Source organism: Lepisma saccharinum, chromosome 5 (assembly GCF_977018435.1).
Source record: "Lepisma saccharinum chromosome 5, izLepSacc3.1, whole genome shotgun sequence".
Classification (NCBI taxonomy): Eukaryota; Metazoa; Arthropoda; class Insecta; order Zygentoma; family Lepismatidae; genus Lepisma; species Lepisma saccharinum.
In genome coordinates this window covers 95,171,034-95,315,212 of record NC_139233.1, presented here as the reverse complement: position 1 = coordinate 95,315,212, position 144,179 = coordinate 95,171,034, and positions in this window count along the sequence as shown.

The window sequence follows — 144,179 nt, the reverse complement described above, 5'->3', positions numbered from 1 at the left end:
AACTTTACCTCAATGCCCCGCCCGACTGCGTGTGTGTTATTCAGTGTGTACTTTGAACTCCGCAAACAGTCAATAAAACCACGTGCGTTATGCGGCGTTCCTTCACAGTGTGCTGACATGTGTTTTTCTGTTATGGTGTTGTCATCTTTAATTCAAAACTAGTTCAGTGTCAAAACTATATGATTATTTTTATTATCCATGTCTCAAGACTTCGTTATTGATTCTCGTACTCTGTGAGTACACAAGAGGCTTTGACCTACAGTTTTAATTTTTTTCTAAGTGTTTTTAATTTTTTTTCTCAACGGTGTTTGGTGCTACGATTTTTTTGACGATATGACTATTTTGGTGATCTCAATTTTCTTTTATGGTGATTGGATTGATGTATTGGTTTTCTACGGATTTTGATATGTTAATAAATGCCAATTTTATATATAACCTCCTCCGGAGAAGGTAGTCGACCATCACAGATTGGTTCGATCAACTCAACAAGGGGAATGTAGAGATATGGAGATTATTAAACCGAGAAAACCTGGTCATGGTAATATTCACACTTGTTTATTTCCTGGAATTGTCCCACCAGCGGGTGATCCCAAGAATGCGCTAACTTGTAACTTCCGTTAAACAAGGAACTGAAAGGCAAACGCGTGGATCAAAACAACCTTTCGAAGCCTAAGATTATAAAAGCAAGCTCACTCCCGGAGCTCGCTCTCTTTTGGATTTTGACGCTCATTTGAACTACACCTATCATCGACGCTCTTTTGAATTACTTTTATCATCGACGCTCACATGGATAATTAGTCTCTGATTACTCTACAACACATTAACACTACTGAACTACGACGATGAAACACGGAGTTACGGCTGCCTAGCATGCTACGAGTCGCAAGGGATTGCTCGGTTTGGTGAGCCAAGGGTCGAAGGATAGAACTTTGGCACCTGTCACAATTCGGTCTGCAAGAAGCATCTGGACTAGCACATCACACACCTACCAGGTATGAACAAGCGTGAATAACCTTTACATCAACTTTCCATACCTCTACCCTCCTAATCGGAGCAGGTTCAGCCAACAGATACAATTAAGCTCTACCTAAATGTATAATTGAAACTTCCCTGTGACCTCAGATCCCAGGTAAAACCGGATTACAACAATATATTTTACGATTTTGAATGTTACACAGATATTCCTTACTCCGAGAAAGAGAAAACTTTTCTTCATGTTCCTAATCTTATTGTGGTGCAGACGGCCTGTCACGCATGTTGCAAAAAAGAGGATCTAACGGTTCCATGTTCTGTTTGTGGAAGAAGAGAGTTTATATTCTGGGATATCCCTGTAGACACATTTCTGTTCTATCTCGAATTGCAGTACAAGTTTTCCAACATAACCATTTGTGCACACAATGCACGAGGCTACGATTGCACATTTCTGCTGCGGAGAATGTTGGAAAGAGAAATGAAACCTCGTGTGATCTTAGACAGTAGTGGGATTTGACCTATAACCAGCACCACTTACAAGTGTAGAAAGTATGAACCCCCCTGAAGCAGATTTGGCTACACTTAAAACAAGCTCAACATGCCCATATGAGCTTTTTGCTCAAGTGTAGTACCCCCTCTAATCCAAGATTTTTGTAAAAAAGCCCTCATGGATTCCATGAGAAAGTATGACCCCCCTCAGATTGATGTGCCTACACTTATAAAAGGCACTTCTGTGAGATTGTTGTTCATAAATTTGTTAAAAATATGCCTCTCTTGATATTTTATCATATCTTAAAGTATAGTGACTGATATAGTGCCCTAGCAGGTATAGATTTCAAAATTTTGTTAATATTGTATTTTTCAGAAAATTCTATTTATAAAAATCAGAGCTTTACAGCTTAAATATTGCATATATCAGGAAAATTATAGAGACAAAAAATGTAGAGAATCATGCCTAGAATATACCTACAAAATTTCAAGTCTCCAGCACTGATAGTTTTTGAAAAAATCTCAAATTCACAAAATTATCGATTTTTTAACAAAACTTCTAAACAGCCTCTAGATTTCAAATATGCAACTCCCATGCTCCTATCTTGAAAAATAGGCAAGTTATTCAAGATCTAGAGAACAACAAGATATTTTGAAAAATTTATAGAGATCAAAAAGTTGCATCTTGAAATGCCCATGAGAAATCACCAAGCCCCATGTCTCTAGGATTCATGGTTCCAGAGATAGTCAAAATTATTGTTAATATTGCATTTTTCAGAAAATTCTATTTATAGAACAGACATAAATCAGAGATTTACAGCTTAAATAATGCATATATCAGGAAAATTATAGAGACATAAAATGTAGAGAATTATGCCTAGAATATGCCTACAAAATTTCAAGTCTCCAGTACTGATAGTTTTTGAAAAAATCTCAAATTAAAAAAATTATCGATTTTTTAACAAAACTTCTAAACAGCCTCTAGATTTCAAATAAACAACTCCTATGCTCCTATCTTGAAAAATAGGCAAGTTATTCAAGATCTAGAGAACAACAAGATATTTTGAAAAATTTATAGAGATCAAAAAGTTGCATCTTGAAATGCCCATGAGAAATCACCAAGCCCCATGTCTCTAGGATTCATGGTTCCAGAGATAGTCAAAATTATTGTTAATATTGCATTTTTCAGAAAATTCTATTTATAGAACAGACATAAATCAGAGATTTACAGCTTAAATAATGCATATATCAGGAAAATTATAGAGACATAAAATGTAGAGAATTATGCCTAGAATATGCCTACAAAATTTCAAGTCTCCAGTACTGATAGTTTTTGAAAAAATCTCAAATTAAAAAAATTATCGATTTTTTAACAAAACTTCTAAACAGCCTCTAGATTTCAAATAAACAACTCCTATGCTCCTATCTTGAAAAATAGGCAAGTTATTCAAGATCTACAGAACAACAAGATATTTTGAAAAATTTATAGAGATCAAAAAGTTGCATCTTGACATGCCCAGGCCAAAGCAACAAACCCCATGTCTCTAGGATTCATGGTTCCAGAGATAATCAAAATTCAAAAAATTATCGATTTTTTCAAAATTTGAGTATGTTGCTCTGGGGGCCATGCAGAGTCACCCCCATAAATATAATTGGCCTAGGATCAAAACTAGTGAAAATTGCAAAAATAAAATAATCGATTTTTCAAAATTTCAATATGTTGCTCTGGGGGCCATGCAGAGTCACCCCCATAAATATAATTATCCTAGGATCAAAATTAGTGACAGAATAGAGAAACAAAAATTATAATAGGGCTTGGATACAGCTACCAGCCATTATATTTTTATTTTGAACACAGCACTTAAAACTAAGCCAAGATGCACCCCCACCCACCCCTACCCCCACCCCCACACACCCCTACCCACCCCCACCCACACCTACCCACCCACATCCATACATATTTACTTCCCAGTCCAGTTCTATTGCATCATGTTGTGCAATATTAATTGATTAAATGCTTATGACATAATGTGATGATGTGGTGTTTCCTGATTGGTTTAAATAAGCAGTGTTTCTATTGGCTCTGTAAATCTATATAAGCCAGGGCACAGTGCAGATTCTTCACCATTGCTGGATCGGCAGTGGAACCCACAAGTGGGGGGCAGAACCTGAACAGGCTCCACCAAAGTATAGGAGACTTGAAGCATATAATTTGGCGGAATAACCCAAGTAAGGTCATAGAAACAATATACACTAATACAATAAAAGCCAAATTTTTGGCAGGGGGGGGAAGAGGGGGGGGAGGGCAAAGTGGTTCCTAAATACAAAATAATTAATATCTCAAGAACTAATTGACATAGAGCTATGCAGTTTTTTTGTCTGTACTGAACCAAACTGATATTTTTTATTAAGCATAGAATTTTGATCATAGAAACAATATACACTGATACAATAAAAGCCAATTTTTGGCAGGGGGGGCCAAAGTGGTTCCTAAATACAAAATCTCAAGAACTAATTGACATAGAGCTATGCAGTTTTTTTGTCTGCACTGAACCCAACTGATATTTTTTATTAAGCATAGAATTTTGATTTGAATCCCAAGAAATTTTATATAATAAACCAACAACAAAAATACCAAGGCCAAAAATATTAACACACACACACACACACACATATATATATACACACACACAAATCATACTGCTGAACCCAACTTATATTTTTTATTCAGTATAAAGTTTTGATTTGAAGCCCAGGAAATTGTATATAATAAACAACAACAAAAATGTCAAGTCAAAAATATTGTAATCAATGCAATAAGAATATATCCAGCCCCAATTGGGCCAAGCACCAAAAGATTTGTGACCCAGACAAATACAGAACTCCCACAAAAATATGCCCCAAATGCAATAGAAAATATAAGATGCAATACTTCACATATACACATAAAAATACTTGCTCTGCACAGTCATCAACATTGCCCCCACAACCATCCACATCTGGTCTGAAAAGGAAGCATGAAGCACCTGTTAATGCTGGACCTGCAAAGCAGCTATGCTATGCACCTATCCATAGCAGTTTTAATGCCCAACTTAGGGATTATCGGTTTGTATCAGAGCCAAGATGTGGCATTAAGAATTTTTTGAACAGTGTAAATCCTGATCTGCAGGCAATTCTAAATGCACAAAATGGCTCTTATAAGCTGTCCCTCAAATTGTATACTCAATATAAGAAACCAAATGGCACAAAATTTACACAGCCCCACATAACAGCAACTGTACCGGTATATTCAAATGCAAATTCAGACACAATAATAAGCAGGTTGATAGATCAATTGAACATTAAACACTCTGAATTTGCGGCAAAAGAGTCTGGATGGAGCCTATGCGGATCTCCACACAAATTATATGTTAATATTTCTGAATTCAGCCCATTACAAGGATCTACATATCTGCCATTACCTGCAAATATTAAAAACAAAAGAGCCGTGGTTAATATTGAAAATAATGATGAGAAATACTTTTTGTGGTGTATTTTAGCTGCTTTGTTTCCAGTTTCAAGGAATCCTCAGAGAATAAATTATTACAAACAACATGAACATGATTTTGATGAAGCAATGAAGGGTTTAGAATATCCAATGTCTGTTCAGAATATTGATAAATTTGAAAAAAAGGCCAGGCATATCAATGGCAAAGAATTATCTATTAATGTATTTATTTGTTCCACTGGCCGTGGCAATTGCTTGATAGAACCTCTCAGAATCAGTACATTTGATGATGATTCTGCTGTTCCGATTGATTTGCTCTTAATTGAAGGGGATGGCACATATCATTACACTCTGATATATAATCTTGAAGCTTTAGTGAGAACACAACTAGACAAATCCAATACAATATTCAAGTTGTGCAGAAAGTGTTTATGTGTATTTGATGGCAGGAAAATGGTAAATGGGGTTCAGGAAAAAAATGCAGAAATTGCAAAAAAACAAGTTAATTGAGCATCTGAAATATTGTGGCAATCATAAACCTGTTCATATGGTGATGCCAATGCCAAGTGAGAATTGCAAATTCAAAAAGTTTGAAGCCTTGTTGGAACACCCAGCATATATTGTCTATGATTTTGAATCAATCCTCAAATCTCTTGCATCCTGCAATCCAGATCCTGAAGAATCTTCAATTACACCATACCAGCTACATGAACCTTCCAGCTTTTATTATGTGGTTGTACAGGATGGTGTTGTTACCAAAAAAGATTCATACATGGGGCCAGATGCCATCAAAATATTTGCACATAGAATAGAAAATGAGTGCCGTGACATAGCATCTAACATCTTATTAAAATCAAAACCCATGTTGCCTTTAACAGAGAAACAGATTGAAGATTTCAACAATGCAGAAAAATGCCCGGTATGTGATTCTGAATTTTCAGATACAAATATCAAGGTGAAACACCATTCTTATACAGATGGTAAATTCTTAATGGCCCTGTGTAATAGCTGTAATATTCAGATCAAGAGACCAAGATTTGTCCCCATATTTTGCCATGGAGCATCCAATTATGATTTTCATCATTTGATCAGATATGAGGGGTTTGACAAGCAGAATTTAAATATTTTAGCTGAAAATGATGAGAAATATATATCTATTAGCAAAATAATTAAAGTTAATGGTGTTCCTATTCACATAAGATTTCTTGATTCTTACAGAATTTTATCTGCTAGCCTGGCTACACTGGCCACTCAATTATCTGATGATCAATTCAAAATCACACGTGCATTGTTTCCAAATCAGGACCTGAGATTAATTAGGCGGAAGGATGTATATCCATATGATTATGTTACAGATTTTTCTAAATTTGATGAGTGCTCCCTGCCTCCACAACATGAGTTTTACAGCAGAATCAGAGGATCTGGAATCACTGATGATGATTATCACCATGCCCAATTGATGTGGAACAATTTAAAATGCAAGACATTTGGTGATTATCACATGGCATATTTGAAACTTGATGTGACCCTCTTAGCTGATATATTGCAGGCATTCAGAAAATCTTCTATGCAAAATTATAAACTGGACCCAGTGTATTTTTACAGTGCCCCGGGCCTAGCATGGGATGCAATGTTTTTAAACACTAAAATGCCATTGGATCTGATCAAGGATCAAAATATGTATCTGTTTATGGAGCAAGGTATAAGAGGGGGGATGGTGCAATGTTCTCAGAGATATGCCAGAGCAAATAATAAGCATATTCCCAATTATGATCCAGCACGGCCATCAAATTATATAGTGTATGTAGATGCAAACAGCCTCTATGGTCATGCCATGATGCAAAAACTGCCATATGCAGGGCTTGAATGGGTTGAAGATTTCAATATTGAGGATCTTCAGGACTTTGATGACAGTGAACATGGCCTCTTCTTAGAGGTTGATCTGACAATTCCATATAATTTACATAAGAAATTTTCTGATCTGCCCCCAATTCCTGAGGTTCAGTGCTCACCTGGCTCTAAACAGAAGAAGCTCATGATGACACTGGAGTCAAAACAGGGCTATGTCATATATTATAAAAACCTCCAGTTCCTGATGAAACATGGTGTTCAAGTGACCAAAGTTGGAAAAGTTTTGAGGTTCAGGCACTCAGAATGGTTGAAACCATATATTAATACAAATACAGAGCTTCGAACATCTGCAAACAGCCAATTTGATAAATCTTTGTTTAAATTGATGGTCAATTCTGTATATGGCAAAACAATTGAAAATGTCAGAAAACATACCGATGTTAAAATAATTACTGACCCCAGCCTGAGCAAAAAATTGGTTGCAAAGCCTAATTTCAATTACAGAAGAATTTATGATGAAAATATGGCACTTTTCAACATGAAAAAAACAAAGATTAAGTTTGATAAACCTATTTATGTAGGGGCTGCAATATTGGAATTGGCCAAATTACATATGTTAACATTGTATTATGATGTGTTGAAACCTTTTTATGGTGATAATATAAAATTGATGTACATGGACACGGATAGTTTTATTCTTGATATTAAAACAGAAAATGTTTATCAAGATATGGCACAGCCTGAATTGTTTCAATACTTTGATACCAGTGAACATAAAGAGATTCAACAACACCACAACAAAAAAGTGCCTGGCAAGTTAAAAGATGAGACACTTGGTGATGTTATTGTGGAATTTTCTGGGTTAAGTGCCAAGATGTACAGTTTTAAAACATGTAGTGCTGTTGTCAAAAAAGCCAAGGGTATTGGCAAAGTAACTGTGGAAAAAGAGCTTGAATTTGAAGATTATAAAAATTGTCTCAAATCCCAGAATTTAATCAAAACATCAGAATCCAGAATCCAGAGTGTGGATCACTTATTGACTTCAAATGTTGTAAGAAAAGTGGCTCTGGACCCACATGATGATAAGAGATGCATTTTATCATGTGGCATACATACTTTACCATGGGGTCATTGTGATTTGAAAAATGGGAATCAATGCACAAGCACAGAGCATGATTTGAAATAAACAAACATGCCTATGAACTTATTTGGGTTCAAAAAACGGGCTATTATGGACCTGCCAACACCACAACCCTCTTCTGATATGCAGTCTAAACTGAGTGGCTTGTTAATTATTCATCTGAACAGCATACTTACAGATGTTGATGATAAAACAGGCAAAATATTTTACATATTTAACAATAATTTAAATCATTACCAATTACCTGTAGGTGGGCAATTGCAATTTATTACAACCCCTGAGGGTAATGTTAAAATTTCAATAGGGAGAAATATTTACAGAATTAAGCACTCAAACATGGTTTCTGGCACTGTTTATACTGTTTCTGCTGGTGACTGCTTATATATTGAGGTCCCTGGATCATATGACAAACTTATACCCTTTTTTATAGAATTAAGAATCAGATATTCAATAATAAATAACCACTAAACAAAATGCCTAATGATATATTTGGCCATACAAGACATGAAGATCACAGTGATGAGATTCTGATGCTTGATGTCAGAGTCAAGAAATTAAGAAGTGATTTACAAGCTTTACAAACCACACTGAATGCCAGTCTTCAACTAGAAATTACAAATTTACAATCACAATGCATGGACCCTCTTCTTAAAATTGATTCTGAACTCAAATTATTGCTTCAGAAATATACTGACCTGGCCACATTAGATAATTTTCAAAGTTTAGAAGAAGCTGTTGCAGCTCTTCAAGCCAAATTTAAGACCCAGGCTAACAACTCTGAGCAATTGAAACAACAATTGGAAGAGCAAATAAATAATGTCCAGACACAACTCCAAACAATTGTCAAAAGCATAAAATCACAAGAAGATTTTGATCTAGTGATTTCCACTCTAAAGGAACAGATTCAGTCACTCCAAATACCTAATCTGGACCCTCTGAACAATGCCATAGCCGAGGTTAAAGAAAAAATTGAGACACTTGAAAATTTTATGAACAACTTGCCATCTTCTCATGCTTTGAATGCAATAACTCGGAGTGTGGCAAATATTAAGCTGCAACTTGAAACATATGAAGATTTTGGAAAAATTCAAAGTTCCATAACTCATCTTGAAGGTACAATAGCAGCAGTGCAAAGTGATTTGTCAAATGTACTAGAATCCAGATTGCCTGGGATTGTAGATACCCTTGTTAGTGTCCAGCAACAAATCACAAAGCTTGAAAACCTCAACACTGAATCTGAACTATCTCATTTTCATCACTTCATTGATGATATCCAAATACAACAATCCACACCCTCTCAGGCAGATATAGCTCTGCTCCAAAATGCTATGCAAAATGTGGCTGATCCTTCTGAATTAAACACTGTAAAATTGGCACTTGAATTTTTGCAAAATACAGTATCAAATCTTCCTACATCACAGGAACTTAAAAATATTAAGAGAGCAGTGAATAGGATATTGAAATCAGAAGATATCAAGAATATCCAAGCAGAGATCAAACATCTCACACAGACAGTGGCCACTCTACCAACCAATCAACATATTAATGAATTGCATGCCCTGTTTGAGGATATCAGAAGGCAGGTCCATGATCTTACAGCTCAAAATTCAAAATTGGCAGGTGTTGAAAATTTGCAACAAATTGTAGCTAATATCAAGCAACAGCTAGGGACCATGGAATCCAATCAAGCAAATGCTCTGTCTGTTTTTGCCACCCAGCTTCAAGAAATTGTGCAACAATACAAGAAACTTGTTGTGGACATAAAAATAAAGCCAGGCCATGATGATGTTGTTAGGACTATCAATGAGCATCTTGAATCTGTAACAAGCAGATTGCTCACAGCGGAAAAAGAAATAACAGGCATAATTGAAAATCCTAAACATACAGTAATTCTTGAATTGTACAGCATCCCCAACAAAGAATATGATTCTCCATTTACACCAGGTGGCAAAATATATATGCTGTCCCCTGCACAATTTTATTACCAATTTTTTGTTGGGGGCACATTGAGACCAATCAAGATCAAATATTGGCTACAGCCACAGGCACTTCACTACCCCACCTTATCAATAACAAATGCTGATAACAAAGTGAAAATCACCAGTGTAGAATTGGAGGATTTTACAGATCCCAATACATTCGAAACAGCCTATACTGAAGATGATGGCACTCTGGAATTTAAAATACAAATAGGGGACAAATTATATTTAGAAAATCCTGCAGTCTCAGCTGCTGAACACCCCATAGTTGCAATATTCTTGTTTACATATTATGTCTAGACAAATTATTGTTGATGAATTACACAGACAGGACAGACATAATTTTAAGAGACTCCCAGTAGTCACAAAAAGCATAGATGATTTATGGCAAAGCGACTTGATTGAAATGGCAAGTGGACAGTTGAAAAACTTAGACAAAATCAACAAGGGCTACAAGTATCTACTCACTGTAATAGACACATTTTCAAAATTTGCCTGGGCTGTGCCACTCAAATCCAAGACTGGAAAATGTGTTACAGAAGCCATCAGAACAATCATCAATCAGAGTGGAAGATCCCCGCGCTATTTGCAAACAGATAATGGCAAAGAATTTTATAATTCAGTGTTTCAACAATTTATTAAAAGCCAGGCAATAAAACATTACTCAAGTTACAGTGATCTCAAAGCCTCAATTGTAGAGAGATTCAACAGAACCTTAAAAAATCTTATGTATAAACAATTTACACTTCAAGGTAATTATAAATGGATTAATATTCTTCCAGAACTTCTACATAAATATATCAATTCTGTCCATTCCACAATCAACATGAAACCCTCTGAAGTAACTTCATCTGATGAGCAAAAATTGATCAGCACTGTCTATTATCCTAAATATCAGCCAACAATAAGAAAGGCCAAATACAAGATTGGTGATCAAGTAAGAATAAGCAAATATAAGCACTTATTCAAGAGAGGCTTTACAAGAAACTGGAGCAGTGAATTATTTACAGTGGTTCAAGTTAAACCCGGGACCCTTAACACATATATAATAAAGGATCACCGAGGAGAAATTCTCAAAGGCAGGTTCTATGAACAAGAGCTCAGCAAAATTAAACATCCTGACACATATCTCATAGAAAAAATTATCCGCAAAAAAGGCAACAAGTTACTTGTCAAATGGCTAGGACTTCCAGAACACAGCTGGATCGATGCAAACAAAATAATAATATGAGCACCTGGGATGTTATAAAAAGGCTGCCAGAACCTGAACAACAAAATAAGAGAAATGGCAAGTTGCTCCCTGATAATATTAGGTGTCTTATTGTTGGGCCATCTGCTTGTGGTAAAACTACACTAATGGTTGATAATTTTTTATTGGCTCCCAACTGGTTAGACTGAAAAAACAGGCACTTGTATATCTTCTCTAAGAGCTTGGAACAATTAAAATATCAGCAGCTGATGAAGCTATATGATGGATTGGATATTGCCACTTTTGAACCAGATGTTAAGCCACTTCATGAATGTCTCGATAATTCTGTTGTTGTGTTTGATGATATTATATTGGATAATCAAAACAAGGTTAGAAATTTCTTTACACAGGGCCGGCACAAAAACATTGATTGCTTCTACCTGGCACAGACTTTTTCAAAAATACCCAAGCAACTGATCCGAGACAACAGCAATTTTATATGTGTGTTTCATCAAGACCATACCAACCTCAAACACATACATGATGAATATGTAGGTGGGGACTTGAGCTACAATGATTTTTCCAAATTTTGCAGCAAGTGCTGGAACCAGGACAGTTATGGGTTTGTCACAATTGATATGACAAGAACACCCAATAGTGGCAAATACAGAAATAAAATCAACAATTTTCTAGACATTGAAACATAAATAAATAACCATGAAAAGGCCAATCATTGATGATCTTAAATTAAGAGATTATCTTGTAAAAAGATTTAAGGGATGGAAATCAGAGAACCGTGGAATTTATGAAAAACACAAACAAACAGAACAGCCTGTAATTGATGCTATTAATAATTTAGGTAAAAATATCAAAACTGTTACAGAGCAAAATCAAAATTTGCTCACAGAGCTTGTACCTGTAGCTGCTAGGAACATATTAGATTATCCATTCACCCCACTTTCCAGTATTCATACACCTAGTCCTATTGCTCCTAGAAGAATTGAAGCTACTCAGGATCCTATTGAATTGGGGCTTCTTGCTCAAAAATATTTAACCACACCTAAAGACAATAAAGATGAGGTTTTTGGCTTATATGCTGACACAGAGCTTGATGGCAGCATCATACATAGAATTGGCAATTTCAGAGTAACATTTATGGGAGATGATATAATTGTATATTCAGAATCTCGACTTGGAGAAAAAGGTGCTTTTGTTAAGTACACCGGCACGCCTGGATTGTGGGAACTCATGACCAGGTAGAGACCTGGCAGCTATACAGATCAAGATTATGAGGATTACAAAGAAATATTAATAAAATCAGATGCTCTATACCAGAACAATGATCCCACACAAAAAAGAGTCAAGTCTAGCAGTGGGGCAAAATACAACAATTTAATCAAGCCCATATGGTCACAAATTAAGACTGGCAGTGGAATCAAACAATACAACACCCTGCCTAAAGAATTTGTGTGGGTTGATGATGTCAGGAAACTTGTAGATAGGCTATTGGTGATAGCTGGGGAGGAAAATGCTGGGAACCACAATTTTTACAATGAAAAGGTTGGAATTATGGACATGATAAGCACCAAATTGTCTAATTTTATAGTGAATGACACTAAGGGGATTGGATATCTCATAAAAATTATTAACACTCTACCACCTAAATTTTGGAATATTTCTGAGGGTCGGGGCCTTGTTAATGACATTATAAACAAGTTGCCATTTGAACTACATATTCCAGGCTATCAATATTGTGGTCCAGGTACAAAACTGGATCATAGATTAAACAGAGGTGATCCTGGTGTTAATCCCTTAGATGCTGCTTGTAGAGACTATGATATTGCATACAACACACATTCTGATCTTGATAAGAGACATGTTGCAGACAAGAAATTAGAAGAGGCTGCATTTGGCAGATTTGTAAGCAAAGATGCTTCTTTGAGTGAAAAAATAGCAGCATTGGGGACCAACATAGCTATGAGCACCAAACAAAAACTGGGGTGGGGGTTGTGAATATATATATAATAAACCTACAATGAAGGCCAAGGGTGTTATGTATCAAATACCTTATGCAGGTCTCAAATCTCTTAAAACTATTGACAGTCTTTTGACCAAAAAACAGCGCAAGAAAAAAAATTCTTGTATTGCAAAGGGCCATGGTATGAAATTGTTGCTTAGCACCCCCCAATTAAAAAAATTAAAGCAATCAAGAAAAAAATCACATGTGGGGGGATTTATATTTACCATCCCTGCCATCTTAGCTGCTCTCGGGGCTGTTGGGAGCTTGGCCGGGGGATCAGCTGCCATAGCAAAAACAGTAATAGATGCCAAGAAAAATAAGGCAGAATTAGATGAGCAGAGGCGCCATAACCTGGCAATGGAGAAACAAGGCAAAGGTGTTAAGAGAGCCATGAATAAGTTTAAAAAAAACAAGAGCCGCTTACAAACCAAGATATTGAAGCTTTAATCAAGCCACTGGGCATTAAACATTTTAGAGGTGTGTACATGTCTGATTCTTTACCAGAACAACCACTCAACAAAGAGTGTGGCATTGTTAATTTGGATAAGTACAAAAATCAAGGCACTCACTGGATTTGTTATCTTAAATATTTAAAAAATGAGGCATTTGTATTTGATTCATTTGGAGGTGTTCCACCTGAAAATTTAATAAAATATCTAAATTCAGCTAATCTTTATTACAATAATGCCCGTGTTCAAAATTTCAAAGATGTTAATTGCGGACATTTGTGTTTATCTGTTCTTAGATATATGTCTCAAATAAATAAACCATCAATTGAAGATTTTCAAAAGGCCTTGTGGTATCTGAAACATCATGGGGGTATTCCATCTCACCAGCCAAAATTCAATATTGAAACTCAAATTGCATGATGACATAGTGTATCCCAAAACAATAGCTCTCAGGGCATTTTATGGCATGTACCTAATCCCTAATATTACACACCACAACAACACAATTGCAGTAGGGGATGAAAAAATTGTCATCACTCCAGGGCAATATAATCTCTCCACTCTAAATGCTCAATTACCCAGAGGTATAGTGTTAAGTCAAAATTCTGTCACTCACAGAGTAGAAATTGTATCTGCTACAGAAATAGTGGATCTGGCTACTATAGGAGAGCTGTTAGGATTTGAGAACAACACAAAACTTGAACCAGGCATCAAACACACTGCTATGAATATACCTAAATTCTTAGCCATAGAGACTCTGAATATTCACTGCAATGTGGCTGAGGGTATGATCACCAAATCAAATGGCATAGGCACTCACAAACAAACAGGCATCATTGCAACATTCAAACCTAATTCTGAATTCATGGAGCCCATCATCTACAATCCATCCCCAACATTATATTTTCCTGTGTGTCATAATAGAATAGATTATATTGAATTGATGGTCACTAATGAAAAAGAAGAATTAGTTGATTTTGCTGGAGCCACAACAACTGCAATCATAGAGATTAACATTTAAATAAAAATACATACAAGAAGAAAATGGAAAATATTGAGAGTTATGAGCTACAATCATTCCCCCCAAACAGGAGGACATTTGCAAATTTAAATCAACCCAACACAGAGATTGAGGTTGATCTTGATGTAGGGGATGGCTTTATACACCCTCACAGAGCAGATCTATACATCAAATTTGATGTTGTAAAGCTCGATGGAACAGATTATCCGGCAAATTCAAATATAAGATTGGTTGATAATTTTGTGCCACATCTATTCTCTGAAATTGAGATCAGAAAGCATGGCGTTGTTATAAACAGAGTGGATTATCCCGGCATTACCTCCACAGCTTTGGCCACACTAAAATTATCCAAAACCGAGGCTTCTTACTACAAAATAGGTGGATTTGAGGCTGGTGATAAGATATTATCTAAGAACCACACAGTGCTGTTCCCTATGCGCCTATTGCCAGGATTCTTCTCAGATTTCAAAGAAATTATGTGGAAGGGTGGGTTAAGAATCACATTTAGAAGAGCTGCAAATGATAATAATGCCTTGATGAGGTACAGCACATTAAACTCTACAGGAGAAGCTCTGCCCAATACCCTACCAAATGCAGGCAAATGCATTATTCAGACTATGGAGTTAAGAATCTCGGTTGTTGAGTATGAGGCCAGTTATGCTCTTAAATACAAAGCTGATATAATAAAAAATCCACAGATTCCTCTACAATTTTATACATATCAATGTGTACAGAAGCCCGCATCTGGTTCATATTATGAATTTGATGCCACAAATTCATTCTCCAGTATTCAATATGACATGCCTGATTTTGTGGTAGTATTGTTTCAGACTGGGAGACACAACAATCAGAAAAAAAATTCAAGTAAATTTGATAGCTGCAACATCAAGAACATATATCTTAAAAATGGCAGAAATGAGGTATTTCCTAGAGAAAATTACAATTTAGACATGTCCAAGGATGATTTCCTTAAATTATATGAGGCATTTTCGGCTTTCAAGAGAGTCACTACAGGCAATACTGATATGTATTACACACCAGATGAATTCAAAGCACAGAGACCCATGTTTGTAATCAACACTTCAAAAAGAAAACAAGTTGTGGTGAATGACAGAACAAATATTAAAATTATCTGTGAATTCCATGAGGCTTTACCTGATGACACCATATGTAGTGTTATTCTCATAGGTGAAAAATCATATGTTTATGATGTAAGAAATGAGAGAGTCACGGAGCAATTCTAGAGGGTCTCTGCATATTACATTGTTTTAATATTAGATAAACAAATTGAAGCTGGTATCCAATTGAACTTAAACCAGAAGTAAATATGTGTGTGTATGTATGTGTATATATGTGTGTAGGTGGGTGTGTCTTGGCCTAGTTTTAAGTGTGGCCAAAAACAATATCAAGAGGGGCATATTTTTAACAAATTTATAGACAACAATCTCACAGAAGTGCCTTTTATAAGTGTAGCCTCATCAATCTGAGGGGGGTCATACTTTCTCATGGAATCCATGAGGGCTTTTTTTACAAAAATCTTGGATTAGACAGGGTTCCACACTTGAGCAAAAAGCTCATATGGGCATGTTGAGCTTGTTTTAAGTGTAGCCAAATCTGCTTCAGGGGGGTTCATACTTTCTACACTTGTAAGTGGTGCTGGTTATAGGTCAAATCCCACTACTTTAGACGGTACCAAAATCATCAGTATGTCATACCAAAATCTTCATTTTGTGGACAGTCTCAACTACGTTCAGACAAATCTTGCAGGATTTTCCAAACTTTTCGGTTTGCCTGTTCAGAAAGGCTATTATCCGCATCTGTGTAACACCTACAAGCACAGAAATTACATAGGACCGATGCCTCCTGCTTCTGCATACGGCTATGAATATATGGTTTGGTTTGAATTGCTGTTTTAAGTCCACTTTATGCACAGTTTGCCTAATTGGGACCGGACCTACAGTTTAAAGTGGGATCCGAACCACTTGTGCCTCCACCGGGTTACGAACTCGGGATTCCTTGATTACAAGGCAATGACGATACCACTGCGCAATCGGGGAGGCATATGAATATATGAAAAGAGTTGAAGATCAGCACCGTTTTATGTCTTGGTATGACATTGAATGCAGCAAAAATGTACCTTTCAACAACAAAAACCAACTTCTCCAATACTGCATCAAGGATGTTACTCTGTTGAGACAAGGATGTTTGAAGCTGAGACAGAATTTCCTAGACATATGCAAGATCGAAATTTTCAAGGATTGCCTCACAATAGCATCTGCCTATTCACTAATTTACAGGCAGAAATATATGCCGGCTAACACTATAGGAATAATACCTAAAGGAGGTTACCATCATGCAGATCAGATGTCCAAGTTCGCATTGAAATGGTTAACCTACGTGGAAGAACAAAATGATGTAATACTTCTTCACGGCGGACGTACTCGTGAAAAATATGTCATAGGAGAGCGTTACAGAGTGGACGGCTATCACGAGGAGACGCAGACGGTGTACGAGGCGCTTGGATGCTACTTGCAGGGTTGTGAACGCTACATATCAATTAACAGGGATATGTAGCCGAAAGGTGACGAAGAAGATGAAACTGTTCAGGATAGTAACAGTGACAAACATAGTGACATGTTGAACACTGCAGCCTTCAGATACTAGACAACGTGCCGTAAACTTGAGGCTCTACGCTCTGAAGGATACCATGTTGTCACAATGTGGGAATGCGATTTCAAAAAAATATTGCAAGCAGATCCTGAACTCGATAGATATCTATCGACACATCCTATCGTTTGCTGCATTCCTTTAAATCCACGAGATGGCTGTAGGACATCCTACCATATTTCTAGGTTCTTCTATTTCTTCGGTAAATGAGGTTTTGAACATGGAGGGGCTCATAAAATGTACTATTCTGCCACCAAAAGCCCTTTTACACCCTGGTTTACCTACAAAAATTCATTGAAAACTAATGTTTGTGTTGTGTAACGAATGTGCTATCAGATTAAAATGTGAAGGTACATGCAGCCATTCCGATGAACAACGCGCACTTTCGGGGACTTGGGTCATCGCCGAAGAGCGTAAAGCATGCAGTTTAGGTTACAGAGTACTGTCAGTGTCGGAAGTGTGGAAGTATGAAACATCGATGTACGACCCTGTCACAAAAACTGGAGGACTTTTTGCTGGTTATGTCAACACCTTCTTGAAAATAAAACAGGAAGCGAGCGGCTGGCCTTCATGGTGTCAGAACGACGAGGATAAGAAGAAGTACATACAGAAATATTTCGATAAGGAGGGTATTCTATTCTAAGAAAACAGTATCGAAGTCAATCCTGGTAAACGTACTCTGGCTAAACTCTGCCTTAATTCTTTATGGGGCAAGTTCTGTCAACGGGACAACCTTTCCCAGACAACCATCATCAAGGAATCGAAAGATTTTCTCGATAAAATGACTGATCCAAATATAATGATTGGAGGAGTCGTATTCATCAATCAGGACACCGTTTTAATGAACTGGAAATATGTTGACGAGGCTGTCAGTCTGAACAGGAAAGTAAATGTTCCTATCGGAGCCTTCACAACATGCCATGCTCGTCTGAATCTGTATGAACTTCTCGAAAAAGTTGGATGACAGGATATGTTATTGTGATACAGATTCTGTAATTTACGTAGATAGTCCTGAAATGGAATATCATCCCCAGACAGGTGACGCACTAGGAGAACTCACCGATGAATTGACAGATTTCAGACCCGATTCAGTTTGTGAACAGTTTGTTTCAACGGGACCGAAAAGTTACAGCATGAAAATAATAAAACCGTTCTCAGAACCGCAGTATATCTGTAAAGTGAAAGGAATTACATTGAATACCTCCACATCGGAATTGGTCAATTTTGATACCATGTGCGACATGATAAACAAAGAGAAACCTGAAGTTATGGTAGAAAATATTTTCAGGATCAGAAGAACAAAACAGTTCCAAGTAATCAGTACATATGAAAAAAAGCTGTTTCAGCCAGTACCGTTTAAACGACGTTTCGACGATGAACATTTATCGTATCCTTTCGGATACTGTGCTGACTAAAATATGTCTGTAGCGGTTCAGAGTTCGAATACTTCTTTGGGATGATAGGATATAAAATGTGTTTGCAGACTTCAGGATCTTAATTTTTATTCAGAATCTGTAAGACGTTTCTTCAGCATGATTCCTAAACTTTCCCATCCCTTCACCATGATGGTTTGCGGAGCATCAGGAAGCGGAAAAACTACTTTTGTGACAAATATGGTCTACTCCATTGTTCATCTCGTCGAAGGAACCGTGAAGAAAATCATATTGTGTTACGATCAGGAGAACAGTATTCCACAAAATCTTCGAGATGTGCAATATCATAAAGGTATCGTCGATTGGCAGTCGTGGAACAGAAAAACCCCTACTCTCATAATCCTGGATGATCTTATGATGGTTGCTCAAGGAGAAAAAGTCGCCGACCTTTTCACAAAAGGTAGTCACCACAAAAATATTTCGGTGGTGTTCATAACACAGAATCTTTTTCATCAAGGGAAAAATTGCAGAGACATTTTGCTGAACGTAAAGCATTTCGTTATTTTAAAGAATCTACGAGATATGAACCAATTCACCGTCTTTGCACGACAACTTCATCCTCACCGCATGAAGGAACTCGAAAAAGTATATATAGATGCTACCACTCAATCTTTCAGTTATTTGTATATTGATTTTTCACAGTCAACACCGGATCCTTTACGTTATCAGACAGACATTTTTAACCAGAATTACTCAACTGCATATCTTCCTCAGGAATGTTTAAAACATCGAGAAGAGGAGAACGAGGAAGAAACGTACGAAATCACGTTCGAACTGGGATAGACATTCGTCTTCTTACAAGAAACATTCACCTTTCTTGCACGTGTTGAAAAATTCATTATTGAAAAGTGCTCCGTAAAAGACAATTCGTTTCATCAGCGAATGCTGCATGAACGTTTTAAAAGGTAACGTGAAAATTAAACCGTCCACAAAACGTCGTCTGACACCTTACAAGTCGATTTAAGCAATCTCGTGAAACCGAAAGTGAACATCGAAAAACGAAGAAAACGTCTTGTGCACAAAGGTGGATTTCTGCCTTACTTCTAGGTTCTTTGTTATCGGGTCTTCTCGGTACTCTCATTCCTCATTGAGTCTTCCTAGAAAAAGATGATCGTCCATTCACCGGAACAGCTAGCACGTATTCGTAGTTCCGACTCGTCTGTCTGTAACTCAAAAATTATCCTTTCTGGATAAAAAATGAATGATATTCTAAAAATGAAAAATATAAGAGACGATAAAAAATGGCGTCTTTACAGAAAGGAACTGGACGAGTATTTATGGCTGAGTCGAAAATCCAAAGAACCATTACAAATTCCTATTGTTCAAGATAACGACGGTTCTTCTACTATTTCGCCAGGATCGACGTATTTTCCTCCGAACCTGGCAGAGGAACCTGAACCTGAACCCCGTAATACACGTCATCAGTTACAAAATATCATCGACGAGTACCAATCTACGGCTCAACATTTGATAGACGAACGTCAGGAAAAACACTTCCTGATCCAAAGACGTTGAACTTCTCAGCGTCGTCAACCGAAAGCCCTGGACCGTCTCATCGAAAGAAACAGAAAAAGAAGAAGAAAGCGGCTGTCCGTGTTTCCAGAAAAACTACCTTTTCTGAGAACACCTGAGGCATACAAGCTGGTTCATCTGAGAAAAAGCGGTAGACAGAGAGATCAGTCATGGGAGTCCCTAAGTTAAAACACGATAAAATCCTCAACAAAAATATTACGATCCCCGACACCGTGCTTCATTCTCATCTGTAGATCGTTTATGGAACGCGGTACGGGATAAAAATATATCCCCCAATACGGTGCAAAAATGGCTGATGCAGCAGGAAACGTATACTATCCACAAACCTGCGAGAAAAAGGTTCCTCCGAAATCATTACAATGTGTGGAACATAGACATGCTTTGGGAAGCTGATCTCAACGACATGACTTCGATACAAAAACATAACGATGGATACAGATATCTTCTGACAGTGATCGATGTATTCACAAAATATGCCTTTGCATTACCGCTAAAAAATAAAACAAGCAATTAGGTAACCGAAGCTTTAAAAACTATTTTCGGACGAAGCAGGCGAAAACCCGTCACACTACAGACCGACCAAGGAACGGAATTCACGAATTCTACATTCCAGAAGTTCTTAAAAAATGAAAATATAAAGTTTTCGAGAGCTTCAAATTATCCTGTGAAAGCGAGTGTAGTGGAACGTTTCAACAGAACATTGAAGGAACGAATGTGGAAATATTTCACGTCGAAACACACAAGACGTTAAGTAGATATTTTACCGCAACTTCTCGAAGGTTACAATACGGCAATCCACAGTTCCATAGGAATGGCGCCTCGAGATGTAAACGAGTCAAACGTTTACATCGTGTGGAAACGTCTCAACAAAGCTGAAAAACATATTTCACAGCCATCTTCAGATCTGAATGTTGATGATATCGTACGAATCTCTGTCGTCAAAGGACATTTCGAGAAGGGATACGAAGAATCGTGGTCACGAGAACTTTTCAAAATACATTCCCTTGTTCAGCGATCACCTGTACCTGTATACATATTAGACGATTTAAGTGAAGAACCTGTAAAAGGTACATTTCACAAACATGAACTGCAAAACGTTTATTCGGATCCTGACGAAGAGTATAAAATTCATAAGATTTTGAACACCCGGGGAAAAGGTAAAAATTTGGAATATGTGGTTCGCTGGCTCGGATATCCACCTAGTTTCGATTCGTGGATCAAGGCATCTTCCGTAAAACAGTTATCAGAAAAATAATTTCCAAAACATATTTATATCAAAATATATCGTCACAACGATCCAGTGAATTCTTTGTGTTCGGCGAGAATGGACGATAATTGCTATGTTTACCTTCCGTCATCTGCATCGGAGAATTATTTTCCGAACAAAATATTAATCCATTTCAACGTAAAACTTGCAAAACGGATCGATCTGTCTCCAGAATTGTGGGAAGTCGGATTAGCAGAACTGCATTATTCAACTCTATACGACAATGTTTTGGAAACAGATTCTGGAACGGTAATCTTTCCTGTTCGGACGTATGCAAGTGCTGAGGATCTGATCTCTTCCATCTAAGAATCCCTCCCCAACGACCTGGAAATACGGAGGACCGTTCTCGAGAAATTCTGGCATCTTTTGTTGGAACCGCAATGGGACTCGTCGGGATCTTCTGTTTGTACAGATAATGCACTCTATATTAACGAACAACCATTCTATTTTCCTGCAGCAACATATACAATAGAGGATCTGATTCATTTCCTGAAAACAAACCCTGCTAACATTGCTGTTCCTACTCATCTCAGGTTTTTCTTTCAAGAGGCTGTGTACAAACATCTATCCGTGATAGGGGTTCCAAGGCCTGAATCTAACGATGCTCCAACAAATACTGTTACACCCATAGACGAGACTGATGACTATGCTAAATTTCGATATGACATATTGAAATCTATTTATTCTACTCACGCAGTGTCCAACAACGTCGTGGATAAAAAACCCTATACATTCATTTACTCCGATCTAGTGAAACCGCAGTTGGTCGGAGGAAAAATGCTACGTCTTCTACGTCTTACCTGAAAACTGTATTCCGAAACAGATTCATCTTGCACAGTACCCGTAGACCATCATACTTCCAATCCGATTTATTATGTTTCTCTGGATAAAGGTTCTTTCGAAGCAATAGAAATTGCGATGTACGATAGAAAAGTAAATCTCCTACCTTTGAGAAACGGCTCCGTACCCACAATTGCTGTTTCACATTTTCGTAGAAAAGCAAAGTGCTTTTAAAAAACAGTAGGCCTTTATTCTTCTCAGTCTATGCCGAAAAGCGAATGAATAACCATCAATTCGCAGACCGAATATTACAGTAATCAAATCCGTTGGGGAATTGGACCCATCTACCGTTCAACTAGAATTCAGAAACAGACTCCGAGAACTATCGTTCGTCAACGTGTACGTGAAGCGGGTCAAAATCTTCGAAGTAAAGCACAACGCAAAATCGACTCTCTGGTAGATTCCGGTATAAGAACAAAACCAGCAACAAAAATTCCTCAATCGATGTTAAAATGTTCAGCCACCCGTATTAGAACATCTGCGATCCGTAAAAAGAGCGCCTCCAAAAAGCGGAGAAAAACATCCACAAAATCTAGGACAACACGCAAAAGAAAAATTAAACAGAAGGCGGCAGGAAAAGATATTTTTGGATAATGATGGAGAATAACACTTGCATGATCTCGCAGTTCGATCTTTTCAGCAAAAAACCTATTCAGCAAAATTTCGAAAAACTTACACGGTCGCCTACAAGCCTATCGCTTCCATCGATAATCAGAACATACTTCATTTTGCCATTCCGCCGGCAGGAACAGATTTTCTAGATCTTTCATCTGCCTATCTTCTGCTAACGCAGATGGTCAATCAAGAGTGGTCTCCCATGAGTGCTTCCGAACCTTCCAACGCCCTCACAAAAAACTGCGGGGTCGTAAATTATCCTCTCCATTCACTTTTTTCACAAGTTACAGTGGCTCTCAACGGTATCGCTGAAACAGTTGCCGATAACAATTACCCATATAAATCAATCTTCGAAGCAGAAATCAATTACGGCAGCGATGCTGCGAACACGCATCTCACAAATGCCTTGTGGTACTTGGACACACCTGGACATCAACATGAAATCACCGCCGACAACAAAGGTTTTACCGCCAGAAAAGACTTTTTCCAGCACGTTCCGGCAACCGGAAATCCAACGGAAGTGTCTGCCGTAGTCGAACTTATGGGAAAACTACACATAGATTTTTTCCACCAGCCTAAATACCTGATCAACGGCGTTGAAGTACGTATCGATCTATCCAGGTCACGTGATGCTTTTTACATCTGGGGAGATCAGACTTCACCAATCACCAGAATAAAAATTTTAAAGGCTGTTCTCGAAATAAATGACATCATTCCTACTTCTACCACCAGTTTGGCCATAGACAGAGCACTCTATTACGCTCCTGCCCATTATCCGTTCACCAGAAGCGTCATCAAAGCTTATTCTTACGTTGCCGGAACGCAGCAGATTTCGATCGATAATGCTTTTCAAGGTCCTTTTCCGAATGTTGTTCTTTTTGCTATGGTATCCACCGCCAGCTTTCTCGGAGACTGTAAGAAAAATCCATTCTACTTTAGAAGTTTTAATCTATCTTCTTTCCATCTTGTGAATAATGGAGAACTCGTTCCTTACTAACCCTTGCGGTTCACCACAAGAGGAATCGAAGGATTGATAACACGTGCCTATCAAACTATTTTCCGGTACAGGCATTCACCACGCCAATTACGGACACCAGATCACAAGGAAAATGTTCGAGAACGGATCATTTTTCCTGATTTTCGACATAACGCCTGACTCTTCAGGAAACGACACGAACACCAGTCTCCAGGAACAAGGTATCATCGGAGCAGGGATGCAATTTTCTCCCCAGCTGTCGGAAAATATAACATGCCTTCTGTATGCTGAATTCGAATGTGCAGTAGATATAACAAAAGACAGAAGTGTTATCCTCCATCAGTGAGACAAAATTGTCTATAAATATGTTTGCTCGTGTTTCTGGCTCGCAGTGTTATCGAGACAGTTCTGATGTAGACATTATACTACTTGTGATGGTAAAACCACCCGAACGGAAAACCCGTGATATTAATCGTAATAGTGTATCTTCGAAAGTGACAGCTTCCAAACCTGTTGACACACGTTTGCTTCCACGACTGCCAGACGCCAGATTTTACCCTGGACTCATAGAAATGACCAAAGACAGAGATATTATTATAAACATATGAAAACATATCTAACGTGAGAATGGAAAACTCATCGAACTGATAACCTGTGATGATATTTATAATAGTGATTCTTTGGAAGTACTGTCTGCCAAACCTGTTGACAGGCAACAAGCCTCCAAATATTAGAAGAATATCATCTTGAGAGTATAGAAATAACAGAACGCTATACTCTCATTTTACGTTTTCGAAAACATAGGCAGCATGAACACGTCGCAGATCAGGGAGATTCTATCTCGAAACTGTTCCACCAAGAACATTTTCTACGGTGTTTACTCGAGAGATCTTTTACCTCGGACGTTTCCTACCCCTGCCTTGATAATCGCAAACACTGACACTTCCAACTTTCAGGGTACACACAGGGTGGTCTTCTATTTTGGCAAAAACAATATGGCTGAATATTTCGATTCATACGGATTTCATCTTTTCTATCCAGAAAATTCGTAACTTTCCTGAACCGTCATTCCTCGGTTTGGACTTACAACAACATTCCCTTGCAGGGGGTATTGGCCACGACGTGCGGACATTACTGTTGCGTGTATGCTTATTACAAAGCACTCCATGTTACGATCAAGGATTTCGTTCAAGGATTTCCGCCCGGTGTCAGTAAAGATGGATATATCCTACACCGTTTTCGTCAGATCTTCATTCCAAGTGCCCAAGAGGGGATCAATCGTTTTGCTCTATCCACGCGATCCGGTGTCGTGTTATGAGAAAAGCTATATAAATGTGTACTGCTGTATCTTTCTCTCAATGCCGTCGAGACAGCTCTAGTGAAAACATCATGGAGCCTGCTAGGGATTATACAATGGAAAAACACGACAAACTAGTGAAATGCATGACCCATCAGGATGATGCTTCCAAACATAAAACTCGCAAACGTGTGCAACCCCTCAAAATCGAAACTGTCCCTATCAAGAACGAACCGTTGGACGAGGGAATAGATGTGACTACAGACTGATTTCATAAAACGGCGTAGGGAGATCGGTTTTTCCCCAGATACAATCGAATGTCCTGGACTACACAACGTAGAGGCATGTTTAGATCTCTATCTTGCTAACACATATTTTCTGAACAAGGAAAAAAACAAGTTCGTAGCAATAGGATTCGAAAAGCAATCCCCTTTCAATTTGGAGTGGCAGTTCTCGCAACCCCAATTCTTCAGGTGTGATATGCTCTGAAGAAGTGTAGAAAAAATGAAGCCCCTCAGACAGATTTGCCTATACTTAAAACAATAGCAAGTTCCCATATCATCTTATTGTTCACAGTGTATTTTTCTGTCAAAATCCCAAGAATCCTGAATCCCCCCCCCCTCAGACAGATTTGGCCATGCGTGTAAAAGCTATATCTGTGTGATTGTTGTTTATAAACTTGTCAAAAATATGGCTTTTTTGTATGAAAACATGCAATCCTGAATACAATTCTGGTTTTGTCTTGTTCTGTTAATATAAACACAAGTGAGACTTACAGAATATTTATTGCACAGTTCAAAATCCAATTTTGAATTGTATTTAGTTGATATAGAGATGAGGTTTTAAACCTGGTGAAGTGTGTTGTTCATCAGCATAATAGAGCAAAACTATCACCATAACCTAGTTACTGCTGTTGTTTGGGTATAAAAGCACCAGCTCAGCCACTAACTGCTGAACCCAACTGATATTTTGTATAGAATTTTGATTTGAACCCCAAGAAATTTTATATAATAAACAACAACAAAAATGCCAAAACAAAAATATTGCAATCAGTGTAATAAAAATATATCAAGTTCTCATTGGTCTAGGCACCGGCATATTTGTGACTAAGAAATGCAGAAAAGCTACTAAATTGTGCCCAAGATGCTATAAAATATTAAGCAAGGCATATTACAAATGGCATAAGTGTAATTCTTATGTACAGTCATCAACATGGCCCCCACAACCATCTACATCTGGTCTGAAAAGGAAGCATGAAGCACCTGTTAATGCTGGACCGGCAAAACAGCCACGCTATGAACCACCTATCCATAGCAGTATTAATGGCCAATTAAGGGATTATCGGTTTGTATCAGAGCCAAGATGTGGTATTAAGAATTTTTTGAACAGTATAAATCCTGATGTGCAGGCAATTCTAAATGCACAAAACGGCTCTTATAAGCTGTCCCTCAAATTGTTTACACAATATACGAAACCAAATGGCACAAAATTTACACAGCCCCACATAACAGAAACTGTACCGGTATATTCAAATGCAAATTCAGACAAAATAATAAGCAGTTTGATGGATCAATTGAATATTAAACACTCTGAATTTGCAGCAAAAGAGTCTGGATGGAGCCTATGCGGTTCTCCACACAAGTTATATGTTAATATTTCTGAATTCAGTCCATTACAAGGATCTACAAATCTGCCATTACCGGCCAATATTAAAAACAAAAGAGCCGTGGTTAACATAGAAAATACCGACCAGAAATGCTTTTTGTGGTGTATTTTAGCTGCTTTGTTTCCAGTTTCAAGGAATCCTCAGAGAATAAGTTATTATAAACAATATGAACACAATTTTGATGACGCAATGAAGGGTTTAGAATATCCAATGTCTGTTCAGAATATTGATAAATTTGAAAAAAGGGCCAGGGATATGAATGGTAGACAATTATCTATTAATGTATTTATTTGTTCCACTGGTAGTGATAATTGCTTGAAGGCACCTCTCAGAATCAGTACATTTAATAATAATTCTGCTGTTCCGATTGATTTGATCTTAATTGAAGGGGATGGCACATATCATTACACTCTGATACATAATCTTGAATCTTTAGTAAGAAAGCAAATAGACAAATCCAATACAATATTCAAGTTGTGCAGAATATGTTTAACTGTATTTGATGGTAAAAAAATAATAAAAGGGGTTTGTAAAGTGAATGCAGAAATTGCAAAAAATAAGTTAATTGAGCATCTGAAATACTGTGGCAACTATAAACCTGTTCATATGGTGATGCCAATGCCAAGTGAAAATGCAGAATTCAATAAGTTTGAAGCCTTGTTGGAACACCCAGCATATATAGTCTGTGATTTTGAATCAAATCTCAAACCTCTTGCATTCTTCAATCCAGATCCTGAAGAATCTTCAATTACACCATACCAGCTACATGAACCTTCTAGTTTTTATTATGTTGTTGTACAGGATGGTGTTGTTAGTAAAGAATATTCACACATGGGACCAGATGCCATCAAAACATTTGCACATAGAATAGAAAATGAGTGCCGTGACATAGCATCTAATATTTTATTAAAATCAAAACCCATGTTGCCTTTAACAGAGAAACAGATTGAAGATTTCAACAAAGCAGAAAAATGCCCGGTATGTGATTCTGAATTTTCAGATACAAAAATCAAGGTAAAACACCATTCTCATACAGATGGTAAATTCAAAATGGCCCTGTGTAATAGCTGTAATATTAAGATCCAGAGACCAAAATTTATCCCTATATTTTGCCATGGTGCATCCAATTATGATTTTCATCATTTGATCAGATATGAGGGGTTTGACAAGCAGAATTTAAATATTTTAGCTGAAAATGATGAGAAATATATTGCTATTAGCAAAATAATTAAAGTTAATGGTGTTCCTATTCACTTAAGATTTCTTGATTCCTACAGAATATTATCGGCTAGCCTGGCTACACTGGCCACTCAATTATCTGATGATCAATTCAAAATCACATGTGCTTTGTTTCCAAATCAGGACCTGAAATTAATTAGGCGGAAGGGTGTATATCCATATGATTATGTTACAGATTTTTCTAAATTTGATGAGTGTTCTTTGCCACCACAAGAAGAGTTTTACAGCAAAATCAGAGGATCTGGAATCACTGATGATGATTATCACCATGCCCAATTGATGTGGAACAATTTAAAATGCCAGACATTTGGTGATTATCACATGGCTTATTTAAAACTTGATGTGACCCTCTTAGCTGATATATTGCAGGCATTCAGAAAATCTTCTATGCAAAATTATAGACTGGATCCAATATATTTTTACAGTGCCCCGGGCCTAGCATGGTCTTCAATGTTTTTAAATACTAAAATGCATTTGGATCTGATCCAAGATCAAGATATGTATCTGTTTATGGAGCAATGTATAAGGGGGGGCATGGTGCAATGCTCTCAGAGATATGCCAGAGCAAATAACAAATATATTTCTGATTATGATCCTGCACGGCCATCAAATTATATACTGTATGTAGATGCAAACAGCCTGTATGGCTATGCCATGATGAAAAAATTGCCACATGCAGGGCTTGAATGGGTTTAAGATTTCAATATTGAAGATCTTAAGGATTTTGATGACAGTAACTATGGCCTCTTCTTAGAGGTTGATCTGACAATTCCAGATGATTTACACAACACATTTTCTGATCTGCCCCCAATTCCTGAGGTTAAGTGCTCACCTGGCTCTAAACAGAAGAAATTGATGATAACACTGGAGCCAAAACAGGGTTATGTCATATATTACAAGAACCTCCAGTTCCTGATGCATCATGGTGTTCAAGTGACCAAAATTGGAAAAGTTTGAGGTTCAGGCACTTAAAATGGTTGAAGCCTTATATTAATACAAACACAGAGCTTCGAACATCTGCAAAAAGCCAATTTGATAAGGCCTTGTTTAAATTGATGGTCAATTCTGTGTATGGCAAAACTATTGAAAATGTCAGAAAACATACCGATGTTAAAATAATTACTGACCCCAGCCTGAGCAAAATTATTGGTTGCAAAGCCTAATTTCAATTATAGAAGAATTTATGATGAAAATATGGCACTTTTCAACATGAAAAAAACAAAGATTAAGTTTGATAAACCTATTTATGTAGGGGCTGTGATATTGGAATTGGCCAAATTACACATGTTAAAATTGTATTCTGATGTGTTGAATCCTTTTTATGGTGATTGTGTAAAATTGATGTACATGGACACAGATAGTTTTGTTCTTGATATTAAAACAGAAGATGTTTATAAAGATATGTCACAGCCTGCATTGCTTGAATATTTTGATACCAGTGAACATACAAAGATTCAACCCCACAACAAAAAGGTGCCTGGCAAGTTAAAAGATGAGACACTTTGTGATGTTATTGTGGCATTTGCTGGGTTAAGGGCCAAGATGTACAGTTTTGGAACATGTAGTGGTGTTGTTGCCAAAAAGGCCAAGGGCATTGGCAAAGTAACTGTGGAAAAAGAGCTTGAATTTGAAGATTATAAAAATTGCCTCAAATCATGTAGCACCATCAGAACATCAGAATCCAGAATTCAGAGTGAAGATCACTCATTGACTACAAATATTGTAAGAAAAGTGGCTCTGGACCCACATGATGATAAGAGATGCATTTTGTCATGTGGCATACATACTCTACCATGGGGTCATTATGATTTGAAAAATGGGAATCAATGCCCAAACACAGAGCATGATTTGAAATAAATAAACATGCCTATGAACTTATTTGGGTTCAAAAAACGGGCTATTATGGACCTGCCAACACCACAAGCCTCTTCTGATATAATATCTAAACTAAGTGCTTTGTTAATTATTCATCTGAACAGCATACTTACAGATATTGAAGATGAAACAGGCAAAACATTGTACATATTTAACAAAAATTTAAATTATTACCAATTACCTGTAGGTGGGCAATTGCAATTTATTACAACTCCTGAGGGTGATGTTAAAATTTCAGTAGGGAGAAATATTTACAGAATTAAGCACTCAAACTTGATTTCTGGCCCTGTATATACTGTTTCTGCTGGTGACTGCTTATATATATTGAGGTCCCTGGATCCTATGACAAGCTTATACCCTTTTTTATAGAATTTAGAATCAGATATTCAATAATAAATAACCACTAAAACAAAATGCCTAATGATATTTTTGGACATACAAGGCATGAAGATCACAGTGATGAGATTTTGATGCTTGATGTCAGAGTCAAGAAATTAAGAAGTGATTTACAAGCTTTACAAACTACACTCAATGCCAGTCTTCAATTAGAAATTACAAATTTGCAATCACAATGCATGGACCCTCTTCTTAAAATTGATTCTGAACTCAAATGATTGCTTCAGAAATATACTGATTTGGCCACATTAGATAATTTTCAAAGTTTAGAAGAAGCTGTAGCAGCTCTTCAAGCCAGATTTAAGACCCAGGCTAACAACTCTGAGCAATTGAAACAATAATTAGAAGAACAGATAAATAATGTCCAGACACAGCCCCAAACAATTGTCAAAAGCATAAAATCACAAGAAGATTTTGATCTAGTGATTTCCACTCTAAAGGAACAGATTCAGTCACTCCAAATACCTAATCTGGACCCTCTGAACAATGCCATAGCCGAGGTTAAAGAAAAAATTGAGACACTTGAAAATTTTATGAACAACTTGCCATCTTCTGATGCTTTGAATGCAATAACTCGGAGTGTTGCAAATATAAAGCTGCAACTTGAAACATATGAGGATTTTGGAAAAATTCAAAGTTCCATAACCCATCTTGAAGGTACAATAGCAGCAGTGCAAAGTGATTTGGCAAATGTACTACAATCCCGATTGCCTGGGATTGTAGATACCCTTGTTAGTGTCCAGCAACAAATTACAAAGCTTGAAAACCTCAACACTGAATCTGAGCTATCTCATTTTCATCACTTCATTGATGATATCCAAACAAAACTTGAAATTTTACAACAATCAACACCCTCTCAGGCAGATATAGCCCTGCTCCAAAATGCTATGCAAAATGTGGCTGATGCTTCTGAATTAAACAATGTAAAATTGGCACTTGAATTTTTGCAAAATACAGTATCAAATCTGCCTACATCACAGGAACTTAAAAATATTAAGAGAGCAGTGAATCGCATATTGAAATCAGAAGATATCAAGAATATCCAGGCAGAGATCAAACCTCTCACTCAGGCAGTGGCCACTCTTCCAACCAATCAACATATTAATGAACTGCATGCCCTGTTTGAGGATATCAGAAGACAAGTCCATGATCTTACAGCTCAAAATTCAAAATTGGCAGTTGTTGAAAATTTGCAACAAATTGTAGCTATTATCAAGCAACAGCTAGGGACCATGGAATCCAATCAAGCAAATGCTCTGTCTGTTTTTGCCACCCAGCTTCAAGAAATTGTGCAACAATACAAAAAACTTGTTGTGGACATAAAAATCAAACCAGGCCATGATGATGTTGTAAGGACCATCAATGAGCACCTTGAATCTGTAACAAGAAGATTGCTTACAGCAGAAAGAGAAATAACAGGCATAATTGAAAATCCTAAACATACAGTAATTCTTGAATTGTACAGCATCCCCAACAAAGAATATGATTCTCCATTTACACCAGGTGGCAAAATATATATGCTATCCTGTGCACAATTTTATTACCAGCTTTTTGTTGGGGGCATATTGAGACCAATCAAGATCAAATATTGGCTTCAACCACAGGCACACCACTACCCTACCTTATCAATAACAAATGCTGATAACAGAGTAAAAATCACCCGTGTAGAATTGGAGAATTTTACAGATCCCAATACATTAGAAAGATCATATGTTGAAGATGATGGCTCTTTGGAATTTAAAATACATATTGAGGACAAATTATATTTAGAAAATCCTGCAGTCTCAGCTGCTGAACACCCTATAGTTGCAATATTCTTGTTTACATATTATGTCTAGAAAAATTATTGTTGATGAATTACACAGACAAGCCAGATATAATTTTAAGAGACTGCCAGTAGTCACAAAGGGCATAGATGATTTATGGCAGAGCGACTTGATTGAAATGGCAAGTGGACAGCTGAAAACTTAGACAAAATCAACAAGGGCTACAAGTATCTACTCACTGTAATAGATACATTTTCAAAATTTGCCTGGGCTGTGCCACTCAAATCCAAGACTGGAAAATGTGTTACAGAAGCTTTGAGAACAATCATCAATCAGAGTGGAAGATCACCGTGCTATTTGCAAACAGATAATGGCAAAGAATTTTATAATTCAGTGTTTCAACAATTTATTAAAAGCCAGGCAATACAAAATTATTCGAGTTACAGTGATCTCAAGGTCTCAATTGTAGAGAGATTCAACAGAACCCTAAAAAATCATTGGTATAATCAATTTACCCTGCAAGGTAATTATAAATGGATGAATATTCTTCCAGAACTTCTACATAAATATAACAACTCGGTCCATTCCACAATCAACATGAAACCCTCTGAAGTAACTTGATCTGATGAGCAAAAATTGATCAACACTGTTTATTATCCTAAATATCAGCCAACAACAAGAAAGGCCAAATACAAGGTGGGGGATCAAGTAAGAATCAGCAAATATAAGCACTTATTCAAAAGAGGCTTTACAAGAAACTGGAGCACAGAATTATTTACAGTGGTTCAAGTTAAACCTGGGACCCTTAACACATATATAATAAAAGACCACCGAGGAGAAATTCTCAAAGGCAGGTTTTATGAAAAAGAGCTCAGCAAAACTAAACAGCCTGACATATATCTCATAGAAAAAATCATCCGCAGAAAAGGCAACAAGTTACTTGTCAAATGGCTAGGACTCCCAGAACACAGCTGGATCGATGCAGACAAAATAATAATGAACATCTGGGATGTTACAAAGAGGCTGCCAGAACCTGAACAGCAGAATAAGAGAAATGGCAAATTGCTGCCTGATAATATTAGGTGTCTTATTGTTGGGCCATCTGCTTGTGGTAAAACTACACTAATGATTGATAATTTTTTATTGGCACGCAACTGGTTAGACTGGAAAAACAGGCACTTGTATATCTTCTCTAAGAGCTTGGGACAATTAAAATATCAGCAGCTGATGAAGCTATATGATGGATTGGATATAGCCACTTTTGCACCAGATGTTAAGCCATTTCATGAATGTCTCGATAATTCTGTTGTTGTGTTTGATGATATTATACTGGGTAATCAAAACAAGGTTAGAAATTTTTTTACACAGGGCCGACACAAAAACATTGATTGCTTCTACCTGGCACAGACTTTTTCAAAAATACCCAAGCAGCTGATCCGAGACAACAGCAATTTTATATGTGTGTTTCATCAAGATCATACCAACCTCAAACACATACATGATGAATATGTAGGTGGGGACTTGAGCTACAATGATTTTTCCAAGTTTTGCAGTTGGTGCTGGAACCAGGACAGTTATGGGTTTGTCACAATTGATATGACAAGAACACCTAATACTGGCAAATACAGAAATAAAATCAACAATTTTCTAGACATTGAAACATAAATAAATAAACATGAAAAGGCCAATCATTGATGATCTTAAATTAAGAGATTATCTTGTAAAAAGATTTAAAGGATGGAAATCAGAGAACCGAGGAATTTATGAAAAACACAAACAAACAGAACAGCCTATAATTGATGCTATTAGTGAATTAGGTAAAAATATCAAAACTGTTACAGAGCAAAATCAAAATTTAATCAGAGAGCTTGTACCTGTAGCTGCTAGGAACATATTAGGTTATCCATTCACCCCACTTTCCAGTATTCATACACCTAGTCCTATTGCTCCTCGAAGAATTGAAGCTACTCAGGATCCTATTGAATTGGGTCCTCTTGCTCAAAAATATTTAACCACACCTAAAGACAATAAAGATGAGGTGTTTGGCTTATATGCTGACACAGAGCTTGATGGTAGCATCATACAATGAATTGGCAATTTCAGAGTAACATTTATGGGGGATGATCTGATTGTTTATTCAGAATCTCGTCTCGGAGAAAAAGGTGCTTTTGTTAAGTACCCCGGAACACCTGGATTGTGGGAACTGATGACTAGGAAGAGGCCTGGCAGCTATACAGATCAAGATTATGAATATTACAAAGAAATATTAGTAAAATCAGATGCTCTATACCAGAACAATGATCCCACACAAAAAAGAGTCAAGTCGAGCAGTGGGGCAAAATACAATAATTTAATCAAGCCCATATGGTCACAGATCAAGACTGGCAGTGGAATCAAACAATACAACACCCTGCCCAAAGAATTTGTATGGGTTGATGATGTCAGGAAACTTGTAGATAGGTTATTGGTAATAGCTGTGGAGGAAAATGCTGGCAACCACAATTTTTACAATGAAAAGGTTGGAATTATGGACATGATAAGCACAAAATTGTCTAATTTAATAGTGAATGACACTAAGGGGATTGGATATCTTATAAAAATTATTAATACTCTACCACCTAAATTTTGGAATATTTCTGAGGGTCGGGGCTTGGTTAATGACATTATAAACAAGCTGCCATATGAACTACATATTCCAGGCTATCAGTATTGTGGTCCAGGCACAAAATTGGACCATAGATTAAACAGAGGTGATCCTGGTGTTAATCCCCTAGATGCTGCTTGTAGAGACCATGACATAGCATACAACACACATTCTGATCTTGACAAGAGACATGTTGCAGACAAGAAATTAGAAGAGGCTGCATTTGGCAGATTTGTAAGCAAAGATGCTTCTTTGAGTGAAAAAATAGCAGCATTGGGAACTACCATAGCTATGAACACCAAACAAAAACTGGGGTGGGGGTTGTGAATAAGTATATAATAAACCTACAATGAAGGCCATGGGTGTTATGTATCAAATACCTTATGCAGGTCTTAAATCTCTTAAAACTATTGACAGTCTTTTAACCAAAAAACAGCGCAAGAAAAAAAATTCTTGTATTGCCAAGGGTCATGGTATGAAATTGTTGCTTAGCACCCCCCAATTAAAAAAATTACAGCAATCAAGAAAAAAATCACATGTGGGGGGATTTATATTTACCATCCCTGCCATCTTAGCTGCTCTCGGGGCTGTGGGGAGCCTGGCTCGGGGATCAGCCGCCATAGCAAAAACAGTAATAGATGCCAAGAAAAATAAGGCAGAATTAGATGAGCAGAGGCGGCATAACCTGGTCATGGAGAAACAAGGCAAAGGTGTTAAGAGAGCCATGAATAAGTTTAAAAAAAACAAGAGCCGCTTACAAACCAAGATATTGAAGCTTTAATCAAGCCACTGGGCATCAAAAATTTTAGAGGTGTGTACATGTCTGATTCTTTACGAGAACAACCACTCAACAAAGAGTGTGGCATTGTTAATTTGGATAAGTACAAAAATCAGGGCACTCACTGGATCTGTTATCTTTAATATTTTAAAGATGAGGCATTTGTGTTTGATTCATTTGGAGGTGTTCCACCTGAAAATTTAGTAAAATATCTAAAATCAGCTAATCTTTATAACAATAATGCCCGTGTTCAAAACTTCAAAGATGTTAATTGCGGACATTTGTGTTTATCTGTTCTTAGATATATGTCTCAAATAAATAAACCATCAATTGAAGATTTTCAAAAAGCCTTGTGGTATTTAAAACATCATGGGGGTATTCCATCTCACCAGCCAAAATTCAATATTGAAACTCAAATTGCATGATGACATAGTGTAACCCAAAACAATAGCTCTCAGAGCATTTTACGGCATGTACTTGATCCCTAATATTACACACCACAACAACAAAATTGCAGTAGGGGATGAAAAAATTGTCATCACTCCAGGGCAGTATAATCTATCTACTTTAAATGCTCAATTACCCAGAGGTGTATTGTTAAGTCAAAATTCTGTCACTCACAGAGAAGAAATTGTATCTGCTACAGAAACAGTGGATCTGGGTACTATAGGAGAGCTGTTAGGATTTGAGAACAACACAAAACTTGAACCAGGCATCAAACACACTGCTATGAATATAGCTAAATTCTTAGCCATAGAGACTCTGAATATTCACTGTAATGTGGCTGAGGGTATGATCACCAAATCAAATGGCATAGGCACTCACAAACAAACTGGGATCATTGCAACCTTTAAACCTAATTCTGAATTTATGGAGCCAATCATCTAAAATCCATCCCCAACATTATATTTTTTTGTGTGCCATAATAGAATAGATTATATTGAATTGATGGTCACTAACGAAAAAGAAGAATTAGTTGATTTTGCTGGAGCCACAACAACTGCAATCATAGAGATTAATATTTAAATAAAAATACATACAAGAAAAAAATGGAAAATATTGAGAGTTATGAGCTACAATCATTCCCTCCAAACAGGAGGACATTTGCAAATTTAAATCAACCCAACACAGAGATTGAGGTTGATCTTGATGTAGGGGATGGCTTTATACACCCTCACAGAGCAGATCTATACATCAAATTTGATGTTGTAAAGCTCGATTGTACAGATTCTCCGGCAAATTCAAATATAAGATTGGTAGATAATTTTGTGCCACATCTATTCTCTGAAATTGAGGTCAGAAAGCATGGTGTTGTTATAAACAGAGTGGATTATCCCGGCATTACCTCCACAGCATTGGCCACACTAAAATTATCCAAAACCGAGGCTTCTTACTACAAAATAGGTGGATTTGAGGCTGGTGATAAGATATTATCTAAAAACCACACTGTGCTGTTCCCGATGCGCCTGTTGCCAGGATTCTTTTCAGATTACAAAGATATTATGTGGAAGGGTGGTTTAAGAATCACATTTAGAAGAGCTGCAAATGATAACAATGCATTGATGAGGTACAGCACATTAAACTCTACAGGGGAAGCTCTGCCTAATACCCTACCAGATGCAGGAAAATGCATTATTCAGGCTATGGAGCTAAGAATCCCTGTTGTTGAATATGAGGCCAGTTATGCTCTTAAATACAAAGCTGATATAATAAAAAATCCACAGGTTCCTTTACAATTTTATACATATCAATGTGTACAGAAGCCTGCAACTGGTACATATTATGAGTTTCATGCTACAAATTCATTTTCCAGCATACAATATGACATGCCGGATTTTGTAGTGGTACTGTTTCAGACTGGAAGACACAATAATCAGGAAAAAAAATCAAGTAAATTTGATAACTGCAACATCAAGAACATATATCTTAAAAATGGCAGAAATGAGGTATTTCCTAGAGAAAATTACAATTTAGACATGTCCAAGGATGATTTCCTCAAATTATATGAGGCATTTTCGGCATTCAAACGGGTCACTACTGGCAATACTGACATGTATTACACACCAGATGAATTCAAAGCACAGAGACCCATGTTTGTCATCAACACTTCAAAAAGGAAACAAGTTGTGGTTAATGACAGGACAAACATTAAAATTTTCTGTGAATTCCATGAGGCATTACCTGATGACACCATATTTAGTGTTATTCTCATAGGTGAAAAATCATATGTTTATGATGTAAGAAATGAGAGGGTCACAGAGCAATTCTAGAAGATATTTGCTCTATTATCCTCTTGTACAACACACAAACCTCAACTGTATATCAGCTAGCAGTGAATATCTTATGTGTGGGCATATTATTTTGTTGTATGTATTTCAATCTTACACATTTTATCAGGACTCAAACCCAAAGCTCCTGATTACAATGCAGCAATATTAACACTTCTCCATATGGAATACATCCACATTTTACTGGGTTCTGAGACCCTAATACAGACAAAATTGGATTTTGAACTGTCATAATATTCTCTAAGTCTTGCCTAGGCTCGTATTATCAGAATAAGAATTGGTTTCAGCATGAAAGGCAGTTCATTGCTACTGTGTCAGAAAAAATGTATCTTTATCTCAATAATCTTTGTTACACTTTCCCCTGTCGCACAGAAAAATTAATGGCCTCTTCTAGCTGTGTAGATTATATCTCTTGCGTGCCGGCAAGGCATGCAAACAAAACATTAGTCTTTTGATAGATTAATATCAATTCATGCAAGCAATTAATTATGCTTGCCCGCTCTTCTCATATTGTATTGAGCGGGGGGTTATAAAACATGAGAAAATAAGGAAACTGAGAAATTCAGGTTTTGTACAATATAAAATAATTTTGCTCTTTTTATGCTGTTGTATAACACTTTTTACCAGGTTTCAGATCTCAGAACCCAATAGCTATGAGCTTTATATCAATTCAAGATTCCTGGGATTTTGACAGAAAAAACACACTATAAACAATAAGATGATATGGGAACTTGGCATAGTCTTAAGTATAGGCAAATCTGTCTGAGGGGCTTCTCCTTTTCTATACTAGAATTCAAAATTCTTAAAAATTCAGAGCATATCACACCTGAAGAATTGGGGTATAAGCCCCTCTTGCCATTGTTTTAAGTATGGGCAAATCGGATTGTTCAATCAAATAGCCTCTCCTTTTCTACACTTGTAAGTGATGCTCATCCTATAGCCAATCCCACTACTGTGTAACCTTTTTTGGCCTCTGCAGAAATTAAAGAACGAACGTTATCATAAATTGCAACCCGAAATGGAGGCTTTTGTATATTGTATCAAGAAAAATATGGTTTCAGAAAAAAAAGAAGTGCCCAATTTAGTGAACTATTTTTATATTCTTAGGTACAACGAACTGATGATTGAAATATATCTTGAGAACATTCTTGGACAGACATTGACATTGTAAATAACTTCTGTTACTTTCATGTATCTGATGTTGTAAATAGGCATTGTAAATGAATCATGGTTCTTTTTGTGTATTGTTATTTTATGTATTGTAATATAACCCTTCAGGTATTGTAAATCTTTCATATTCAATTATAAATACAGAATTTGTGTTATTCTATGTATTGTAAACCTATATCCATATTATCGATTGTAAATAAAATATTTGTATATTTTTAAAAACTCTTTTATTTCTTGTACTTATTACAATAGAAACTGTACATCTTCCAGACATTTTCAACTGCACAGGTTTTTTTTCCATTTTGACATCTGCTATGTTCTTTGCATCTTCCTGAAGTGTTTTTCACATTATTCAATTTTGGACATTCAAGTTCTTCGATGTTACGTACGGATATTTTACCCATACCTTTTTCTCCAAGTAATTTTTCAAACCATTTCACTTTCTCCGTACCTTTGACGTACGCTATTTGATTTACAAGCACAATATACAAGAAATCTTCTAATTTCTCATACGATAACCATCCATCTCCCCAGTTGAGACCGTGTTTGTTGGTACGGAGCCAGCAATTCACTCGACCATACTTTTCACTCAAAAAGCGTAAACCAAATGGAGATTTCACTAAACAGTCAAATACATTGTCAAAAGGAAATTTTAAAATTCCGACTTCTTTCCACGCAACTTCTCCTCCTGCTCCTCGAAGATCTTGAACGTCCGAAAAACAGACATCCATTTTGGTCATCAGGTGAAAACTGTCAACGTATCTTCAGTGCAATCCCGGCATATGGCGCACATGTCCAATTGGTAAGTACAGGATCCGAAGGAAACAAAGTGTCGACACGGGAGAATTACAACACTGCTAGAATTCTCAAAACATATTTTGCACACAGAATCCACACTAGGTTTATCGGACGTTTTCTCAGGAGTCTCTCTACTGTCGCAATACTTGCAGCTCTTGGAGTTACGATGTAACGCCGCAACACTCTGTATAAAATGACACTGGGGTACCAACATGTAATGTCCTAGAATCGGACAATCTTTGGATGTCCAATCGCAAAGTCCATACGAACAATGAAAACGTAATTTTCTGTCGCTAAAGCCTGAATAGTAAAATCCTGCAGTCACTAATTCTTCCGGAGTCTGACGTAATCAAATAGGCCACTTTCAATATGTTCTGTATCTCGAATTCACTGATACGTAATTGATAACATACGGCTCGGCGTGAGTCCAGCAGACGTGGTAAGTAAACACTCTCATACGTCATAAATGGTAAAGTAATCAGGTACTGTAGGTGACTGCGTCCCAGGTATCGGCGATAAAGGAACAGCCAGAGGATCGTCGGGGAACAGACGTCTGCGGACACCGAAACCTTCTGCAGGAATCACATAATTTACGTAACAAAGGACGATCACAGCCAGAACACCACAAGGAATTTCTGTCTGCCAGCAATGAAAGCCACTCTTTCACTCTCTCCTTCAAAGCTTCGCCGATCTTGTCCTGCGACGTAGTTCGCACATACACCCGTGACTTGGAAATCCTTTTCTCTCGTCCGCTCTTCTTTTCCTCTTTTCTATCTCCTACAACGTCTCGCAGTGATGATGGACTCCTTTTCTTAATCCGTTGAACAGGTTACATCCACACTAGGGATATTCAGGTATCGCTACATACATAAACGGGAAATAACTCAGCACCCGATGCAGCGGCGTTCGATCGTTGTCCAGGTCGCCGCAAGATCGAACAAGTTCCCAGAACTCCTCGTAGCTAACCTCGTAGAAATTCACGCCATTATCAGACAGCCTTGTACCGCACACATCCATCCTCGCATGATACTATTATCTTGTATCCCTTCTATTTATACCTTCTTTTTTTCCTACGTCACGATTTCCGTTAAATTCAGTCACCCTGGAAGGTTAAACCTAAAACATGTTCGGACATATTTCAGACCACGCCCAATTCCTGGAATTTCAAACTCATCAACGCCCGAGAAAAACACCTCCTCCCCAGAATGACTCATCAACGCCATCTCTCTTCAAACAAAACAAACACGTACTCAAATTCCCAGAATTTTTGACTCATCAACGCCATCTCTTTTGATACTCCGGAAACTCCAATTCCGACCAACCGTCCGGGAAAACACCGAAAACATGTTCGGACATGTTTCAGACCACACCCAATTCCTGGAATTTCAAACTCGAGAAAAACACCTACTCCCGAGAATGACTCATCAACCGTCACGGGAAAACTCCGAAAACATGTTCGGACATGTTTCAGACCACACCCAATTGCTGGAATTTCAAACTCGAGAAAAACACCTCCTCCCCAGAATGACTCATCAGCGTCATCTCTCTTAAAACGAAAGAAACACGTACTCAAATTCCCAGAATTTCTGACTCATCAACGCCATGTGTTTTCATATACAGGAAACTCCAATTCCGACCAACCGTCACGGGAAAACTTCGAATACTTTCCCTACTTCCAACAACCAAACCGGGAAAACCCCGAATACGTTCCAACCAATCAGAATCCTCTTTACGAAATAAGCCCCGCCCATTTTATGACGTCAAACCAATCAGAATCCTCTACACAAAATAAACCCCTACTCATTTTATGATGTCATAAAAAACTGCTGCGTCATCAATTGATCTTTGATCAATCTTTTCCAAACAATTGATTTATCGACCCCAACGCGGGTACATAACTACTATCGCGTCTGCCAGCAAACATCCGCGTAACTGAAACCGATAGCTGTGTAGTGAGATAATCTCGTACAATCACATTAACCGTTACAATTAAAATGACCAGGTACCTTGTTACAAGAGGTGTTGGAAATTATGTCCTCCTGCATCAAAATATTTATGGCACATTTATAAGAAATTTTCAGTAACACGTATTAGTTCCTCTTCCGAAATTTCTTTAATTTCTCTCATGTTATTTTCTTTCAATTATTCCAAAGTATGGTTTCAAGTTGAGAAGCTTGGTAGCTCGCTATGCAGACGTCATGTAAATATCTGTTTCTTGTACTTCAATTTCGTCTGCGTCAATGCCGCTCTACCCTTCGCTTCTTACCAAGAAAATACCATATTTCCCAAAATTTGTTCACAAGTATCTAGACATTGTGGTGTGAAACAGAAACATCTCGCACTTCTGCTGCAAAACGTATTCATACTTCTTTACAAGAATTCGTAATGACGTAAGAATAGTACATAGAAATGCTTTGTTACAAATTGAACGGATAGCGTGGCATTAACGATTGCAGAATAACACCAGAAATACATACATTAAACAAGAGAAATATTTTCTTACGCTTAAACACTTCACAAACATGTGCAAACTGGACACGATCTATCTGGATAATGCAGCACTGACGCCTACAGTGCCAAGACCAGGATTCAGCTGTGGGTCTAAATGCCAGGAGACGCGATCCAACTTTCCAGCCGCGCAGGCAGCCGCTCCACGGACGCTTAGACCATAAAAAGCACTGCATATGCTTCTTCAATTTGAATGTGTAGTAATTGTGACTTCATGATACCTTCCGTCTGTTCTTCCGTAAGTCTGTGGCAACGCTCTCTCATCCATCTACTTCCGTCTTACAACGCTACTGTATTTTTGTTCGCTTTGAGCTGCCAAACGTTGTTTCATAATAGCCGCTTCTAGTACGCTACATTTTTTGACCCCTCTGCACTCTAGCGTCTAGTTGGTTCCATGGTGCAACACCCACTCGTCTACTTCTTTGATTTGGTGTCATGTGGTGTATTTGGCGCCTGCACCTTTTGCACTACCTTCTGGAGCAGTGTACTATGAAGTATATCGTTAATTGGTGCGAGTTAACAATACTCCATGAGGCCTTAGAAAGGTCGCTTCGCGGGCTTGCAGCAGACGACAATATGGGTGTGTGTCTGTGAGAACCAATAAGGTTCGCGAATGAGCGATCCCGGTTGCCACAGCTATCTCGATGGCCCCTTCTGGAAGGGTGAGCGACCTCTGTCTTTTGCTACCTCGGCCTGTTTGTTCGACTGAGGAGTAGACGACACGAGAGTATCGGCAATAGTGTTGGTCAATGTCTGTTATATCGGAGACACTTTTCTAATGCATATTTTCAGTTTCAAATGGTTCGTACTTACCAATTGTGTATTGCGGAACCTATTTCAAGGTTGCATTATCCTTTTTACGTGAAAACGCACATTATTTTCACGAAAATATTGCCATTTCGTAGCTGGTAACAAACGCACGAAACAGTGCGATATGGCTTGGTTTGCCGATGACATCACGTCTTTTGTTTTCGAATGTCAGTGTTTCCAAATCCATGATGAAAAAAATTCCCATCGACGAATTATTTGGTTTTTCTGATTATGCTATAAAGTCACAAAACATGTAACGTTAGGTTAGGTTAGGTTAGATTAGGTTACCTTAGTAAAAATTATGATATTAACTTACCATTATAGCTTCTTCCGGATCTTTATTACGTGACCCATTCTGGCCATATCTTAGGTCCTATGTGCAGTAGATGCATGAGACCAACGGCGTTGTGTTTCTCTGCGTGTGCTCTTTTACATTATGCATGTTATTGTATATCGTTCCATTTAAAAAAATATGACTTTGCTCCAGATGCCCCATTTGTCGATATTTTTCGACCCACCCAATACCTCCGATTTACGAGCCCCATTTGATATTATTGTTTCCCGCAAACCTCACCTCGCTACTGTTTCTGGTTTCTTCGCTATTTCAGGTGGTACTTTTAGGTGCCTCACGCGCTATACCGTTTTCAGGCTGATGCAAGGAAATGACGTCCACCCAATTAGAGGGATAGCGGTTTTCAAGATATTCAACAAATGCAAATTATGAAGAGTTTCTCAACCGTGGATAAGAGGACATTGATTTATGCGATGTGCTTCCATACTGTGTTTTGTAAAACAAACCGCATTCATACTTTTATCTACCGTGAATATAATTACAGAACAGAAAAATGATTTATGTATTTCATACATTGGTATTTACTTGAGATACTTATTATCTTCGTCTAATTTCATTAACTTTGTCGACTAAGATTGAAACATTAAATGGACACACAGATTCAATGACCGATGTAACGGGGAAATTGGACCCCGTAGAAAAGTGAGTGTACAGTCATTTCTCTATGTAGAAAAATGACTGTACAGTCAATTTTTATAGAGATATATGCCTGCCATTTTCATTTCCTGTCACTTAAGCAGGGGGTACAATTTCCCGGTAGAAAAATGACTGTCCCCATAAATCCGGCTTCTATTAGGATGCATAAAAAATGTTCGTAGAAAAGTGACTACCCACTTAAATACTGCTTATATTAGGAGGGGGTACAATTTCCCCGCAGAAAAGTTACATCACCCTTAAATCCTGCTTATATTAGACGGGGTACAAAATCCCCGCAGAAAATTAACTGCCCCCTTAAATCCTGCTTATATTAGGAGGGGGTAGAAATTCGCGGTAGAAAAGTGACTGCCTTCTTAAATCCTACTGAAATTTGGAGGGGGTTCAATTTCCAGTAGGAAAGTGACGGCCCCCTAAAATCATGCCTATATTAGGAGGGGTACAAATAGAAGTTGTCCCTAATTTTGCTCTGGAAGGAGAAATGAGTCAAAATTGCCCGTAGAAAATGACAGCCTTATTTATTTCCTGTTTTTCGAGTTAGTTGTGTGTAAGGAGTTATTGTACAATGATGATTTTCGTGTCAATTTTTTAAATAACATTTAGTCGAAATCGACCGCAGAATCATATCGACTGCCATATAAATTTCATTTTAGTTAGATAGGGAATTCAAATTCCCTGTGAAAAATAATTGTACAATCAATTTTATCTTCTATAAGGAGTGAGTAGAGATTCCCTGTTGAAAAGTAACTGCTCATAAAGTTTCTCTATAAATTAGGGGCACGTCATATTTAACCTAGAAGATTTTCTGCCAACTAAATACCATAGTTTCCTTTTAGTTATTTCACGTCAAATCAAAGGACGAAGCAAAGCAAAGCAATATTTTGTCACACACCATTTCAGATTTCGATGAAATTTAGGTACAACATTCCCATATGGTTGGAAGAAACCCCTTATTTTGTTTACTCTATCTTAAACTGCTTTCATTTTACAGCACTTCGAAATGTCATTAAATCTGTGATGTTTATCACTTTTGAGATCCTCGATGCAAGATACCTTTACTTACATTATTTTATTTTCATACTTAACCATTGACCAGATCTCTTTGATCACAAAGCTCAATGGAATAATGAGGATTTCAGAACAAAAATACATCAGCAGTTAAAGAAAATTATAAGAGCCTCAAGAAAACTAATATTCTACATTTAGTCTATTTTTTGTGGTGGATAACCAATGTACGAAAACCTAAATTTTATGCATGTGGGCATGACGGAACTTAAAGTTTTTGATGTTGAAAATTCATTGCAAAGACATGCTCTTTCTCTAAAAAGATTTTTTTTACTCCATGTAACGAATATTTTTCGCTTTTTGGAAATTGAGAAAAATATCGGAGTCAATCCTTACCAAATGGTCAGTCGACCGTTTTTTTAAAAAAATTGTTTTTTTGTTGTAACTCCTATGCGAGGGTAGTTCAAAACAGACATTATTTTTTTTTTGGACTTTGCTTAATGACTTGCTGCATTTTTGGATTTTGCAGACAGTTTAGATAATTTTGATAAATAAGAAAAATGATCGAAAGTTACGGTAAGGAAACATTGTTTTCAGTACATTTCAAGCTACATTTTATATTCTGTACCTTTTCTCACCATCTCTAATGCAAAAGCCTGAAATTTATGGCCAAAGCTGCTGTCCAATTTTCAAGAAAAATCAGTATGTAGGATTTCTTAGTGGGGAAACAATGTAATATCAGAGATTTATTTTTTGTAGGAAACATATAAATCTAAAGTTTTAGTAGAAGATATCTGAGCTATTTAACTAGTTTCCGCTTTTAGTTATAGCTCTTTGGAAAAAAAACGTCTTTAAGTTGTTTCTTTTTTAAATTAGGCCTTAATATTTCTTGTGGGAGACCTAATAAGAAATCGATATTTACACCATAAAGATAACTCTATGAGAGGTACCTGCAAAAATTCAAGATTGATATTCTATGGGTAACGAAGTTACAAAAGAGGTAAGTTGGGTAAAAGCTGTCAAATTTACGTTATTAATTACAAATACATAAAGTAAAGTGCTCCCCTGTGCTTAGCACCACGCCATGAAGGCGTATAGTGGGTGTGTGCCCCACACTTTCTTGATCCGGTCGTGAGTGGGGGTGATGTGATCATGTTACCCACATGTTATTCGGCGCCGGGGCCGCTTCCATCGTTAGAAAAGTTCCCGGATTTGAACCGGTCGGGGATCGAACCCAGGACCTTTAGCATGGTAGTCAGACGCGTTACCGACTGAGCCACCGCGGCCAACCAATTACAAATACATACTTACTCTTAATGAAATATTATGCTATTAAAAATATTGTATTTATTAAATACATTATACGAATGTCATAGTAAGCTCGTTAGTAGTTATTTTGAGTGAAAAGGTGTGTAAGGCACTGTGTCAAATATTTTCTTTTTCCTCTAAAAAATATACCTGTGATATTACATTGCTTCAAATGTACTGGAAGCATGTTTTCTTACCGTAGCTTTTATCATTTTTCTCATCTGAGTTATCACAATTATCCCAACTGTCAGCAAAGGCCAAAATTTCCACAAATCATGAGACATAAATGGCTAACATTTTTAAACGAAGTCAAATAAAAGGAAAATTATGGTTGTCTTGAACTACCGTTGCATAATATTTTTTTTAAAAAAAATGGTCGAGCGACCAGTGCTGTGCCATTTGGTATGGATTGACTCTAAATTGTTCCTCAATGTCCAAAAAGGATAAATTGTTCTTCGCACGGAGTACAAAGAGATACATTTCATTCTTTGTAGAGAAATAGCATGTCTCTGTAATGATTTTCAACATATATAGAACGTTTGGGTCCGTCATGCCCACATGCATAAAATTCAGGTTTTGGTAATCTAGTTTTCCACCACAAGAAATAGGCTACAAGTCCATTATTATTATTTTTTGAGACGTTTATAATTTTGTTTGACTGCTGATATCTTTCTGAAATCCCAATCATTTGATTGAGATTTGTGTAAAATATCAAGGCGTTCTTATAATGGGTTAATTAGAAATAATAAATAAAATATATGCAAGGGTGTCTTGTTTCGAGGGTCTTAATAGTGACAGACAACAGAGATTTAATGTAATTTCGAAGTGTTGTGAAATGATAACTGTTTGAGATATAGTTAAAACATTTTGAGTGTTTGTTTCAATCATAAGTCAAGGATGCACACAAACTTGCATCGAAATATGAGATGGTGAGTGACATCACCTTATTGAAATTGTGTTGAAATGACCACGTAGAAATGTGCTCTATTAACATCAACTTAGTTTAGAAGCGAGTAAAATTTTCCAATAGAAGTAGTGGGAAAGTATATAGGATGAGCACCACTTGCAAGTGTAGAAAAGGAGAGGCTATTTGATTGAACAGCCCGATTTGCTTACACTTAAAACAATGCCAAGAGGGGCCTATACCCCAATTCTTCAGGTGTGATATGCTCTGATTTTTTAAGAATTTTGAATTCAAGTGTAGAAAAGGTGAAGCCTCTCAGACAGATTTGCCTATACTTAAAACAAAGGCAAAAAAGGCCTATACCCCAATTCTTCAGGTGTGATATGCTCTGAATTTTTAAGAATTTTGAATTCAAGTGTAGAAAAGGTGAAGCCCCTCAGACAGATTTGCCTATACTTAAAATTATGCCAAGTTCCCATATCATCTTATTGTTTATAGTGTGTTTTTTCTGTCAAAATCCCAAGAATCTTGAATCCCGCCCCCCCCTCAGACAGATTCGGCCATGTGTGTAAAAGCTATATCTGTGTGATTGTTGTTTATAAACTTGTCAAAAATATGGCTTTTTTGTATGAAAACATGCAATCCTGAATACAATTCTGGTTTTGTCTTGTTCTGTTAATATAAACACAAGTGAGACTTACAGAATATTTATTGCACAGTTCAAAATCCAATTTTGAATTGTATTTAGTTGATATAGAATTGAGGTTTTAAACCTGGTGAAGTGTGTTGTACATCAGCATAATAGAGCAAAACTATCACCAAAACATAGTTACTGCTGTTGTTTGGGTATAAAAGCACCAGCTCAGCCACTAACTGCTGAACTCAACTGACATTTTGTATAGAATTTTGATTTGAACCCCAAGAAATTTTATATAATAAACAACAACAAAAATGTCAAAACAAAAATATTGCAATCAATGTAATAAAAATATATCTAGTTCTCATTGGTCTAGGCACCGGCATATTTGTGAGCCTAAGAAATGCAGAAAAGCTACTAAATTGTGTCCAAGATGCCATAAAATATTAAGCAAGGCATATTACAAATGGCATAAGTGTAATTCTTATGTACAGTCATCAATATTGCCCTCACAACCATCTACATCTGGTCTGAAAAGGAAGCATGAAGCACCTGTTAATGCTGGACCGGCAAAACAGCCACGCTATGCTCCACCTATCCATAGCAGTTTTAATGGCCAATTAAGAGATTATCGGTTTGTATCAGAGCCAAGATGTGGTATTAAGAATTTTTTGAACAGTATAAATCCTGATGTGCAGGCAATTCTAAATGCACAAAATGGCTCTTATAAGCTGTCCCTCAAATTGTTTACACAATATAAGAAACCAAATGGCACAAAATTTACACAGCCCCACATAACAGAAACTGTACCGGTATATTCAAATGCAAATTCAGACACAATAATAAGCAGTTTAATAGATCAATTGAACATTAAACACTCTGAATTTGCGGCAAAAGAGTCTGGATGGAGCCTATGCGGATCTCCACACAAATTATATGTTAATATTTCTGAATTCAGCCCATTACAAGGATCTACATATCTGCCATTACCTGCAAATATTAAAAACAAAAGAGCCGTGGTTAATATTGAAAATAATGATGAGAAATACTTTTTGTGGTGTATTTTAGCTGCTTTGTTTCCAGTTTCAAGGAATCCTCAGAGAATAAATTATTACAAACAACATGAACATGATTTTGATGAAGCAATGAAGGGTTTAGAATATCCAATGTCTGTTCAGAATATTGATAAATTTGAAAAAAAGGCCAGGCATATCAATGGCAAACAATTATCTATTAATGTATTTATTTGTTCCACTGGCCGTGGCAATTGCTTGATAGAACCTCTCAGAATCAGTACATTTGATGATGATTCTGCTGTTCCGATTGATTTGCTCTTAATTGAAGGGGATGGCACATATCATTACACTCTGATATATAATCTTGAAGCTTTAGTGAGAACACAACTAGACAAATCCAATACAATATTCAAGTTGTGTAGAAGATGTTTAAGTGTATTTGATGGTAAAAAAATAATAAAAGGGGTTTGTAAAGTGAATGCAGAAATTGCCAAAAACAAGTTAATTGAGCATCTGAAATACTGTGGCAACTATAAACCTGTTCATATGGTGATGCCTAATCCAAGTGAAAATGCAAAATTCAAAAAGTTTGAAGCCTTGTTGGAACACCCAGCATATATTGTCTGTGATTTTGAATCAAATCTCAAACCTCTTGCATTCTGCAATCCAGATCCTGAAGAATCTTCAATTACACCATACCAGCTACATGAACCTTCCAGCTTTTATTATGTGATTGTACAGGATGGTGTTGTTAGTAAAGAATATTCATACATGGGACCAGATGCCATCAAAAAATTTGCACATAGAATAGAAAATGAGTGCCATGACATAGCATCTAACATCTTATTAAAATCAAAACCCATGTTGCCTTTAACACAGAAACAGATTGAAGATTTCAACAAAGCAGAAAAATGCCCGGTATGTGATTCTGAATTTTCAGATATAAATATCAAGGTGAAACACCATTCTCCCACAGATGGTAAATTCAAAATGGCCCTGTGTAATAGCTGTAATATTAAGATCAAGAGACCAAGATTTGTCCCTATATTTTGCCATGGAGCATCCAATTATGATTTTCATCATCTGATCAGATATGAGGGGTTTGACAAGCAGAATTTAAATATTTTAGCTGAAAATGATGAGAAATATATATCTATTAGCAAAATAATTAAAATTAATGGTGTTCCTATTCACATAAGATTTCTTGATTCTTACAGAATTTTATCTGCTAGCCTGGCTACACTGGCCACTCAATTATCTGATGATCAATTCAAAATCACATGTGCTTTGTTTCCAAATCAGGACCTGCAATTAATTAGGCGGAAGGGTGTATATCCATATGATTATGTTACAGATTTTTCTAAATTTGATGAGTGTGCTCTGCCACCACAAGAAGAGTTTTACAGCAAAATCAGAGGATCTGGAATCACTGATGATGATTATCACCATGCCCAATTGATGTGGAACAATTTAAAATGCCAGACATTTGGTGATTATCACATGGCTTATTTAAAACTTGATGTGACCCTCTTAGCTGATATATTGCAGGCATTCAGAAAATCTTCCATGCAAAATTATAAACTGGATCCAATGTATTTTTACAGTGCCCCGGGCCTAGCATGGGCTGCAATGTTTTTAAACACTAAAAAGCAATTGGATCTTATCCAAGATCAATACATGTACTTGTTTATGGAGCAATGTATAAGAGGAGGCATGGTGCAATGTTCTCAGAGATATGCCAGAGCAAATAACAAATATATTTCAGATTATAATCCAGCATTGCCATCAAATTATATACTGTATGTAGATGCCAACAGCCTCTATGGTTATGCCATGATGCAAAAACTGCCATATGCAGGGCTTGAATGGGTCGAATATTTTAATATTGAAGATCTTCAGGATTTTGATGACAGTGACTATGGACTATTCTTAGAGGTTGATCTGACAATTCCTGATGATTTACACAACAAATTTTCTGATCTGCCCCCAATTCCCGAGGTTCAGTGCTCACCTGGCTCTAAACAGAAGAAATTGATGATGACACTGGAGCCAAAACAGGGCTATGTCATATATTACAAAAACCTCCAGTTCCTGATGCATCATGGTGTTCAAGTAACCAAAATTGGAAAAGTTTTGAGGTTCAGGCACTCAAAATGGTTGAAACCATATATTAATACAAATACAGAGCTTCGAACATCTGCAAAAAGCCAATTTGATAAATCTTTGTTTAAATTGATGGTCAATTCTGTATATGGCAACACAATTGAAAATGTCAGAAAACATACCGATGTTAAAATAATTACTGACCCCAGCCTGAGCAAAAAATTGGTTGCAAAGCCTAATTTCAATTATAGAAGAATTTATGATGAAAATATGGCACTTTTCAACATGAAAAAAACAAAGATTAAGTTTGATAAACCTATTTATGTAGGGGCTGTGATATTGGAATTGGCCAAATCACATATGTTAAACCTCTATTATGATGTGTTGAAACCTTTTTATGGTGATTGTGTAAAATTGATGTACATGGACACGGATAGTTTTGTTCTTGATATTAAAACAGAAGATGTTTATAAAGATATGTCACAGCCTGAATTGCTTGAATATTTTGATACCAGTGAACATACAATAATTCAACCCCACAACAAAAAGGTGCCTGGCAAGTTAAAAGATGAGACACTTGGTGATGTTATTGTGGCATTTGCTGGGTTAAGTGCCAAGATGTACAGTTTTGAGACATGTAGTGGTGTTGTTGCCAAAAAAGCCAAGGGCATTGGCAGAGTAACTGTTGAAAAAGAGCTCCAATTTGAAGATTATAAAAATTGTCTCAAATCCCAGAGTTTAATCAAAACATCAGAATCCAGAATTCAGAGTGTGGATCACTTATTGACTACAAATGTTGTAAGAAAAGTGGCTCTGGACCCACATGATGATAAGAGATGCATTTTATCATGTGGAATACATACTTTACCATGGGGTCATTGTGATTTGAAAAATGGCAAACAATGCCAAGCACAGAGCATGATTAGAAATAAATAAACATGCCTATGAACTTATTTGGGTTCAAAAAACAAGGTATTATGGACCTGCCAACACCACAAGCCTCTTTTGATATAATATCTAAACTAAGTGCTTTGTTAATTATTCATCTGAACAGCATACTTACAGATATTGATGATGAAACAGGCAAAATATTGTACATATTTAACAATAATTTAAATCATTACCAATTACCTGTAGGTGGGCAATTACAATTTATTACAACCCCTGAGGGCAATGTCAAGATTTCAATAGGGTGAAATATTTACAGAACTAAGCACTCAAACATGGTTTCTGGCACTGTTTATACTGTTTCTGCTGGTGACTGCTTATATATTGAGGTCCCTGGATCATATGACAAGCTTATACCCTTTTTTATAGAATTAAGAATCAAATATTCTATAATAAATAACTACTAAAACAAAAATGCCTAATGATATTTTTGGCCATACAAGACATGAAGATCACAGTGATGAGATTCTGATGCTTGATGTCAGAGTCAAGAAATTAAGAAGTGATTTACAAGCTTTACAAACCACACTCAATGCCAGCCTTCAATTAGAAATTACAAATTTACAATCACAATGCATGGATCCTCTTCTTAAAATTGATTCTGAACTCAAATGATTGCTTCAGAAATATACTGACCTGGCCACATTGGATAATTTTCAAAGTTTAGAAGAGGCTGTAGCAGCTCTTCAAGCCAAATTTAAGACCCAGGCCACCAGTTCTGAGTAATTGAAACAACAATTGGAAGAGCAGATAAATAATGTCCAGACACAGCTCCAAACAATTGTCAAAAGCATAAATTCACAAGAAGATTTTGATCTAGTGATTTCCACTCTAAAGGAACAGATTCAGTCACTCCAAATACCTAATCTGGACCCCTTGAACAATGCCATAGCCGAGGTTAAAGAAAAAATTGAGACACTTGAAAATTTTATGAACAATTTGCCATCTTCTGATGCTTTGAATGCAATAACTCGGAGTGTAGCAAATATTAAGCTGCAACTTGAAACATATGAAGATTTTGGAAAAATTCAAAGTTCCATAACCCATCTTGAAGGTACAATAGCAGCAGTGCAAAGTGATTTGGCAAATGTACTAGAATCCCGCCTGCCCGGTATTGTATATACCCGTGTCAGTGTCCAGCAACAAATCACAAAGCTTGAAAACCTCAACACTGAATCTAAACTATCTCATTTTCATCACTTGATAGATGATATCCAAACAAAACTTGAAATTTTACAACAATCCACACCCTCTCAGGCAGATATAGCCCTGCTCCAAAATGCTATGCAAAATGTGGCTCATGCTTCTGAATTAAATGATGTGAAATTGGCACTTGAATCTTTGCAAAATACAGTGTCAAATCTTCCTACATCACAGGAACTTAAAAATTATAAGAGAGCAGTGAATAGGATATTGAAATCAGAAAATATCAAGAATATCCAGGCAGAGATCAAACATCTCACACAGATAGTGGCCACTCTACCAACCAATCAACATATTAATGAATTGCATGCCCTGTTTGAGGATATCAGAAGACAGGTCCATGATCTTACTGCTCAAAATTCAAAATTGGCAATTGTTATAAATTTGCAACAAATTGTAGCTAATATCAAGCAACAGCTAGGGACCATGGAATCCAATCAAGCAAATGCTCTGTCTGTTTTTGCCACCCAGCTTCAAGAGATTGTGCAACAATACAAGAAACTTGTTGTGGACATAAAAATCAAGCCAGGCCATGATGATGTTGTTAGGACTATCAATGAGCACCTTGAATCTGTAACAAGCAGATTGCTTACAGCAGAAAAAGAAATAACAGGCATAATCGAGAATCCAAAACATACAGTAATTCTTGAATTGCACAGCATCCCCAACAAAGAATATGATTCTCCATTTACACCAGGTGGCAAAATATATATGCTGTCCCCTGCACAATTTTATTACCAATTTTTTGTTGGGGGCACATTGAGACCAATCAAGATCAAATATTGGCTTCAGCCACAGGCACACCACTACCCCACCTTATCAATAACAAATGCTGATAACAAAGTGAAAATCACCAGTGTAGAATTGGAGGATTTTACAGATCCCAATACATTAGAAACATCTTATGTTGAAGATGATGGCTCTTTGGAATTTAAAATACATATTGAGGACAAATTATATTTAGAAAATCCTGCAGTCTCAGCTGCTGAACACCCTATAGTTGCAATATTCTTGTTTACATATTATGTCTAGAAAAATTATTGTTGATGAATTACACAGACAAGCCCGACATAATTTTAAGAGACTCCCAGTAGTCACAAAGGGCATAGATGATTTATGGCAAAGCGACTTGATTGAAATGGCAAGTGGGCAGTTGAAAAACTTAGACAAAATCAACAAGGGCTACAAGTATCTACTCACTGTAATAGATACATTTTCAAAATTTGCCTGGGCTGTGCCACTCAAATCCAAGACTGGAAAATGTGTTACAGAAGCTTTTAGGACAATCATCAATCAGAGTGGAAGATCCCCGCGCTATTTGCAAACAGATAATGGCAAAGAATTTTATAATTCAGTGTTTCAACAATTTATTAAAAGCCAGGCAATACAACATTATTCGAGTTACAGTGACCTGAAGGCCTCAATTGTAGAGAGATTCAACAGAACCTTAAAAAATCTTATGTATAAACAATTTACCCTCCAAGGTAATTATAAATGGATTAATATTCTTCCAGAACTTCTACAAAAATATAACAATTCTGTCCATTCCACAATCAACATGAAACCCTCTGAAGTAACTTGATCTGATGAGCAAAAATTGATCAGCACTGTTTATTATCCTAAATAACAGCCAACAACAAGAAAGGCCAAATACAGGGTGGGGGATCAAGTAAGAATAAGCAAATATAAGCACTTATTCAAAAGAGGCTTTACAAGAAACTGGAGCACTGAATTATTTACAGTGGTTCAAGTTAAACCTGGGACCCTTAACACATATATAATAAAGGATCACCGAGTAGAAATTCTCAAAGGCAGGTTCTATGAACAAGAGCTCAGCAAAACTGAACAGCCTGACACATATCTCATAGAAAAAATCATCCGCAGAAAAGGCAACAAGTTACTTGTCAAATGGCTAGGACTTCCAGAACACAGCTGGATCGATGCAAACAAAATAATAATATGAGCACCTGGGATGTTATAAAAAGGCTGCCAGAACCTGAACAACAAAATAAGAGAAATGGAAAATTGCTGCCTGAAAATATTAGGTGTCTTATTGTTGGGCCATCTGCTTGTGGTAAAACTACACTAATGGTTGATAATTTTTTATTGGCACCCAACTGGTTAGACTGGAAAAACAGGCACTTGTATGTCTTTTCTAAGAGCTTGGAACAATTAAAATATCAGCAGCTGATGAGGCTTTATGATGGATTGGATATAGCCACGTTTGAACCAGATGTTAAGCCACTTCATGAATGTCTCGATAATTCTGTTGTTGTGTTTGATGACATTATATTGGATAATCAAAACAAGGTTAGAAATTTCTTTACACAGGGCCGGCACAAAAACATTGATTGCTTCTACCTGGCACAGACTTTTTCAAAAATACCCAAGCAACTGATCCGGGACAACAGCAATTTTATATGTGTGTTTCATCAAGACCATACCAACCACAAACACATACATGATGAATATGTAAGTGGGGACCTGAGCTACAATGATTTTTCTAAATTTTGCAGCAGGTGCTGGAACCAGGACAGTTATGGGTTTGTCACAATTGATATGACAAGAACACCCAATAGTGGCAAATACAGAAATAAAATCAACAATTTTCTAGACATTGAAACATAAATAAATAAACATGAAAAGGCCAATCATTGATGATCTTAAATTAAGAGATTATCTTGTAAAAAGATTTAAGGGATGGAAATCAGAGAAACGAGGAATTTATGAAAAACACAAACAAACAGAACAGCCCATAATTGATGCTATTGGTGAATTAGGTAAAAATATCAAAACTGTTATAGAGCAAAATCAAAATTTGATCACAGAGCTTGTACCTGTAGCTGCAAGGAACATATTAGATTATCCATTCACCCCACTTTCCAGTATTCATACACCTAGTCCTATTGCTCCTAGAAGAATTGAAGCTACTCAGGATCCTATTGAATTGGGGCTTCTTGCTCAAAAATATTTAACCACACCTAAAGACAATAAAGATGAGGTGTTTGGCTTATATGCTGACACAGAGCTTGATGGTAGAATCATACATAGAATTGGCAATTTCAGAGTAACATTTATGGGGGATGATATAATTGTATATTCAGAATCTCGTCTCGGAGAAAAAGGTGCTTTTGTTAAATATACCGGAACACCTGGATTGTGGGAACTGATGACTAGGAAAAGGCCTGGCAGCTATACAGATCAAGATTTTGAATATTACAAAGAAATATTAATAAAATCAGATGCTCTATACCAGAACAATGATCCCACACAAAAAAGAGTCAAGTCGAGCAGTGGGGCAAAATACAATAATTTAATCAAGCCCATATGGTCACAAATCAAGACTGGCAGTGGAATCAAACAATACAACACCCTGCCCAAAGAATTTGTGTGGGTTGATGATGTCAGGAAACTTGTAGATAGGTTATTGGTAATACCTGGGGAGGAAAATGCTGGGAACCACAATTTTTACAATGAAAAAGTTGGAATTATGGACATGATAAGCACCAAATTGTCTAATTTTATAGTGAATGACACTAAGGGGATTGGATATCTCATAAAAATTATTAATACTCTTCCACCTAAATTTTGGAATATTTCTGAGGGTCGGGGCCTTGTTAATGACATTATAAACAAGCTGCCATTTGAACTACACATTCCAGGCTATCAGTATTGTGGTCCCGGTACAAAATTGGATCATAGATTAAACAGAGGGGATCCTGGTGTTAATCCTTTAGATGCTGCTTGTAGAGACCATGACATAGCATACAACACACATTCTGATCTTGACAAGAGACATGTTGCAGACAAGAAATTAGAAGAGGCTGCATTTGGTAGATTTGTAAGCAAAGATGCTTCTTTAAGTGAAAAAATAGCAGCATTGGGGACCTCCATAGCTATGAACACCAAACAAAAACTGGGGTGGGGGTTGTGAATATGTATATAATAAACCTACAATGAAGGCCAAGGGTGTTATGTACCAAATACCTTATGCAGGTCTCAAATCTCTTTTACCTATTGACAGTCTTTTAACCAAAAAGCAGCGCAAGAAAAAGAATTCTTGTATTGCAAAAGGGCATGGTATGAAATTGTTGCTTAGTACCCCCCAATTAAAAAAATTACAGCAATCAAGAAAAAAATCACATGTGGGGGGATTTATATTTACCATCCCTGCCATCTTAGCAGCTCTCGGGGCTGTGGGGAGCTTGGCTGGGGGATCAGCCGCCATAGCAAAAACAGTAATAGATGCCAAGAAGAATAGGGCAGAATTAGATGAGCAGAGGCGCCATAACCTGGCAATGGAGAAACAAGGCAAAGGTGTTAAAAGAGCCATGTATAAGTTTAAAAAAAACAAGAGCCGCTTACAAACCAAGATATTGAAGCTTTAATCAAGCCACTGGGCATCAAACATTTTAGAGGTGTGTACATGTCTGATTCTTTACCAGAACAACCACTCAACAAAGAGTGTGGCATTGTTAATTTGGATAAGTACAAAAATCAGGGCACTCACTGGATCTGTTATCTTAAATATTTAAAAAATGAGGCATTTGTATTTGATTCATTTGGAGGTGTTCCACCTGAAAATTTAATAAAATATCTAAATTCAGCTAATCTTTATTACAATAATGCCCGTGTTCAAAATTTCAAAGATGTTAATTGCGGACATTTGTGTTTATCAGTTCTTAGATATATGTCTCAAATAAATAAACCATCAATTGAAGATTTTCAAAAAGCCTTGTGGTATTTAAAACATCATGGGGGTATTCCATCTCACCAGCCAAAATTCAATATTGAAACTCAAATTGCATGATGACATAGTGTATCCCAAAACAATAGCTCTCAGAGCATTTTATGGCATGTACTTAATCCCTAATATTACACACCACAACAACACAATTGCAGTAGGGGATGAAAAAATTGTCATTACTCCAGGGCAGTATAATCTATCCACTCTAAATGCTCAATTACCCAGAGGTGTAGTGTTAACTCAAAATTCTGTCACTCACAGAGTAGAAATTGTATCTGCTACAGAAACAGTGGATCTGGGTACTATAGGAGAGCTGTTAGGATTTGAGAACAACACAAAACTTGAACCAGGCATCAAACACACTGCTATGAATATACCTAAATTCTTAGCCATAGAGACTCTGAATATTCACTGTAATGTGGCTGAGGGTATGATCACCAAATCAAATGGCATAGGCACTCACAAACAAACAGGCATCATTGCAACATTTAAACCTAATTCTGAATTCATGGAGCCTATTATCTACAATCCATCCCCAACATTATATTTTCCTGTGTGCCATAATAGAATAGATTATATTGATTTGATGGTCACTAATGAAAAAGAAGAATTAGTTGATTTTGCTGGAGCCACAACAACTGCTATCATAGAGATTAACATTTAAATAAAAATACATACAAGAAGAAAATGGAAAATATTGAGAGTTATGAGCTACAATCATTCCCCCCAAACAGGAGGACATTTGCAAATTTAAATCAACCCAACACAGAGATTGAGGTTGATCTTGATGTAGGGGATGGCTTTATACACCCCCACAGAGCAGATCTATACATCAAATTTGATGTTGTAAAGCTCGATGGTACAGATTATGCGGCAAATTCAAATATAAGACTTGTAGACAATTTTGTGCCACATCTGTTCTCTGAAATTGAGATCAGAAAGCATGGTGTTGTTATAAACAGAATAGATTATCCCGGCATTACCTTCACAGCTTTGGCCACATTAAAATTATCCAAAACCGAGGCTTCTTACTACAAAATAGGTGGATTTGAGGCTGGTGAGAAAATATTATCTAAGAACCATACAGTGCTGTTCCCCATGCGCCTATTGCCAGGATTCTTCTCAGATTATAAAGATATTATGTGGAAGGGTGGTTTAAGAATCACATTTAGAAGAGCTGCCAATGATAATAATGCATTGATGAGGTACAGTGCAATAAATTCTACAGGGGAAGCTCTGCCTAATACCCTACCAGATGCAGGCAAATGCATTATTCAGACTATGGAGTTAAGAATCCCTGTTGTTGAATATGAGGCCAGTTATGCTCTTAAATACAAAGCAGATATAATAAAAAATCCACAGGTTCCTCTACAATTTTATACATATCAATGTGTACAGAAGCCCGCAACTGGTACATATTATGAGTTTGATGCTACAAATTCATTCTCCAGCATACAATTTGACATGGCTGATTTTGTAGTGGTACTGTTTCAGACTGGAAGAAACAATAATCAGGAAAAAAATTCAAGTAAATTTGATAGCTGCAACATCAAGAACATATATCTTAAAAATGGCCGAAATGAGGTATTTCCTAGAGAAAATTATAATTTAGACATGTCCAAGAATGATTTCCTCAAATTATATGAGGCATTTTCGGCTTTCAAAAGAGTCACTACAGGCAATACGGACATGTATTACACACCAGATGAATTCAAAGCACAGAGACCCATGTTTGTAATCAATACTTCAAAAAGGAAACAAGTTGTGGTGAATGACAGGACAAACATTAAAATTATCTGTGAATTCCATGAGGCATTACCTGATGACACCATATGTAGTGTTATTCTCATAGGTGAAAAATCATATGTTTATGATGTAAGAAATGAGAGGGTCACAGAACACCCTCAGAATACAGAGCAATTCTAGAAGATATTTGCTCTATTATCCTGTTGTACAACACACAAACCTCAACTGTATATCAGCTAGCAGTGAATATCTTATGTGTAGGCATATTATTTTGTTGTATGTATTTCAATCTTATATATTTTATCAGAACTCAAACCTAGAGCCCCTGATTACAAAACAGCAATATTAACACTTCTCCATGTGGAATATATCCATATTTTACTGGGTTCTGAGACCCTTATACAGACAAAATTGGATTTTGAACTGCCATAATATCCTCTAAGTCTTGCCTAGGTTCATATTATCGGAATAGAATTGCTTTTCAGCATGAAGAGTAGTTCATTGCCACTATGTCAGAAAATGTGCATCTTTATCTCAATATTCTTTGTTACACTTTTACATGTCGCACAGAAAGATTAATGGCCTCTTCAGTGAATCGCACAGAAAAAATATATCTTTATCTCAATAATCTTTGTTACATTTTTACATGTCGTACAGAAAGATTAATGGCCTCTTCAGTGAATCGCACAGAAAAAATATATCTTTATCTCAATAATCTTTGTTACATTTTTACATGTCGTACAGAAAGATTAATAGCCTCTTTTAGCTATGTAGATTATATCTCTTGCGTGCCGGCAAGGCATGTAAGCAAAACATTATTCTTTTGATAGATTAATATCAATTCATGCATTTCTGAGCTAAATAATTGCTTCAATAGAATTAATCAGAGATTAGAAAAAAAGCAGGCAACAGCTCAAATTTTGCTTGGATTTTGCATTGAATTAGATCTGTAAGTTGTAGAGCATAGGAATATGGCCAAAAACAATATAAAAAAGCCATATTTTTGACAAGTTTATAAACAACAATCACACAGATATAGCTTTTACACACATGGCCGAATCTGTCTGAGGGGGGGGATTCAAGATTCTTGGGATTTTGACAGAAAAAACACACTATAAACAATAAGATGATATGGGAACTTGGCATAATTTTAAGTATAGGCAAATCTGTCTGAGGGGCTTCACCTTTTCTACACTTGAATTCAAAATTCTTAAAAATTCAGAGCATATCACACCTGAAGAATTGGGGTATAGGCCTTTTTTGCCTTTGTTTTAAGTATAGGCAAATCTGTCTGAGAGGCTTCACCTTTTCTACACTTGAATTCAAAATTCTTAAAAAATCAGAGCATATCACACCTGAAGAATTGGGGTATAGGCCCCTCTTGGCATTGTTTTAAGTGTAAGCAAATCGGGCTGTTCAATCAAATAGCCTCTCCTTTTCTACACTTGTAAGTGGTGCTCATCCTATATACTTTCCCACTACTAATAGAATAATTCATGTAGCAGTTTGAATAATTTGAGAGTGTCTCTTAGCTTGTCCGTTACTAGCTGGATGATCAACCAGTTAATGCATTATAGCAATCCCTTGATCTTCACAATACTTCTTGAAATCTGCTGATTGGAAGGGAGGACCATTATCCTAACTAAAGTGTAAGGCTAATTGAAGACTACAATTGGCACAAGCTGTAAGTGCCACAATAATTCAAACACCGCTTTGCACAATAAACTGTGAAATGTGCCAAGCTTTATAATGTGGTAAACGTGAAATGTGGCTGGTAGCCCTCTAAGTAGTTCAAAGGGGGTGTCAAGAGGTCACTAGTGTGAAGGTTCTTACGGCCCGATGTGCGGACCGATGTGATTTCCCAATACTTTTGCTTTTGGCACTTACAATGTTTACCACTTTTAGTCGTTAATTATATCTTGAAATTAGCTACGAAATGAATTTTCTTACATCGTTGAATGATGTAGTTTATAAAACTTCATATTCTGGAAATTTTGTAAATGCGTCAACTACGAGAAGCAAAACTTCCCTTGAAAATATACAAAATCCATGTGTGCTCTCTCCCAAGGCTTCGTCACTTCATTCCAATCATTGCATTCTTTGTTTCTGGCGTTGGGGTTCACACCATTACATACGTCGCATGATTTTCCTAGATCTTCATCGCATTTCTCTATGTTAGGCGACCAATATCTTTCACACAACAGCAACTTCATTTTTACTATGCCATTGTGATTCTAATGAGCTTTCTCTAAAACTTGCTACCTCATTGCATTAGGTACAATAACTCTAGAAGTCATCAGCAAAATATTTCTTCACATTCAAGTTCATTTCTTCTTCTTCTGAGTGCTTCGAAATCCTTTTTATCTACTTTTTAATCCATAATATTAGATTATGGCCGACCACCTTTAACGTACTTTTTAACCTTTCCAAGCATCACATATTGTTATTCCATAGTTCGGAAGGCATCTTTCAGACTATCCGTAAGCTTGATTGCATTAACAAACTGAATACCGTCGATAACAACTGTTTCTTCTTGCAACGGCAACTTTGACAATAGATCCGCTAATTCAACAATTTTATTGTACACTGTTTCATATTCAAAACTAGCCAAGAACAATCAGCAACGTTGAATCATGGATGAAGCCATATTGGGATAGCCTTTCCATATTGCAGTAGTTGATTGGTGAGTAACGAATCAGTCCATATTTGAAATTGTCTTCCATACACACATTTTCTAAATCTCTTCAGAGCAAATACATGTATAATTGAAAGAGCTTCCTTTTCATGATGAGGATACGTCATTTCATGTTGCGAAAGAGTGGTACATGCAAATTCTATTATTTGGAATTTAACATTAATTCTATGGCATAACTAGACACCTAATCCATAGCTCGAAGCATCACATATGAACACTGTATCATTGCTCGTATTAATTTTTCGGATGATTATAGTGCTTCTATAACATTTTTGTACTGACTTTGACAGTCATCACTCTAATTCCAACGAACATTCTTCATCAGTAAATCCTACAAGGCTAGAATCAATAAAGCCATATTTTGAACACATCTGCGAAAAAATTAATGCCTCCCTTAAACAACTCCAATTCCTTCCGTACGTGGAAGTGAACGATTACGTAAAGCCTCAATTTTGCACTGGCACGGTTTAATTTCTTCCACAGAAATTTCATGACTGGATGATTGAAATAACTTTTACTTTTCCAAATTAACCTTGACGTTATATTGATATAACCTGTCCATGATTCTCAATACATCTGTTAACCGCTTCTTTCAATCCAGATCCGAAAATTATAATATCATCTTGGTATGGAATTACAAAGTGCAGACCATGCTATATTTGTTCAATTACTCTGTGAAATACTTGCGACGAAATTTTTACTCAAACGGTTATCTTGTGTGTTGTAATAATCCCCATGGCCTGTTCATAACCCGCAACCTTTTAGTCTCATCATTGATTGATGGAATTGTCCACTTTATGCGCATAAAGGCTAATCGCGACTGCACCTACAGTTCAAAATGGGATCTGAACCATTATGCCATGTGCCTCCTTCGGGTATCGAACCTGGTACCCCTTAATTACAAGGCGACATGGCTACCACATTGTCATCGGGGAGGCCCTTAGGTTTAAAAGTGTTGCAACTTTTAAATTATTTATCTGGTCATTTAAGGTAAGGTTCATGGCATTGACCCAGTTTTAAATTCAGGTGTAAATATTGATACAATTTCAATTCTACGTATATGCAAGGTCATTGAGTGAAGTGGGAATGTGTTTTGGATTTTATTTTTAGATGCGAAAGTTTTTAACTAGTGATTTGCGCATGCCTTGGTTCACATTATAGTTCGCCTTTTTGTATGTACAGACGAGGAACAGACATATCAGAATGAATCAATCATACGTTCACACTCATCTGAAAGAGATGTAACTGCATTGAATACGACTACATCCGTAAAGAAATCTAAGTTTCCAAACGAAGTATTCATATTGTCACCAAAGATTGAAAAACTTTTCTTCGAACGTGTGGCCTTCATCTAACTCCTGAACTTTACTTTTAAAACTGTAGAGAGTCGTGAAGTACAGCTCATTCCGTAATGTTGTTACTTTGTTAAAAGTTTTAAAAATCCACCAAATCTACATCCCTCGGAATGCGATCGGGAACCATGAATTTTAAAAGTCAGAACAAGACACGGAAGTTCTCGACAAGCAGTAAAACAGCATTAAAAGACGAAGCAACCAGTGGGGGACATTTTTACGTAGTCATTGCAAGACTTGTCAAACGTCAGGGAAGGGGGTGGTGCACTATAGTTCTCCTCAGTAAACGACAAAATTATTCCAAGATTCCGATAGCTAACGCCACTCTCACTTCTACCCTGAAGATAAGAGTTACTTCAGCTCTCGAAAGCTTGGAGGAGAAAACGTCTTCAGTGATAGAGTAATATTGTTTGAAAGCGTTGCAAAAAGCGCATAAATCCATACGCTGTGAACACCTACCCGGTTCATTTCAGTAGTGATGAAATATTAGAAAAAAAGGGTCAATTATAGGCTCCTTGTACTGTTCAACTGTGTTAACTAAGCGTGATTTATAACACCACCTGGGTTGTAAAAAAGGGTGGTATGGCTTTGTTTAAACGTTCTTGTGTGGCAAAGTGGATAAGAATACATGGTACTTCAATCATTCCCTGGGACAGCAATACGTAACTAACTCCTTCGGGTACTCGTCCTGGACCTTCTTTTGCAAATCCGCTAAATACCCCGACATAACTGCCAACCCGTCAATACCTTGAACAATAATGAATTTTTCCTCCACTTTCTACTTATTTTTGCATGGACATATAACCCGTCCTATATACAAACGGCACTCACATCAATCAATCCAAAAAACTCTCCTCCTTATGCACAGACCTCAAGACATTTGTCAATTGGCACCTACTCTTAACATTAGATGCTTCTTCTAACATAATTGAAAGAAAGTGTGATTTTTCAGTATATTTTTTTAAAAAAGTCACTCACGACATCACTAATTACGTGTATTAGATAATTGCATTGCATGCCTTGCAATGTGGGAAATAGCAATTGGAAAAATGTGAATCCTGATGACGTCGGAGAAACCCTGCCGAAAACATGGAAACTGAAAATTAAAACCTTCTATCACCGGACTTTCAAGCTGTCGTCGGGCAGTCACTTTTCTACGGGAATTTGTACTCCCTCCTCATTTAAGCAGGATATAAGCAGGCAGTCACATGTATACGGGGAAATTGTACCCCCTCCAAACATAAGAAGAATTTAAGGGGCAGTCACTTTTCTACAAGGAAATTGTACCCCTCCTAATATAATCAGGATTTAAGGGGACAGTCACTTTTCTACGGTGAAATTTTACCTCCCCATATAAACAGGATTTAAGGGACAGTCACATTTCTACGAGAAATTTTACCCCTCCTAATATATGCAGGATTTAAGGGGGCAGTCATTTTTCTACGGGGAAATTGTAATCCCTGCTAATAAAAGCAGGATTTAAGGGGGCAGTCAGTTTTCTACGGGGAAATTGTACCCCCTCCTAAGATAAGCAGTATTTAAGGGGCAGTAACATTTCTACGAATAATTTGTACCCCTTCCTAATATAAACATTATTTTAGGGGGCAGTCACCCCATCCTAATATAAAAAGGATTTACGGGGGCAGTCATTTTTCTACGTGGAATTTGTAGCCCTTCTTAATTTCAGCATGTTTTAATTGGGCAGTCAAATAGCATCGGGGAATTTGTACCCCTTCGTAATACACTATCTACCAAAAAGTAATTGGGTACCTATGATGGTGGCTAATTTAATATCTAATTTGAATCATTTGGTATCTAATTTGATTCGTGTGGCCTTCATGTTGTTCCTTGAGCAAGAGAACCACTTGTGAAAGTGATGGCGCGTAGTGCAGAGTTATCAGACTTTGACAAGGGCATAATTGTGGGGTGCCACTTCAGTGGGCTGTCTAGCAGGACCATAGCCGCAAAGTTAAAAAGGCCCAAATCAACAATAGCATTTGTGCTTCGTAAGTGGAAGGTGCATGGACATTGTGACAATGGTGAACTTTCTGGGCGTTCAAAAAAACTGACTAACAGAAATCGGAGAACCCTAAAACGTGAAATTGTTTAAAAAAAACAGGACACAGCCGATGGCTACCATCAGACAGGACTTTACGGCAGCAACAGGGGCATCAATGTATATTCGAACATTGAAAACAGAGGACCACCAACCCGGATATTCTGGAGGAGCAGCGGCACATAAGCAGCATATCACCAAAGTGAATAAAGCTCAGCGTCTCAAGTGGTGTTTGGACCGTCTCAATTGGACACTGGAGCAGTGGAAAGCGGTTCTGTGTAGTGAGGAGTCGAAATTCACAATGTTTCGGTCTGATGGACTTGTATGGGTGTGGCGGCCACCCGGGGAACGGCTTCTACCAGAGTGTATAGTGATGCCAGGAAATTTGGTGGTGGTGGAGTAATGGTGTGGGGTTGTTTCTAGTACTACGTTGTGGGACCACTGGTGGTTGTTCGTGGCACAATGAACTCACAGGCATACTGTTCAATACTAGACAATGAAATGCTCCCAACCTTGTGGCGTTTTTACGGAATGGACCCCTGTTACTTCCAGGATGACAAAGTTAGGTGCCATGTTTCGGAAGCTACTATGCAGTGGTATGCCAACAACAATGTTCACCGATTGGTCTGGCCTGCATAGAGTCCTGATCTCAATCTCATAGAGCACCTTTGGGATACATTGGACCGGCGGTGAGGTCTCGGGAGATGCGGCCAAATTCCATTGTCCAACTGAGTGAGATATTGGAAGAGGAAGGGCGACTTATTCCCATGGACTTCTTCCACAAACCAGTCGAGAGCATGCCTGACAGGTGGTTGCTGTTATAGTACCAAGAGGTGGCTCCACGAGGTTCTAACAGGGTTCGCACCACCAAACAACAATTTTGAACAGGTGCCCAATTAATTTTTGGTAGATAGTGCATAAACAGGATTTAAAGAGGGAGTCACTTTTCTACGGGGAATTTGTACTCCCTCATAATATAAACAGGATGTAAGATGGCAGTAACTTTTCTAAGGGGAAATTGTAAACCCTCCTAATATAAGCACTATTTAAGGAGGCAGTCATTTTTCTACTGGGAATTTGTACCACCTCCTAATATAAGCAGGATTTAAATAGACAGTCACTTTTCTATAGTGAATTTGTAGCCCCTCCTAATATAACCCGGATTTAAGGGGCCATCACTTTTCTAGGTGGAAATTGTACCTCCTCATAATATACACAGGATTTAAGGGGACAGTCACTTGTCTTCGAGGAAATTGTATCGCATAATAATTTAAGCAGGATTTAAGGTGGGCAGACACTTTTGAAGAAGACTAGATCCATACGTAGAAACACTGACAGGGGACTTGCAGTGCGGATTTGTAGGCAATAGATCATCAATAGACGAAATCTTTGTATCAAGAATGATATTAGATAACGTTTTGAACAGAATATTAACATACATGAATTATATGTTGACTTTCAACAACCATTTGACTGTATACAAAGAGACAATCTTTAGAAGATAATGAGAGATATGAATATCCCTGAAAAATTACTAAAATTGTCAGAAATGGCCTTAAGAAATTCGAAATGCAAAATTGGAATCCAAAATGAACTATGCACAGAAATTCAAATTAGAAAAGGACTACGAAACAGGGATAGCCTCTCCACACTGCTTTTTAACATAAGTTTGGAACATGTAATTAGAAAGATTTAAATAAATCCTGGAGGAACCATCTTAAATAGGACAATACAATACAATGGATTTGCTGATGACGTTGCCTTACAAACCAGAACATCAAAAGTACTAGAAGATGCCCTGAAACAATTACAACAAGGTGGACATGAGATTGTACTGAAAATATACCAGGATAAGACAAAATATATGATAACAACAAGAAAGAAGATCAGGTATCAAACTATAAATAAGTTTGAAACACAGTCAAAAGTTTGAGAGAGTTTGAAATTTAAAATATCTAGGTTGAACAATAACAGAAGATAATAACATTACCGAAGAGGTAAAAAGAAGAATAACAGCAGACAACAGATTCTATAATGCATTTGGATTTTTTTTTAAATTCTCACAAGCGAACCTTAAGCTGAAACTAAGACTCTACAGAACCATAATGAGACCAATAATGATGTATGGGTCGGAAACTTGGTGTCTGACAAGAAAGGAAAAATAAGGGTAGATATATGGGAGACGAAGGTTTTACGTAAGATATATGGACAATCAATGAACATGGCATCTGGAGAATTAGGACAAACAAAGAACTAGCAACACTTTACCATAACCCAGGTATAACAAGTGAAATGAGTTACAAACGCCTTATCTTGCTGGGGAAAGTAGAAAGGATGGAACCAGAGAGAGCGGTATACAAGATCTACTAAGGGAAACAGGAAGGCAAGAGGAGTGTTGGAAGACCCAGGAAGAGATTGCTGGACCAGGCAGAAGAACACCTCAAACGAATGGGCATAAGAGGATGGAGAACTACAGCGATGAACCGAGATGAGTGTGCAACTATCACCAAGAAAGAAAAGGCCCTGCATGGGCTGCGGATCCGAAGTAAGTAAGTAAGTAAGTAAGTCAATTTTATACGGGGAAATTGTACACTCAACTAATGTTAGCAGAACTTAAGGTGGGCAGTCACTTTTCTACAGCGAATTTGTAGCCCCTCCTTATATAAACAGGATTTAAGAGGGCAATCACTTTTCAACGGGGAAATTGTACCCCCTTCTAATATAAAAAGAATTTAGGGAGGCAGTCATTTTTCTTCGGGGAATTAGTACCCACTCCTAATTTCAGCAAGATTTAAGTGGGCAGTCACTTTTCTACGGTTCTCATTTAAGAAAGATTTTAGGGGGCAGTCACTTTTCTATGGGGAATTTGTAACCCCTCCTAATATAAGCAGGAGTTTAGGGGGCAGTTACTTTGCTACGAGGAAATTGTTCCCCCTGCTAATATAGGCAGGATTTAATGGGGCAGTAATTTTTCTAAGGGGAAATTGTACTCCCTCATAATATATGAAGGATTTAAGGGGTCAGTCACTTTCCTAAGTAGAAATTGTACCTCTTCATTTAAGAGAGAATTGAGAGACCGTCATTTTCATAGGGCAGTCACTTTTCTACGGGAAAATTGTAACCTACCCTAACATAAGCAGGATTTAAGATGGGAAGTCACTTTTCTACGGGGAATCTTTATCCCTTTCGAGCATAAACAGGATTTAAGAAAGCTGTCACTTTTCTACGGGGAAATTTTACCCTATCGTAATATATGCAGGATTTTAGGACGTAGTCACTTTTCTATGGGTAATTTGTACCCCCTCCTAATATAAACAGGATTTAAGGTGTCAGTCACTTTTCTACGGGAATTTGTACCCCCTCCTAAAGCAGAACGTAAGGGAATTTTTTTACGGGGAAACTGTCCCCCCTGCTTAATTGATAGAAACTTGAAAGGGCAATCACATATTCCGTAGAAAATTGACTGTACAGTCTCTTTCCTACGGAGTCCAAATTCCCCGTTACACCGCCTTAGGACATACAATAGAACACTTCCGTAGAACACCGCGGAATATTTAGTGTAATCGTGACTATTAACTAATTTATAATTTTCATGAAAATCATATGATGGAAAGGTATAAATGACACAACAAAAACGTCTGCAATTTACCTGTTACGTCTAGCATACTGTGGATTGCTTTCATACGTCTCCTCGTTCTTCCAAATTTGAATGTGATTGTAAAGTGTCCAATTTCTCCAGGGTGATCTATTTCAGGCCCCCTGTGGTAAAAGCAGAAATTCTTAATTCTTCACCATACATTTTATCTAAATTTTTTGTGCACATTTCGGGAATGAATTATAGTAAGAGGGAAAATATCTTCATTGGCGTTATTCGCCATCAATTTGTAACACAGTGCGAACAGTAACTGAGTGCTGACTCCGGCACTAGGTGTATATAGTGTCAAAGATACAGATCGTCTCAAGGTCGAGTTCTCCGTAGAGCGGCGGCTATCGTGCCGAATAGCAAAAGCGCGTCTTCTCGCTCGTACAATTACATGGACAGTTACAAACCCATTAGTGCATAAAGTATATTAAGAAGTTATGAACATTATTTTTGTTATAAATGGTCAATTTATTATCCAAATTATAAAAATATTTTGTTAGATTCCGTTAATGCTGCATGTGAAGGGAGGGAGGGGGTGTCCAATATATTGGACGCCATGCACGGTGAACATATCCAACCAAATATGAACATTTGTTTGTGTAATATATGTTTTACTTAGAGAGCATATTAATACGTTATTTTTAATTATAGTAATCAAATTTTCACACATATTACGTAGAAATTAAAATTTTCAATTATAGTAACTATTACTTGTATAATAATAACAATAATAATAATTGTCCCTTAGTTTACAAAATCAAGTCATTCAAATTATCATTTTCATACACAAAGTATAAAATATAATTTTAATTGAAACAGTCTTATTTATTAATAATTGAACACTCTATTTCCTCACATGATACTGGAAGACGCATCTAGGGTGAAGTCCAACTTTACACTTTCTACACATGAACTTTGATTTCCCCGAACAATTTTTATTTGCACATCGTCGCACCTTTTGTAGTTCTTGAGGCCAGTGATTCAGTCCACCGCAGCGGACATTCACAAGAGGACGGGGGACTTGCTTTCCCCGATGCGAAGCAGTACCACATTTTTGTAAGAGGCATAATGTTATGTACGTCCTGAACGCCAAAAGGGATTCAGTGCATTGGATTGAATTTGCCTTTCTTGCCAGAATCCACGCATTTCAAAATGTTACATCCACAAAATAGGCACATATTGGCCACCACCATTTTCTTTGTCTTATTCTTGTTTGGTATGTAGAAAGATTTTGATCCATTTCGTCTTCTCTTCCCACCACCTTGTTGTACTGTGCTAATACAACTCATTGCTTCATTTCTTGCACGATTCTGTTCAAATCGTGGATCAGCTTTCTTCCACTGAAAGTATCCTCCATCACTAAATTCCAAATGTTTCTTCAAAGTACATCCTTCTGAAGCATTGTTATCATATACAGAAGTTGCATTGTTTGTACATTCAGTTTGTAGTTCACATCCAGTAACCAACATTGTAAGTCCAAGGTGGTTTAGATTCATTCCCCTCATGTTCGTCATACGTTTTATCACTGTCTTCATCCGTGTCTCTTGTTTCATTAGGTGGAGTGGCAATTATGAGATGACTCTCATCTCCTTCACTTTCCTCTAAAATTGCCAAAACTTCGTGCTCTGCTAACCTAGAAAAGAAAGACAAATATATTAACTTTATGTTCTGAAATTATCCCAGTTATGATTTTCAAGTAGGCTACTTACAAAAATATCATAGACATTTCATATAGTTAGTAGTATAGTTTCTTTCTCCAAGATATGGCAACACTGCTACATGAAAATGATATCCTTTTATAACAATCGGGTCTCTGTCGTGTATCAAACGAATTGGTAAACAATTATATTTACATTACAGAATCAAGCAAGGTTGTTGCTTATAACTCCATGTAATGCTGCACGAATTGTTCAGTCAAAAAAGCTCAACAAGACAAGTGTGTGTTTCGTGCATAGCGTCCAATCTGTTAGACAGCCAGAAATTGTTTATTCTATTGATCATAATAGTTCAAATATAAACTTCACATATGATTGATTATTTGTAAACTCTAGGCATCAGACTTCAGATTATTACAAGAAATAAAACCTCAACAAATAATAATAACAACAATGATATTAAAGTTTTACTTACCCGTGCGTGAAACAGTAAAACTACCGAAATTCATTTCTCTCAATTTCTTCTTCTTCCCACGCGACGTGCAACGCAGTTGCCAGAACAAGTGTGAAAATATAATCCTTTGGGTCTTAGCATTATGTTCCAAGTGTATGGATATGTCGAAAAAGATTTTGTTCTCAAACAATCCGCCATATTATGGGTTAAAATGATATATTAGCACGTTACAAGAGGTGTTGAAAATGTTGTCCTCCTGTATCCATACATTTACGGAACATTTTTGGAAAATGTTCACTAACACACATAAGTGCACAATACACTCCAATTTTTTCATCATGTAGTGGAGATTCGTGTACATGTCGGGTTTATTTGCGTTCCAAGATATGCGGTGGCTCAGTCGGTAACGCGTCTGACTACCATGCTAAAGGTCCCGGGTTCGATCCCCGGCCGGTTAAAATCCGGGAACATTTCTAACGATGGAAACGGCCCCGGCGCCCACCCAGCGTCGAATAACATGGGTACCTGGGGGAAACCCTGGGGGGTAAAGGCGGTCAAGGGCGTGATGCTGATCACATCACCCCCACTCACGACCGGATCAAGAAAGTGTGGGGCGTTACCCCCACACCCCCTATACGCCTTCATGGCGTGGTGCTAAGCACAGGGGAGCACTTTACCTTTTTTTTTTTTCCAATATATGCTATTCTACAACGGAACACGGACATGTAAATTGAACCATGCTTCAACAAGGAAAAAAATAATGTGAACTAATTACCCTGTCAGTAACATTGCAACACCTAATTGCAATCAACTCTCGTGATCCCGTGGTATCAACTCGTAGACTACAGTGACCTTATATGGCTTGAGGTTAGAAAATTTTGGTGTCTCGCCACGCAGACGACTTGAAAAATGTATGTTTCTTGTGCAAAAAGGATTCTTCAGGAGTATGTTCTAATTGTGCTCCAAAGTCGTCTAATTTCTCCTCAGTAATCACACAACGTTTCGCCCTTCGCTTCTTATCAAGATCATACCCTATTTCCCTAAATTTGTTAACAAGTTTCCGAACACTTTCTCTGTGTGGAACGGGAACATCTGGGGGTTCTGCTGCAAAACACCTTCAAACGTCCCTACAAGAATTCGCAATGACGTAAGAGTCGTACATAAAAACACGTTGTTTTAAATTGCACGTGTAGCGTGGCATCTTTAGACTGCAGCAAAGCACCAGTAATACGTAAATTAAAACCACCTAAATCACTGTTTAACACCTAAACACTTCACTACCTCGTGTAAACGGACACTAGCTACGTATCTGGATACTGAAGCACTGACGAGTCTAGTGCCAAGGTCAGCGTAAAGCTACGAGTGTAATGCCGGCCACTCCGCAGGCAACTCGACCATGAGACGCAGTGATAGTAATTAGACTAAAGGCACGGTTTCGTTTGTGCGGTGGTCGAATGCGATTCACTTTCGTGCTGTGATTGCTTGCAACCTACCCATGAGTGGGGAAGTATCGTTTATACAGCAGACGCATGCAAGAGTGACAGCTGGAATTATCTGCAATGAATCAAGTCCAAAGACAGACGTGTTTGTACATTTCAAAGCAAAAAGAAATACACGTAATGTCGTGTAGAATGTTGACAAAAACACGCACAAGGAAGAGAACAGATGAGATGTTCAAAAGGATAAATGAAGCATACCATTTGAACTTAATTACAAAATATCTCAGAACGAGACGAAGTTCGCAAATTTTTCTTTTAAGAAAAAATCAATTTCATATTGTTGTGTTTGTACCTTTGACAAAAAATCATGTTTGCAATTAATATTTAGTACTCGTAGTGGGTTCTAGTAAATGAATTAGTACAATCATCAAACAGAGACGAATATTTTATTGATAGCGTTTACCGATCTTTCCTGAATATTTAAATCGTATTTGTGGATTCTGATATAATCACAATATTTTCCACACTCAACGCCTCATTAGTGTCTTGATTTGCATGGATTTACATTTTCCCTGTGACTGCAAATGCCGTTGCAATTTTTCCACCTACATTGCCAGACTCTTGTAAAATAAGTCTACCTTATCATCTCGTCGATCAACACTCATTCCTAGGCTGGATTTTTGCGTAGCCAAAGCTTGCAACATGTGTAGATAAATCACCGAAATATGTAAGAATGTGTAACTATGTTAAAATAATATTTTCGTAGATTGCAAAACTTCTGTCAGGGCCACTAATTAAACTGCTTCCCTGCAGTTTCTATTCACCTGCCCTATTCTCCAGATGTCAGGGTACTATGTTTTCCCAAATATTATCCCTCAGCACCACATCTTTGCCGTCTATCTGAGAGAGATCTCATAATTCTTGTTGAACTGCAACCATGAGTTTTGAATCATCCTCTTTGATGAAACTAACTCATTCTTCCAAGAAATAAACACAGGTTGCGCAATCGAGGAACACAAGAACCTACTTTAACTGCAAGTGATCGCTGGAGGCTGACTTCTCCCGGAGGAGTCGTTGCGTTCGACGCACAAAATAAACCACTTCTGGTAAATTCCCTTTGACGTGTATGTGTGCAACGACGACACGCAGTCATAGAATGCGACCATCACACAAACGAAACCGCACCTTACGTCTAACACTTTAATATTCCTGTTGATTTAATTCCTATAGATAACTTTGTTCTGAAGATAATGTTTCTCTGACTTGATTAAATGCTACTTACATTATTTAAGCTTTACTTAAACACTAGAAGATAATCCAAACGGCGACATTTGAAACATTTTACATTCTAATTTCTTGTTGTAATAAAATATCAATATGTCAATTGTCTCAAGATTTAAAAACATTGTCAATTTGGATTTTTCGTGTTTGTTGGTGCAGGGTCGACTGTAATTTGCCTTCAACATCATATAAAGAGCTTGTTTTGGCCATTTAGGGAGTGTTTCTATTTGTTTAAAGCAGCCAGTGTGTGGGGGCAAGTAACTCCAAATTAGGTCAGTCAACGTGGTAAGGTACTGTCTAGTGTAGACCCAACTTGCGTTTTTGTTTTATGCAGGCTCGAAAGGAAAGCGAGAGATCTATCGTATTAAGTATTAAGTCAGTGCGTATGATATATTCCTTTTCCCATCGACAACATGCCTCTCTACAGTTTCGATAACTTGCGCATATTTTACAACATGATTTGCAAGTAAGAAAGATTCGTTTTTCGTTTTCCTCTGGTGACAAATAAATTTATTAGTGAAAGTATGTGTGTATCATCACCCGATACCGACATCATGCGAACTGAGCAGAGAAGTAAGTGCCACTTGCAGTTGCTCGTTGCGGTATGAATCTCTCATGTCGCATGTCGCCGGTATCTTTGAAATCTCCCTTTGTTGTTTTTCTTCACAGCAATTCAAAAATCTTAAAGAAAATATAATTAATATTAACTGGAAACAAGAAAACATGTTTAAAGTAAAACCTTGACTTTCATATTATCTTATCAATATAAGGTATGTATGTACATGATGTATACCCCTTGAGGCACCTAAAAGTACCACCTGAAATAGCGAAGAAACCAGAAACAGTAGCGATGTGAGGCGTTGTGTTTCTCTGCGTGTGCTCTTTTATATTATGCATGTTATTGTATATCGTTGCATTAAACAAATATGACTTTGCTCCAGGTGCCCCATTTGTCGATATTTTTCGACCCACCCCATACCTCCGATTTACGAGCCCCATTTGATATTATTGTTTCCCGCAAACCTCACATCGCTACTGTTTCTGGTTTCTTCGCTATTTCAGGTGGTACTTTTAGGTGCCTCACGCGGTATATTGGAAGGACGTGTAAGTTACCAGTAAAAATTATCAACATGTGTTACTTCAATTATGATGTTTTGTATAAAATTTACACACTTCATTGTTATCGCATAATTAATAATAATAATATCAACAGTGTGCGAGATAAATAGTGTAAGTTAACGAAAAACTCAATATGCTGACCAAGGTAGAAATTTATTTTATTATAAAGCATAAACTTTTAGTTAATGTTTTATAATAAAATAAATGTCTGCCTTGGTCAGCATATTGAGTTTTTCATATCATGGAAACAAGGCTTAATGGTGTTATCAGTAAATACATTATTTTTGTCGATTTATTTAAGCACTTTCTATCCAATGACGTAATTTATGTATTAGATTTTTTTTGATTACGTCTAAGAATATTTCTCAATAAAAATGCTTACCATTGTCTGCTAGTAAATAGCACATGTGTCTCAGTACAAGATCTTAAACAAGGGCAGTACAATCCATACAATTTTGGTTTGTATGTAGATATACTTAACAGGTCATCTGTGAAATATAAAAAATAATAATATTTAATCACCAATTATAAATGTCAGTCAGAAAAGATTATCACTAATATATTAACAATGCGGTGGTCGTGCGGAAGAATACTCGTTATTAGTCGCGCGCAGCACTATTGTGATTCATAGAGTATATCGGTATTTACCCAAAATTTGTCAAAATTTATCTGGTTTTATAGCAAGAATGTCCTTTATGAAGTATTTTGGTTCACTTAAGAAATAAGCATAAGTTACTTCGCTGGGCACATTACAGGAGGGAGGAATTTCTAAATCTAGAGAACTACATTTAATGAATTCAATAAACAATACGTGTCTTATAATCATACCTTTATTAATCTTTTTCCACATATGACACAGCCACTTCAAACATTTATAACAGATCTTAGAAACACGTACGCCTATATAAATGAAAATACTACGTATCCGAAAACGCTATCTTCAATAGTCGCGCGAATCACTATTGTCCTCCGTTGAAATGTGATATCTGTAACAAATCAACAGTGAACCCTTTTAAAATAAACGCTGAAAGAAAAGAGTTCCTGCACTGTTCCAGGAAGATACACTTTGAGGTCAGCAGCGTTGCCAAACCGCAGTAGAATGAGAATATAAATATGTGGATCACTGTAAGAAGTACAGTGTTAAAAAGTGTAAAAGGATATGGAGCAGCGACATTATATTCTCCATAATTGCTTGTAATTGTCTCCAAAGATGAATTAAGTTGCAAATGGAGCACGTATATTTTATATACCGTGTATTCTTGAAGATAGCATGAGACTACTAAAGTTAATGATTCAACAATATAAATTGTATTTCCTCAAATATTTTCCTAAATATTAAAATAATTTAAATAATTATCAAAGTTCTAAATACCCGTTTTTCTGAGAGTTAATAGAGAACCAGGAGCTTAATATAAAGATCACGTGTGGACGCGAGAAGGTACGAGTAAGCAGCATCATCTATGGCGAGGTCAACGGGACCAAACCCGCCCCTCTGGTTCAGTAAAATTACCAGATTACCTTTTCTATCCGCTTGTTCCAAATGTCTGCAATTTACTGATAGTTTCGGAATTTCTGCGATACGAAACTGTATTGGGACTGTCAAATCAGTTATCTTTTTTTCCCTCGAGTCTTCTTAAAGTAATTTGGTTTCTAAAACGCTGCGTAAGAAAACCAGAAAAAGACTGTAACATTCTCAAGTTGTTTGACACAAGACGAACAGAAAAGTATCAAAACTAAGGAGCGTGACTTCTGGAATTGTATTCATTAATTCATCAAGTACTAGTAGAGAAATATTTTAGCAAGCTCTTAAATTTATTCAAGATTATGTTGGGCATCTCAAAAGGTGAACTATTCAGTACTGTGAACATGCCGGTATTCTAATACAGATTTTTAAAAAAGAAACTAAGAGTGAGTTCAGAGAATTTTAATGAAATTTATTCCAAAGCAGATATACTACTTAACAGACTATGATGAAGAATAGAAGAGACCTGGAATACCCATCCGTCAAATCTGAGGAAATAATGCACCAGCTGAGAGCACAAAAGAATATTACTTTCGTTGTCCATTCTTGTACAATTTCGTAGTAGAATTGAACTAACGTTTATCTGAACTCAGTCAACTTATTCCCAAAATGTGAAGTAGCTATCCCTCATCATTGGAACAGTGTGTCAAAAGTTGAAATGTTGACATGTTCTCACAGTTTAGGAAAACGATACGTTAAAAAGTATGAGAGCCAACATCATTAATATAGTTGCTTCTTTTTCTTTAACTTTAATAATACGAATGATTAACTTAGCTACGATCTCTTGACAGTATTGTAACTCACTGCCCCAAGGCGTTACAAGAACCACACGTCTTAAAATCAACTTTTTGAAGCCATGTGGTGTGTGCATTTGTTTCAATTAAAGTTCTGCGTGGCTTATAAATGTTGTATTTATCGTTTCATGTGTTACAACGATATGTGAATTGGTATTAATTCCGAGAGGCTTATTTCTTTCATTATGAACGTGTAACGCAATGCACCCCATTTTCAGTCAGTCTTACTTTGAAACAGAAACGTCAGTAGGCAGAGGATAACATCTTATTCATATCAATAGAAGTCCAAATTTTAACACAACACTGGACGTACAATAAAAACAATGAAAAGAGTGATGGGCAAATTACCTTATATTATCTTTGCCGTTGTCTGTACAATAGCCATGAGAGCGAAATAAGCATTCAGGATTTCTAAAGATATTATTTTCATAAGTCATCAATCTATAACTGGAAATTAATAATTGGACGTATTTTATTTCCAAAGCGATTCATCTACGAAATCGCTCATATAGCTGGGAATTGGTAACGGGGAACTAGCTTCTCGCTATTAAGAGCACCATAGGTTCCTCTTCCATGTCACTCCCGTCGAGAAGAAGTTGTTCTAGGTCGGCTGCGTATTGTACACAGCGGTCTCACCCATGGTCACTTGTTGCAAGGGCTGTATCATCCAATGAGTCATATCTGTGATGTCTTTTTAAGTGTTCGGCATATTCTTCTTGAATGTACCGTTTTTGCTTTGCTCAGGAAGGCTTTTAATCTTTCCAACTGTTTATATCATCCCTGTTGGGAGGTGGTTAAAATTTCGTATGCAGTGAGTTGCCTCACTATGTTCCCACAAACATGTATCCATGGACATACTTTCTCATGTGAATCTTTGAAAATACGTCCTGTCAGTTGGCAGGTCAAGTACACCACGTTTCGACTAACCTTGTAAATTATCAATTTGAATAATATTCGCCTGTTAGAGGTTTAATCTGCATAATCGCCCCTGTTTCCTATGCCCTTCCTACAACTGCCAACGTGTAGTTTAAGTCATCGACTGTCCTCCTGCTGATGAATGATGCTGATGGACGGTGGGAAGCTTTCCCTACATATCGTTGGGTCGGGCTGGTTAAAGGCTCGGGTGGGTGTGGGCGAGCATATTTACCGGGAGTGGGCCGGGGACGAGTAATGCAGACGTCTAGAACTTACCATGACCATGACTGTACAAATATTTTAATACAAGTGATGCATATGGGGTAAATTATTTGAACTATTTTGATTTAAAAAGTAACTATCAAGTTGGAAATGTGTCAACCCCTTCCTTCCATTTCCTTTTATATCACTGTGCAATGAACCTGTCTTACCTGCGTAACTTTCAAGGCAGGCTCTTCCATATTTATCACAAACTGTTTGGTTTTCTGCAATGAAAAATAGAAATGGTCAAAATCAGAGTTAAATTCCTTTATATAAGTAGAAAAAATTGTTAGTCTTCCACTTTCTAATACCAAACATAATGTTTAATATATTTTATAAGCAATGCACTGATTTCATGGATTTCAAGAAAATGAAAATATCCGTTATTTTTACTGTTTCACCTGTAAGTTACGCTAGGCTTTTCAGGTAATGTATTTTGATGTCTCTTCCCACTAGTAGATTTTTGGAAATGTTAAAGTGTAAACCTTCACACGATTTCATGGTGCATCATCTGATTACGGGTTTTACATTGAATTTATGAAGATGGGCCCGGAACACCAACGTGTAAGAACTTGAGGTTTTCACATGAATATTGAATTGAGTTGATGTTGTTTCGAGCATACTCTATGCCCAGAAAGGCTAATCGGTACTTAAAGTGTGATTCGAACCACTGTGAGCCTCCGCCGGGTATGGAACCTGGGACCCCACATACTTAATGATAACGAGATGAGGTAGTAAATATTGAATCAGATGGATGTAAAGCACGGTGGGTCGGCAACTAGCAGTTTCTAAAGTTTAATTATATATTGCAATCGTTGTAACCAAGACGTCATGTAAGCAAAGCATCGATTCGCGAATATTATTCTAAATTTATACAAAAAATTGGATGTGATTTTGAAGAAACTGAACACTTTACGTATTGGTAAGCAAGAAAGAGCAACAACTTAACGTACCCTTAGGGACTATTTAATATTTAAACTATGTTGCAACACCCAACGACAATGTAAATAACGAAATAATATGTACGGTCTCTACCACTGTCAACCACACCATTTTTTCCCTTCTTCCCATTCGATAAAAAATGTCTCAGCAGCTCTCAATAAAATAAAGCCCAGGGTTGTAGGAAACCTTAACGTAAGTTTGTCTTTTATAAAAAACTAGCAAAGTTATCAGTTGCAGCACACAATCGCTGATTAGCAAAAATCTGGGCATCGACTCAAAATCTTTCGTGATCGTACCAAAATATTCACTCAGTAGAAAAGTCTTTCGGGTGTTACATTTCCCTATCCTTCTTGAACATTTTCTACCCATTAGCATACAAATCGTACCCGTATAAGTACTAGTTTTTTTCACACTTCATTTACTGAGAGTCTGTACATTTCGACCCATCTGATGACCTGACGCAATGTCTTCAAAGAATGCAAGACGCTTGTGTTCGCATTATCTTCAGTCTGAAATACAGGTTTCATTTATCTGTTTTCTTCTACGTAAAACTAAGTTGGCTAAAATTAATTAATCGGCATAACAAACATAACCTTACCCTACTCTGTAGGGCAATCACTTCCAACGAACCTGCATATCTCTCGAGCAAAATTTCCCAATGCTTCCTGAGTCCCACAGTCTCGACACCAGACCGCGCGAAAGTACTCAACTACACATTCACTTTAATAATTAGAATTTTTGTTCACATTTCGATTTCCATTTCCCATCTTTGGAATTCATTGGTTTTCGAAATCGAGGAAGAACTTTTAGTATATGGTTTTAAGAAGGAAGTAAGACACTTTTCAATACGTACGCATACTTAGTTCATTAGTTCAAGCGTACATTGGACGCAAATTGAATTCGCTTAAATGCAGAAAACTGTTGACATCCACAAATCAACACGCTATTTTAACCTTCATATTATTTTGAGTAATACATAAGCGTATGTGTGTGTGGGTATGTACTTTCTTTGACGTTCTACGTCCGTACGTATAGGTTCAACTTATATTGTTCTATCTAATTTCATGTTTGTATTTTTACACATTTGTAATTTTTATATTTTATCTCCTTTCAAATATTTCGCCTTATGTAATGACTAAAATGTAGTCTCCTACATTCCCTATACAAAACATTATTTCTAAATATGGTCAAGAGAAAGTCAGAACATAAATTATCCTTTCCTGTAAGTAAATTTGTATACATATCAGCTTCGCTCGTATACTTGTAATTACAGATACAAATAATAAAGGACATAGCTCTTCTGTCAAAAATACCTTAGGTGATCTTGAAGATGTAGTTAAGACAACGATTGGACATTAGCACGAACCATAATTAAATATATTATTCACAAACATGAAATGATCAAAATATGAATAAGCAAATGAACCCCGTCTATATTTTACAAAAGAAAACAAAAACCTGTTACGTGTAGATGACGCTGAGAACTACCATGTAGGTTTATATCATGCTTGGAAACGATTTCGCATCTAAAATACAAATATATTGTAAATAATGGAGCTTTCTACTTTCCTGTATTGTGTCCCATCAATGAGAAACTGCAGTTGCAGAGCTGAAGGTGCTTCTCCAACACACACTGTGCTATGCAGGCAGAATAGCTGTAGTGCTTGAAGACCCAGAGTCCTTCGTTCTCCTGAGGGAACTTGCATTTCCTGGACTCAACGGGAATACTAAGGACGTCGCCGTCCGTTTCTTCCTGCATAACCAGAAATTCATTTTCAACAGTTTTTCTTGGATATCCAGCGTCTGAATAAACTGTTCCAAAGTGTTCTAATAGAGGTACCTCGTACTCAGACATAATGTAGAACTATAAAAAAATAGTCGACATTTGTAAAATTGATAACGATAATTCTCAAAATACCTCGCAAGTAGTATTGTTTTAGAACCAATTCAATTAGAATGATATTAAAAGGTTAGCATTCTGTGAGACAAGAGCATGTTTCATTTGTGGAAGAATTACAATTGTTACCTTTAATAAAAACACGTGGATAAATTCAATGTATAAACATTTTACTATGTGTGTGTTTTCGTGCGTTAGAAGGATTACATGAAATAAGTCCATTCTGCGGAATAACTCACAATCCTTCATAACAAAAAACTATTTTTTAACGAAATTACTAAACATATTTCATACTATAATAACAAAATTCCTTTCAAAGTTCATAACCCTTCGATCACATTAATATTTATTTTAAATTTTGTTGTTGTATAAATTATGCAATAAATACCGTGAAGTTTTTCTACTCTCAAAAACATATAAAATATTATCTAACATTCTTTTAGCAAGACGAACCACAAATGCTCATGAAATTAAAGGTGATTATCAATGTGTATTTAAACGTAACAGATCAACAACAGATCAAATTTTTCACATCAGACAGACACTTGAGAAAAAGTTGGAATATAATAAAATTGTCCATCAGCTATTCACTGATTTTAGGAAAGCATTTGATTCAGTCAAAGGAGATAAATTATATAATATATTATTAGAGTTTGGAATACCTACGAAGCTCGTTAATATGATAAACGTATGCACCAGTGAAACAGAAAGTAAAATTCGTGTGGATATTAATATGCCTGACAAATTTACAATTCACAATGGGTTAAAACAAGGAAATATATTATCTCCATTACTCTTTAATTTTAACTTAGAATACGCTATTAGGAAGATAAAAGAAACTAACGAAGGACTAAAATTAAAGGGAGTGACTAAGCTGTTAGAATATGAGGATAATGTAGACTTACTGGAGGATGATATATATACAACTAAGATAAATGCTAAAATATTTTTGAAAGCAGCTAAAGATATATGTCTGGAAGTTAGCAAAGAGAAAACTAAATATATGTTTACAGGCCGAAAACAAATGTTACGTAAATATCAAAATCTAATTTTTGATAACAACTCGTTTGAACCAGTTTCCAAATTCAAGTACTTAAGAGTAATACTAACAAATAAAAATTATATTAAAGAGGAAATAAAAAGCAGGCTTCATTCAGGAAATGCATGTAACTTTTCTCTTCATAAACTTTTGTCTTCTCGTTTAATATCAAAGAACTTAAAAGTTACAATATATACAAAACAGTAATTTTGCCTGAAATATTATATGGATGCGAAACTTGGTCCCTTACATTGAAAGAGGAATATAAATTGAGAGTATTTGAAAATAAAATCCTTGGGGAAAATATTTGGGCCTAAAAGTAATGGGGAGACATGTGAGTGGAGAATGTTAATTAATTTAGAAGTACATAATTTGTACTCATGTGCATATATTAATAAAATGATTAAATCAAGAAGAGTTAGGTGGGCAGGTCATGTTGCACGAATGGGAGAGGAAAGAAGAGTTTACAGGATTCTTGTTGGGAAACGTGGTGGTAAGAGACCAGTAGGAAAACGAAGACGAAAATGAAGGGATAATGTTGAAATGGACCAATAAGATTTTGGTAGGTGTTGAGTGTCAGTTTCCAGAGAGCCCCGCACTACATTGGCTAACTGGCTGAACTCCACCCTGGCCCGAATTATCCTAAATGCGTCGGTTACCGCACGGTGTTTGGTTAAGTAACAGACGCACAGAGATGTCTATAATACACATATACGAAGAACTATACAATAACTAAACAATATACACGAAGACGGTCTATTCGGCTGTAGAATGTCTCTACAGCGCACTTGTAACCGTGCGCGTGTGTCACGGTTCTTCTCACGACGACTCTCTGATGACGACTGTTCTTTTCTCGTGGGAACGCCCAAGCAAAGAGCTTGGCTCACCTCTCGGGACGTTCCCGAATTTACTTGTGGGTGTAAGTTCCCGTAATCAAGTATGCGGGAGGTTCCGCAGTTTCTTATTCCCACACACTTCACATGAATAACACACATCATATAAAATCATTTTTCACTTGATGCTGATGCATATACAAAGGAAAACAATATAAAAACACTAATTATATACATTGTTCACCGAACACACTCCCCCCGTTGAAGTATTAATTTCAACCACAATCAATAATTTCAATGTAGTACACTTATGTCTCCTTAGAATATGGGAAAGGTGAAAGTTTCACAATTGGACGTCTGTATTGTCCATCAGCTGTTCGCACTGTCACGGATAGTACTAACTTGTCTGGTCCTGGATGAACTTTCACTACTCTTCCTAGCTTCCATTGCTGTGGAGGGGTAGGTTCTTTCAACAACACCAGATCTCCTATCTGTAGATTTTCCTTCTTCTGGCCGCTGCTGAAGTCTGGACAAGTACTCTGTTGCCCACCGTTTCCAAAAATTTTGCGTCATTTTTTGGATCAAATGCCACTTAGACAAACAATTCGACGTGGATGACGTAAAGTCTGCTTGTGGTACAGCCAGTAACGAATCACCGGTTAAGAAGTGTCCTGGCGTGAGTGCCGTTAGGTCATTTGGATCACTACTTAACTCCGTTAATGGCTTCTATTTGTGTCAATAACGTGATGAACTGCTCATAAGTGAGTAATGTTGAGCCCATAACTCTTTTCAAGTGATATTTCACTGCCTTCACTGAAATTTCCCATACTCCACCCCAGTGTGCTACTCCCGGTGGATTGAAATTCCATTGTATGCCTTGAGGATTGGACGTGCTCTTTTTGTCGCATGAATTGAAGTAGCTTTTTCAATTCTCTGTTTGCCCCTACGAAGTTCGTTCCGCAATCGCTGAAGATCTGGTTAGGTTTGCCAAGTCTGGCCACAAACTAGAGGTCTGCACGGGCCTAAATTGTAAGGCCCGAGTCCGGCCCGGCCCGAGGAAATGAAACCCGAACCCGACCCGAGTCCGATAATAAGTAAACATGAGCCCGGACCGAGCCCGAAAACATAATTAAAATTACTTTCCAATTCAGCATTTGAAAAAAAAAAATGGGCACTGTTGTACTTCGTGCTCCTATTCTCATTCTCGAAGTAAACCATAATTTCAATAATTAAAAATTATTTTTCGATGACAATATTCGCTAACAAAATAGTCAGGAGGCCCGGGCCCGAGAAGTTCTGGTTATTTATGGCCCGAGTCCGGCCCGCGGGCCGGGCCGGGCCTAGGCCCGAGGGCCTGGCCCGAGCCCGTGCAGACCTCTACCACAAACCTACGTAATGCAGCCATAAATGTAGGCGCTGATGCATCATTTACCGCTTCCAAGTGAATTGCTTTGGTTGCAAGACACACGAAAAGAGCGACGTATCCTTTGGTGATTTTTGAAGATCTGAGTTGGCAACTCTTTATTGAAAATGGGCCGCAGTAATCTACACCTGTATTTGCAAATACTAGGCCTGGATTGACGCGAGGGACTGGCAAACTACTCGTGAGTTGAGATGCTATTAACTGTTTTTCCTTCAAACATTCTTTGCACTTAAACACAATTTTTCGAATTAAGTCCCTCCGTCCAAAAACGTTGCTGTAGGACAGCAAGAAGCAATTGTGGTCCCGCATGTAAATGTTTCAAATGTTCATGTTTCACGATTAGCTTTGTAAGTTTATATTCACGAGGTAACAGAATGGGATGTTTCTTGTCAATTGTCATTTGTACATTGTGCAAACGTCCACCTACTCTCAGAATTCCCTCCTGGTACAAGAAAGGAGTCATATTGAGTAATGGGTTGTTCGAAGGCAAAGGATTCCCTTCTTTCAAATACTTCATTTCTGTAGGGAATGCTGTAATTTGTGCTTGTTTCACTAACACAAACAACGTTTGATTAATTTCGCGTGCTGAGAGGGGTCCAAACTGACGTTCATTAGCACTTTGCTTGGTGTTATGCATATATCTGAAGCACCAAGCCACTACTCGTTGAAGCTTTTATAAGGTATAAAACTTGTTTACTAATAACTCGAAGACCGAAGACTGTAACACGAGAAGACCTCTTTTTCTCTATCTCTCAACCTCAGCTGTTGCTGCTGCATTGACCGTGCGTGTAGGATTGAAGGACTGAACCACTGTCTGCCGAAGAACCAAATATCACGTTCGAGCAGGGTTGACGGAGAAATTCCTCTTGTCGCCAAATCAGCTGGATTCTCTTCACTGCATACGTGGAACCAATTCTCTGCAGGGAGAACGTCGTGTATTTTAGCAACTCTGTTGGCAATAAATGTACGCCAATTAGAAGGAGAAGAGTTTATCCAACACAACACTATTGTAGAGTCAGTAAATGCAAGCATATCTATAATGTTCAAATAAAGAGTTTCCTTTATTGTCTGCAGCAAACGTATGAGTAACACTGCAGAACAGAGTTCGAGTCTCGGGAGAGTCACTTTCTTCAGAGGCGCGACTCTCGTTGCACTTCAACACTGCCGTCGCTGCATGTAGAACGTAAATAGGCAGTGGCCGCATAGGCCCGTTCGGAACTGTCACAAAAAGCCTATCAGTTCGCACGTTAGGGGTTTTGAAGACACGATGCGCCTAGGCACCTTAATATCCTGCAACTCAACTTATGAAACTCCTCCCGAAAACTTCGCCATGCAATTTCTAGTTCTGGTGGAAGTTCTAGTCCCAGTCAAGTTTAACTTTCCAAAGTGTTTGCATGAAGATCTTTGCTTTGACAGTTACTGGAGATATCCACCCGAAGGGGTCAAATATTTTAGCGATGTCTGATAACAGAATGCGCTTGGTCAATTGCTCATGAGTTGCGGGTTGCGTCACTGATACTGCGAATTCGTCACTCGCTGGATGCCATTCGACCCCGAGTGCCTTTATATGTTCATTTATGCTCACATCCAATGGAAAGTTCGTTTCTCGCAAATGTACAGAATGTAACAAAAATGCAGTGCCAAAAAGAAACAAGTAAGCATAAAAGTTTACATTTTTCTTAAAATTACTCAAAAACCATTGGGAATATTCGAAACATGAAGAGAAGCAACCTTATAGAGAGTAATGTTGGAACTGAAATTAAAAAGAAGAACATCCCGATATGTCCAATAGTTTCAGAGATATAAACGTTTTCCTAAAACACTGCATATTGAGTGTTCAGTGGAACGTAGGTAGTGTTGTCCACGGGACGAGACAGGACAGGCTTTTAAAAATTCGAGACGAGACGAGATTGACCATGTGTCATGAGACAAACGAATATTTTCGAGACGAGACAGCATTTCCACGAGACTCCACGAGACGAGACAGGCCAAAGTCTCGTCTCGTGGGCAACACTAAAGGTAGGGGAAGAAACTACAGGGGGAGGGACTGGAAGGGGAGCAGACTGCGCCAGCGAGATTTGGGGGGGGGGGGAATTTTATCCCTTTGAAATAACATAAAATTCAACATTTATATATTCTTCTAAAATATATCTAAAAATTTTACACTTTAATTGTACTATATTTAATCCATTAGATGAAGAAAAGGAAGTACTTAGGGGCAGGGGTGTACATAGGTGTGTTTGTGGACGTCCGTTGCGCCCACCCAATTTGGGAGGATATTTTTTTATGATGGAAATTTGACGTGAACAATATAGGAATGGACACAAGTTACCATTGCTGCTATATAAATAGCAATTTGTAGACTTCCAATGGAAATGTAAAGGGTAATATGTAGTATCGGAGGGGGGGGGAGGGTGGAAATATCCTAATCTTACATATTGAAACATGGATTCTGCGGGCGATTGGAAATTAAACGTTGGGGGGTGGACAATACCCAACTCTTGAATATCAGTGTTAAGTTTTAGATTATATAGGGTATTTTACTTAGGGGGGATTGAGCTTTAAATTGAGGAGTATTCAATTCTTGTATGTTACTATTGACTATATTGTTGCGAAAATTCTGGTGACTGAGAATAATTGTTTTGGAGAAAGCAATATCCACTTTTCAATGTAAACAGTAAGTCTAAAATTGGCACAGAAATGCTGGTGGGAGTATCGAGTATTAAATTTAAAGGGGGAGATTTAAAGCTCTTGATAAGGTGTTGAATCTTAGATTGTCAATGGATTTTCGTAGTGGGGGAGAATTCGAATATTATATTTAGCGATATGGTATCCACACGTTTTTGGCGTCGAACGTGCAAAAAGATAAGCTGGAAAAGAGCAAATATCGCAAGGGCATAAAAAAAGTGTTAAATTAATATTCTTGAAAGACTGCAAACAAATGAATACAAAAATTGTCTTACTCGCTCCGCTCGCAATATTCTTTTACGGAAATGAGTTTTCGGCATTTTACTAAAATTTTATACCATAGCAGGATCACATAACATCACCTCTTGGCATGTAATGCTTATAGTGTTGACATTCTGCTTAATTTAAAGCATGCATCATTTGGATGATGTACTTCTATTTGCAGTATTATTGTAGAATTGATTCCCTGTATGCTGCAATAATTGTACTACTTGCACGTCATACAGTAACATATTAAGCTAGACTCCTTTAATGAAAATATAGATTCAAATAAAGAAAAGCTAGACTCCATTACTGAAAAGATAGATGCAAGTAATGCAAGTCGGAGTCAAAGAAAAGAAGCGAATAATGAGAAGTTAGACTCCTTAATTAAGGGAAATGAAGAATTGATAAAGAAAGTAGATAAGTGTAGAGAAGATACAAATGCAAAATATGATGACTCTTAGAGAGTTATGATGAAGGGCTAAATGTTATCAAAGTAGATAATGTTGAACTGATTGATAATGAGGTACCGCCAGTAGAGGTTAGGCCTAATGATGGTAATGCTATTGTTATGGATTTTGATAAAGCTAAGAAGCATAAGTTTGCTAGTAGCAATAGAGGAACGTTTGAGCTAGGAATAAGGGGGATATTGCCCACTTTAAGAGGATTATTGCAGACGAAATAAAGTTAATTGAGTCCGGTGAAATAGGATGGATGTACCGTAAGGGGATGGTGAGGAGTAGGCTGCGTAGCTTTGAAAGTTTGAGGATTAATGAGAGAAGGGGAATAAGGGAGAAAGTAGAGAGTAATGGCAAGAATAATGCATCTACATTAATGGAAGCTCAAGGTAGCAAGTACATGAAAGAAGTAAAGAAACCCCTCTTTGATTTGCCTACCAGCGAGGAACTGAGCATTGGCAGTAAATGGTTCGAGGCTAGCATTAACCTAACCAGCAGTGAAAGTATATCAATATTTATGAAACTTAATTGTAGCCAAGTTACTAAAGCAGATTTTCTAAGCATTCTAGTAAACGAAACCCCAGTAGCATTGAGCAACACCTATACATCTCTGCGTTATGTCCGAGGTAAAGGACGGCACGACTTTTCCACCTCGTTCCGTAACCATGTAGGCCAGACAACACCCAACATGCATAAAATATTTCAAGTATGGAAGGGTAACAGAAAAGAGAATAGAGGTAAAGTACACAAATGTACCAGAACGTAAGAGGCCAGATTTTTATGAAGACTATGTAACGTACACCCAAGTTACTCAAATAGGCATGTAAATAATGAGCAATTTCTTCCAGGATTAAATTTTTTGATAACTTTGCAGCTGCGAACAGCAGAAACACCCCATACTTCTTACCAACATACAGTTTTTGAGTTGTATACAAAGTGAAAAGGTCAGAAATTAGCTGTACTTTACACATGTTTTGCAAGATGTCATAGCAGCCACTGATTATAACTTTTGAATGAATAGAAACTATGCATACCAGACTTGTTGGTACCAGTAGGGTTTAAAGACTACCATGATATTTTGATACATTTATAGAGTAGAAAAAAAGGAAGAGAAAAATTTTTAAAACTGTATTTTGGAGAAATATGAAGAGATGCCTGGTCATGTGTCGCGAATAGTATTACGTAATCCCATACTTACAAGGAAAGTCCTCATAAAGGACTGGAGGCTGGGAGATTATTTAATACTTGATTCTCAGGATGGCGTGAATATAATCTTATGCTTTATTTCTTCTTCAACCTAAAAATTGGTTCTTAAAAACAATATTTTGCTTAAATTTCACTTTCCAAACTTAAAAGCGTTACGCTGTTAAATAAAGAACTTAAAATGAATTTTCAGCATAAAACTTGCAATTTTTGTAACAATTTTATACATTTAGAACTCAATAATAACAATAAAAACTATAAATTAGTTAAATATGGAGAGTTATACTTGAATTGCTTTATAAAAATTAACTATTGCGACATAAAATAAAATTTTTGTCTGAATTAGTACTTTTGCAGAAAACTTGAATTTTAAATCAACCATAAAATGCTTAATTACAGTTAAATCTTTATAAAAATTAATTTGTGGAGTCATAAATAGACTACCCTTGAAGAAAATTACTAAATATCAACCAGAACGTGCATACTTTTATTTTTAAATACCCAGTTTTTATACGAAGGTGTCGTTATCGGAGGTTCGTAACCGAGAAATCTTGAATTTATGTAAAAATTTTACTTTTATTTCATAATATCTATTTCAAACTTGTTTAATTATTTAATATAAGTATTCAATATGTATTGCAACCAACCACCAGTTAAAGGTAGTGAAATAGTGTTGCCAGCAAATGTTTTAGAAAATTTTCGACGTTCCGAGGATTTTTTTTTTAAAATAACCTTTTTTCGATGTACTGATTGGACCAACATACCTGTAACTTGTGTAGTCATACAGTAACTATCAACTTTTATTTTTCCCCATGATGCATACTTACTTGTACAGTGTCTCTCAAACGTTTTAGGACAACGACATTTTAAACTAGGCAACCCAATTTACACAATGCGTTGGTGGGTTGCGTGTAGAATTAGGCTCAATTTCAGGGTTGCAACATGCACAGTAGATATTTATAAAATACGCGAAAGAAATGAAAACAAGTAATATTGTATAAAAGTATTAAAACTATCAATATTATATCGCAAGTGACAAAATTCTTTCTGAAAGAAAAAAAATAGGTTTTCTAGTATTTCATCGCTGATGTTTGGCTTAGTTAGAGTATCATAATTCACGTTCTTATACATGAAAATATCCCTTTGAATGTGTGTCAATTCATTTATTTGTTTATTTTTTATATAAATTCCATATGCAGAACAATGTAGCCACTATACACTGCTATTACATATCATGTTACCATGCTCTTGTTTATAATAAAAGGAGAATTAAAAAAGAACACCTAGTATGGACGATCGATGCTGGGACCGCTGGCAGCTCAATGGAGAACTCTAACCACTACACCACGTCCTTACCTTCGATTGAGCAAACAATTTTTAAGTATTCTGTCCCTCAAATATTGTAAATGTCGTTGGGTACATGTAGTTGAACTTTTACTTTAATTTTGAATTGCTCTCTTGTAGTATAGCAGATATCTTCGAGAAATAATTTTCGAAGTGATGATGAAAAACGGGAATATTGTTAGTTGCGAAAATGCGGGTTATTTCTTCTAACTTATTATTGTTATTAGACATTATTAATGGAAAATATCTAGAGGCTTGAACATTGCTGGACGATATTCTTTTCCTGTGATATTGCAACAGACGAAATGCTTGTTTACTGACGCAAGTGTCGTGTTCAGAACAGTCTTATGAAACGTAGTTGCTCTTGCACAAGGTAACACGAAATAATTACACCGTTTGCGAACTACCAAATCTGCGCAACGTTAGACGTAAACAGACGGAGAATTTTATTCATAAAATCACTTCACATTTCACAGTATTAGTCAAGAGAGACTCGTGGGACACTGTGTTAAGGTGCTGGAGTAAATACTTCTTATTTTTCTTTTTCGAAGAACACAATTTTTAAAGTAGAGTAACAGTCGTTCTGCTCTTTCTTATTTCTTTTAAATTCTTCCACATTCTTTTAATTGGGTTAAAAATAAATAAAAATATTGCTTGCATTTCTGTCATTGACTTAGACCAGGCCCATCGCAGGATTTCTTTGAGGACCAGACCCAAATTATATATATATATATATATATATATATATATATATATAAAGAGAGGGGGGTTGTTGCGCAAAGGATTATTATTATTATATAAGAGAGAGAGAGAGAGAGAGAGAGAGACAGATATTACAAAATAGTTCAAATAGTGCGAGCGCCATTGAAAAGTCATGATAATTCTATGTTTAGAAAATAATATATTTATGAATTAAATGTTGCATACTAGGAATTCTTATTACAATTAAGAACATGTCTAATTATGAGTTAAGAAAAGGCAATAATAAAGATACATTCTTGCATCACGATTGCAGTTCGAAAAAGTCAGGACAGGGATTGAAAGTAATGCACTGTCCTGACTAAAGCGGTGAATCGGACGTCTGCTAGCCTTGCATCAATAATTATGAAACTAAAACTACCCAATATTGCAACCTGAAGACTTTTGCGCAAGAAACAGATTAATTTATGTAAGAACAAAATTGAAATTTTTACACATTTCTAAAATCGACGATGTTATTTCCGTAGTTATTGATAGGTTCACATTTAAATATTTTTTCAGGGTTCGAGCGGGGCATGGCCCCTATGCCTCCCCCCTGGGTACTGGCCTGACGTAGACTGTGGGAGAGAAATTCTGGATAATCTTTTTATTAAATTTATTATTTACATCCACCTTATGCTCAGATAGGTTTATTGACAATCGTGAACTTTTCGTTTAATAGATAATATTTGGTTTTAAACGACGGGAGAATATTGGTCAAATTTCCTTTCGTGCTCTTTTGAGAGAATATATACTTCTACAATAGCAATCGCGTTCGGAAACGGTGAAAAAAAATGACTTGGTTTTCAAAGGCAGACAAGCTTGGTAGCTTAGCTTGCTTGCGTTCAAAGTGACTCACTCAAGCTATTCAAGGCCGCTTCTTACCACAAAACAATGTGCGTCGATGCACAGTGTCTGCATCCAGCAAATTATAAGTGACCAGAGTCGAATTTGAAAGAGAATCTATAGAATGATAGATTTCATCAGAGACGGCTAGGTGGGCACTAGTTCAACATGCAATAGTTTAAGTCTTAATTTCTGACAAACATGAAATCTTATTGAATAAGTATTGGGATAGTAATACGTGTATCCGCTCCTTTTTAACAATGTAAGTTCGAAGACAATCTTTATTCCATTTGTTTATATTGGCAACTTGGTCAACCGGAGTTTATTATGAGGAACTATTTCGTAGACGTTCATGTAACCATTATAAAATTACAAATAAAGTATATTCACAAGCTTAGATATACTAACAACGAAGAAATAAATTCAGAGTTAAATTTCAAATGCATGTGTATAGAGTAATTCTAGAAGTACAGAACTATATCAGATTATTGAACTTCTTTTTGCAGGATAACGTTTACAATATTCCCCGTCCCCTGGCCCGCCAGTTCGCCTGACCTCACACCAATGGATTTCTTCTTGTGGGGCCATGTGAAAACACTCGTCTACGAGAACCCGGTGTCTGACCAGGAAACATTCGTAGCGCGGATAATTGAAACATCGGCCGAGATGTGTACCATGCCAGGGATTTTTGACAGGGTGCCCCAGAATTTCCTGCGACGCTGCAATGCCTGCATTGAATGTGGTGGTCGTCAATTTGAGCAACTTTTGTAACAACGTCAGTCCGCGGTACGACTACGTACTACGTACTATTCCTATCTGTAAGTGCACCTTTGCGTGGCAATAAACCTTCTGTGCCCGTAGTTGCTGCGTTTGTCCTGCTGACGTACGACCTCTGTGTGACATCCCCTCGATGCTGCTATTGGGAATACCTCTCCTTGGCAGGTACCATTCCCCGTTCGGTCCTCTTTCTCTTTTGTTGCACCGTGCTTTGTTCTTGCTGCGGTGTCTCCCCACTGTGTTTTGGGACTCCCCATGCCCTGTACCGCAAGCGCCGCCATTTCTGCTCCGAACCATGTTCGCGTCTGTTGTCTGTCGAGTGTCATGGACCAATTTGCTTGCATTTTCGGTGTGTTTTTCGTCCTACGTCATCCACCCGTGGTTCTGTAACTCTGCACTGCTTCAGTCATGGTGTTTGTTTCCCGCTGTGCAATTGTTACTTCATGCTTCATTGCTTCTTTTGTCCCTACCGTTGTCGATCGCTACCCTTTCCCTTCACTTGTCTTGCTGGACACTCCTGTTTCCTTTGTGGAACCCCATGCGCATGCGTTGCGCAGCTGCCACCTGGTGTTTTTCGGATTGGCGACTTTGGTGCTCCTTTTGACTTCTTTTCTCCGCCTTTCTATCTTCACTGGTACTGGCTGTACAGAGGTGTGAAGTTCATTTTCACACGTTTTCGGCGTTTCCTAGCTCCTCACGGAGGCATCTCTCGGCAAAGTGGAAGGGGCACTTTCGTCTCTACTTCTAGGGAGGTATCTGTGGTTTTCGTTTGTACCCTACCTTTAGAATCACCCTGTATATATGAGGGTTGGGTTTGAACGTATTCGGTTCCTAGGTTCTATCAGCCACGTGATAGGTCTGCTAGAGGTTAGGGGCTAAGTACATAGTCCTCATAAAGTAGCCCTGTGAGGCTAAAACATTTCAACAATTACTTAAGAATTACTACGATTATAAATACACTCGACCAGAAGCAAAATTAATACACATACTTACACTTGTAATATAGATGTATTTTGTGTTCATATTGTGTTTTATGGTGTAACTAACAGGAAGAGATTTTAGATATTCTGTTTTGTATGTATTTGTTTCATATCTATGTTCATATTAATTTCTTTATTACATTTACACATATCATTTAAACAATGTTATCCACTCATAGAGGAATTTAAACTTCTATTATTTTGATGTGGTTGAACTTTATATTTTGTTCACTTTAGTTATTTTGTAATCCTAATTTTTGTACCTTGGATTATGTTTGCTTTATATACTTTTGTTCTCTCTAAACTTGTATAATCAGGTGCAACACTCTAACTGCACACACGTAACTCAGTAAGTCACCTTATAATTTTATTAATGTCTAATTAGTACTACATCTCATAATTTTGATTATTAAGGGTAATTAGCATATTCATAGTGCCACGTAATCTCTTTATTTTCCTTAAGAGAAATAATTTTGTTTGATTTGTTTTCATTTGTTTGTTAAAATCTACATGAAAATATTAATATCAATTGATTATTATTTGATCTATTTTCATCTATGTTTTATCTAAAAGTGTATTTTGATTTATTATAGTTAACATTAGATAGGCAAGGCAGACCAACCCAACCATTGGCAATGAATGGCCAGTGCTGGATGATGAAGAAAATAAGTTGGGTCTGTAAAGTGAAAGGTATGATTATGCTCTTTGATGATACAACTAGTTTTTATCCACTATTTATCTTTGATAAGGAGAAAATCGAGGTTAGATCTCCATAATAATTATTCACTGTTTGCTGTTTATGTTGATAATGAGAATATTTAATTTTCGCATCTTAAGTGGCTCAAGATGCATATTTTTACTTAATGTAAGGTATAAGACACAGAATAAATTCATCTACCACATGCACTGGAAAACAACACATAACAAGGATTTTATTGTTGTAAGGAAGTTATTCATAAGTTAGAGAATCTTATTTTGATTTGCTCAAGGAGGCCATTGCTTTCCATAGCATAAAGAATGTGCTGATGAAGCATGCATAACTCCTACCATAGAGCAGAAGATTTGCCCACGGTGGCCATTGTTGTTTTAAATATGCACATTTAAGGGGCTGCGTACCCGTGCATTAAATACCGTTTAACCTGTAAATTGTATGTGTGAAGTTGACTTATAATATGTGTTAGTAAAAGCTGGAGCTCAGTAATATAATTTAAAGAAAGCTAAAGAACTATGAGGTGGAGTTGGAGAGAAGGGTGCATGAAAAATATAAAAATAAAAAGAATTTTCATATTTTAATATTTAGATATGTAATTAATTTTGTTTTCAATTTTTAATTTCATAACTAGCCAACAAATTTTAATATAATATCTTATTAAATCATGTACTAATTTTCATACTTATACTATTTATGTAGAAGCAACAACTTTTTTTTGTAATTTTCATTGCAAATATCAACAATGTAAAATAAAGGGGTTAAAGTAAAAGTTCAAGAAAGTTCATGAAGACAAGGAACTTAAAGTGGTCAAGAGACTTGAAGTTGTGACATGTGAAAATAGTGCATGAAAATATATGAAAACTTTCAACTAAGCATTATTCTAATGCATATGAAGTTTCGCAGACTTGGACATCTATAATGTGAGCCACGTGTACCAGAACGGGATGCTTCAGCCAATAAGATAAAGAAGATGCCCCAAGGGGGATCCCAACCACATCTTTCCAGTACGAGAATTCCAGCCTAGCAGGCCAGTTGGGAAGAAGATGAGGCTAGCAGACTTTCCTACGGAAGGTGGAAGACGGAAGACGGAAGATGATGCCATGGACACCAGATGAAGCAGTGGGGGCACCACTCACTTGGCCAGAGCCAATCCAGGCAGGAGGAGGAGCAACAGCAAAGGGAGAAAGAAAGAGACAGGCAGACTTGCCAATAAGAGGCAGATGTGACACGAACACTTAAGTCTACGGGTGCTAGGGTTACATTCTGACCTAAGCGAACAACATGGGGCAAGAAACATCAAAAGTCCTGCATGAGGTATCACAACAGAAAGTTGAAAAATTTGCTTCGGTACCATTCAGCAAATTTTATTCGGGATCAGGGGGTTGTATGACCGATGTACCAATTTCTATTTACCATTAGAATCGGTCTTTCTCCCCGCTTCCCCAGAATCTTATTTTTCTGCTTTCTGAGAGAATGACAGCCGCCTCAAAGGAACCAGCATTCTTTTCCATGAAGCCCTGCATATATATTTGATTATCACATCTACATCAAGACAAATAATCCAGTGTGTTCCTGCAAAAACTCTGATATCCATCCAGTCCACATTCGGCTCATGTCACCATCAATTCACGTTCTACTTGATGGTTGAAATTTAGAGAAGCAGGGAGCCAACGGTGAGATGCAGCTAATCACAGCTAATCACTGAACTTCAGGCATTTTAAAATTTAAAACCCCCAACGAGACTCTCGCCCTCGTCCTGAACAAGGATCCTCTGTTCTCGAGAGAATAAGTGGTTGCCCAGACCAGGAATCAAAACAATAGTTCTACACATAACCGACTCAAGCAGATAACATAACTTCTGCGAGCGCGCCAGCCAGTCTACAGTTTGGACATTTCCCTGTCAATGTGACGGATATGAAAATTTGAACTGCAAAACTGCCCGAGAATATCTCTTCGCCTCAGTGAAGTTTAGAGAGCCACAGAACGCATAACTTTAACGAACTGTCCGAAGCGCTGCAAAAATTAATTAGAGCGAGATACTTTTCGCCCTCCAAAGCAGCTCCGCAAACAAGGAGTTATTGTGTTCCCATGCTAAGCGATTATCTTTCTTCAGTGCAAACTTTAAGTCACGTTGGGGTGGAGCAATGTAGATTGACCAATGAACAAGAAGGAATACCACCCCGGTGGCAGCGTAGCCGGAGAATCAAGGGTGAAACCACGATACATCGATAACAGTTCAAATACATCGCTCCAACCCTCCAGGAGAGAAAATCTTTGCTCGAACGGTTTTCGGTACATCGCTTGATCCCATAAGAAGCTTCAACACAAGACTCTAAAAAAGAGACATTTCTCTTCACTTCAGTGCGAACAGTCATTATGCGTGTGCTCTCTGATCTACAGTCAAACTTTATTGTTTATTAAGAAGTGCATAAGTATTGGGGTGTTTATGTGTACGGAACGTCGCAAGCGCGACACGTGACCGTCTTTTGTCTTCACCCAGTGCATGATGGGTCTGTCGACATCTCTGCGACAGTCAGCTATTATGGTAACGTATGTAGTGTGATGAGACGATGTAAGTATCTGGACAGCTCATTAAATAATTTATTTTCATATGTCTCAGTGTGCTAATTTTTTGTAACTTGTAACAATAATTCTGATTACTGAACTTGGCTCGTGAATAAAGACCAGCGAATAAGGACTTGAATGACCTTCTTTGCTGGCCAAATTACTCACCTTTAACAAACCATAAGACACACTTATTTGATATTGAAAGCATATCAAGTGTTGTGTTTAATTTTCAGGTTCTACTTTTAATCATTGAAACGTTTCATGCCTAACGTCATTGAGATTCGAACCTATCCATTATTTCCATTATTTGTTGCCAAATCGTCTGTAAATTTCATGATGCTACCAGGTTTATCATGGATTGGATGCCTTGTCCCAAGGTTGGAGTAGTTTTTGTGCGTGTCGGCCTAGATGGAATTTGCGACACTCTTGGGACCCTTCCTGCGTATGTGGAAGTGGATGTTGCTGTTGTCGCTGCAGCTGGCTGTGGTTGTGAGGCGGACGTGATTGGACGTTGTATTGTGTTCTGTGTTGATGGTCTTCCGAGTTTGTTTACGGTGGCAGTGTTCTGAGTGCCGATGACTCTTTCGTTGAAAGATTCTACAACCTCTACAATTGGCCGGATACTCCCCACCGCTGTTTACACATTTGGCACGGAGCTTTCTGTTCTTTTGTGGGGGCATTCGCAAGCATAATGAGGTCCTGTGCAGTTTACACATCGAGGATGTGCCTTGCAAGGAGCCGAAGGAAGCCCTAATTCTTTACATTTGAAGCATTGAAGTGCATCTGACGTTCTGTACGTTTCCACCGACATACCGTCGACACCAATAAACTCCTGTTGATATATCGCGGAGGCTGTTCTTTGGATGTTTACCAGATATAACGGCATCTTTTTCCTGATGGCTGTTTTGTTGTTAGTCTTGTTCAGCAGGCTTACAGATATAATGTGGAATCCCAATAATTGGAGCTCGTCCTTCATCCATGCACGGTCGAGATCTATTGGAAGGAGTCGTGGCACCACCCTTAATGGTTTTATGAGCTCCTGGCCTCGATGCGCTGGCTTTATACCCGTGGTTGCGCATGTGCGGCGAAAATTCTAACTAAGGGTACGCGTTGCCAACTCAATTTTTGATTACATATTGGAACTTCGGTACTGAGAAATAACATGGTTTTATATTGAGAAATCACTACTGGAAAAATCACTAGATGCACGTGTTACCACAAACAAAAACTGTGTGCATTAAGGCAAATACAATTAATAACGAGTCGCACAGGACTCTGCATCACTAAACAATGGGTATACCAATGTAAATGACAATTATTAACGTTTTAAAACTGAAAGCGTATGTTTCGCAGGGACATTCCGCTCAATTGAAATATTAAATAAAAAATAATATAGCGACCACGCAGGGTGTAATAATATGTTAGTAGCGACAAGTCAGGGTCTATTAGTAAGAGGCGAACACTCAGGATTGTTTCATATGCCCGCTCCTTCCTCGGACGAAAATTTTGAAGAAATCTAAATTTTACAATTTCTGAAAATTTTTTTGGAAAAAAATAAAATAAAGAAAGAATAAAAATCAAACTAGTAAGAGTCTCTGTCTCTTCTAAGCTTCAGTCACTTGGTCCTCTTCTTCCGTTACCACTTCTCTTCGTAGTTCCAGAGAACTCCTGTGGAGGCGAAGGTTGTCGAAGTTGACTCGGTCGACTGGGTTCTTTGCGGTGGGGTTCAATAGCAAGGCAGTGTTTTTTCGAACATCCGTGGCGACGTAAGCCAATTAACATCTCAATAGCTTTACTTTGTCCTATACTTTCCTGAACTCAGCTTATGGTTCCTGACAAGAACCAAGTCACCTTCTTGTAACTGGAAAGCGTTTCCTTTTACTTTAAACTTTCATTTGTCACATTTGCCATGAACAACTTTTGATCCCAGTTGTCTATCTTGGAATCAGCTTCGTCGATCGGCCAGTTCAAATGGTCCAGAACGTCATTAGACACGAATGCTCATAAAACGACACAAGAACAATACAATATGTAACATCTAACACATAATATATGACAAGGTAACTAGCCAGCTGATAACCAATATGTTTACAATAAGTGACCATTAAGTTTGGATGAGGTTCTAAGCCTTCTACAAATTTAATTTATTCTCCAGAACTTTCATCAGGGAAAATTGTACGGAATATGGTGGGTAAAGAACTGTTTCGATACATTGCAGCATTTCGCACTTCACTGGCACGAGCAATTCAAATATTATCTTCAGACTATAGTTCAGCACACTTCTCGACTCCTGTGTTTGGGAACCAGTCAAAATATCTATTGGGTCTACCTTCCCTCGTAGGTCCCCAGACTTATCCATCTTAACATCCTCTTCATGGGCCATGTGAATGTACCGCACTGCTTCAATTTCAGAGGATTCCCTTCCTCGTGACCAGGAGTTCTTCCCAAAAATAACTTCAATGATCTTATTCTGAAACACATCTCCATGTTGTGCTGCTCGATGAATTGCATGACTAAAAGAAGATCTGTAAGAATACATGTCATACGTCCGATATCCAGTTCCACACGTCTGCTCCCGAAGACACGCTTTATGTGACAGCCAGAAAAGTCCACTAACCTTCTCTCTGGAACCTTCTGCACTTGAATAACTGGCAATTGTTCCTTTAACTTAGTCCAAATTTCAAACTCAAAATAGAGAATTCACTCCCAGTATCTATCACACAAGTCACTGGTATATCTATTAATTTTACCAGTACTGCTGGTGATAAGTATCTAGTATTTTGTTCTCTTGCGGATTCCAGTTCACTCTGTAATTTTATTTGTTCTCTTTCAGATAGTTGAAAGTTTACCTTCAGTTCTTGCATATGTGTATCAGGTATCTCCTCTGAGGTCCACTGCTTAATTACGAACGAAGAACCTAGACGAGGATCTAGTTTGTTTGAAAGGACAACGACCTTTGATTATGTAGGAAGTCCCGAGTTGTTTCTAGGGCTTCCTCCTCCTCAGAGGTCAAATCTTCTCTTGAGGGTGACTGTCTTCCACTCGAACCCTCGTCTCGAGGTGAAGGTCGCCTGGGTGAATTAGGACCGCTGTGTCCTCCTACAGGAAGATCTACGATCTCGCCCTTGATTGGGTTGATAAGGTATTAAACGTCCTTCATTCTGGTTACTTTTCAGTTCTCTGTTACCTCCACCTTTATAAAATGGTCTGCTTCTCCAAGAGTTTATTTGTCTAGTGTCACTCCTGGTCTCAGTGTTCCGAACTTTAAAACTCTTATTAGGAACTTCATTACCTTTCAGATCCTCTTTATTTCTCCAAAAGTCGGGATCATCGTATATTTCAAAGTCCTTCAGGAAGCTTGTCAATTCGTCGACTGATCTAATAGCGTGCGCAAGGCACAGGTTTCTGGTTCTGTACGGTAGCTGACCTAAGATTAAATTAAGCACCTCGCTCTCTCTGAAGTTGTCACTTAAATTCCTATAGTCGGCGTAAATGCTCCAAGCGATGCTCTCCATATTTTCATTGACCTGGCGGGAATATGTTCTATTTCTTACTGCTGTTAATGGCCTCAGCTTAGTCTTCTCTGAGATAAACTCTTCTTTAAACTTTATGCAGAAATCAGCATAGTTGACAAAGTTATCTATGTTCATTGCCAGACAATGTTCAGCTTTACCTGTGAATACTCTAGGTAGCAATTCGAGTCGTTAATGGTCAGGTACTCGCATGAGTTCAAAGCTTACATTGAGCTCTCGAAGATATTTCTCTGCTGATTGAGCTTCGATATCGCCCTTGAACTGAGGGATGTGAGCGACATCAGCCATTGTATGCATCTTAAATTCGATTCATCTCCGAGGAAGTGACCAGTCGGAACTATCGGCTTCTCAAGGCTGCTTACGCATATCCGATTGAATGGTTCCCAGATGTAAGGGATTCTGCACCACTCTAGGAGGTTCATAAGAGGCTGCTTCCGGATTCAAATTTCTATTCCGTTCAATGGGGACTATCAACCCAGTCTGTTCATGCATTTCTTGTCGAAGGGACACTACCATTTTCTTTTTCTCTCCGCGAAGAAAGTTCACCTTTTCTCCTGCAGATTTTTCAACTTCTTCAAGGAGTTTCAAGGACACTGTTTCTGCAGCTTCTTTCTGTTCTTGGACCGCCTTCTCCATAATTTTGACCCGCTCATTCAGAGTCTTTACTGCTGAACTTACGGTTTATGCTGATGTTTCTATCTGCTTAACTGTCTCTGGTTCTTCACTTCAACTTTCCATTCTAGACTGGGCTACCAATTGTAGACAAGCAACTAAATTTTTGTTGATTTGTTCCTGTTATTGCTCTATTTCACTACGCTAGGCAGCTGCAAGTTCTAATTGTTCCTCCACTACTTTCACTACTTCCTGCTGACAAGAGATTTTAATTTTCTCTAGTTCCTCCATAAGACTTTCTAACTGGTATGTCTTTGGTTGGGAGAAAAGAATCAGTAAGTCTGCTCTGCTTCTTTCAACTTCTTGATGTCTCCTCTCATTCTCATCTCGATTTTCTTTCTTTGTCTTCTCTTCTTGGCTTTCAACCAAGGCACGGAGAATTTGTAACTCCATTTCTCTCTTCTGCTCTGCTTCTTGCTTTTCAATTTCTCTTTTATTTTCAAGAGACCCTATTAGAGACCTAAATTATTTTGACTAATTTTCTTTTAGCTTCTTCGTCTGCTTTTTCTTTCTTTCTCTGAGATTTCTCTTGTTTAATAAGTACTGATTCTTCTCCCATTTCCAGGAGCCTTCTTTCCTCCACCGACTCCACTACTTGTCATAGCTCCATCATCTCTTTCTTTCTAGTTCTCTATAATTAGCCCATATCTTTCTTTCTCTGTTTCTCTTCCTCTATTATTTATTTTCGTCTATGTTCTTTTTCATCCGTTATTTCTTTTCGTCTATATTCCTCTTCCCCCATCTTTTCTCTAGTTCTCTTTTTTCTCCTCCTCCACCCTGCCACGCGCCCCTGGTAGTTAGGTCAGAGCAAACGTTTGCTGTGTTGGGTTGCATACGTACAGGATAGATTTTAAGCGCGTATAGCGCAGAAACTAAGCGCTTTTGAGGTAAACTTTATAGAGAAAACATACTTGTTTTTATGATATCTACCAGCACCCAAACGTTGTTGAAAGAGTTTTGCAACACCCTGTATACTGCTGATTTTGTGACTGTGTCCATAGCAGAGGTAAGACGAGCAATATCTCTTTTAACATATGGTATTCTTTTGCTTAGATTCATTCTGTTAAGAACTCAAAAATGAGTTTAATGTCTGAGGCTGATGTGTCATCCCGAGCGGATTCTGATATATTTGTTGTGGTGATGGGTATGGTTGGGGTGTGTCTAGGCGGAGTGGCTTCGCCTGCGTATGTTGACGGGGTTTGTTGTGAAGAAGTGGTTTCTGCGGAAGTTGCAGTTGCTTCTTGAGAAGTTAATGTTGGGGGACATTTTTCCGTGTTGTTTTTGGTGGAAGTTTGGGTGTTCGAGTATGCTTGAACACTGGACATCCTCTGAAGTTTGCGGGGTGATCAACCTAGCAGTTGGCACATTTGGCTGTGGTAGTGTCCGTTTTGAGACAAGCCCTTGTCAATTGTCCCTGTCCGCATTTGCGGCAGCGGGACAGTGCTTGGCCTTGGTTTTGGCCATGTTCCATTCGCTGGCAGCGATGACACTGTAGTGTGGTGGGTGGTTTGTATACATGTACTTTAATTCTGTATTCAAGAAGATATTCTTCTTTATATATTTTGTGAGTCATGGAGTTTCTTGAAAGCGACACCAGAAAGAGTGGCATGAACACTCGTTAATTTATGCCCTTCTTTCTGCTAGACATTTCGTGAACTGTTATAGGTGTATAATTCGTGTCTTTTAGGGCCTGCTCCAGATCTCTCAGACAGGTATCAATAGGTAATTTTCGTATTACCACCTTCACAGGACGTTCACTGAGAACGATGCCGGTTGCATATTCACTTTTGGTCTGGTCGCAAAATGCAATTATTTTATCATAATTGTAACGACCCTGCGTGGTCATCACATTTAGCCATCCTGCGTGATAGCCATATTCTTTAATATATAATTAGTAATGCTTGCGAAATGCCCTGAGAGGTTTACGCTTTTGATTTATCTTTTATCTAATTTTGAGTGCATTGTTGTTAAGCAAGAAACATATATTGTTGTGGCACACACGTTTTGGTTAAAGAAAGTATGCTAAATGCCTGCGTGGCTTACGCATTCAGTTATCTTCTGTGCAGTGATTGTTGTTTAATATGTAACTTGCAATATCGAATCTCTTTGTCTTGTAAATTCTTTAATGTAACGTGTTTAGTTTAGCACACAAGTGTTAAGTTTATATCGCCACATGCTACTGGTTTTTACAATACAAAACTTGATAATTTATAACGCATGAGTTGCACCTCGTGAATTGAAGGGAGTTTGCAACGATGCAGCCGGCTTAGTTCCGATCTTCTCCACCCGCCTCAGTGCTGCCACCAAACAGTATATAAACAATGCAGCAATGCCTGGAGTTCAGTGGACTGCCAGATGCCGACTGCGAAAGACCTGGTTCCCAGATCTAGTCTGGATGTTTCCCCTACCGAGATCCAATAGCTTCCATGAGAAGGAAGGAGGAGAATAAGAAAAGCAGATTACTTACCTACCTGGTCTGCCCCATTAGAGCTTGGTGTGCTACCCTTGGGTCGTGGCGGCCCAAGCCCAAGTCTCCTGGATGCTTCCAGACCTTCGCTTTTGCTGTCTCTTGCTACTGACTGGACATACCAAGGAACCGAACCGTTCCCTTGCCGTAGCTGGATTGACTTTGCGGCGTCCTTTCATACCAACACCTTTGTGAAACCGTGGGCCCCTTGGCCCGTCCCTCGAAATTGATTGGACGCTTTCGCATGTTGTCCCCAGACGGCTACCCAGGTTCCTATTGGTTACCTGCACTAGTTGGTTCCCCTAAATTAGATAAGGATACTAATACTTACTGCCCAGGTACCTCACTGAGAGGAATTAAGAGCGTATGTGCTAAACTGGTTATTTACATGCGTGTATAAATATAAATAAACTTTTACTAGTTGACTTTTGACCTTTCCATACTAAACCCCACAAGCTTAGAGATACTTTGAGTTCATGTCTTCGGCTGGCTACAAGCTAGCATATATGGGTACACTTTTGCACCGCTTCATGGTGTAGTGTGCCGTGCTCCGGCGCGAACGTTGCATAATCTACCCTGGTTGATACTTGGAAGGTGACCTTCTCTCTATTGTGCTGTATGTGAGAGGTTGACTAAGCGACTTGCTTAAGTAGAGGTGAAGGTGTAAATTTCCTTAATTCCGAACAAGGAAATAGGTGGAGGACTTCTGACTTTCTTAGGTTGAGTTTTTTGAGGTGGTTGGGTTACCTATTCTTCAGTGGTCTCCATGTCACCTGAGGGATCTTGTACCAAGGGCGCAAATATATTTGAAGTTGAGTCCTCAGTTGTTAACTTAATGGTTTTTTTTTTGTAGTTTTGTTGGATGTTTCCCTTCATATAGTTGGGCGAGACTGTCCAAGTCCGTAAGTGACCCTTGGCGGCGAGGCCAGCCAACAAGTGTAAATTCTGCTGAAGGTTGGTTGGAAGATTCCCCGAATGTGAGGGCTGTCTTATCTGTGGTGACTGTAGGATGCAATGATGCAACGCCTCGTTTTCCTAAAGGAACCAGGTAATTCTCTGGTCTTTAAGTGGGACGTGTAAACTGCGTAATTTTGCTTGCTGAACTGGCTTTGAGGTGTGCCATCCCTCTAAGAAAGTTCATGTTTCTGGTTGACATTGCAGTAGTTCGTAGACGTTATAAAAGACGTGAAGGAAACCTGCGTTTCTGTGCCACCACTCCGAGGGGTGGGACAAGAAAGAACAATCAATGTCCTCCTATCTCTTATAGAGATCAGTTCGAATGAGTACCACTGCAGAGCATAAGCGTTGTTTTGGAGGATTATTTTCAGGCGGTGGCCAAGACTCCACTCCACTCGATTTGAACTATCAACCCAAAAAATTGAAATGTTAGTCAGAGATTCCTATATCGCCGCTACGTGCCTCTGATTAAACCTGAATGCCCTAAGGGTGCACGGCCTCCCGATCGTGCGCTACATAGTTCACAGTAATGCATGCCGATAAAGCATCTCAAAGTCGAACACCTGGCCTCGCTGCACTTGCTTTATACTCGCGGTCGCATGGAGGCAAAAATTCGAAATAAGGGTACGCGTTGCAAACTCACTTTTTTATTACATGTTGCAACCTTCGTACCTAGAAGTATCATGGTTTCATATTAAGAAATTGCTAGTGGAAAAGTCACTAGATCCACGTGTTACCATATACAAAAACTGTGTACATTAAGACAAATACAATTAATAACGAGTTTGTACAGGACTCTGCATCACTAAACAGTGAGTATAACAATGTAAATGACAATTATTAACGTTTTAAAGTACAAGTTGGATTTAAAACTGAAAGCATATGCCTCGCAGGGACATTCCGCTCAACTGAAATGTTAAATCAAAATGAATATAGCGAACACGCAGGGTCAAATAATATGTTAGTGGCGACCACGCAGGGTCTATTAGTAAATGGCGACCACGCAGGGTAGTTACACAATGCCCGACTGCGTGTTGTTGGGTAAAACAAAGACACTTTTCAACGATTCCACTGGGAAGTGTTTGGTTACTACACCCCAGTCCAGGCGCTGAGTGACTTTTCCCGGCGATGAAGAAATAGTTGGGAGATCGGCGCTTCCACGCCAATGAGGATGAACTTCAGGACACCGTGCGGATCTGTCTCAACAGACAGGCGGCACCCTCTTTGGAGAGAGTATTGGTGCGATAAATGTCTGACTCTTCTTGCCGATGACGTTGAAAAGTAGATTATACGTGTAAGTAATTCTTGCCAATAAAACCATTTTGCTTCGTGCTATTTGCTATTGTTATTTGTATCTTCCTTTTTCAGCATGTGTTATCTTATACTTTCTCTCTCTCTCTCTCTCTCTCTCTTTCTCTCTCTCTCTTAATTGATTTTCTCGTCCATAAATCTCCATTACTCTATAATTATCTTTGTCGCCCTTATCATATATCTGTGAAATAAATTTGAATTGGGTTTAAGGTTGTGTTACATCAAATTGTGCCATTCAACTGTAAATGAATAAAAAATCCATACTGATATAATAGATGATACTGATAGAAAGTGTGATTGATAGACGATGGTGAAAAATTCAATTAGGCGTATTTGTTCATAATTCAAAGCATGAAGTACCTGAATATATAGTGATATAATGTTATGAGTTTAAACCGAAAAGAGTGTTGTTTACTTGTCGAGGGTTATGATCACTTCTCCTGTCTTAGAAGATACGTATTAACAACTCAAAAATGTATGTGAAACGTTCTATTAGGAAAGATACAACAAACATATGGAACAAGCAATTCTTTCTTCACTCAGTATAAAGCTTCCGTAGGCTGAAGAGGGGCATTTTTACCATACTTTACTGAAACCTAATAAATAATTAATGCCATGGATACCTTAAGAATTTGTATACTTCCTGTACGTTGTCCTGAAGCAAGTTTTGGCTTTTCTCGTACGGAGAACGAAAAGCAAACATGCATCGATGTAAATATGCAAAGTGGTTGAGGAATCAAAAAATCGAGATTTTGCAGAAAGATCGGATGTCGGAAATTTTGATGCCGGACATTTTGATGCTGACATTTTGATGCTGACATTTTGGTGCCAGGTCATTTCGGTGCTAGGATGTTTTGTTGAATTTATCTTTATAGCCTTTCACCTCTGACCTCTGTCATTCACTTTCTCCTTTCACTGACTATAAATGCTGAATGTTAGTTACTTCCTCATAACTTCAAACATTTGTTATGTAGTGAATTGTTCTCATGGTGGAAAAAAAACTGATCCACGATGGATTTTCGTATTTAAAAGAAAAGGCCAGATTTGATAAAGTGTACTCGTAGTGCTCTCTGAAAAAGCAGTGCAAGGCTCGTCCCACACACTCTGAACGGTGAAATTGTGAAATTTGTAAATGAACACACACATGCAGCAGATATTTGTGGACTAAACGCCGGATTACTATACACCGAGATGAAGACAAGTGCCAGGGAAACTCAAGAAAGCAGTCAACAACTTTTGGAGAATTTTTTGGAGTCTGCTGAAGCTGAAGTATCATCTCTTCTACAACCTATTGACACGATGAAAAGAACACTACGCACAAAGATGCAGCAGTCTATTACGGCACATCCACTGCCTACCAGTCTTTCCGAATTGGAGATTCCAGAAAAATACAGAATCACAAAAACCGGACAGCAATTTCTGTTGTACGATTCTCGCCAAGAGAAGATCAATAACATTTTTCTATTTGGAACTAACACCAGACTGGAACATATCAAGAATTCATCAAGATGGTTTGCAGATGTGACATTTAAGGTTGCACCTACTTCATTTTCTCATGTGTATACAATCCACGTACAGATAGGAAGCTCGGTACTACCAGCGTTGTACGTATTGATGGCAAGCAAATAGCAACAAACATAAGTAAGTTACTGGAAAAAGTAATTATTTCTTTTGTTATAGCTTGTTGTAAAGACTGAAATGGTATATTGTTTTATATATACATGCATTTGCTTAGTGTAATTACTATTAATTTAGTGGTATATTTATTTATTTATTTGTTCATGTATTAATTATTATTTATTTTTCTTTAGTATTACATTTATTATATATTTATTTATCTATTTTTTTAAGTCACTGACTTGGTTCCATATGCAAGACCTCATCATGTAATGCTCGATATGGAAGTGGCAGCATCAAACGCATTTTGTCATTTCCTCCACGGAACACAAGTAAAGTTTTGTTTTTCCCCATTTGGCACAATGTATAATATATCGCCGAGTGCAGTTGGAAGGGTTACAGATGATATATGCAAAGGACGCATTTTTACTTCAGTGCAGTATTATTCCAGCTTTGGCATTGGTACCAGAAAAGGATGTAGCTCAAGCTTTTAAGGAACTTTGCAGCGAAGTATCAGATGATCGTCAACTAGTTCTGGATTACTTCGAATACAACTACGTAGGACGTCCGCAGCGAAGAGGTGGAAGGCGTCACTACGGAGCTGTCCTAAATGGAGATGGAAAAACAAACATTGCTGTGGAGGGCTGGCATCAAGGATTCCAGTCGCATGTTTCCGCCTACTATCTAACGATTTGGCGGTTCCTGGCAGTTCTGCGTCGAGAAGTAGTAAACGAAACTCGCCACGGACAGATAATAATCAGTGGAAACGTCGAGCGGCCAAGAAAGAGATACAAAGACTATTGTGTTCGACTTGAAACACTTGTTGCTGCATATGCTCGTAACGTTTCCATGTAAAATTGCTTTTATGAAGGGACACAATAAAGAGAGGTCAATTCAAAACAACATTATTTTCATTCTGTGTAAAAAGTTATATGTTATGACTAAAGTGTCATAGCACCAAAATGTCTACACCAAAATTTCCCGATGGAGCATTTTTAGCGTCGTTGCCTTGTAATGAAGGGGTTGTGGGTTCAATTCCCGGTTGGGGAACATACTGGTTCGGATCTCACTTTAAACTGTAGGACCAGTCCCGATTAGCCTTACTGTGGATAAAGTGGACTTAAAGCACCAATTGAATAAATAAATCAAAACCAAAATATCCGGCACCAAAATGTCCTAGACCCAGAAAATTCACCACTAATTGATCATCATAGCTACGTAGTAATTTCGAATGGAATTCTCCTTTCCACGCTGAAAACTTGATTCTTGGAGACCAGCCAGACGTGGAACCACAGTCCATATAATTCTCTGAAGTATTTGTTTTGTGTCTTGTCCACGTGTGTTTGTGCTTGTACCTTCTTCGCTTTCATCTAAACGGGATTCAACTTCATGGCTGGCATTAGCCAAACCTAACTAAAAAGCAACGTAAGTTAAACAAATTAGTCCTATCCTTCAAAAGTAATTTTCACAATTTACATTTCTCATAGCATCTCTCATCTTTAGTAATTAGTTTCAATTACGCAAAATTAAATTTTTGGATCACGAGCAATAACTTTGTTTTCCGCAAAATAACTCAACTATTTTTTAAATTTGCATTTTTGTTATTTAGCCTCGCCTTTCTACCCCTTGGCCTAATCGCGGTTATGAGAATTAGTGATGATTAGATGGGAATTTCACGAAGGACACTCCTGCCCAGGCAAGGACTAGAACTCGAGAAATTCATTTGCAATATTGAAAGTGGAAACTTAACTTGCACGCCACCTTGTTTGCTCAAATATTTATGTATATTAATCGTGGAAATATTATAATCCTCAGGCAATACTATGGTAATACTCTATTATGTATTCCCTTTTTTAATAGACACATTTTCTGTTATGACTAGAGCCCGGAAGTTTGGCAAAATGCCTCTTTTTATCTACTGCATATATTGATAAAATTTTTCTAGATATACGTTTCTTATGTTGTTTCGAATGTTTTGGAAGCCTTTTCATTTTGCCTATTTTGCCTATTTGGGACCCCACTGCCTATTTTTAATTATAATGCATTTTTTGCCTTTTTCAATGAAATAAGACATTTTTTTTTAAAAAAAAATGTGTATATAAATTATTGTTCTCCCAAAAAACGTTGTTGGCATTTATTTTTCTTCTGTTTATTATGTGAATAATTTTCGCCTTATTTAAGAAATATTGAACTCCCGCATGTTTCAACATTGCTGAAGGAGAAAAGTGTGAGAAAAAAGTATTTCATGATGACTTAGGATATTACCTTTCGGTTAACATTTCTTGTGCATGATTGACTGCTGAAGTGGACAGGTTGATTTCGAACACAAAGAAGATATTTCTGAAATCTCCCTCTCAAACCCGAAAATTTCAGGAAGTTGCGATTGAGCTTAGTTTACCTCCACAACCAGTCATGACGAGATGGGCAGCTATATATTATGCTAACAACCTTAAAAAAATCAGTGAGGTGATCGATGCTCTTCCAGAAAATGAAGCGGCTTCAATTCGTGAAAGATCATTTTCTATTATGAAAAACATTCTCTCTGACAGACGACTAGCAATGAATGTTGAGAACTTAAAAAGCACCTTGTAGTTATGTGCAATCAAGACGGAAAGAAATGAAATGCTCTTCCCAATGTACATTTTAACATTTTGTCAGAAATTATGGATAAAAGTAAGCGACTTCCAAATATGCCTTTTTTCGGTTTATTTTGCCTTTTTCATTTTTAGTGCCTATTTTCCACATTATAGATGCTTTTTTGCCTGCCTATTTTAACGAAAATAAATGCCTGAACTTCCGGACTCTAGTTATGACGAATTAACAAGCTTTCTGGATATTGGATAAATTCTCCCCAACGAAAAATGATAACTCTGTTCCATTCAAACGAAAGGGTCTGGTTTCGATCTCCGCTGGAGACACAATGCACTGGTTCAGATCCTACTTTAAACTGTACGTCCAGTCCCAGTAGAAGGAAATACCTCTTCTGGTTATTCTATAACATAACATCCTTTTCAGTTCAACTACCTCTATAGTTTATATCAATCAAGTGTTCACCTGAATCAATTATGCTTCTAAATACTTTTGATGTTGCCTTATGTCTCTGGGGCCCTTCACTGAAGATTCCTTTCCATCCTTACCACACTGTTTAATTCTTTTCAAGATAATCATCAGGAAACCACATTTACTGCAGTAGGTAACTACCAGGAAAAGGTTATGTACGCAGCTCTGGACGTAGAAATAACTAACCTCCACATAAACCATCACTTCGAGTCACCCCAAATTACGGCCAGACACTCTAGAACTGTTACATCAAGATTTGGTCATCTAGGTATTGTAGTGATTATTATGACTTTTTCTTATTATAGCTCTCGTCTACTCTTACGGCATGCTGGCAAGGGAGTGGGGAGCGGGGAAGCAACAAATCCACCGCGATAAGAAACGGAGCGGCCTGTAGAACGAGGTGCAGTAGTACTTCCTCCCGGCACCACCTCTGCTGTCTGGTTGTTCTGCGGCGCAATCCTCGGTCCCCACTTCCCTTGCTAGCATGTAGAGCGCCCGCCTTAAGAGTAGACGAGCAATAATTAGAACGAATATAAATTATTTTGCATGTCACACCATGCCGTTATTTGAAGATGACAGTTGCATAAAATTATGAGAAAAGGACAAATAAAATTATTAATATCTTCTCAATATTCCCATTCCCAATTTAATTAATAAGGTCGAAAGCACGAAGAATAGTATCATTCATTTACATTTTAGTAGATTATTTTAATCATATCAATGCCCAAATTTATGTACGTATGAGGAGGTCTGGAGCTGACAACATGTAGAAGCCCTATGAACAAAGTTTCTGTTGCAACCTTTAGGACAAGTTATGTCCGATTGTTGGTTACACTACCTTATGTGCGTTTATCACGTTCCAAGTGTCTCGTTTCTCTCATTATGTTTCCCTTTTCAAAGCATTTACCAGTGAAGGAATCCACTTTGCATATTGAAGCCCAGAGACACAGCGCTCCCCCTACACCCGGGCATTGAAATTCTCCCATAATAATCATAGGCCGTGTCCGAAAGGTGCAAGACCGTACTTGAAGCGAGCATCCACCGAGTATGGTCTTCAAGTCGTGGACTGGAAGTACACGTCTTTTGAATTGCACCTCGACTGCAGCGCCAAATACGATCAGGAGATAAAACTGAGTACTCGTTGTTTTCCTCGCGTTTTAAACACTTATTTTTCACCATAGAAATCATAGTATTTTCAAATGTTCGTACACATACATTTCCACACATTAGAAGTACTATAGCCAACAACTTGCTGGCCCATAACGCATATCTACCTGTGTCGCTGGCTTTCTACCTCAGTGATTATAAACAAATGAACGACGAGTGCGGAAACCACGTGGCCTAATCACCAACCATCTGCACTGTGAACTGTGCACTTGCGTGCTTCTGTTTTTGGTGCTTTCGAACTGTACGAGGTGACGTCATTTCCGCCAAGACCATACTTCAAGTTTGTACTTTGTATCTTTCGGACAGAGCCATTATGCATACATTTCGAGCGAGAGTCGTATTATTTGGCGGTATTTGTCAACAAAGTACATGATGAAATGAACGGTCGAACGTACACGTAACTGATGCTGTTAAATTATAAAAATGAATGCTATCATTAAAAGTCAGTCAATATACATATTATTTGTGGATAGTTCCTGTTATGTCATGGTAACGTCACCAGAACGCGATGTAGGCCAATCCCTTGGAGCAAGCGGCGGTAGTAAAAGGAAGCTCTCACAGAACCGAAGAATGTATTTTCTAGAATTAATTTAAGTTCATTCTTACCTGTATGTAGTCAGCCTCAGTATAATTCAAGCTAAACTTCAAAGCAAAAGCTTCCGTACTATCCTTTAGAGTAAAAACAGGCGATGGTGTTCTGGAAAAGAGTTCGTGAGTAGGATTTCAATACATTTTTAAGAGTATTTTTAAGGGTAGAACTAGTGTTGGTTTGAAAATGAATAATAACTATTTTAAACGGCAAAATACACCAGTGGTGTTCTATATTGTTCCAAATATATATAAATATTTTGTCATGGAAATAACCAAGAATACTGTCGTATTATTTTAAAATATTCACACAAAGACAGTTTGAGAATTTAAAAAATTGCTCTACTTCTATGTTTAAAGCCAAGTTCTGAAGCAACATTTGGAACTAATTTTCAATTTGATAATGTGACTTTAAGAGAAGAACCCAGCATTCATTTAATGTGAAGTGAAAAAACCTTTGCATCCATGTTCACCAGGGCAAGCAGTCACGTACTCAGGATTTGTTTTGAGTAGGGGCCAGACCCATAGGCGAATCTTCAATTTTTTTCTCATATTACACTGTATATTCGGTATATATACACACACACACACGAACACACATATGTGGGGGGTATGGGAGAGGGTGGGTAGAGAAATTTGATCATTTTCCTACGAAAGCAACATATGTGTGTGGGGTTGATAGATGAGTGTTCACACCTATTTTGCAAAGTCCCTGACTTTTCCTGGTACTTTTCATAACTGTGTAATGATTTAACTTGCTAGAAAATAAAATTTACACTTCAACTCTGTAAGTTAATCAAATGAGTCACGTTTGTTAAACATTTTTGAAAATAAATGACGGAACATTTTTATAAGCAATATTAACCAAAAAAGGAAGATTGTAGGGAAGATAAAACGAGACGTGTATCCGCTTACAAATTCTGCCTTCCAAAAATCATATAATCCCCATGACTTTTCCAGGTTTTGAAAGCTTTTTTTTAAAAATCATTTGTTTCCAATGACCTCAGTCCTAGCCTTGTTTCCGTGACTCCTCCAGTTGTGAAGTACTTTGGAGTCAGTGCGTACCCTGTAAATAAATTATCTGAAGGCAACTGCTAATTGACTTCACCCTGACAGTGTGTCTGCTGGCATAATATTGTTGCTATGGTGTATTCTTGCTTTTTGAATCTTATTCGACAGTAAAAATAAACGCCAGTGGCAACCAAGAAGCTATTAAATTGGGTTGCATACACGTGGGATGGAAAATGCAATTTTCAACGGCTCGTAGGATCGCATTTTTAGTCCTTAATGTCCTCTGCACGCTGTGAAGGTTGTCCTTTGTACGGTCACACCATTGTTTATTTATGTTCAAGACAATTACAAGTAGAAAAGAAGAAATGTTGCAGTAAAACAATTTCCTGTTCACAGAATTTTGTAAGTAGTAAAATATTTAATTTCTTGAGAGTTTTGAACAAATAACAATACAGGTTAAAATTACTTCAGTCAATCTTTTACCTCAAAAATCTAGCAACGAATCTGCCGTGAAGTGTATTTTCCTATTTGCATAATATTAATTAAGCCTAAACCATGGAGTGGCAGAATGGACATCAGTTGCAGAAATCAACTGATGTTGGAGTAAGAAACATTTCTTATCCTTCTGGTCAGTGGTAGCGAAAAGGGATCACAAACCTTGCGGTGTGGGTGGAGAGCTAAATGTCCCTTATATGGTTGGTTTTGTATTGCAGTCTTTGAGGAAACTTTCATCCATAATGTAAAGAGTATAGAAAATCCCCCTCTATTCTAATTATGTGAAACATTGGTGACACTGTAATAGAAGAAACCATTCGACAATCAAGGGGTTCCTATTTGTCGAGTGTCAAACAACGGTTTTTGACTCATAAAAGTTCAAAAAATTTAATATTGTAGAGTGACACGATCGTGCCAGATTCAACCATAGGATATTATTAATAGTCATAAGAATATATTTATGTCAATACAAATTGAGAATGAGAAACATGAGACTATATTGTGGTACACGCGTGATACCTCCCAGGGCACGGGAAAACATTAAGATTTGCAGTAAATAGACAGAAAAACACAGAACTTACGTTTCAACATATGAATTCAGAATCTATTTATCTTGATTATGCAATTTAAAAAGAACCAAAGTTGAACATCATAACAAAACTCACAAAAAGAAATCACAGTAACAGCACAATCTCTCTCTCATGCATTTCCATTAATCTCGTAACTTCCCTCCAAGATTCATATCTATCAGGCGGGATGGTGTACTTCAACAGTCTGTTCATACGTCCGGGAAGGACATGTCAAGAGAGTATTCTAGAGAAAATGCTACATAACCAGTACAATGTTTGTAGTGACGCAAAGTCTTTCTTCCTTTATAGCAAGTAGTGTCCGAGCCGAGACGAAAAAGTCAGGATATGGATTAAAAGGGTTGGACTGTCCCGAATAAATCGGAACGTCTGATAACCTTGCATCAATGGTTATAGAACTAAAATAGCACAATATTGCAGACTGCAGACTTCTAGAGCTTGCCTTTGTCCAGAAACAACCTATTCATTAACACAAGAACAAAATCGAAATTAATGCAAAATTTGAAAAAAAAATGTCAACGTAATTTTGTAGGGTTTTATACGTACAAATTAAAATTTTTCATGGCTCGAGGGGAGGGCAAGGATATGATGGTGTGTATCTGAGGCACAAGGGTCATGGATTATGCTTTAATGAATTGATGAAGATTCATGGTCAATGTCAGCAGTTCAAATGTATTTTAAGCTACTGTACAAATGAAAATTCAAGATATTAATAAAAGCATTCAGTTTAAACTAATTGATCGTATCAGGACTAAACAAAATATTAGGTCTCTCTCTCTCATTGGGCATACATGAAGATAGTCAGCACAACCGATTTATTAATATTATTTAAGATTTGGTTAATATATGAAACATTTTTAAAATTTTGTGTCGACTTATACCACAAGTTACCCCTTCTGCATACATTCCGATTTTCTACATAAACCACATAAATGTCAAATTATTCGAAATAACTTTTCCCCCTTTAATCACAGTGTCCTATTAACCACGCTTTAACTACTATAATTTGTATAAAAAATAAACTACCTCCTCACCACCACAATTTTTTAAACGAAGGAGATGAATGTTCTTCAGCTTGGTCAAACATGAAATTTCCAAGGACAGTTGATAATACTAATGAGTAAAATTAATAAAAAAAATGTCCAAATTTACAATAACTGGGTGGTCGACCACTTTTTTTTCTTTTAAAAAACTTTTTGGTTGTTGTTGTAACTCCTATGCAAGGGTAGTTAAAAAAACAGGCATACTTTTTCTGAAACGTGACCTCGTTTGAAATTGGCAGCTATTTCATTCATGACTGCAAACGTTTCTTCTTTGTAGACAGTTGTGGTAATTATAATAACTCAGTTAAAAAAATGATAGAGAGCTTTGGTAAAGAACATGGTTTTCAGTATACTTCGGTTGCATTTATGTTCTATACCTTTATCACCATTATCTAATGCAAATGGCTGATATTTTGGATCAAAATTGATATATACTTTTGAAGAACCCGGGACCCCTTGATTACAAGGCGACGACGCTACCACTGCGCCATCGAGGAGGCCCCTCAAAACTTGGGCCCAAATATTTATAGTGGGGGATCTAATGGAAATTTGATAATTTCAGTATAAAGGGTAATCGATGAGAGGTATCTCTAAAAAATTTCAACATTAATAATCCCTTTATAACGAAGTTACAACACTGGGAAGTTTGGCAAAAATTAGACAAATTTACTTTATTAGCTACAAAGAAACATTTACTTTAATGAACCATCATGCAAAAAATTAATGTTTTTATTAATTGCAACATACGAGTGACATAGTGAGGCCGATAGTGGCTATTATGAATGAAAATGTGTGTAAGGCAGAGATTTGCTTGAACAGGTTTAGTAAGACATGCAAGCTGCCACAATATACTATTATTTAAAATATTGTACTAAAACGTATATTTTTCATTAATACTAATTTTCCACATAATAAAATATCAAGTGAACGTCCTATAGCTTAGAGAGCTCAAAAAGATCCAAATTTCAAAATATTATCTGTTGTAACAGCAAAATACTCTACATACTCTACAACATAAAGAAGAAATCAAAAGAATATATTGAAAAAAAAATGAATGGTGGTAGTGCGTCTGACTTTCATGTAGGAGACCCAGGTTTGATTCCCGGGGTCCGAATTCGTCCGGCCTTGTCTCCGCATAACGTGGCTCTTGGGCCCACCTAGCCTCAAATCAATTGGTAGCGGCCGGAGCGTGGTTTGTTCACGTCAATTCCAAAAATGGCCGAGATCGAGAATGTGTGGGACCCTACCTCTATACTTCCTAAATATGTGCCTTCATTGCGTCGTACTATATGCACGGGGAACTTTACGTTTTACCTTACATTACCGCAAAATACGTCTGCAGCTAGTAAAGAATGATCTTTGCAATACACAATTATAATATCTACTGTAGGTATTGTACAAACCCAAATTTTGTTCTTGGTTAAAGCAGCCGTTTTGCTGTGTAACGTAAGTTTAGAGCTACAATTTGCATGATTCTTGATGGCATTTCTGAAACTTATCCATTGCATTTTTCATAATATTTCTGGAGAATCATGAAGAAACGGGAAACGTATAAGTTCCTTTTCATATTCGACAAGGAAAGGTGTATTTTATTTAATTGCAACCAGGACTCAAAGTGATGAAATATATAATGAAGAGAGATTTTCGTGTGCTAAACCAATGGCCATTCTACACATATTATAAATATTGTTGATAGTTGGCAGGAATAGAGAGAGTAACATTTTGAGCTGAAATATAAATTTAAGGAGTCACCGAAACTACAGAAAACCCTTAAACATTGTTCTACATTATAAAATTATTTATTTTTTATTATTTTTTTTGTAAAAAAAGGTAAAGTGCTCCCCTGTGCATAGCACCACGCCATGAAGGTGTAATTATTTTTTGATGTAGTTTAAATATATAAATGTATATTCTGCAACTGTATGCGAAATCACAAGCAACACGTGACGAGAGAACTCTGATTGATTGATGAGTGCAGCTGAGAAACTGTCTGACGGTAACCATGAGAAAGAGAAAATCGCCAGAGAAATGAGTTCTCAGTTTTTGAGTTAAGTATAAATAATAATATTATTTTTTCTTTGTTGGATGGATATTTTTGTGATCAAAACAGTAGATGAGTTGGCAGTTGATTCTTCTGTCGACTACAAAGAAAGATAGTTTCAGTAAAGTTTCTTCATTCTGGACGTCATGAAGAAAGCGAATTTCTCTCTCTCCCTCTCTCTCTCTCTCATGAGCTTTCTCAATCACATAAAACATGTACTAACTGAAACCATGTTCTTGAATTATAGTAAATGAATATTGTAACTAGATAATTGTAATGAAGCTACCTACATATATTTAAAATAAATCTCATTGGACTAACTTGTTGCGTTTTGACTATTGAAAATTCTGGTACAGGTATTTGATAAGAGTTAAACGTATTGGTGAAGCACGGATAGGCGGCTGTAAGTGATAATTGTAGAGGTAGGAAAATAACTTCATTAACAGGAATTGTAGCTTTCCTGGCGACGTGATTCGAACAAGCGTTCTTGGATTACCAGCCAGGTTACCGGAATGCGAACACCAATTTAACGTAGCTGGTAATCCTGGAATACTTGTTCGAATCTTCAATTATATACATTGATTATTTAGAAATAATTTATGTCGTACACAGTTAAATTTTTTTAGAGACTTTTGCTTTAATATTTACTGAATTAGTACAGATTCTGAAGACGGTGATAAGATGCAAAATTCTTACATGAAAAATTCAACATACCTTGTTTGTTTTGATCCCATGATAAAGCAGGGATTCACTTCTGAATAAAATCTTTGGAATACTTGGCAGCAATTAAACTCGCGTCCGTTGAGAGAACAATTCTCGAAAATGTCGATGCATGGTCTGTAAGAAAATAAGGCATTGATACATATGCTGGTACGAATGAAATGAAACATTATATGTGTTTCGTGCGTGTTGTTACCCTGCCTCCATGTCGGGGTATTTTTCCGTATTGAAATATGTAATTAATATGCTAATTAATTACGTAATTGCGTATTTATAAAAATGTATGTATATTTCAGTGTAACTTAATTTATTATGCATATTTTTAGGTTCATGCATTCCCTTTATAGAAACCACGTAGCAATCTGTTATTTATTCGTGTCTCAAACGTTCAGGAAAAGGTGGGCGTTTTTTTAGCTCTTCCAAATTGAAGAAGGGCCGTTGCCAACAGCCGCCTGCCGAACGTACATAAACTCACAAATGAGAGTGGGGGAGGTTCGCTGTTTGAACTGTGACTTGGAAGGGAGATGTTTCGCTTCGGTAAGTTTGAATCGGAGGATAGATCTTCTGTAAATAATTCTTTAAGGAATTGGTTTGCAAGGCAGGCTAGTAACTTGGTGTCCGATTTACAGGTCAAAGGTTGTCTGTACTGTATGCTCTTCTGAAGTAATTACAGTGCACCGGGCAACATCTTGCCTTGTCACCTCGGAGTGTTGTAGAATGTTTTCGTCGGGTGACTTCGTGTCTGTTAAGAAATTTCCTGGAGTAACGTGAGTCTACCTTCTGACAAGCGTACTCCCGATGTAATTCATAAAATGTAAAACATCCAGGTACAAACATTAGAGATTTCCAACATCACAAAATTAGAGTTTCGGTCCGATAATTAGAGAAACAAACATTTGAATACGGCTTGTATGTAATTAAATTTACATTAATGAAACCTGAAAATTTACAAAATTTCGGATTTTGATTTCTCAGTTGCTGGACAAGGTAATTTATTACCTATGACAAGAAGGATTATCTGTTTTATCTTGATATTTTGTAGTCAATTACATAATTCTGTTGACATCTTGCAACCCATGTGCATTGCCGTACGAAGAAAGATAACCCTAGGCAAATCAGAGCCGTGAACTGAGTGCACCAACCCTAGAACGTGGAGGTAAAGTGTTGGTGGTACACGCAAGAAATAAACAGTGTGTGTGTGTGTGTGTGTAAGTGATAAAAGGTATTCCGTATGAAACACCAGAAAGAATGTTCAAATTTTCACCACCTTTTCTCATTTAGACATATTCTTTCCACAAGGGTACTTCATCATCACATTAAAGTCTTGTGAGGGAAAAATGTGCACCGGATTCGAGCATTTTGAAAATTTACCATCTTTAGAAAACACTTTAGGCTACTCACTGGTTACTTACCTTCTCAGCTAAATTATATAGAGACTTAAGGAAAGAATCACTCTGTGTGTAATTATCATCTAGATATATAAATATCACATATTAGATATCTAAATATAAATTTAAAAAACAAACGCCCTTTCAACCACTTTGCTCATTTGAAAAATGTGAATTTGATAGTTCGTCAAAATATTTGTATTATTTGGTAAATATAATTTTTGCTTTAAGATATAGATTAAATTTAGAAAATATTCACCCTCAATCGTAAACTCCTCACTTATTCACTATGAGAGAGAGGGAGTAGTTTTGCGGAAATTTGAAAATATGTAGTAGTAAGTTTTGACATAACAACTTAGACGAGCTGAATAATTTTTCAGGGGCAATTGGCCATAAAATATAACAAAAGATTTATTATTTTTTTAAAATGTTCTTTGCAACAACATAATTGGCTTTGTTAGATATTTCATGATTACTCAACACGGTTACAAAAAACGGAACAGTACGACTCAGCGGCGGCGCAAGGAGTAATTATCTATGGGTGCTGAGGGGGAACGGAAATAAATTTAGGGGGTGAAAATAAAGAAGACATTGAGTCGCACATGCAACCTTTCAAAACTAGGGGAGCAAGGTGCAAAAACTGGGGAGGGGGATGCTGTGCACCCCTTGTCCTCCCCCTCGACGTCCATGATCATATGTTTTAAGTCTCCAAGAAAGTGGTCGCACAGTGCTCTTAAAGAAAGTGAAGCATTTTCAATCTCATGAAAGTCCAAAGGAACTATTAGGGGAAGGGGATTCATTATTTCCTATGAAATTGAAGTACTATCCCGCTTCGTGGGTCACACCTACACGCCTCTGTTTCATACCCATCGGTCCAATAAAATAGTGAGATGGAATGAGGCTTTCTTACCCAACTGCTTGACTGATTGATTTATTTCATTTTACTTCACGTTTTGTGCCTCTTAGCTAATTTGCGAATATGGGTATGAGTGATGAAATGATGAAATTGATGAATGGACATTCACAAATAACCATGCCGAGCGGGATTCTAAACCCGAACCCTTGGCGTCGCAGCGCGATATGCTAACCATTAATTTTTTTAAGAAAAGGAATACACCTAAGCGGTAGTATTCCCCGTTATTTCACTCTTATTCACAGTGTTTCATTTCTCGATTTTACTCAATTTTCATTTGTTATAATCTGGACAAACACAAATACCCATGCCTTACCCGGGACTCGAACCCGGAACCCCTGGCGTTGCAGCGCGCTGTGCTAACCACTATTTTTTTCTCATTCTGATATAGAAGTTATGGAATCACATTGTTGTTTACATAAGTGTATTACTGCTATTACAATTTGTATTTCTATCTGGTTGAAATATTTACATTTTTTTGTCCTAAATTAAGTATTAAGCACTATTAAGAAATTTGCATACCATTTCTTCCTTGTTTGGAGAGGAATTTTTTCGTATTGTTCTTGCAAGAAGATACTGAATTGTTTCTGAAAACTGCTCTCGTCATTGTGAAATATATATAATAAGTATTCAGTTATCAGTTGCTGTAAAAAAATGAAATCATAAAAAACTACATCTGTATCCGTGAAATTTCTTAATGAGGTTCGGCATATACGACTGAGCATTGTTCTCAATTTGTTCCATGCCGTGGAGGAGTTTCGACACATCGTTATCCTGTGGGCTAAAGAGTCTCGCATGTTGCAGGATATACTTTAAGAGAGTCACTGATTCCATATTGGTATGTCCTATCTCTTATCACTATAACACGATGGACCACTTTATACCATATTGATTGGACAGCTTTTGAAAGGTGTTTGGCGGAGACATTTTCCATATTTGTGGCCAATTATGTGTATAGAAATCCCTAACTATTTGTGGAACTGTGCTCTTTGAACTATTGATTTCACTATATAACTTTTTAACAGATAGTGTAATTGTCTCATGTCTTAATTACTGATAGCATACTTTTATAGCGATGTCCTTATAAAACAAAAAAAACTTTTTGATATACTTTGGATATCGATGGGAGCTTCTAATGGAATGTTCCGTATTATCGTCTGTATCCATGCTTGGGTCGTTGACTCGTGCAGTGAGAAAGCTATTTGATGGCCAGTCTGTACAAGCAATGCTCTTGCCTGTGTGTTCGCGTGTATTAGTGCCAACCCACCTGTCTTCTCTGATAACGTGAACTCATTCATTGCCACACGGAAAATTGTATCGTGCCACATAAAGCAGCCAGCAGCTTTGTTGACCTTGGCTAAGTGCTGTGGTTTGAAGGGCAGGATTTTTGCTACATACCAAAGTTTAGAGAGAGCAAAAACGTTGATAAATCTTACTCGTGCTTTTAAACTCAGAAATCGCATTTTGTTCGCTCTGAGGACGTAGATTGCCCTCTCGCACGTGAGTTTACTATTTGCATCGATGGTTTCATCGATTTTTGCATAGAAGTTTGTACCTAAAACTTTTATTTCCTTGTCTACAGGGATTTCCTTGCCAAGGGGCATCAGGAATGACTTTCGACTCTTTAGTTTTGCTCCTGATGTGTGCTTAAAAGTATGTATTTGGCTTTGAAAACTGTACAGATCTCTTTCATCCTTGAGAAAAATGGTCACGTCATCCAAGAAGCTGCCAAATTGTATTGTGGTGGAAGCCATAGAAATGCCCTGTAAATGATGCTGGATACTAAACAGAAAGAGGGCTATTGTGAGGACGTACAATGTGCTACTCAAGGGACTACCTTGTAGTACACCTCGTCGCATTTTAAAATTTGTTGTCAAGAAACCATTTATATTTAATTTTAGCAGCATGTGATTATATAAGGTTTTGATCTAATTAATAAAAGTGTCTCAGAAGCCATATGCTTCTAAGAGTTGTACATACGTATATTAATGGCTCACTCTGTCGTATGCATGGGAAAAGTCTAATGATAGAATTGCCTCCGATGTATTCTTATTTTGTTTGGTAATAATGACGTCTCATATCGTTTGCAGCAAGTGATGTATATTTTGAGACGTATTACACGCGAACTGTAAATTGCCAATAAGTTTAACCATATATTAATTTAAACGCTGATTTATGCACCTACTTATAAGTTTGATGTCACTACTCAATATTGAAATTGGCCTAAAATCTGTGACGAACTTAGGATTTGCCTTTTTGGGGACTAACACTATACTCCCGTGCTACTGGTCCTCCCTATTGTACCTGTTGTCAACACTTCGTTGACCCATTTCGTTAATTCGTCTCCTATTAAATCCCAGAAACTTTGATAGGATTCTGATGGTAATCCATCTTCGGCTGTAGTTTCATTCCTCGGAGCTTTGAATTCTGCATTGTGAACCTCCATTTTACTAAACGGTTGCGTGAGCTCAGTTCTTTCATTTTCCGTCAGTGATGCAGGTAGTTCAAAAAATTACATTGCGTTTCTGTTGGTTTAAATGCTTTCCCAATAAGATTTTTATAGTATTGCAAAAACCTGTCGTGTATACTACGAGGGCTGGTGACAACTTCACCAGAATCTAAAGTTAATTTATGAATGACGTGACTCCTGGCGTGTTTATGTTTTTGAACAATGTGACTTAGTGTGGCTTGCTCGTCAGGGTCTATAGAAAGAATCTTGTTCTTTATTATTTCTGCAGATTTTCGTTTCCTATGCATATAAAATAATTGCGCTTCTATTTCATTTGCATAAGGATGATTGAAATTACATTGCAGTCCTAAACGATGGAGATCATTCAAGACTGCATACAAAAAATTATATTTTTTCTTTGATCCCTACTAACCTCTGCACTGAAGAATTTACTGACCTGGCGAAATTTAGGCTTAAGTCGAGTTTCCCACCACTCGATAAGGGTCTTTCGCACTGGCCGAGAAGCCTTGAGTTCGTTCCACGTTTCCCTGATTAGCTGGACATAACTACCATTGTGTAATAATGTGCTATTTAAAAGCCAGTATCCTCTACCTTGTCGGGGTTTGATCAAATCTAAATTTATTTTGATAATTAGTACACTATGATCACTAAAGCATATTGGAAAATTTTGAACACTAATTATATATTCCTGAAATCTTGGTGCGACATAAAACCTATCGATTCTTGATGCACTATTGGAGGTGTTATATGTGTAACCTGGACTTTCACCGTTGGCGTGTATCCAAGCGTCACGCAGTTGTAACCCCTGCGTTAATTCATAGAGCGTACGTGAGACGTTGTATTCTGGGTTTTGATCTTGAAATCCCTCACTAGTATAGTGTCTAGTGTGTGGGATGTCAACTCGGGCCTTACAACTGTTGAAAAAAAATCTTCTCTTACCCATCTGTTTTGGCTTCCTGACGGAGCATACACATTACAGAGAAACACTGAGCCTAACTTGTCCCTTATTTGTCTGCCCGTAGGATGGGGCACTACATTACGTAAATCCAAGTGTCGCCTACATGCTATGGCAGCCCCTTGTGCAAAGGGAGTAAAATTGTTGTATACTTTAAACATGCTCAGTACAGAAATATTTTCTATGACGACCTCTTGAAAGAGGGTGACATCAATAGACGATTTATTCAGAAAGTCATTGAGAGCAATTATTTTGGTCTTACTTTGCATTTGATTCAAATTTATAGATGCCAAGGTAAATGTCTGCATTATTATAACTCTCCACAACAGAAAACTAAAGTTACTTGCATTCTTGAACATTACTGATCTCTAACTTCTGTCTAGAATGCATTAACTACGCTTTCCACTAAATAAATCTGAGGTAAGTGTGTTACTCGTTGAAGTTTTTTTTTAGTTACATTAGCTGAATTACTTGTTAAATTAACCTTTGAAACATCTTGTTTTGAGGTACCAGGTCCTACTCTAAATTCATTATGAACTATTGTGGAACTTACGCATTCATTATTTTTCTTCTTCTTTCACCATGGACTCTTCCGCCACTGACCGTAACCTTGATACAGATCTTGACCGTGATTTCCTAGGGGAGGTAACTACGACGAATCCTGCCTCTGAACACAGCACTTGGGGGTGGGGGGTGGGGGTATGTGTTGGATCTCCTCTGAAGTGGACAAGGTTGGCTGTTCCATCTCTTCCCTTCCTGTTGGTGTATTCTTCACACTAACTTCGTGTCTGGTACCTGTTTCCTCGACGGTGATTCTGGGGCTGTCGGTGTTCCCTCCATTGTTATCTCTTGACGCAGGGACTTCTGCAACTGATGGAGCTGAATCTCTTGGTTTAGTCAGTACGGGTAGCAGAGTAGGTTCATATACCATCGGTACATTGTCCGCGGGTATATTAAACAGCTCCCTGCGGGACTGGTTCCCAGGGAATCGACGCTTGGGACACTGGGCCACAGTTTGACCCTCTTCCGAACACGCTAGGCAAGTACGTACCTGCCCAGGGTATTTTACCCAATATGAGTTTCCATTCATCATTACATATGAGGGTATGGGTTTACGTAGTATCATTTTGATCAATACACGTCCAGTTCGATTAGGGTAAATGTGATCCGCAGAGTATGTCTCGTCTTCAATTTTCAACACTTTCCCATAAGACCTCATGACGCGACTTATCACCTCTGCACTTAATTCAGTTGGGACTACATGGATTCTGACAATTACATGTCGCTGGTGAGCCCATTCTACTTCAATCTTATGGTCACCATCTACGTCACTAAAGATTACCTCAGCATAAAAATCATTTAGTAACCGTTCTCCTACCACTTCACAAATTTCATGTACAAACACTTAAAGGTAAAGGTAAAGTGTTCCCCTGTGCATAGCACCACGCCATGAAGGCGTATAGGGGGTGTGGGGGTAACGCCCCACACTTTCTTGATCCGGTCGTGAGTGGGGGTGATGTGATCAGCATCACGCCCCTGACCGCTTTTACCCCCCAGGGTTTCTCCCAGGTACCCATGTTATTCGACGCTGGGTGGGCGCCGGGGCCGCTTCCATCGTTAGAAAAGTTCCCGGATTTGAACCGGCCGGGGATCGAACCCGGGACCTTTAGCATGGTAGTCAGACGCGTTACCGACTGAGCCACCGCGGCCAACCCTAATCAAACTGGACGTGTATTGATCAAAATGATACTACGTAAACCCATACCCTCATGTACAAACACTTACGAAAGTAATCTATTTCAAAACTGAGCACTTGGTTCGTAGGCACTTGGTACATTATGAAACCATCGATGAAAATCCAATGACGTGGGTCGCGTTCTTAAACCAATGAAAACAAATTTCAAGGTATTTTCTCTTTGTGTATTCATCGTGATCTATTTCATCATATCTTCACTGGCGCTCGGTAATTGTAAACAATACCTTGCTTGCACTCCTACGGAAAAAAACTTAACACGTCATTAGCAAACCGTATACGGCTAACTCAGACAGTTCGATCACTAAGCCTTCTCACGCGAAGAGTGGAGCTCGCTACGAACTGCTTCCTGCACGAGTTGCAGGCAGACTGATCTTATCATTTGGAGAAAAACAAATACTCATGCCTTACCGGGACTCGAACCCGGAACCCCTGGCGTTGCTGCACGCTGTGCTAACCACTCCGCCGTGGATGTTGACACTCGGCCACAAGGTTCGGATCTTACCCAACTGAACTTTCATCAAGACCCCCTTCCTTAATCAGAGTGTCTGCGCACACCTATGGTACATAGTAAGTACATAATATGTAACTTCCGTCTGCCTCTTCAGGACAAAACGCGAAGTGCACAGCAAGTTCACCTTCTTTAAAATCCCTTCTGCCGCACTATCCCACACCCCAATTCAAAAGTTATTTGTGAACACTGGGCCTCTTCCTAACAGTTTATGAAAAATTCTGAAATGGTTCCTTTACCACATATGTTACGAGGAACAAATTTATATTAACAAGAAAACTAACCTTCACGTTTCAACTTGCATTGAATAATTTCCCGAGCACGACTTGATGATACATTGAAACCAGCTGCAAGTTTTGCTCCAGTGTGAGGAAGAACAAGTATGTGGAAAATAAAGACGTTTATCAACAATGCAAAAAAGAAAAAGAAAACAAAACTCACATTAAGGTTTAAGTAATTATCGAAAATCACAAACAGACCACTTGGAGAAACTAAAGAAGAAAATATTCATAACAACAATGCTAACGAAAAAAAACGGCCGTTGTATTCTAGAGAAGCTTCCGCCAGTACAGGAAAATATGTATATCGTATCGGCATCTCTTTCAGTACTTGCATGATGCATACAATAATAACGGTCTTACTTCAGTACCTAACATTCAGCGCTCAATGTGACATGACATGATATGACACTCTAAAGGTTAGTGTTTTCAGTTGAACGTAGGGGGTGCTGAAGGGGGTTCTGAAGAAAATTAAGAGGTGCTCAAGCATCCCTCGCATACCCTTGGCGCCGCCCCTGATGTACGACAATTGTTGAGGCTCTCCACGATGGCGTGGAGGTATGGTAGTCCCCATTTAACCAAGGGTTCCCGGTTGGTTTGGGTGGTTGGTTGGTTTGTTGTGTTGTTTTAAGTCTACTTTATGCACAGTAAGGCTAATCGGAACTGGCAAACAGTTTAAAGTAGGATCCGAACCACTATGTGCCTCCACCGGGTATCAAACCCAGGACAAGAATTCAAGGGTTAGATACCCGGTGAACACACATGGCACATTGATTCAGGTTCCACTTTAGCATTTAAAGAAACTATATAAAGAAATTCTTCTAGCAACAATTGTTTACATTCGAGCACTGTTACGTGACCTCGAGTGGCATCCTTTGCAGTCTTGCCATATTATATAATCGCTAGAGACTCAATTGTTTCACGTTCGTTCATGAAATAAGCAAATAAAATGTATTGACATGTTGATTTATTTTGCTACTATCACAATAGTAGTGTAATTGGCTATATTATAAATCCGAGAAAGTATGAGCCCCCCTCAGGCAGATTTGGCTACACTTAAAACTAGCTCAAGATGTGCATATGAGCTTATTGCTCAAGTGTGGTACTCTGTCTAACCCAAGATTTTTGTAAAAATGCCCTCGGGAATTTCCCGTGAAAGTATGAGCCCCCTCAGATTGATTTGCCTACACTTACAAAAGCTACATCTGTGAGATTGTTGTCCATAAGCTTGTTAAAAATATGGCCCTTCTTGATATTGTTTTTGCTACACTTAAAACTAAACCAAAAAGCCACCTACACCCACCCACACACACCCACACCAACACATATTTACTTCCGGTCCACTTCCGGTCCATTTTCGGTCCACTTCCGGTTTACCCACTTCCGGCCCACTTGTTGCCCACTTGTTGCCTACTTCTGGTTTATTTCTATTTTATCATGTTGTGCAACAAATTATTACCCAATATTATGCAACAAATTATAATGCAAGAGCTTTTGCATTATGTTGTGCAACAAATTATTACCCAATATTATGCAACAAATTATGATGCAAGAGCTTTTGCATCACATATCAGTTAATATTGTGAGAGTAGCTAAGGAGTACAGATGTGTTGTTGCAGTACTCCTCTTAAAAAAAACACAAAAATATAGCAGATTTGTATAAATTGAATTATAGGTTTGTTTGATTTAATATACAGAATTTTCTAATATATTGAACAAAGGGTTTATATCTGTCCCATTTTGTTATACAACATCAATACATGACACATGGTATTAGGTCATTGCCTTTCCATGCACACCACGACATGCCTGTGCAGACATGCAATTGTGATAGGTCAGTGCTTCAGTAGATCAATACTTATTCTACCTTTGTGCATGTAGGCTATCAGCTTTACAACCTGTCATAGGTTTATTAAGTATAGAGTTTTGATTTGAGCCCCAAAAAATTATATATAAATACCAAAACCAAAAATAATAACACACTAAATATACAAAGTACACTGCTGAACCCAACTGATATTTTTTATTAAGTATATAGTTTTTGATTTGAGATCCAAGAAATTATATATAAATACCAAAACCAAAAATGCCAAATCAAAAATATTGTAATCAATGCAATAAGAATATATCCAGCCCCAAATGGGCTAAGCACCAAAAGAATTGTAATCCAGACAAATGCAGAACTCCCACTAAAATATGCCCTAAATTCCATAGAAAATATAGCATGGAATATTTCACATATAAACATAAGGGTACTTGTTCTGAACGGTCATCAACGTTGCCCCCACAACCATCTACATCTGGTCTGAAAAGGAGGCTTGAAACACCTGTTAATGCTAGACCGGCAAAGCAGCCACGCTATGAACCCATCCATAGCAGTTTTAATGGCCAACTTAGGGATTACCGGTTTGTATCAGAGCAAAAATGTGATATTAAGAATTTTTTGAACAGTATAAAACCTAATGTGCAGGCAATTCTAAATCCACAAAATGGCTCTTATAAGCTGTCCCTCAAATTGTTTACACAATATAAGAAACCAAATGGCACAAAATTTACACAGCCCCAAATAACAGAAACTCTAGCTGTATATTCAAATGCAAATTTAGACAAAATAATAAGCAGTTTGATAGAGCAACTGAATATTAAACATTCTGAATTTGCTGCAAAAGAGTCAGGATGGAGCCTATGCGGATCTCCACACAAGCTCTATGTTAATATTTCTAAATTTAACCCATTACAAGGATCTACATATCTGCTATTACCTGCCAATATTAAAAACAAAAGAGCCGTGGTTAACATAGAAAATAATGATGAGAAATGCTTTCTGTGGTGTATTTTAGCTGCTTTGTATCCAGTTTTAAGGAATCCTCAGAGAATAACTTATTATAAACAACATGAACATGATTTTGATGATGCAATGGAGGGCTAAGAATATCCAATGTCTGTTCAGAATATTGATAAATTTGAAAAAAAAAGGGCCAGGGATATCAATGGTAAACAATTATCTATTAATGTATTTATTTGTTCTACTGGCCGTGGCAATTGCTTGATAGCACCTCTCAGAATCAGTACACCTCATGATGATTCTGCTGTCCCGATTGATCTGCTCTTAATTGAAGAGGATGGCACATATCATTACACTCTGATACATAATCTTGAAGCTTTAGTTAGAACACAACTAGACAAATCTAAGACAATATTCAAGTTGTGTAGAAAATGTTTAACTGTATTTGATGGTAGAAAAATGGTGAATGGTGTTTGTGAACAGAATACAGAAATTGCCAAAAACAAGTTAATTGAGCATCTAAAATACTGTAGCAATCATAAACCTGTTCATATGGTGATGCCTAATCCAAGTGAAAATGCCAAATTCAAAACATTTGAAGCCTTGTTGGAACACCCAGCATATATAGTCTGTGATTTTGAATCAATCCTCAAAGCCCTTGCATTCTGCAGTCCAGATCCTGATGAATCTTCAATTACATCATAACAGTTACATGAACCTTCTAGTTTTTATTATGTTGTTGTACAGGATGGTGTTGTTAGTGAAGAATATTTATACACGGGACCAGATGCCATCAAAGAATTTGCACATAGAATAGGAAATAAATGCCATGACATAGCATCTAATATCTTATTAAAATCAAAACCCATGATGCCTTTAACACAGGATCAGATTGAAGATTTCAATAATGCAGAAAAATGCCCGGTATGTGATTCTGAATTTTCAGATACAAATATCAAGATGAAACACCATTCTCATACAGATGGTAAATTCTTAATGGGTCTGTGTAATATTGGGTTGGCAACTAAGTTCCCGCCGTTTTTTTTAATTGGAAAAATCTCTATGACTTTAAATACGTTTGGCACGGAGGTGTACATCATGCGAAAGAGAATATATTGTTCTACCTAAATTTATGTTTCTTTGTTACTAAGACACATTATCTTGTTATTTACAGATCATTAAAATGGAATGTCAAGTTGAGAAGAATGAGCATTTTCGACACCTCCTCCTTTTTGCCTTTAATCAAGGTTCTAAGGCCGCAGAAGCTGCTCGCAACATTTGTGCTGTGTATGGAGTGGATGCTATAGCTGAAAGAACCGCCCGTGATTGGTATGCGAAGTTCAAAAAAGGAAATTTTGACCTCAAAGACGCATCTCGTTCTGGCCGTCCAGTTGAGTTCGATGAAGAGCGATTGAACCACCTGTTGCATGAAAATCCGCGTCAAACAACAAGGGAACTGGCAGAAACAATGGGTTGCTCCCACACTACTGTAGAGAAGCATCTTCACTCGATGGAAAAGTTCAGAAGTGTGGAGCATGGGTGCCTCACACTTTAAGTGTCACCAACGAAAATCAACGAGCCACAATCTCCGCTGGTTTGCTTGCTCGGCACCGTGCAACCCATGGACACAAGGAACGATTTCTTCACCGAATCTTTACTGGCGATGAAAAATGGTGCCTTTACATGAATATGAAGCGGCGTAAGGAATGGCTGAGCCCAGGGAAACAAGCGACCCCACGCGCGAAACAGGAACTTCATCCGCGTAAAACGATGTTGTGCGTATGGTAGGACTGGGAAGGGATTCTCCATTTCGAATTGCTTGAAAGGAACCAAACGATCAACGCGGAACTCTATGTGCAACAAATGGAACGACTCAACACGGCTATTCAAGAGAAAAGACCGAATCGGCAGCATGGTGTTCTTTTGCTGCACGACAACGCCCGCCCTCATATCGCCATTATGACCAAGGACGCCATTCAAGCTCATCGTTGGGAAAAGCTGCCACACCCACCATACTCTCCTGATTTGGCACCAACGGATTTTCACCTCTTTCGATCTCTTTCAAATGCTATGCGGGGAGTTTCGTTCAATACTGATGCAGAATTGAGAGCTTGGTTGGATGACTTTTTCGAGTCTAAACCACGTGATTTCTACCGACGAAGTATTGAAAACCTTGTTGAACGTTGGCAAAACGTTGTAAACAACACAGGAGAATACATTATTGATTAACTACTTGTATCTGTTTATTGAAAACTAACCTTTCAACACCTTCCTTAAAAACGGCGGGAACTTAGTTGCCAACCCAATAGTTGTAATATTAAGATCCAGAGACCAAAATTTGTCCCTATATTTTGCCATGGTGCATCCAATTATGATTTTCATCATTTGATCAGGTACGAGAGGTTTGACAAGCAGAATTTAAATATTTTAGCAGAAAATAATGAGAAATATATAGCTATTAGCAAAATAATTAAAGTTAATGGTGTTCCCATTCACTTAAGATTTCTTGATTCCTACAGAATTCTGTCGGCTAGCCTGGCTACACTGGCCAGTCAATTATCTGATGATCAATTCAAAATCACATGTGCTTTGTTTCCAAATCAGGACCTGAAATTAATTAGGCGGAAGGGTGTATACCCATATGACTATATTACAGGTTTTTCTAAATTTGATGAGTGTTCTCTGCCACCAAAACAAGAGTTCTACAGCAAACTCAGAGCATCTGGAATCACTGATGAAGATTATCACCATGCCCAGTTGATGTGGAACAACTTAAAATGCCAGAAATTTGGTGATTATCACAAGGCATATTTAAAACTTGATGTCACTCTCTTAGCTGATATACTTCAGGCATTTAGAAAATCTTCCATGGAAAATTATAAGCTCGATCCAATGTATTTCTACAGTGCACCAGGCCTAGCATGGTCTGCAATGTTTTTAAACACTAAAATGCATTTGGATCTGATCCAGGATCAGGACATGTATCTGTTTATGGAACAATGTATAAGAGGAGGCATGGTGCAATGTTCTCAGAGATATGCCAGAGCAAATAACAAGTATATTCTCAATTATGATCCAGCCCTGACATCAAATTTTATACTTTATATAGATGCCAATAGCCTCTATGGTTATGCTATGATGGATAAACTGCCATATGGAGGGCTTGAGTGGGTTGAAGATTTCAATATTGAAGATCTTCAGGATTTTGATGACAGTAATTATGGCCTGTTCTTAGAGGTTGATCTGACAATTCCTGATGATTTACACAAGACATTTTCTGATCTGCCCCCAATTCCTGAGGTTAAGTGTTCACCTGGCTCTAAACAGAAGAAGCTCATGATGACTCTAGAGCCAAAACAGGGTTATGTCATATATTATAAAAACCTCCAGTTCCTGATGAAACATGGCGTTCAAGTGACCAAAGTTGGCAAAGTTTTGAAGTTCAGGCACTCAAAATGGTTGAAGCCATATATTGATACAAACACAGAGCTTCGAACATCTGCAGAAAGCAAATTTGATAAACCTTGTTTAAATTGATGGTCAATTCAGTGTATGGCAAAACCATAGAAAATGTCAGAAAACATACTGATGTTAAATTAATTACTGACCCCAGCCTGAGCAAAAAATTGATAGTAAAGCCTAATTTCAACTATAGAAGAATTTATGATGAGCATATGGCACTCTTCAACATGAAAAAACAAAGATTAAGTTTGGTAAGCCTATTTATGTAGGGGCTGTGATATTAGAATTGGCCAAATTACACATGCTAAAGCTCTATTATGATGTGCTCAAGCCTTTTTATGGTGATTGTGTAAAACTGATGTACATGGACACAGATAGTTTTATCCTTGATATTCAGACAGAAGATGTTTATCAAGATATATCACAGCCTGAATTGCTTAAATATTTTGATACCAGTGAACATACAAAGATTCAACCCGACAACAAAAAGGTGCCTGGCAAGTTAAAAGATGAGACACTTGGTGATGTTATTGTGGCATTTGCTGGGTTAAGGTCCAAGATGTACAGCTTTGAAACATGTAGTGGTGCTGTTGCCAAAAAGGCCAAGGGCATTGGCAGAGTAACTGTTGACAAAGAGCTTGAATTTGAAGATTACAAAAATTGTCTCAAAACCCAGAGTTTAATCAGAACATCAGAAAATAGAATTCAAAGTGTTGATCACTTGTTGACTTGCAATATTGTAATAAAAGTAGCTCTAGACCCACATGATGATAAGAGATGCATTTTATCATGTGGCATACAATACTCTACCATGGGGTAATTGTGATTTGAAAAATGGTAATCAATGCCCAATTACAGAGCATGATTTGAAATAAATAAACATGCCTATGAACTTATTTGGGTTCAAAAAACAGGCTATTATGGACCTGCCAACACCAGCACCCTCTTCTGATATAATATCTAAACTAAGTGCTTTGTTAATTATTCATCTGAACAGCATACTTACAGATGTTGATGATAAAACAGGTAAAACATTGTACATATTTAACAATAATTTAAATCATTACCAGTTACCTGTAGGTGGTCAATTACAATTTATTACAACTCCCGAGGGTGATGTCAAGATTTCAGTAGGCAAAAATATTTACAGGATAAAGCACTCAAACATGATTTCTGGCACTGTATATACTGTTTCTGCTGGTGAATGTTTATATATTGAGGTCCCGTGATCCTATGACAAGCTTATACCTTTCTTTATAGAATTAAGAATCAGATATTCAATAATAAATAACCACTAAATCAAAATGCCTAATGATATATTTGGCCATAGAAGGCATGAAGATCACAGTGATGAGATTCTGATGCTTGATGTCAGAGTCAAAAAATTAAGAAGTGATTTACAAGTTTTACAAACAACACTCAATGCCAGTCTTCAACTAGAAATTACAAATTTACAATCACAATGCATGGACCCTCTTCTTAAAATTGACTCAGAACTCAAATTGCTGCTTCAAAAATATACTGACTTGGCCACATTAGATAATTTTCAAAGTTTAGAGGAGGCTGTAGCAGCTCTTCAAGCCAAATTTAAGACCCAGGCCACCAACTCTGAGCAATTGAAACAACAATTGGAAGAACAGATTAATAATGTCCAGACACAGCTCCAAACAATTGTCAAAAGCATAAAGTCACAAGAAGATTTTGATCTAGTGATTTCCACTCTAAAAGAACAGATTCAATCACTGGAGATTCCTAATCTGGGCCCTCTAAACAATGCCATAGCCGAGGGTAAAGAAAAAATTGAGACACTTGAAAATTTTATGAACAACTTGCCATCTTCTGATGACTCGGAGTGTTGCCAACATCAAGCTGCAACTTGAAACATATGAAGATTTTGGAAAAATTCAGAGTACCATAACTCATCTTAAGGGTAGAATAGCAGCAGTGCAAAGTGATTTGACAAATGTACAAGAATCTCTAGAATCCCGCTTGCCTGGTATTGTAGATACCCTTGCCAGTGTCCAGCAACAGATCACAAAACTTGAAAACCTCAACACTGAATCTGAGCGATCTCATTTTCATCACTTGATCGATGATATCCAAACAAAACTTGAAATTTTACAACAATCAACACCTACTCAGGCAGACATAGCCCTGCGTGGTGTGGTTGATGCTTCTGAATTAAATGATGTAAAATTGGCACTTGAATCTTTGCAGAATTCTGTATCAACTCTGCCTACATCACAGGAACTTAAAAATATTAAGGGAGCTGTGAATCGCATATTGAAATCAGAAGATATCAAGAATATCCAGACAGAGATCAAACAACTTACTCAGACAGTGGCCACTCTACGAACTAATCAACATATTAATGAACTGCATGCCCTGTTTGAGGATATCAGAAGACAAGTCCATGATCTTACAGCAAATTGTAGCTAATATCAAGCAACAGCTAGGGACCATGGAATCCAACCAAGCAAATGCTCTGTCTGTTTTTGCCACACAGCTTCAAGAAATTGTGCAACAATACAAAAAACTTGTTGTGGACATAAAGATCAAGCCAGGCCATGATGATGTTGTTAGGACTATCAATGAGCACCTTGAATCTGTAACAAGTAGATTGCTTACAGCAGAAAAAGAAATAACTGGCCTAATCGAGAATCTTAAACATACAGTAATTCTTGAATTGTACAGTATCCCCAACAAAGAATATGATTCACCATTTACACCAGGTGGCAAAATATATATGCTGTCCCCTGCACAATTTTATTACCAGTTTTTTGTTGGGGCACACTTAGACCAATCAAGATCAAATATTGGCTACAACCACAGGCACACCACTACCCTACCTTATCAATAACAAATGCTGATAACAAAGCAAAAATCACCAGTGTAGAGTTAGAGGATTTTACAGACCCCAATACATTAGAAACATCTTATGCTGAAGATGATGGCTCTCTGGATTTTAATATACCAAAAGGAGACAAACTGTATTTAGAAAATCCTGTAGTATCAGCTGCTGAACACCCCATAGTTGCAATATTCTTGTTTACATACTATGTCTAGACAAATTATTGTTGATGAATTACAGAGACAAACCAGTCATAATTATAAGAGACTGCCAGTGGTTACAAAAGGCATAGATGATTTATGGCAGTGTGACTTGGTTGAGATGGCAAGTGGACAGGATTTGGGACGTTGAGGGACGAGGTCGTCCAACCTCCTCTCGCCTCTCTCACAACCTCACCTTCTCTCTCAGTTTTTTTTTCTTTTCCTTCGTTGTTTGCATATCGAGCTTAGGTTTTTTTTCTTTTTCTGAGAGCGGTTTCGTCCCAATTATGGATTATGGAAATCAGAAAGAGGTTATTCATTATGCAGGTAAAGAGATTTACAGCTTGGTAAATAGGTGAGGACAGGGAAAGGAGAGTGGGTTCTATACCTTGATGCCTATGTTATAAACCAAGGTGTATGTACTAATTAGTTATGACTCAGAAAGAGAATATATGAATAAAAAGAAAATAAGCAGTAAGTTAAGATGTTCAAAATGTAATAAGTATTTACTAAATTAGTCCTTAGACTAAGTGTTAGGTCTTCTAAATTTATTTGACTGTGTAATCTAATATATATTAGATACACTTTAATAGAGAAAATATTATAATATAATAATATGATAGATTATGTAAAATACAAGATATAAATATATACAAGGAAATAACAGTGTACAGATAAATAGATAATATATGCATTACAGGTCCTTGGACCTAAAGCTTCCCGAAAACAAGGGAATTACCCAAGGAAGGACTTTCCCGAAGTATGGGAAGTTCCAGTCTTGTAGTCATCCTGGCTTCTGGTGGCTTCTTGGCTTCTGGTAACTTCCTTCTAACCTGGGTGGCACACAGGGAGCCCTAAGGCACCATTGGCACTGGAGCTCTGGATGGATCATTCGGCTGTGGATTCAATCTGGCTTCTTGGTGTAACCTTAACTCTTGAGGGTTCCATAATTTCTTCTTCATTTTCAATCTACTCCCTACTCTTCAAGGCAGGGGAAGATGTTTGGAAGTCGGACTTCTTGAATAGATGATATGATAAAATTCCTTATCCTTTCACCTTCTGCTTCCCTGAGGGAATTTCCAAGGGAAGAATAGTTCCCAACAAGGGAGTTCTAAGTTCTTAAGTTGTCTTTGTCCATGACATTCATTCAAACTTCTTCCGTTCTAATACAGCACTTGAATCCCTCGAAGTTTTATCCGGTTAAATCTTCAAAAGGGTCTAGAGCCAAGTTGGCAATTCCACACTCACACGAGCCTCAATCTAAGAGCACTTTGCATACAGTTCTTCCAATTCAGACTTATCACTTAAGATCACTCAGTTCCGTTATTGTCTCGGGGCCAAATAGTCCGGCACCCACCGATTTCACTTTGATCTACTTGACGTAATATAAAATTTCCGTCTGTTTATGCAAGAGGGACCTTGCAAGAGGGACAAGTGGACAGCTGAAAAACTTAGACAAAATCAACAATTGCTACAAGTATCTACTCACTGTCATAGATACATTTTCAAAATTTGCCTGGGCTGTGCCACTCAAATCCAAAACTGGAAAATGTGTTACAGAAGCCTTCAGGGCACTCATCAATCAGAGTGGAAGATCACCGCGCTATTTGCAAACAGATAATGGGAAAGAATTCTATTATTCTGTGTTCCAACAATTTATAAAAAGCCAGTCAATACAACATTACTCGAGTTAGAGTGATCTCAAGGCCTCTATTGTAGAGAGATTCAACAAAACCCTAAAAAATCATATGTATAAACAATTTACACTTCAAGGTAATTATAAATGGCTTACAATCCTACCAGAACTTCTACATAAATATAACAACTCGGTCCATTCCACAATCAACATGAAGCCCTCTGAGGTAACTTCATCTGATGAGCAAAAATTGATCAGTACTGTTTATTATCCTAGATACCAGCCAACAACAAAAAAAGCTAAATACAAGGTGGGTGATCAAGTAAGAATCAACAAATATAAGCACTTATTCAAAAGAGGCTTTACCAGAAACTGGAGTACTGAATTAATTACAGTGCTTCAAGTTAAACCTGGGACCCGATACACATATATAATAATAGATCACCGAGGAGAAATTCTCAAAGGCAGGTTCTATGAAGAAGAACTCAGCAAACAGCCTGACACATATCTCATAGAAAAAAAAATCCGCAGAAAAGGCAATAAGATACTGGTGAAATGGCTAGGACTTCCAGAACACAGCTGGATCGAGGCAGACAAAGTGATACTATGAACACCTGGGATGTTATAAAGAGACTGCCAGATCCTGAACAACAGATTAAGAGAAATGGAATGCTGCTGCCTGATAATATTAGATGTCTTATTGTTGGGCCACGGGCTTGTGGTAAAACTACACTAATGATTGATAATTTTTTATTGGCACCCAACTGGTTAGATTGGAAAAACAGGCACTTGTATGTCTTCTCTAAGAGCTTGGAACAATTAAAATATCAGCAGCTGATGAAGCTATATGATGGACTGGATATAGCCACTTTTGAATCAGATGTTAAGCCACTCCATGAATGTCTTGATAACTCTGTTGTTGTGTTTGATGACATTATACTGGATAATCAAAACAAGGTTAGAAATTTCTTTACACAGGGCCGACACAAAAACATTGATTGCTTCTACCTGGCACAATCTTTTTCTAAAATACCGAAGCAGATGATCCGAGACAACAGCAATTTTATATGTGTGTTTCATCAAGATCATACCAACCTCAAACACATACATGATGAATATGTAGGTGGTGACTTGAGCTACAATGATTTTTCCACGTTTTGCTGTAGGTGCTGGAACCAGGACAGCTATGGGTTTGTCACAATTGATATGACAAGGAAACCCAATAGTGGCAAATACAGAAATAAAATCAACAATTTTCTAGACATGGAAACATATATAAATAACCATGAAAAGGCCAATGATTGATGATCTTAAATTAAGAGATTATCTTGTAAAAATATTTAAGGGATGGAAATCAGAGAACCGAGGAATCTATGAACAACACAAGCAAACAGAACAGCCTATTATTGATGCTATTAGTGAATTAGGTAAAAATAACAAAACTGTTACAGAGCAAAATCAAAATTTGATCACAGAGCTTGTACCTGTAGCTGCAAGGAACATATTAGATTATCTAATCACCCCACTTTCTAGTATTCATACACCTAGTCCTGTTGCTCCTCGAAGAATTGAAGCCACTCAGGATCCTATTGAATTGGGTCTTCTTGCTCAAAAATATTTAAGCACACCTAAAGACAACAAAAATGAGGTATTTGGCCTATATGCTGACACAGAGCGTGATGGTAGCATCATACATAGAATTGGCAATTTCAGAGTAACATTTATGGGAGATGATCTGATTGTATATTCAGAATCTCATCTTGGAGAAAAAGGTGGTTTTGTTAAATATCTCGGCACACCTGGATTGTGGGAATTGATGACTAGGAAGAGACCTGGCAGCTATACAGATCAAGATTATGAGCATTACAAAGAAATATTAATAAAATCAGATGCTCTATACCAGAACAATGATCCCACACAAAAAAGAGTCAAGTCTAGCAGTGGAGCAAAATGCAACAACTTAATCAAGCCCATATGGTCACAGATCAAGACAGGTAGTGGAATCAAACAATACAACACCCTCCCTAAAGAATTTGTGTGGGTTGATGATGTCAGGAAACTTGTAGATAGGTTGCTGGTGATAGCTGGGGAGGAAAATGCTGGGAACCACAATTTTTACAATGAAAAGGTTGGAATTATGGAAATGATAAGCACAAAATTGTCTAATTTTATAGTGAATGACACTAAGGGGATTGGATATCTCATAAAAATTATTAATTCTCTACCACCTAAATTTTGAAATATCTCTGAGAGTCGGGGGCTGGTTAATGACATCATAAACAAGCTGCCATTTGAACTACACATTCCAGGCTATCAGTATTGTGGTCCCGGTACAAAATTGGACCATAGATTAAACAGAGGTGATCCTGGTGTTAATCCCCTAGATGCTGCTTGTAGAGACCATGACATAGCATACAACACACATTCTGATCTTGACAAGAGACATGTGGCAGACACAAAATTAGAAGAAGCTGCATTTGGTAGATTTGTAAGCAAACATGCTTCTTTAAGTGAGAGAATAGCAGCATTGGGGACAACCATAGCTATGAACACCAAACAAAAACTGGGGTGGGGGTTGTGAATATGAATATAACAAACCTAGGATGAAGGCCAAGGGTGCTATGTATCAGATACCTTATGCAGGTCTTAAATCTCTTAAAACTATTGATAGTCTTTTAACCAAAAAGCAGCGCAAGAAAAAAAATTCTTGTCTTGCCAAGGGCCATGGTATCAAATTATTACTTAGTACCCCTCAATTAAAAAAATTACAGCAATCCAGGAAAAAAAATGCATGTGGGTGGCTTCATATTTACTATCCCGGCCATCTTAGCAGCTTTGGGGGCTGTTGGGAGCTTGGCTGGGGGATCAGCTGCCATAGCAAAAACAGTAATAGATGCCAAGAAGAATAAGGCAGAATTAGATGAAATGAAGCGCCATAACCTGGCCATGGAGAAACAAGGCAAAGGTCTTAAGAGAGCCATGAAAAAGTTTTAAAAAAACAAGAGCCGCTTACAAACCAAGATATTGAAGCTTTAATCAAGCCACTGGGCATCAAAAATTTTAGAGGTGTGTACATGTCTGATTCTTTACCAGAACAACCACTCAACAAAGAGTGTGGCATAGTTAATTTGGATGAGTACAAAAATCAGGGCACTCACTGGATCTGTTATCTTAAATATTTAAAAGATGAGGCATTTCTGTTTGATTCATTTGGAGGTGTTCCAACTGAAAATTTAGTAAAATATCTAAAATCAACTAATCTTTATTACAATAATGCCCGTGTTCAAAACTTCAAAGATGTTAATTGTGGACATCTGTGTTTATCTGTTCTTAGATATCTGTCTCAAATAAATAAACCATCAATTGAAGATTTTCAAAAAGCCCTGTGGTATCTGAAACATCATGTGGGTATTCCATCTCACCAGCCAAAATTCAATATTGAAACTTAGATTACATGATGATATAGTGTATCCCAAAACAATAGCTCTCAGAGTATTTTATGGCATGTACTTGATCCCTAATATTACACACCACAACAACACAATTGCAGTTGGTGATCAAAAAATTGTTATCACTCCAGGGCAATATAATCTATCTACTCTAAATGCTCAGTTACCCAGAGGTATAGTGTTAACTCAAAATTCTGTCACTCACAGAGTAGAGATTGTATCTGCTACAGAAACAGTGGATCTGGGTACTATAGGAGAGCTGTTAGGATTTGAGAACAACACAAAACTTGAACCAGCAATCAAACACACTGCTATTAATATACCTAAATTCTTAGCCATAGAAACTCTAAATATTCACTGTAATGTGGCCGAGGGTATGATAACCAAATCAAATGGCATAGGCACTCACAAACAAACTGGCATCATTGCAACATTCAAACCTAACTCTGAATTTATGGAGCCCATCATCTACACTCCATCCCCAACATTATATTTTCCTGTGTGTCATAATAGAATAGATTAGATTGAGTTGATGGTCACTAATGAAAAAGAAGAATTAGTTGATTTTGCTGGAGCCACAACAACTGCAATCATAGAGATTAATATTTAAATAAAAATACATACAAAAAAAATGGAAAATATTGAGAGTTATGAGCTACAATCATTCCCCCCAAACAGGAGGACCTTTGCAAATTTAAATCAACCCAACACAGAGATTGAGGTTGATCTTGATGTAGGGGATGGCTTTATACACCCCCACAGAGCAGATCTATACATCAAATTTGATGTTGTAAAGCTCGATGGTACAGATTATCCGGCAAATTCAAATATAAGATTGGTAGACAATTTTGTGCCACATCTGTTCTCTGAAATTGAGATCAGAAAACATGGTGTTGTTATAAACAGAGTAGATTACCCTGGTATTACCTCTACAGCTTTAGCCACTCTAAAATTATCCAAAACCGAGGCTTCTTACTACAAAATAGGTGGATTTGAGGCTGGTGGTAAAATTATATCTAAAAGTCACACAGTGCTGTTACCCATGCGCCTGTTGCCAGGATTCTTCTCAGATTACAAAGATATTATGTGGAAGGGTGGTTTAAGAATCACATTTAGAAGAGCTGCCAATGATAATAATGCTTTGATGAGGTACAGTACATTAAACTCTACAGGGGCAGCTCTGCCTAATACTTTACCTGATGAGGGCAAGTGCATTATTCAGACTATGGAGCTAAGAATTCCAGTTGTTGAATATGAAGCCAGTTATGTTCTTAAATACAAAGCAGATATCCTAAAAAATCCACAGGTGCTTTTACAATTTTTTACATATCAATGTGTGCAGAAGCCTGCCACTGGTAGCTATTATGAGTTTGATGCTACAAATTCATTCTCCAGTATACAATATGACATGCCAGATTTTGTGGTGGTACTGTTCCAGACTGGAAGAAACAGTAATCAGGAAAAAAATTCAAGTAAATTTGATAGCTGCAACATCAAGAACATATATCTTAAAAATGGCAGAAATGAGGTGTTTCCTAGAGAAAATTATAATTTAAACATGTCCAAGGATGATTTTCTTAAATTATATGAACCATTTACAGCATACAAAAGGGTCACTACTGGGAATACAGACATGTATTACTCACCAGATGAATTCAAAGCACAGAGACCCATGTTTGTCATCAACACCTCAAAAAGAAAACAAGTTGTGGTTAATGACAGGACAAACATTAAAATTATCTGTGAATTCCACGATACACTCCCTGATGACACCATATGTAGTGTTATTCTTATAGGTGAAAAATCATATGTTTATGATGTAAGAAATGAGAGAGTCACAGAGCAATTCTAGAGGGCCTCTGCATATTACATTGTCTTAGTATTAGATATGCAAGTTGAGGCTGATGTCCAATTAAAATATTGAGCTGAGCCATAAGAATATCAAGAAGACTATATCTTTAGCAGGATTACAGACAACAAACTGAGAGATTCAGCCTTTTGTCTGTTGAGGCTTCTTCATTTGTACACTAGGGCTCAAGATTCTTTAGATTTAACTGTGTGCACACATGGCCTATTGATTCATATAGACATCTTGACATTGTTTTAAGTATAGCCGAATCGGGCTGTTTAATCATATGAGCTCTTCATTTGTACACTGTGTGATTCTTCATTTGTACACTAGAATTCAGGATTCTTTAGATTTAACTGTGTGCACACTTGGCCGATTGTTTCATATAAACATCTTGACATTGTTTTAAGTATAGCCAAATCGGGCTGTTTAATCATATGAGCTCTTCATTTGTAAGATTTTTATGCTCATAGTATAGCCAATTACACTACTCACAATATTAAGGAATTGTAATAGTCGATGATCTTTGCCACTTCTGTGCTTACAGCGTCTTCTGTGTGGCCTCCTGGACTTGCAGACCATAGCCTTTTGCCCAGAATAGCCTAGTCGAAAATACCCACCGCCGTACCATCGCTCTGAACAACTTTAAAAATTCTGTGTAATATCCTTTCCGGCTTTCTCTAATATTCATTCATGTATACTCTTAATGTTAACGTAATGTGCAATGT